Raw genomic sequence first — 144,179 nt, 5'->3', positions numbered from 1 at the left:
CACTCAAGGTTTCCGTATCCGAGAGAATGAGCTCAAAGTAATAAATCATGCAGATGCTCCGGCGTTTTTATTCGCAGACAAGCCTAGAGTGGATGAAGTTGTGTCACGTAACTGAGCAGTCTGCCACACTTTCGGGTGCCCAGATGAACAGTGCCAAGAGCAGCGGTTTGGGGTTTAGATTGTGGTGATCTAAACCAGCTCAATATGCTGGCGTGGCATGGACTTGTGAGCCGCCCAAGTCCCTTGGTGTACCAATAAGTGCACTCAGGCACAATGAAAACTACTCAAAAGATGTTGCCGACATTGGCGAGACTGCTGATTTTAAAAAGGGTGCCTAAAAGGCTATTTAACGATGTTAAAAAACAAAGCGCGCTAATGCTGTCACCGAACTCTCCGTATCAACCGCCACGACATCGACTGGGTAGAACACACGTGCTGACAACTTCAAAAAATCTGTTCCGTCACCTTATCCAAGAATAATTATTCATTCAAACGACTAACCTCACACACCATCGCAACACCGGAAATCTAACCCCATATACGCACGCTCCCTGCACCCTGTTTCCCAGCGTATTGAATCGAGAGCCACTACCTGTTTCAATTCATTGGGAAGTCCCGTACGAAAGCTGAAAAGTCGTTTTCTTTTTGTTATTTGTTAGTTATTTTTCGATTTGGTGGGCGTCCATATTTAGGTTCTTTTTTTAGTTTTATTATTGCAGCGATCGCGTATCGCTACACAGCGCTATGCTCAGACTTTTACACATATGGTGAGACAATATTCGGCAAGGCTATTCCCTGTAATGAAAATTTATTTATTTGCAACTTATTCACAGCGGAAGGATTCCTATTAGTTTTTGCGATTTTTGTTTAAGGTTCTTCCATGGAACCCTTGCGACGTGATTATCTTTACCGGCCTGTGAGCACGGGTGGGCTAGACTGAGTACATCTTTATGTGCTGCAGATTGTTGCCCGCTTTACGCTTTTTCGCTACATTTCCCATCCGATACTTCGAGCGTTTTTACAGACATATAGTTAATGCTTTACCTACACTCATTGTGTCCTCTAACTTCTCTGACCGTCCTTGTTTATGGTGGTTTATGCGCGAGGTGTGCGTTTTCTGGCAGCTTTCATGAGACTTATTATTTTCAGTGTCACGAAAACGTTTGTACAAAGACTGATTTAGAGGCCTTCCCTCTTCCTATTGCCCGCTCAAATTGCTTTGGACTGCCAGGACATGACTTCGTTGCGCGGGTACGAAAAGCATTACTTTCACCATGCACCAAGACTTTCTTCTACAAGGTCAATAGGGATGCATTGCCCAAGAAGACTTGGCTCCAGAAAAAGGACATTTTTATGTCATCTGTAAGCTGCCGCTTTTGAGATGTTCCTGAAACAATCGAACATCGTTTCATCTGTTCTAAGAGAGAAATTGTGCTCTGGGATGTCTTGTAACAGACCTTAAAGAAACGAACACATTGGACTTCTCTTACCTTACAATACCTTACCGAATTCTAATATGCTGACCGACCTCTTGGTATGTTTTCTTTTATTGGACTGCTTAGCTTGCGGAAAACCAGAACGATGGGCCGACGCTGTTGATCGTTATTTTGACGCATTTCCACTTCTCTGAAATGGTGTTGATCTGAGAGATGTGTATGAACAGAGCGACTTTAAACATACGCGGCTCTCCCTCTTGCTCATGTGGTAAGCCTAATCCCCCCCCCCCCCCTCTTTCTAGTCATTTTGCTGCTCTGTCTTTTGAAACGGTTTTTGAGGCGCTTCCTAATCGTTTTGTAAATAGTTCATGTAAATAGAACACATTTTAGTGCAAAAATAACATTGTTAAAAAATGCTGTGATGGCGCAGTGTTCTCATAAAGTAGCCCGCGAAGCTGGTCTTTTCGCGCCGGCCTGGGTCTCAAACCCACTTCGAGAAAAAATTTATTTTTCTTTCGTTCCTAATGATGCTTAGAAGGTGCAGGTTCTGCACCATAATGATGCAGGTTCTGCCGGTGAGGTCACGTAGTCACGTGAGTTTTCGGGCCGTCTGGCTTAATAACGACAATGCCAGATTTTCTGCCTCAGGAGCCATTAAAGCCATTTCGCATTAAAGCAACCGACGGATAGATGAAAAGGACAGAAGAAACGTTTTGGCCTGGCGTCTGGATTTACTGCACCATTTTGGAATTTTTATGAAGTAATCACGTCACTCGATTTTTGGCACAGTTTGTCATCCTATCAAATGAGAGGTGCATAAGCAGTACCGCACTACATATTTGACGAAAAAGCTTACAAATTCATCAAAGCCGGCCGGTGGAGCGAAACTTATTCCGTGCGAACTGGCAAGGCAATCATAATTGTCATTTCAGCACGTGTGCACATGCAGCATTTTTTCCTCTCAAAAATACGGCTGATTGCCCCAGGTGCTTGTCCGATTAGATCCCTTCGCGTTCAACATGGCGCTGTACATGCCGTCTCCGTAGCAATCGCCTGATTGTTTCCATCAAAGTTATCTTCGGCAGCCACTTGAGCCGTGATAAAAAAAAAAATCCCCACAGTTCCTGAGAGGCGAGCCTGATTCAGAAATTTTCATCTATGGCGTATCCAGGGTGATCCCGCCATATAAATACAAATCACCCGTGGCTTCTACGGACAATGTTCCCCCTTGCCTCGAGCTATGCTACGGAGATCGACGTTGCAAAACCAATCAGCGTTCTTTTCAAACCTCCCTTTTCCACTTTCCGGTCTGTGTGCAACAGCGCTGCACTTGCTGCAGCAAACTTTGTTGGAGGTTTCTTGCACATCACGGAAGAACAAAAAGATAACAAAAAAACAACTAGGCTATTTTTCAGGGCTCTCTAAAATGAAAAACCTGTCCTCGCAGTTACAAAAAAAAGTTACGCAGTCTACCGGAGTTATTTTGAACAAAATTCCTACCCAGCAGGGCAAATATTTGTTACCGTTTCGTTCTTTACCTTTTTTAATTTCTTGACAGGCGTCGCTTCTTTATCACGAAGGGATGTTTTGCAACAACGCGGCAAAACGTTAGTCTTACAGCTGCGGACATATGGAAATGGAAACGATAATGCAATGACCCTTCCCTATGGGACATAAACATTTTTGTCCATGAGATAACGCACTAGCGTTTACTGCCAGCCGGCACATACAACAGGTGACAGTTTTCATTAAGCGGCGGATGCAAATTGTTAGAACGCAATATCGTGCTTCGTTTACTTTTGTCCTCATCTATACGTTCTTTTTCCTTGTCTGCGGCCTCCGCACTTCTCCCAAACACGAACTCCAAAGTCCTCTCCACCATCCACTCGTAACCACACTAGACCCGATCTGGAATGAATACTGACAGAGTCGTGTATGCTTTGAATGTAACCTCACCTGGTGTTGTGAAGCACAGGTCCTTCAAATCTGATGTGCAGCGAAAGGCGAATTTTATATTTATTTATTTATTTATTCAAATACCCTCAGGGCCCGAAGGCATCAAAGAGGGGAGTGGGAAAGACATACATTGAGTGAGATACAGTGCCGCAGAAAAACAAGTAGAAGAAATGACAACGAGGCGAAAAATGAACAAATCAAGGCAAAAGAAGGCAAAGGGGAAAAAATAACAAATCCCAAAAAAAGGAAAACATTCCCGGCATACAGCAATAAGACAGCGAAAACGAACGCAAAATAAAGCTGACTAAAATCTCCAAATAGAGATTACATAGAGGTTACATAGAGATTACATTATTTCTCTACTAAGGCTGAAAATGTCTTTTGGATATCTTGCACCAAGAGGGTAGCTTGTTAGAAATAGACGAAGTTGGGCTTGTCAGACATAATAACGGCGTAATCTAAAGCGGAGAGCTCAGACTTTGTGCCCTACCATATTTGAAGTAGCTCTGCTTATCTGACGTGCTCTTCGGGTTTTCGACCGCACATATACGAAGGTAGGTCGTGTAGCGACACCACACGTGCAAACTTTAATGAGACGAGAGAGTTAGACGGCATCCCCTCGTGCAACAAAAGCAGAATTTTCTACGACGACGGAGATTGCCTACGTGGCCCTCACCTGGCGGCCTGTTCTCAGACTTCAGCAGACCGGGTGCTTCAGTGAACACTTTCCAAAATTCCTACAGGTAAGCTTGCCGAGAAAAAAACTAAATCTCTTCAGGACCAAGTTGACAGGGTGCGCGAACGTCAGCAATTAGAATAAATGTGCTAATTCGCAAGGTAATTACAAATAGTTACAAATGAACTTCTCAGTCTGCGAATTTTGAATGTTATTACCAATGGCAATTACTGTAGAGAAGCATCAAGTTGGGCTAGTCCCCTGTCTTTACATGATTTCATTGCCTTTTAAGCGCTGTAAAGTTGATTCCGTCGTGTACCGAAGGTGAGTTAGCAGCCACAGAGGACAGGATGCAGTATTAGTTTAAAACAATGTAATCCTCGTACTCTAATGCCCTGCGGTGCAAGAAAACATGGCGTTTTTTCCGCACGAAAGAGAAACTCAGTGCATGAGGAACGGCGAAAGCCTAGTGCTGACGCAACGACCGCTGGTAGCGTTTTGCACTTACTGCGGCACCAATTCTGAACGTTTTTGGTAAATTCCCCGGCTAGAGGCTCGACGCACAGCTTATACCGATGTCTTCTTTTGCTTCTTCGGTCGGCGAACGAAAAAGCGTAGTCATCGCCTACTACGCGACCGTATTTTCGAAACCCCTTATATGCGGTGCCTGCTCTTTTCTTTCATTTTGTTTTTGTTTCCACCACCTCTGAAATTGCTACTAGGCGGGGTAGATGCGAGCTGTTGCCATAGGTTCATGTATTTACTAGACTGAGCGATTCTTTATATAAGCATAATCGCTGCATGTTAGGAACCGCATCAAAGAAACTTTTCGTCCGCTCGGAAAGGAAAGATCGCGCCACAGTGGCTGTATCCTATTACACAATTTTAACGCGACAGCTTTGGAGCGGACGTTCAGAGGTAAAGCCACACGCGTTCTCACATTAATTCAGCATTGCTCCAGAAGGTTGTGACTTCACGCAATGAGCTGTCAAATAAAATCGATTGAAACTCGAGTGACTATGATGCTTTAGCATAACTGAAAAGTCGTTATAATATATAAGTTGTGAGGAAAATAATTTAACTGAAAAGAATATTGGAGCAATTACTTGGAAAACGCACCCACGACCTATTGGTTGCGAGTAAGACGCGCTACCCACCGGCCACTGAGGCACATTCCGTTGACTTAGTTAAAGTTACACCTTGTGTTTCAAGCACTGCTTCCAAGCAATGTCTTGTTATTTCATTTTAACCAAACTTATGTGCTCATGGTTCTTCCAATAACACCTTCCAACAATATTTAGTAGCGCAGTCGGAATTCATATCTCTTTTACTACTTTTCAAGCGTTTTTACGGTGAATTTCGCCGATTTTGCAGAAATACTTCGGCATGAAACTGCTGATCGTCGTGCGTCAACGCGTTCGTCTACTGCACGTGCCCGAGATTCTTTTCCGTCAATGCGGAGCAGATGTGGACCATTTTCTCGCTTTCGCAGCGAAAGCGGCGCCGTCATTGGCGTTAGGAATTTAGCGAACAATTCGTGACTTCATTACATTACGTGACTACGTGACCCAGTATTATTAGCAGCGCGGCACGTGCGAATGGCAACGCTCGTGTCAATGTGTCTATCATAGGGGTGAGAGGTGTGTTTGGGGGAGGGGGGGGGGGGGGGGGGGCGTAGCTGTGTTTTTTTTCTTGGCGTGATTTTCATTCTACTTTCTCGCCGCTAAAGCATTATTTACGATATCGGTGTCATATTATCTTTCTCTTAGAGAGTGCTTGCGTGCTCGACTTCCATCTAAGCCGCTGCGGAGACCATGTAGTTACGGCGCTCGGCTACTTAACCGAAAGACACGCGTTCGATCCCGGCTACGGCGGTCACATTTCGATGGTGGTGTAATGCTAGAGGCCCGTGTACTGCGCGATGTCACTGCAGGTTAAGGAACCTCCGGTGCTCAAAATTACGTAGAGCCCTCTGCTACGACGTCCACATAGCCTGAGTCAGTTTGTTACGTTGAACCCCATAAATCAATTAAGCCGTCATTTCGATTCTCCTGCACATTTCGTTTGCTAGCAATAGTGGCCGCGGTGCGCGAATTCAGCGATTTGTATGTGGTCCTTCTGCATTACACAAACAGAAAAAAAATGTCCAGAAAAAGGTTCCGCGGGTCGGATGCGAACTCGGGAACTTCCTGTGGGAAGAAAACGGAACCTTATAGCCACGAGTGTTTTTTTTTTCTTTATTCCACGGAAATCAATGCCTCTGAGCTATCATATGTTTTACGTGCGCACACGCTATTCCGCAATGCGGACACACATTCTCATGTCTTCGAACACTGCACACGTACAAATCAAAGTGGCGGGAGACACACATGCGTCAAGAACCGGCAACCATTCAGGTGGCTGGTCTTGTGCAGCATAAACACCCCGCACTAAGTCCCACTGTTCACCGAACAAAGACTTAGATGAAAGAAGAGGTGATTCTTCTGTCTACGTGCCAAGGGAACCTTTTTTGCCGTAGTCAGGAACTGCCGCCTGTTCGCCCTATCGTGATGCGGTGCTTTTCTGAGACATACTTCAGCGAACAATCAAAAAATGACATTAAGATATCGCCGTACACTACGAGGTTCTTGCCTGTCCTGAAAGATACGGGGATTCCGAGCCAACTGTTCATGCTGATCAGGCCGCTGTCGCCGCTCCGCTGGAGCCCATGATACTGCGATCCGATCAGCTCGGCTGCCGGAAGCAGAATGCCACTGCGCCACTCTGCTGCACCATTTCTAGGAGATATAATATACGTATTTACGTCGCTTACAAAAGAGGGGAAGACTAAAGCAAAATGTCGATAGCAGAGCGTGGTTTCCGTCCACGGTCCTCTGGGTTATGGGCTCAGCACGCTTCCACTGCGCCACTCTGCTGCACCATTTTTAGGAGATATAATATACGTATTTACGCCGCTTGCAACAGAGGGTAAGACGGAAGCAAAATGTCGATAGCAGAGCATGGTTTCCATCCACGGACCTCTGGGTTATGCGCCCAGCACGCTTCCACTGCACCACTTTTTTTTCTTTATCGCCGATTCTTACATGCGAAAACAAAAGTAGAAATGATAAAAACATGCAGCAGCCTACTTGGCTGACACGGGAGAGGTTAAAATCTTCTCAATACAACTGAGTCGTCCAGAACAGAGGTCCATTCGGGCGGTTCAGCTTGCGCACGATACACTTCTCTTAGGCTCACAACACTTTCAATAAAGTTTTCTCGCACCGAACAGACATTAACATCGGCATGTCGCACTTGCATTCGTGTCTTCCAAAGGCTGTGGAGGCCCAATAGCATTATTAAATCATATGGCACTCCTCCTTCGTTTGTGATCGGCAAAAACATGATGCCGTATGGATGCAGGGGAAAATCTTTTTTCACGGTTTTGTTGGAGGACATCCCAATGAAAAATTTTGTCCCAACATTCAAGAAACACGTGCTCCACCGTTTGTCTTTTTGCATAGTAGGCAGTTTGTCGTCCATGGGACGAAAATCCCCTTTTCATGCAGCCACGTCTTAACAGGAAGTGTATTAGAATGCAAATTAAAGAATAATGTTCTTACGTTTGGTTAAACAGGCATTCTTTTAATTCGTTTTAAGACGTCTTGCCCTGGGCCTCCACGGTGCGGTAAACGATAAATGGGAACCGGCAGCACTGTTTCCACAAGATTCTTATACAATTCTTTTTTGGAAACATTACACAAGTACTGCAGTGAAAAACGCGCGTACAGTAGTCGAAAATAAAGTACAACTTCTCGCATGTACCCATTGACAACACCGCACATACCTTCACAGCTTGAGACAACGATTTTTTGGAGGAGTCTCTGCAACCTTACTTGGATAACAGTCCGCAGAAAAGGATCCCTTTGGTCTCGGAGAAAGATAAACCGCGACACAACTTGGCGCAAGAATAGGTGCACGAGGCCCAGCCCTCCTCGTTTAACCGAAAGAAACAAATTGGTACGGCTAGTTCTCTCCCAGCTTGACGCCCAAATAAACACAGCAAACACGCGAGGCATCTTTTGAATGCTGGCCCGACTCGCACACAGAACATTCATCATGTACCACATTTTCGAAACAAGGAAAAGGTTGCAGACGGAGGCGCGTGAAAACATTGATAACTGCCTCCCTTGCCATGCATCTGCTTTCTCCCTCGCCCTTGAGCATTGCTCGTTCCAACTTTCACTTGGGTCTCGATAACAGTTAAGGGGGACGCCGAGATATTGCGTTGGCAGGCAAGACCATCGCAGCCGGGAGAAGTGATCAGGCCTCGATCGTTTCCCAGTCGCCGTGCCAAAATCCAGAGCTCTTGTCCCAGTTTATCATACACCCCGTTTGCTTGCAAAATTTATCAACAATACTGATCACTTCAGTAGTACTGTCTCGACTGGAACAGAATACTGCGATATCATCCGCATAAGCGAGGATTTTGACATGTGCCGACAGCAATCGAAAGCCTGAGATACGATGACTTTTGGCAATAGCTAAACATAGTGGCTCTAGGTATGTCGCAAACAAAAGGGGTGACAGCGGGCATCCCTGCCTTATTGACGAACGCACTGCCAGCCTATCTGTGAGGCCACCATTTAGAATAATGCGCGTGGTACAGTTTGCATATGCCATTCTGACGCCTTCTATGATAACGCGACCAACGTTCCCGAGCTCAAGTATGTGAAAAAGTACATCATGTGACACGCGATCAAAGGCTTTTGCCAAATCCAGCTGCATCATAGCAATGTGGTCCCCCGTCGCATCACAGCAGTCCAATACAGTACGTGCGACGTGTACATTCGTGGCAATGCTGCCGCCTTTATTCCGCAAGTCTGGTGCGGTCCAACCAATATTGTTATTACGCTCTGAAATCTCCTGGCTAGGACCTTCATGTATATTTTGTAGTCAAAGTTGGCGAGGCTTATCGGGCAATAGGAACCCACCAACAAACGCTTCTCTAGGTCATCTGATTTTTGGATCAACACAATGTGCGATGTGGTGAATGACAGCGGTACTTGCTAACGTTCATACGCCTCATCCAGCACTCTTACCAGTAACTGAGCGACTATGGGCTTAAATGTTTTGTAAAACTCGGCGCCCAGCCCATCAGGTCCTGGAGCTTTACTGGTCTGCAAGTCGTCAATTGCAGATTTTATTTCATTCTCAGTTATGGGTACCTCGAGGCTCTCCTTTATTTACATCATCCTCAAGTCTTGGCATGAAAGACAAAAAGTCTGAAGAGAAAGCATCACCAATCTCTCTTACTTGGCCAAGAAGGTCGTTGAAGTACTATTGAAATGACCACAGGATTACATAGGCATCACATGAAATTTCAGCCCCATTTCTCATCTGCCTGATTTCTTCCTCTAGCGTACCGCTTTTCAACTGTTAAGGCTCGTTTCGTCGGCGTTTCACCGACCCACAGTTTTTGTGCCCTTGCGCGTATAACTGCTGCTTTATACCTTTCACTGTCTAGTCTTTCAAGCTGGCTCTTCACATCCCTTGTATCTTTTGCATATCTCCCGGGCTCGGAGCTTGCCATGCTTAATAAAAACTGCAGTTCTTCGCGGGCTGCTTTTTCTTCTTGTTTTTCTTTGTGTCCATTGGAGCAAATCTTATCTATGGCTTTACTTTTTAGGCACTCTTTAAAGTCTTCCCACTGAACGGCAAAAAGACTCGGCCGCTCCTCGAGCAGCCTCTGCATTTCATTTACGATGTCTTTTAAAAATCCCTCGTCCTCCAAGTGTTTGGCATTGAATTTCCAGAGATTCCAGTTGAAGCGCGTACACCTTTCTTTCACACCGAAACTTCCTATCACAAGACAATGATCACTAAAAGCCACAGGTTCAACCTTGTAACCTGTGCAAAGGGGCACAAGTTCAACGGATGCATAAATCCTATCCAATCTAGCATGGCTATCACGTTGAAAGTGTGTGTGTATAGTGGTTTATTGCCGCAGGTAAATATGCTGCCAATATCCTCTAAGCTGTAGTCAATAACCAGAGCGTTTAATAATTGTGCACTCCTATCACGCACAGGCGGACACTTCACTCGATCGGCAGTGGCACACAGAGTTGAAATCGCCCAAGAGCAACAACACTTTATCACCAACAATGTAAGACTCCAATGTGTTAAACAATTCCTGGCGTTCAGAGTCAACGTTCGGTGAATACACGCATATAATGCGCCAGCATAACTTCGAAAAAAAGAAGTGAACTACAAGAATGCGTCCACTTGGGCAAGAAAAAATCGACTCCACACTGATGCCTAAATTATTGCGCAGAAAAAGGGCACACCCACCCGAGGTGCCAACAGAGTGGCAAACACAGACATTAAAGAACGCACTGAAGGTGGACACCATACGCTGAGTAAACTCCTCACTTTGAATCTTCGTCTCCTGTACAGCTACAATGTCCAGCGCATTGTCAGCAAGAAGACGATTAAGTTGCCATTGGCGCCTACGAGCACCAAGACCCCTCACATTCAATGTTGCTATGCGCAAAGCTGTGTCAAGTTTGATCGCCATGCGTGAGGAATAGCTGACATATGATATACAGTGCCCACCATAACGGACGGAACACTTCTAGACTCACAGTGTGCACTGTGCGGCGCCGCCAATCCATTAGTCCGTTTGCAGGCGCCGGGAAAACCGCTAGGCAGTCCTTCGCCGGCCGTTCCAGACCTTGGCACTACCTCTGCTGGGTGCTTCCAACCACAACCGCGGAAAACACGAACACACTTACACAAACGCAATGCTGCGCTATGGTGGCGTCTTCCCCGCCTGCCGTGTCTCGGCCGCAAGGTTGGGCCGCGGTTTCAAAGACGAGCGCCGAATCCCCGGGGATTTCGACGGTGGCTCGTCAGTGCCAGCGCCTACCTGTGGCTTCTCGCCGACGCTTTCCTCGTGGGAGCGCTTCCCAGCTATGACGCCAGCACCCTACTGGTTGGAATCCATGGCCTCGCTGTTGTCCGGTCCCACGTTATCGGGATTTTCAGCAACACCTCCCGTCGCTTCCTTCTGCGTGCTCACGGGTTCCGTTGGAAGGTCACGCTGCACTGGTACGTCCGCCGCAACTTGGATGGACGTCGTCGCCGATTGCTTCGTCACGCGCGTCAACGTATGTCCGTCCCGTGTCGCTGGCTGCCCAGTTTCACGGGCCGCGTCCTCCGCGTCCGCCTCGTCCATTAGCAGCTCAGCCGAGTCTTCACTGGTCCCGGGGCCAGCAACGCTTGCATAAGTGCGGGCACAGTGGCCGTCTACGTGGCCGAACCGTCGGCAGGCTCCGCAACGCGGGACTCGACACTCTTTTCGGATGTGGCCCGTATTGCGACAGCGTAGGCATAACGGGGGCCGGTCTGGTACGACGACCAGCGCCAACTCACCGCTAACCTTCAGCTGTTGCGGCAAGTCGTCGAGCTTAACTCCGGCTTTCAATTTCAGTGTGACGAGCCTCGTTGTCGAGCCCTTTTCTAGCACACCCCGCACTTGCCAACGCTCTCGGGCGATTTCCGTGACTTTCCCGCACGGCTCAAAGGCGGCACGGCACGTACGTCTTCGTCCGGTACGTTGTTCAGCAGCCAGTGTAGCTTCAGTCGCACATCCTGATTGGTCGGGTCAATCACCAGGCAGCGGCTTTCTTTCACAAGCATTCCACCGACGCTCAAAATCTTCGTTACGGCTTCGGAATCCTTGAGAGTGGCTGCCCAGACGTGGCTCATCCGATACGCCCCCAGGGCGATAACATCGGGGAGCAGCGCGTGCTGAGATAGGGCATCCCGGAAATCCTCGAAATGGTACGGGCGGGATCTAATATCGGCGTGCAAAAAAACTGTACAACAAAACGCCCTGTAGGCAATCCTGGCAGAACAACCTAGTAAGCATTTTCCTCATCAGTAAAACTGTTACCGCGGCCAGACATGGCCGCTGAAGCCGCTCCTACGGCGCCCGTCATCACACGTCCGTAACGCTCGGTGGCCGGAAGTAGAATCCACCCACTGCGCCACTCTGCTGCACCAATTCTAGGAGATATACGTATTTACGTCGCTTGCAACAGAGGGGAAGACGGAAGCAAAATGTCGATAGCAGAGCGTGGTTTCGATCCGCGGACCTCTGGGTTATAGGCCCAGCACGCTTCCACTGCGCCACTCTGCTGCATCATTTCTAGGAGATATAGTATACGTATTTACGTCGCTTGCAACAGAGGGGCAGACTAAAGCAAAATATCGATATCAGAGCGTGGTTTCCATCCACGAAACTCTGGGTTATGGGCCCAGCACGCTTCTACTGCGCCACTTTTTTTTTTCCTTTATTGCCGACTTCGACATCCAAAACAGACACGATGAACGATAAAAACGTGTCAGCACACCTCTGCATGACACAATATGTTAAAATTTTTTCAGTCTTGCCAAACCGTCATACACATCAATCCAATTTGGCTGCTCAGGGAGGGCCTTATACACTTATCTGAACCTCACAACATTTTGAATGAAATGTTCCCGTACAGGTTTGACTTGTTCAGCTCCATTGTTAAACTCCATTCTGGTTTTCCACAAGCTGTGAAGGCCCAGGAGCATTACTGCATCAAATGGAAAATCATCTGTTTTGCGGAAGGGTAAAAATCTTATTCCATACGCATTTAGGGGTAGCTCTTTTTTTAAGGTTCTCTGAAGGACATCCCAGAAACAAATGGGATCCCAACAGTCTAAAAACGCATGTTCAATGGTTTCATGTTTGTGGCACAGGAAACAGTTTGTTGACCAAGGGACGAAAAGACCTTTATCGTGCATCCATGTTTTCACTGATAAGGTATTAGTGTGGAGTTTAAAGAAAAGGGATTTTATCGTTGGTAATACTGGCATCTTCTTAACTCTTTTAAGTACATCAGCTCCTGGGCCTGCACTGTGTGACAAACGATATACCGGTACAGGAAGCATTGTGTCCACTAACTCCACGTACAATTTTTTTTTCTTTACATTACACAAACACTCCATGGAAAACCGATCATGCAGCATTCTGTACGCGAGTACAACTTCTTTAAGGTACCCTCTTATCGCACCATTTACATTTACAGAAGAACTTACAAGAAAATCAGGAAGAAGTCGACACAGCCTAACTTGCATTACAGTCCGGAGGACATCATTTTGATCACGAAGGTATATGAAGCGCGGTACAACTTGTCTCAAAAATAAGTGCGCCAGGCCAAGGCCACCTTCCTGCACAGAAAGAAACAAGTTTGTCCGACTCGTCCTTTCCCAGGTCGAAGCCCAAATAAAAACCGCAAAAACACGATGAAGTTTTTTAACGCTTGCGCTGGAAGCACTCTGTACATTCATCACATACCACACTTTAGCGGTAAAGAACCGGTTACATATAGTGGCACGTGAAAACATCGACAATTGTCTTCCTTGCCATGCATCACTTCGTTCCTTGGCCCTCGATGCTTGGTCATGCCAATACGGATCTGGGTCCCGGTAAGATTCGAGGGGTACTCCTAAATACAACGCTGGAGTGGTAGACCAGCGCATCCGAGAATAGTGTATAGGCGTGACATCCCATCTACCATGCCAGAACCCTCTACTTTTTCCCAGTTGATCTGGGCCACAGTGCAGCTACAAAATTTATGCACTACGTTTGATACCTCAGAAATACTTTCTGTATTTGCACAAAAGACAGCTATATCATCGGCATAAGCCTAGATTTTTGCGTGCGCTGATTGTAGTCTGAAACCCGTTATGCTTTCATTATTCCGGACGGCCAAGCAAAGTGGCTCAAGGTAGGCCGCGAATAGCAATGGCGACAGGGGACAACCCTGCCTTACTGAAGATCGCACTTGCGACTCTGTCAGTGAGTTCGCCGTTCACAACAATCTGAGTCGTACAGTTTGCGTATGCCATTCTAACACCCTCTATTATTATTTGACCAACATTTGCATGCTCTAATACGGCAAACAGGACATCGTGAGACACACGGTCAAATGCTTTTGCCAGATCTAGTTGTATCATCGCCACTCGGTCATCAAAACAGTCGCAGCATTCTAGTATGGACCGCACCACGTGTATGTTAGTAGCAATACTTCGACCTATTATGCCACACGTTTGGTGCGTGCCTACAAGCGAGGTTGTAACACTCTGCAATCTCTTCGCCAACACCTTCATGAAAATCTTGTAGTCTACGTTGCTGAGGCTTATCGGGCGATAAGACCCCACCATCAGCAGCTTTTCAGGGTCATCGGTTTTAGGAATGAGCCCTATGTGAGAAGTTGTGAAGGACAGCGGAACACGTTTTTTCTGATAACATTCAACGAGAATGATTTGCAGAATCCGGGCTATGGCAGTTTTGAAAGCTTTGTAGAAAGCGGCTCCCAGGCCGTCAGGGCCAGGAGCTTTACCGGTTGGCAAAGCATCTATCGCGTCCTCTATTTCTTGCACGGAAATCGACTGTTCAAGCCGTGTTTTGACTTCCTCGTCAAGTTTCGGCATAAGCGGTAAGAATTCACTATGGAAGCCCCTTTCGGCTTTTCGCGAATGACCCAGCATATCTTTGAAGTGATCAAAGATTGCTTCCTTGATTACACCACTGTCCGCCGAAACCCCTGCCCCAGTGTTTATCTGTCGGATTTGCTTTCGACACGAGTATCGTTTTTCATCAGATATCGCTCGCTTTGTTGGCGTTTCCCCTGCCCATAGCTGCTCAGTTCGCGCCCGAATAACTGCCGCAGTATACTTATCGGCGTCCATTTTTTCCAGCTGGGCTTTGACATCCCTGATTTTATTAAAGCATGTGCCTGGTTGAGCGCTTTCTATACACGTGAGGTATTCAAGCTGTTCACGAAGTTGTGCTTCCTTTTGTTTCTCGGCATATTTCAACTGCGTACTTTTTTCAATTGCTCTTATTTTTACCGTTTGCTTAAACTTCTCCCACTCTGCAGCGAAGCTCGATGGTTGCGTTGTAATTAGCTTCTCTAGATCTTGCTCTACTTTCTTAACAAATCCTTCGTCCTCCAGCAACTTATTATTTAACTTCCATAAATGCCAATTAAACCGCTTTTTGCTTTGCTGCCTACCAACGTTTGTAATCACTAGAGCGTGGTCACTGAAAGCCACAGGTCTGACTTCATACAAGGTGCATAGTGAAACAAGTTCTGCCGACACATACACTCTGTCCAATCGGGCATGGCCATTCCCCTGAAAATGGGTATACCATGTACCAGTGCCATTTGTGAAAAAACGCTTCCAATATCTTCTAAATCATAGCCATGGGCCAATTCGTTCAAAATTTCAGCACTCTTGTCTCTCACAAAAGACTTTTTTGCGCGATCGGCAGCTTGACAGACGAAATTGAAATCACCCAGTAGGATCATTACCTTGTCACACTTTAGGTAGGTCTCAAATCTGTCAAAAACCACTCTTCGCTCGGACTCTATATTTGGTGCATGCACGCAAATAACTGAACTCAAGGCCGCAGTACAAAAAATCAACAACTAGAAGACGGCCGCTATCACACGAGAAAATTGACTGCACCGTAATGCCGAGATTATTGCGAAGTACGCAGCCACCCGAGGCACCTACAGAATGACACGCACATACATCGTAGTGCACACGGAAAACGGACACCATACGTTCTGTAGCTTCTTGGCTTTCAATTTTTTTCGCTTGAATTCCAACTACGTGCAGATTGTTGTCTAGGAGGAGGCGACTGAGCTGGCATTGTCGCCTTCTTGCTCCAAGGCCTCGCACGTTTAAAGTGGCTACACGTAGTGCTTCACTTAAGATGATAGCCATATCGAGAAAAAAAAACGCCTTATTTTATGGTGCCTGCCATCGCGCCACACCCCAAAAATCCCCAGACCCCAGAGGGGCTCTAGGCATGAAACTACTGAGGCAGTTTTCCCGCCTGCCGTGTCTCGGACGAAGTATTCGGCCGCGGCTTCAAGGTCGGTCGCCTCGTACCTGCTGTTTTGGACGGCGGCTCGTCGCCGCCATTGCCGTCCTAGTGAAGGGCCGTGTTGTCGCCGTCCTCGTGCGGGCGCTTTCCCGCCGCTCCAGAAGACATGTTCATGCTCTCAGGGTCAGGAGGAATGCAAGGAGCCCCAGTAACGACTGAGGATTTCCCCTCGCCCTCCGACCTCGGCACGGCTTCGTGGGGAGGCACTCGTCAAACTATTGTGACGCCAGACTCAGCAACAATTTTCTCCTGTTGCGGTGTCTCCAAGGGCTTCTTTGCCTCACCCGCTGCTGTCTCAGTCGTAGCGGCAGACGTCTCTTCCATATCCGCCTCGTCCATGAGCAAGGCCGAAGCGTCCTGGGTGTTCGTGGACCCGCTGACTTTTGCGTAAGTCCGCTCGCACTGGCTGTCCTCGCGGCCGAACCGCCGACACCCACCGCACCGCGGTATTTATTTATTTATTTATTTCGAATACTTTCCAGGCCTGAAGGCATTACAGAAAGGAGTGGTACTGGTACTTAACATAAACAGTGCATATTATACAATATTATTTTACAAAGCGGCTGAAAATACAGTGGTCTTGAAGTTGTGAATGTCAGAAATGGCAGCGATGGAGGGAGGAAGGTCGTTCCAGTTTGCGCTGGTTTTGGGAATAAATGAATTATGACACGCTTCTGTTCTGAAAAATTGGACAGTAACGTTAAACATGTGGTCAGAACGGGAGGATATGTATGATGGGCGAGCAAAAAGATGATCCTTTAACACAGGGTTATGATGATACATTCTATGAAAACGACAAAGTCAAAAACATTTACGGCGCGAAGAAAGGTCCAGCAGGGCAAGGGTGCTTTTCATGGAAGTAATGCTGGCGTGACCGGAACAGTTAGATAAGATAAAACGTGCTGCGCGATTTTGAATGGATTCAAGTGTGTTTATTAGTGTGATTTGAATGGGATCCCATACTGCGCATGCATATTCTAGTTTACGCCGCACTAATGTTTTGTACAATGTTAGTTTTATCGGCAGAGGCGCAGCAAAGAAATTTCGACGTAGGTACCCAAGAACCCGGTTAGCGTTATTAGTGACGTGTTCGACGTGCATATGCCATGATTGGTTACGTGAAATATGAACACCTAGGTATCTGTATGAGCTGACGGAATTAAGGGAAGTGTCGCGAAGAAAGTAAGTGCGCGTGTTGTCAGGGATGTTGGTGCGACGCGATACATGCATTGTTTTACATTTGTTAGCATTTAGTCCCATGAACCATTTATCGCACCAGTTAGATATGCTGTTAAGATCTTCTGGAAGCTTAATAGAATCAGTGTGATCAGGTATGCGGCACTCCCGGCGAATGTGGCCCGTGCCGCAGCAGCGAAGGCAGAGCGGAGCCCTCCCCGGCACGACCACGAGAGCCAGCTCACCAGCGACGCTCACCTGGTGCGGAATGTCGTCGAGCTTCACTCCCGGTTTCAGCTTCAGGGTGACGAGCCTTGTAGTAGAGCCTTTGTCTGCCATACCTTGCACTCGCCACCGCTCGCGGGCAACGTCTGTCACCTTGCCAAATGCCGCGAAGGCGAGCTTCACGTCGTCGTCCAGAACGCTGTGCAAGAGCCAGCGCACTTTCATGCGCACGTCTTGGTTAGGACGAGACACCGGCACTTTTTCACAACCAACTCACCAGCACTCAATCTTTTTCACGGCATCTTCATCCTTAAACGTAACCGCCCACACGTGACTCATCCTGTAGGCTACGATGGCGACGACTTCCGGCAGGAGCGATAACTCAGCAAGAACATCCCGGAAATCTTCTACCCGGTATGGGCGTGCCCTAGTATCACAGTGCAAAAAAAACTGTTCGCAAGGAGGCGCCCTGTAGGCAAACTCGGTAAAACTACCTGGTATTCAGAACATGTCGAAAAAAAAGCACCAAAAGACCTGTTACCACGGCCCGGCTGGGCCGCTGACACCGCTCCGACGGAAGCAGAATCCCTTCTACTGCGCCACACTCCTGCACCATTTTTAGGAGATATAAAATACGTATTTATGTCGCCTGCACAGGAAGGAAGACTAAAGCAAAATGTCGATAGCAGAGCGTGGTTTCGATCCACGGACCTCTGGGTTATGGGCCCAGCACGCTTCCATTGCGCCACTCTGCTCTTTTTTTTTTATTGCCGGGCTTCGACAGCATACAACAAAAACATACACGGGTAGACACCCAAACTACAAAAAGGTAGCCTAAGGCCCCCATAGGGGCAGGCCTTGTCAGTTTAAAATTCCCTGAGTTCTGTCAAAGGTTCGAGCTTTGAAAGCCACACAGGGGGAGATGCTTGTGTTTTCAGCGCCTCGATGAACTTGTGCATTGTCTCCCGGAAATACAATCGAGCAGGCCGCGCATCCGGGTCACAATGAAAGCCTGCCATTCCGGAGCGCCATATGCTATGGAGGCTCGCGACCATTACTAAATCAAACGGCATGCCATCTTTTGCTGTAGGCAGGAATCGGATTCCATACGGATCCAATGGTAATTCTTTTTTGATGGTCCTTTGAAGGACGTCCCAAAAATATACCCCTTCCCAACAGTGCAAGAAAACGTGGTCGATTGTTTCTGGTTGTTTACATATAAGGCAGTGGGATCCCCAAGGTAGGTAAAAACCCTTTTTTTCTTGGAAAGATTTTACAGAGTCCCGGTGTGAAGCTTGAAGAAGAAAATTTTTGTTCCTGGTGGTACCTGAATTTTTTTCACCCGTTTCAGGACATCTCTGCTAGGGCCTCGTGAGCATATTGCCCTGTGCATTGGTTCCGGCAATAAAACGTCACATACATCCTTGTACAATGTTTTCCGCCGAACACCACTTAAATAATTTTTTGAAAATCTCGCCGTCAAAATCTTGCCGCTAAACACAACCTCTTTAAGAAAACCAAAAATACCTCCAGTCATAGTCTCCGTTCCAACAATGAAATCTGGCACAGCACGCCCGAGCCTGACTTGGCATACGGTACGTAGAAAGGGATCTTTAACGTCTCGGAGAAACAAAAATCTGTTTACTATCTGCCGTATGAACAAGTGCCCCAGACCAATTCCCCTCACCTTGACGCTCCTGAACAAATTTGTCCGGCTGCACGTCTCCCATTTTGAGGGCCATATAAAGACAGCGAAAATACGGTGCAGCTTTTGCACATTTAACCGTGAGCAGTGGAGTACTTGCATCACGTACCAGAGCTTGCTTATCAAAAACAAATTGCAGACAGTTGCCCTTGCAAATACAGACAAATGAGCACTTTTCCATTTTCTGGCTTTCTCACGCGTTTCTTCAACCTGTGTTTTCCAAAAAGGCTCAGTGTCCCTGTAAAATCCGAGTGGGACACCAAGGTATTTCACGGGTGTTGTCACCCAAGAAACGCTGACGAAAACAGTTGGAGTGGACGGCCATTCTCCGTGCCAGAATCCCAGGCACTTGCCCCAATTCACCAAACTTCCGGTGACCTCACTGAAACCCTTTACTGCTTCAATTGTCCTGCTTATGCTATCTTGGTTAACGCAGAAAACAGCAACGTCATCTGCGTATGCTAAGAGCTTCACTTCTGATGTCTGTACACGAAAACCATGAATAGCCTCATTTCCTATAATGTTTAGGCACAGGGTTTCTATATAAATACAAAACACCAGGGGGCTGAGGGGACAGCCCTGGCGTACCGATCTCTGCACACTAATGGTGGCCCCCAAGGTCTTGTTTACTATTAACCTCGTAGTGCAGTTACGGTAAGCCATGGCCACACCCTCTCTGATAACAGAACCAACGTTAACGTAATGTAGAATAAAAAGCAACAATTCGTGCGCCACACAGTCAAACGCCTTCTCAAGGTCAATCTGAAGAACTGCTACCCGATCATATATTGCGTCACAACACTCAAGCACGCACCTAGCCTTGTGAATATTCTCAACAATGGAACGCCCCTTGATCCCACACGTTTGGTGAGGTCCGACTATTTTATGCATTACGGTCTGTAGCGTGCCTGCAAGAACCTCCATATAAATTTTGTAGTCGACATTTGTGAGGGCTATGGGCCTGTACGATGTTACCTGTCTGCGTTTTTCTGTTTGATCGGTTTTTGGTACGAGCACAGTATGCGAGGATGCATATGATGTAGGCAGAGCATGCAACTCATACGCTTCATTAAATACCACTGAGAGGAGCGGTGCTAGTTCCTTTTTGAAAGCCTTATAAAAAGCCGTGCTCAGGCCATCAGTCCCCGGCGACTTTCCTGAGTTTAATTTATCAATAGCCTGTTCCACTTCATGTTCGCTAATTGGCAGCTCTAATCTTATTCTGTCTGCGTCATCAATACGTGGCATGGCCACTAAAAATATCTCCTTAAATCTTCCCATGTCAACATGCCTCGAAGCGAAAAGCGCTTGATAGTAATAAAAAAAGGCCTTTGCAATGCTGTCATCGTCAGATGCAGTGGCACCGCCCCATTGAATTTCCGCGACATGGTTTCGCCGAGCGTGCGCCCTTTCCATTCCTAACGCCCGTTTTGTGGGTGCTTCGCTCGCGGCGAATTGCTCAGCTCTCGCGCCCACAAGTGCGCCGCGATATCGCCCTTCCTCTATCGTTTCTAGCTTTTGTTTGATTTTTCGGACGTCTTCAATGAAAACACCTGGTGCCTTGCATTCCTGAGCTAATAGCTTGTCCAGTAAGGACTTCAAATGTGCCTCGCTTAGCCTTTCTTGAAAACGTATGCACCTGGCCCTTTCTATTGCATACACTTTTATCTGCTGTTTGCAACTTTCCCATTCTTCTCCAGCTGCCCGATCGCCATTACCGGTTATTTTATTAATTTCCTGTGCTGCAAACCAGGTGAAAATTTCGTCTTTCAGAAGCTTATTGTTGAATTTTCAGAGGTCCGACTGGAAAGAGTTTTTACGTTTTACCGCGCATATACTGGATTTCACCAAGCAGTGGTCCGAGAAAGTTGCAGGAACAACATCGTAGCGGTGACACTTTGGCGACAAGTCGCCCGATACATATATTCTATCAAGGCGGGCATGGCTACATCGTTGGAAGTGCGTGAACATCCTGCCGCGCTTGTATACCACACATTCAGTCACGTCCTCCAATGCAGACTTATCGATTAAGTAACGGAGAAGTTCGGTGTTTTCACCGCGGTGGGACCGCGTGCTGGTTTTGTCAGCCGCGTTCAAGACATTAAAATCTCCAAACAATATCAGGGGTGTTTCTGTGCTTAAGAAACGCTGAATGCTCTAAAAAAAGCTACCCTATCCTCGCCCACGTTAGGTGCGTAAACACAAATTAGTTGCCATTGAGAGCAGGCGAAAGCAAAATCCACTACTAAACAACGACCCGAAGGGCACGATGTGTACGCCTGCACCTCTAGGCTAGGCAGCTTTTTTATAAACACAATGCATCCGGCAGATGTGCCGACGGCATGGCTCACGACCGCATAGAATCTTGACGTAAAACGTTGCACGATGCTCTCGGTGTCTTGTTCCCCTTCCACTTCCGTTTCCTGAATACCAAGCAGATCGATATTATGATCTGTTAAAATGCGGTGCACTTGGCTCTGCTTCCTCTTAGCGGCAAAACCTCTGACATTGATCGTTGCAAAAGTCAAGGAGGTTGCAGAAGCCATATTTAAAACGTGTGTTGACGCCGAGAGCACCGTGCTCACCTTTCACGTCTAGCACGAAGCTAGACGCCGTTGCCACCATCGGAGCCGTCAGGAGCGGATGTCTGGTTTTGCTGCGGAGGCGCCTTCTCGGCGACCCGCTTGCCTGCCGCAAGGTTGGGCGTTGGCCTGAGTGTTGATCGCCTGGACTGGGCTGTTTTTGCTGGCGGCTCCTCAACGCCGCCAGATGTGGGCTTGTCCCCTTCGTTGTCGGTCAGGTCGATAGGTCGCTTGGCTGGGGCGGCGACGGTCGTCACACGGTCGCTGCTCTGGTCCATCTGTTCCTCGCTGGTCGGTGGCTGGTCTACATTTTTAGCCAGATGACTGGTGCCGTCACATACAATCACATACAATAAACCGTCCTGACGTGCATGACGTAACGGCTTCTATTTTAGCTCCTAGACAATGTCGGACCAACAACGCGCAGCCTGAAGAATATCCCACGGAATGGCTCACAATAGCACAGTATCGCGCAACGAATTGCTGCACCATGCCCCCGGTTTCCACGTCGCCCTCGACTTTCGTCTCCTGCACTGCTAGAATGTCAAGGTCAAAGTCGCTTAACAGGCGGTACCGTTGACTCCTTGAGGCAAGCCATCGGACATTTAAAGTTGCCACGCGAATGGACTTATCCATAGTCATCATAGCAAGGTGGGAAAAAACCCGGGGGCATGGCGCTTACCTCACAACTGCGTTTTGATCCGGAGTGTGTTAGCACAGGGCGGTCCTCACGGCGGCATAGGCGGCGTTTCCGCCGTCTTGCGTGCCGCCGAAGTGTTCGGCAGCGGTCGAAAGAAAGGACGCTGTCCGACAGTCGTCTTGGCTGGCGGCTCGTCTACAGCAACGACACTAAGCTCCTTCCCATTTTCGCCTGCGTCGTGAAGTCGCTTTGCAGCTGCACCAATACTGTCGCTGTCCATCACGGTGACTGGTGCCGGCTCGGTGGATGGTATCTCGCCTTCTCCGGGAGAGGGGTGGCCCGTAGTGCTTGCCTCATCCTTCTCGTTCCCGCCTTCTGCGTCGTCATGTCGCCGCTCGTCTGCGGGTTTACCTCCACCGTCAATTAGTGCGTCCCCTTGAATTTTCGACGATGCCCCTTGGGTAACCAGGTTACGGCTGGTCCTTGCTGTTTCCCCTGAGTCTTCCTCGTCCATGAGGTGGTCCGATATGTCGTTTGCCTGCACTGGTCCGGCTACGCTGGCGTACGTCTTTGCGCAATCAGCATCGACGTGGCCGAAACGACGACAACGACTACAGCGCGGCACTTTGCAGTCGCGACGTATGTGCCCGGTGCTCTTGCAGCGCAGACGCAGAGGAGCGCGGCCCGGCACAACAACAAGAGTTAGCTCTCCGGCTATCTTAAGCTGATGCGGAATATCGTCTATTTTGACGTCGGCATGCAATTTTAGTCCAACTGTACGAGTCGTTGACCCTTTTTCAGTGACACCTAGCGCCCGCCACTTCTCCCGGGTCACTTCCAACACCTTCCCGTAGGGCGACAGTGCCACGCGAACGTCTTCGTCGGTAACGCCATGCAGCAACCAGTGCAGCTTTACGCGAACCTCTCGGTTATTCGAATCAATGAGCAAACACGGGCGATCCTTTACCTTCACGTCGACGTCCACAAGCAACTTCTGAGCAGCATCAGCAGTTGTCATTGTCACAGCCCACACGTGGTTCATTTGATACGCCCCCAACGCCACAACGTCGGGAAGCGCACCAAGGTTGGCCAAAGTGTCCCGGTAGTCTTCAAAACGATAGGGCCGGGCTCTTGGATCGCCGGGCATGAAAACGGTGTTGGCGACGATGCGTCCGGATGGCAGATTGGGCAGAATAACGTGCTAATCTTCGGCAGTAGCCGAAAAAAACCTGTTACCGCGGCCCGACTGGGCCGCTGAAACCGCTCCGACGGAGCTCATGATAACGCGTCCGTCACGCTCGGTGGCCGGAAGTCGAATCTCTGCGCCACTCTGCTCCACCATTTCATTTTTAGGAGATATAATATACGTATTTACGTCGCTAGCAACAGAGAGGAAGACTAAAGCAAAATGTCGATAGCAGAGCGTGGTTTCGATCCACGGACCTCTGGGTTATGGGCCCAGCACGCTTCCACTGCGCCACTCTGCTCTTTTTCTATTTTATTGCCTGGCTTTGGCTCATAACATTTAACCAAAAAACACCCAACAAAAAACACACAAAACACTATGTACATAAGACAGTGTCGTTGTCAGCCAGCTTGAGTCTGGCTTCGTCATTCAAAAATTCACGAAGCATACAGAGCGGCTCCAGCCTCGAGAGCCATTCCGGGGCTCCGCAGCGGCTTTCTGGATGGCCAGAAAGCAGTCCATTCTTTCCCTAAAATAAATTCGGGCAGGTCGTGCGTCTTTGTCACAATAATAGCCTGCCATTCTGGAGCGTCATATACAGTGGAGGCCCAAGAGCATTATGAGATCAAATGGTACTCCATTCCCATTGTCTGTGCTTAAATAACGAATTCCCTGCGCGTCAAGTGGTAGCTCTTTCTTTATTGTCCTTTGTAACACATCCCAAAAACAAACCCCTTCCCAGCAATGCTAAAAACATGGTCTATTGTTTCGGGCTGTTTACAAATTAAGCAGTTCGATCCCCACGGTAAAAAGAAATCATTTCCCTCCAAAAACTTTTCAACTGGTAGTGTCCCGGTGTGTAATTTAAAAAAGAAGGTCCTTACTCCTGGTGGCACTTGCATTTTCTTCACCCTTTTTAAAACAGCTCCCGGACCTCCACTGTACAAGGCCCTGTACATAGGCTCTGGGAAAACAATATCACAAAGATCATGGTAAAACTTTTTTCTTTTGTTTTATACAAATAATCGCTGGAAAAACGCGTTGAAAGAAACCTAACACTTGCTACAATCTCTTTGTAGTAACCAAAAATTCCACCCGGGAGCTCTTCTGTGGAAACAACAAACTCGGGCAGCAACCGCCGCAGCCTCATTTGGCACACGGTGCGCAAGAACGGGTCTGCGACGTTGCGAAAAAACAAAAAACGGTTCACCAGCTACCTTAAAAAGAGGTGCCCTAGCCCCAACCCACCGTCTTTTACCCGCCGGAACAGGTTCGTTCGGCTGCAACGTTCCCATTCGGAAGCCCATATAAAGACGGCAAAAATCCGGTGCATCTTCTGAATGTGCACCCGAGAGCAATGCAAAACCTGCATCACATACCAGAGTTTGCTAATAACAAACAGGTTGCAGACTGTAGCTCTGGCGAAAATTGAGAGATTGGTGCCTTTCCATTTTCCAGCTTTGTCACGTGCTTCTTTCGTTTGCTGTTTCCTATACTCCTCGCTTTCGCGATAAGCATCGAGCGGAACGCCCAAATACTTGCCCGGGGTTGTCGCCCACGGTACGTTGGCAAAATGGTCCGGGTGTGATGGCCACCATCCATGCCAGAGTCCGAGGCATTTGGACCAATTAACCCCGCTACCGGTGACTTCGCCGAACTCGCATACACACCCGACAGCTTTGCTTATGCTCCCCTGATCAGCCGTGACTACAGCAACGTCGTCAGCATACGCCAGCAGCTTAACTTCAACAGCTTGTAACCTAAAGCTATTAATACTATTGTTTTCTATTATTTCCCTACACAGTGTTTCGATGTAAATACAAAATAAGAGAGGGCGGAGGGGGCAGCCCTGACGCACCGAACGCTGCACGCTAATGTGGGCCCCCAGACACTTGTTAACAATCAATCTTGTCGTGCAGTTCCGATACGCCAGGGCTACACCCTCGCGAATAACTGAACCGACATTCACATGGTCTAAAACGGAAAACAAGATTTCATGATAAACACAATCAAAAGCTTTTTCGAGATCAATCTGAAGCATGGACACCCGCCCATTAATTTCATCGCAGGTTTCAAGTACACTGCGTGCTTTGTGAAAGTTGGAAAAAATCGATCGCCCTTTTATTCCACATGTCTGGTGGGGTCCAACAATATCCGATATCACTGTCTGTAGTCTTCGCGCCAATACCTTCATAAAAATTTTGTAGTCCACATTTGTGAGTGCGATCGGTCGATATGCGGTAACAGATTGTAATTTCTCTATATCATCAGTTTTCGGCATGAGCACTGTATGGGAAGTCCCAAAAGACGGAGGCAAAAAGTTTATTCCATAGGCTTCGTTAAACATTGTACACAGCACCGGGGCAATTTCATGCTTAAATTCTTTATAAAATGCCGCACTGAATCCATCTGGTCCTGGTGATTTTCCGAGGTTTAATTCATCTATCGCGTGCCCTACTTCGTTTTCAGTTATTGCTAGTTCCATTTTCTTTTTCCTTTCTTCGTCCAGCCGTGGCATTGCACCAAGAAACTGATGCTTAAATGCAACTGCGTCTGCCGGATGCCACGAAAAAAGCCTCTGGTAGAATTCTTTAAAGGCTGCTTCGATGTGGTCAGTGTCTGCCGATAAGATACCCCCCCCCCCCATTCTATTTTATCGATGTGATTACTTTCAGCGTGGGCTTTTTCTAAACCGAGAGCACGTTTTGATGGCGCTTCGCCAGCAGCTGTGTCTTCCGCCCTCGCCCTCAACAGTGCTCCGCGATAACGCTGTTCTTCCATAAGTTCTATCTTTTGTTTGGTTTTTCTGACATCTTCTATCCATTTCCCAGGCGCCTTGCATTCCTGCTTCAGCAACGTTTGCAGTAGTGCCCTTAACTCAGCTTCGTCTTGTTTTTCCTTATACCGGATACAAGTGGCGCTTTCTATTGCTTTGATTTTTAAAGATTCTTTGCTTAGCTCCCACTGTTGCCAAATCTTCAGTTTCTTTCACGGGTTTATTTTTCCTATTTCATCCTTTACTGCTCGGTAGTAGACATCGTCGCGAAGAAGCGTGTTGTTTAGCTTCCACATTTCCCATGAAAATGCCTTGCTTCGCTTGGCACTTCCCAGGCAGCACTCAACTAAACAGTGGTCTGAGAAGGACACTCCCACAACTTCGTACTAGCTGCATTCAGAGGCAGTGTCAACTTATGTATAAATGCCGTCCAGCCGTGCATGGCCTGAGCCCTGAAAATGGGTGAACTTCACTGCCCGCGCACCCTCAAGACATTCAGCCACATCCTCGAGGTTTCCGTTATCAATAATTCTGATCAACACTTCAGTGCTCCTGTCTCGGAACCCCCGGATGCTTGACTTATCGCGCGCATTTAGGACACAATTGAAGTCGCCTAAGACGATGAGCTGCCTCTCCGTGCGAACGCGCTATTGGAGGCTTTGGAAAAAAGCAACTCTTTCCTCTACCACATTCGGTGCATACACGACAACAATGCGCCACTCAATGCTATTCAGGGAAAAGTCAAGGAGAACACACCGGCCAGACACACACGAAAAATAAGCTTGCACCTCTAGCCCCGGGATCTTCTTTACAAAGAGCACGCAACCAGCCGATGTCCCCACTGCATGACTGACGACAGCAAAAAATCTAGTCGTGAAACGTCGCACCATGCTGTCGGTTCCTTCGTTGCCGTCCACTTTCATCTCTTGCACGGCCAATACATCTATCTCGCGCTCCGTAATAAGTCGATACACCTGACCTTGTTTTTTCCTGGTCGCCAGGCCCCTGACATTTAGCGTAGCGACATTAAAGGCCGGCGCGGGAGCCATTTTTACTCAAGAGGAAGGACCCAACAGCATGGTGCTTACCTCCCACGTCTAGAGCGCGGCTAGACGCCGCTGTTGCCGCCGGTATCATCCGGCGGAAGAACATCGGCCTGCTCGAGGAGTACCTTGTCGCCGGCACGGTTGTCATCCGAAAGGTTCGGGCGCGGCCGGAACTTCGGACGCCGGGATTGAGAGGTCTTTGCAGGGGGTTCCTCGACGCCGGGCGCTGCCACATTGTCCCCTTCGGGGCTGGTCTGGTCGTGGGGACGCTTCGCCGGGGTGGTGACGGGGGGCGTGACACTAGTTGTGCGGGCGCCGCTCTTCCCGTGGTCGTCCTCGTTCGGGTCGTTTGACTCGACGGCCTCGGGCTCTGTTGGGCTAGCCCCGTTCCCAGCTGTCACGTTAGCGGCGCCGAGGGAGTCTGCCGTCGGCGGTTGGCTCGCTGGTTCGTCGGCCGCCTTGGTGCTATCCCCGGAGCTCACACACGTGGCAAGCGTCGAAGCCGACTTGCCCGCCTCGTCCGTGCCAGTCGCTGCTTCCTCCGCCTCGGCGACGTCCATGAGTTCCGCGGTGTCGTTCGCCTTTCCGAGACCGGTAGCCGACGCGTAGGTACGGATGCAGTCCGCGTCCGCGTGTACATAGCGCCTGCATTGGGAACACCTGGTCACCTTGCAGTCGCGGCGAACGTGGCCAGTGCCGTGACAACGCAAGCACTGCATCGGTCGCCCAGGCACAACCACGAGGGCCAGCTCACCGGCTACTCGCAACTGGTGTGGCAAATCATCCACCTTCATTCCCGGCTTCAACTTGAGTAGCACGGTCCTGGTGGTTGAGCCTTTCTTCTTCATCCCTTGGACGCGCCAACGCTGCCGCGTCACCTCCGTCACGTTTCCGAACGCCGCGAAAGCATTCCGGAAGCAGTCGTCAGCCTCACCGTGCAGCATCCAATGCAGGCGCAGTTTTACCTGCTGATCCTCCGGGTCGAAAATGATGCACCGGCGTCCTTTCACTTGTAGCTCCTTTAACGCAGCATGTTTTTTCGTGGCTTCAGCACTGCTGAGCGTAACCGCCCACACATGAAAAATCTGATACGCCTCCAACGCCACGACGTCGGGGAGCGCAACAGCGTTGGCGAGGACGTCCCGAAAATCTTCCACCCTGTAGAGCCTCGCTCGCACGTCACCGTGCAGAAACACCGTGTTAAGCACAACACGTCCTGTTGGCAGAGTAGGCAGAACAATCTCGTAGTCCTTATCTGCGTAGGTAGCAAACCTGTTTTCGCGGCCAGCAAGGGCCGCTATCGCCGCTCCGCCGGAGCTCATGATTCTGCGTCCGCACCGAACGGTAGCCGGAAGAAGAATGCGCCACTCTGCTGCTCCATTTTTAGGCGATATCATATACGTATTTACGTCGCTAGCAACAGAAAGGAAGACTAAAGCAAAATGTCGATAGTAGAGCGTGGTTTCGATCCACGGACCTCTGGGTTATGGGCCCAGTGCGCTTCCACTGCGCCACTCTGCTCCACCATTTTTAGGAGATATAATATACGTATTTACGTCGCTAGCAACAGAGAGGAAGACTAAAGCAAAATGTCGATAGCAGAGCGTGGTTTCGATCCACGGACCTCTGGGTTATGGGCCCAGTACGCTTCCACTGCGCCACTCTGCTCCACCATTTTTAGGAGATATAATATACGTATTTACGTCGCTAGCAACAGAGAGGAAGACTAAAGCAAAATGTCGATAGCAGAGCGTGGTTTCGATCCACGGACCTCTGGGTTATGGGCCCAGTACGCTTCCACTGCGCCACTCTGCTCCACCATTTTTAGGAGATATAATATACGTATTTACGTCGCTAGCAACAGAGAGGAAGACTAAAGCAAAATGTCGATAGTAGAGCGTGGTTTCGATCCACGGACCTCTGGGTTATGGGCCCAGTACGCTTCCACTGCGCCACTCTGCTCCACCATTTTTAGGAGATATAATATACGTATTTACGTCGCTAGCAACAGAGAGGAAGACTAAAGCAAAATGTCGATAGCAGAGCGTGGTTTTGATCCACGGACCTCTGGGTTATGGGCCCAGTACGCTTCCACTGCGCCACTCTGCTCCACCATTTTTAGGAGATATAATATACGTATTTACGTCGCTAGCAACAGAGAGGAAGACTAAAGCAAAATGTCGATAGCAGAGCGTGGTTTCGATCCACGGACCTCTGGGTTATGGGCCCAGTACGCTTCCACTGCGCCACTCTGCTCCACCATTTTTAGGAGATATAATATACGTATTTACGTCGCTAGCAACAGAGAGGAAGACTAAAGCAAAATGTCGATAGCAGAGCGTGGTTTCGATCCACGGACCTCTGGGTTATGGGCCCAGTACGCTTCCACTGCGCCACTCTGCTCCACCATTTTTAGGAGATATAATATACGTATTTACGTCGCTAGCAACAGAGAGGAAGACTAAAGCAAAATGTCGATAGCAGAGCGTGGTTTCGATCCACGGACCTCTGTGTTATGGGCGCAGTACGCTTCCACTGCGCCACTCTGCTCCACCATTTTTAGGAGATATAATATACGTATTTACGTCGCTAGCAACAGAGAGGAAGACTAAAGCAAAATGTCGATAGCAGAGCGTGGTTTCGATCCCCGGACCTCTGGGTTATGGGCCCAGCACGCTTCCACTGCGCCACTCTGCTCCACCATTTTTAGGAGATATAATATACGTATTTACGTCGCTAGCAACAGAGAGGAAGACTAAAGCAAAATGTCGATAGCAGAGCGTGGTTTCGATCCACGGACCTCTGGGTTATGGGCCCAGTACGCTTCCACTGCGCCGCTCTGCTCCACCATTTTTAGGAGATATAATATACGTATTTACGTCGCTAGCAACAGAGAGGAAGACTAAAGCAATGTCGATAGCAGAGCGTGGTTTCGATCCACGGGCCTCTGGGTTATGGGCCCAGTACGCTTCCACTGCGCCACTCTGCTCCACCATTTTTAGGAGATATAATATACGTATTTACGTCGCTAGCAACAGAGAGGAACACTAAAGCAAAATATCGATAGCAGAGCGTGGTTTCGATCCACGGACATCTGGGTTATGGGCCCAGCACGCTTCCACTGCTCCACTCTGCTTTTTTTTTTCTCTCTTTATTGCCGACTAGGCAGGAAAAACAAATGCAACACATTAAAAGGTGCTATCTGAACAAAGACAGCACTCGTAGGTTAAAACCGTTTCAGGGCAACAAAATCATTCAACAGAGTGTACCATTCTGGTTTATCAACTTTTTCCTTATACCCACCTCTTCGGTAAGCAATACTCTCAACAAAGTACTCTCTAGCGGGTCGCACATTTTGATCTGCATGATGGACACCCATTCGTGTCTTTCATACACCATGCAGTACCAACAGCATGAACAAATCATACGGTGCACCGTCTTCGTTATCAACTGGCAAAAAACGGATGTCATACGACGTTATTGGAAGGTCTTTCTTTAGCGCCCTTTGCAGGATGTCCTAAAGAAAGACTGCATCCCAACAGTCCAACAATATATGGTCTACAGTAGTTTCTGGCTTGCGGCATATTAAACAGTTTGTGCCCCATGGGACATATATCCTCTTCTCTTCCAACCATGGCTTCACGGGCAGTGTGCCACTATGTAAGCGGAAAAAGAAAGTTTTCACCGATGGCCGCACGGCCATCTTCTTCACACTTTTAAGAACATCACCACCCTGACCATCACCATTCAGTATGCGATAAATTGGCACTGGTAACATCAAATCTGATAGGTCCGCATAGAGCCGCTTACGTTTTACGCCACTAAGGTACTGCATCGAGAATCGCACTTTCAATATTTGAAAGGCTCCAACCACTTCACGCAAATACCCCTGCACACCTCGACGATGAAACTCTTGTGTACAAACCAGAAATTCGGGTAAAAAGTTTTGCAGCCGCACTTGCATCACTGTCCTCAAAAAGGGATCCTTTTGGTCTCGCAGGAAAATGAATCTCGAGACAACTTGCCTTAAAAACAAATGTACAAGACCCAAACCACCATTCTGCACTGAGCGAAACAAGTTTGTCCGGCTCGTGCGCTCCCATGTTGATCCCGACACATACACAGCTAACACTCTGTGCAGCTTCTGAACACATATTCTTTTCATGAACATCGCCTGCAGCACGTACCATACTTTAGCGACAAGGAAAAGGTTACACACTGTTGCGCAAGCAAAAATGGAAAAATCCCTGCCACCCCATTTAGTTGTTTACGAACACACATGCTCGCCAATACTGTGTCGTGTCCTAGTAGTGCTGAATTGGTATGCCTAGATACTTTGTAGGCACGTCTGACCACTGAACATTTTGAAATAAGGAAGGATAGTCTTCCCACTCCCCCTGCCAGAAACCCAGGAATTCGTTCCAGTTTATAACACTGCCGGTACATCTGCAGTATGCTATGGCATCGTTCAGGGCCTCCTTGACAGTTTCTTTGTCCTTGCAAATAATAGCAATATCATCAGCATACGAAAGCACCTTCACTTCTGTTGACATTAACTGGACTCCTCTCACCCTTTCATTGTACAGTACTTTCAAGCAAAACGGCTCCAGATAGATGGCAAATAGCAAGGGGGATAAGGGGCACCCTTGCCTGACAGAGGAATGGATTTCGATACTATCGGTGAGTTCTTTGTTGACTACAATATTGGTGAAACACCCCTTGTATGCCATTCTCACACCATCCGAAATCACTGAGCCCAAGTTTACATATTCCAATATGCTGAAAAGTGTCGTGATGGACGCGATCGGAAGCTTTTTCAAGATCAACCTGTAACACAGCTGCGCGCATTGAGAAAGCGTCACAACACTCTAAAATGCTCCTCATAATGTGAATGTTAGTGGTTATTGACCTTCCTTTGATGCCACAAGTCTGGTGTGGTCCCAGAACATCTTTGATGACAGTTTGCAATCTCCTTGCTAGCACCTTCATATAGATTTTATAATCCACATTCGTTAACGTTATAGGTCAAAAAGACGACACCAACTGCTGCTTCTCGCGATCATTACTCTTAGGAATTAGTACTATATGCGCTCGCCGGAAAGACGGTGGCAGCTCTTTCTTTTCGTACGCCTCCATTAAAACAGCGTGTAATGCATCTGCCACTTCTCGAAACCGCTTATAGAAAGCCGCGCTCAAACCGTCTGGACCAGGCGTCTTGCCCGGACTAAGATCATCTATGGCTTTTTCAATTTCTTGGATTGTAACTGGAACTTCTAGAAATGATTTCCTTTCTTCGTTAAGTTTTGGCATGAGCGACAAAAACGTGCTTTCAAAACCCTCTGCAAGTTTGTTTCCGCACGCAAATAATTCGCTGTAGTGTTCGACAAAGGCTCTTTTAATCATTTCCTTGTCTTGAGTGACTGCATTTTCGAGCCTTATCTCTTGGATATCATTTTTCGCTGCGTAGCTTTTTTCATCCGCAAGTGCCCGCTTCGTTGGCATTTCACTAACCCAATGCTTTTCTGCCCGTGCCCGTATAACTGCTCCCTTGTACTTATTATTGTCTAGCACTTCCAGCTGCCTACGAACATCTCTGATTCCTGTACTGCGCAGTCCCGGCTGCGCACATTCTTGACTGAGTAACAAATCCAGATGGCATTTTAATTGCTCCTCAGCGTGTTTTCTTTTGTGTTGTTTCGCAGTACTGTGTTCGATTGCGCTCATCTTAACGTTTTCTTTGAAACACTCCCACGCGCAAACAAAACTATTAGCCCCACTTGTCAGTACTTCTCGTATACTATCTTGTGTCTTGCTAACGAAGGTCTCGTCTTCGAGAAGTTTGTTATTCATTTTTCAAAGATGCCAGTTGAAGCGCGAATTCCTTTATTTGCCACCTAATGTAAACGTAACCAGGCTATGGTCACTGAATGATACATGTTTCACCATGTAATGGGTACACAGTGGCGCGAGGGCGACGAATATGTAAGCTCTATCAAGTCTAGCGTGAGAATCGCGCTGGAAATGAGTGTACTGTGGCAAACTAGAATTCGATAGCAGCAAACCTACATCTTCGAACTTTTGGTCTGTGACCAACGTGTTCAAATAAAGAGCGCTGAGGTCGCGCAAAGGGTGCCTCCTTGCCCTATCTTCAGGCATACAAACACAATTAAAGTCACCGAGTAAAACAAAATTTCGCTCTGCACTGACATGGGGCACAAGTTCCTCAAAGAAAACTCTGAGCTCTTGTTGCTTGTTCGGGGCATATATACAGATCACTCGCCATTTGATCTGAGCAAACAATAAGACGACCGCTTGCGTCTACTTTTACACACCCTACAACAATACCAATTGAGTTTCGCATCAAAAGCAAAACACCCCCAGAAGTGGCAATGGCATGACTCACACAGATGTCATAGCGGGATCGAAAAGGTAACAACATGCGGTCAGTTTGCTCTTCAGATTCTACTTTTGTTTCTTGTATAGCCGCAATGTCGACGTCATTTTCTAGTGGAAGGCGATTTAATTGATACTGCCGCCGCTTTGCGGATAACCCTCTCACGTTAAGCGTTGCTATACGTAATGCTGCATCTTTTTTCCCCTCCATCTTTTCTTTTTAAAGAAAATTGTACCGCACATTATTTACTTTGTGAACAAGGAGGCTACGTGCAGCAACGTCGCTGAACTCACAATAGTCTATGGTTGCGCTGACTAGGAAACTTGAAAGGCGACGCTGCCTGTTGTCCGTCGATGCTCCCGATGCACGCGAAGGCACCCAGGTGCACGCGGTCGACGAACTACGGAGGCGGCTTGGCCGCCTGCCGCGGGTCGGGCGGAACGTTAGGCCTCGGCTTGAAAGACGGACGCCTCACTCCAGGAGCTTTCGCCGGGGGTTCTTCAGCGCCTTCTTCAGGAGTATGCGGTGCATCGGAATTCTTTTCTCGTCGTCGCTTTCCAGCCTGACTGCTGCTTGCAGCAAAGGAGACCACCATTTCCTCCTGCTGACTTTCAGCGTTCTCCCAAGCTTCGTTAGGACGGGCGGCGGTGTCTTCCACCACAGCAGCCGTCTCATCAGGCAAACCGTCTTGCGGGACACTGGATGCAGGCTCAAGCCTCCCGCTGCCCTCTTCGACACTGGTTGAAAGGGGCACCAGTGTCTCCGAAAGGTTGCCTCCCTTTCCCGTCGCTGCTTCTTCGGCGTCAAGCTCATCCATCATCAGCTCGGATGCTGCTTCGTTAGAACAGCGCCCTAACCATTGAGCCACCTAATTCTTCCTTTCTTCTTTCACTCCCTCCTTTATCCCTTCCCTTACGGCGCGGTTCAGGTGTCCAACGATATATGAGACAGATACTGCGCCATTTCCTTTCCCCCAAAACCAATTATTATTATTATTATTAGAACAGCGCCCGGTCACGCTGGCATACGTTCGCGCACACTCACTCTCCTCATGCCCGAACCGACGGCACGCACCACACCGCGGAATTTTGCAATCACGCCGAACATGACCCTTGCCACGGCAGCGCAAGCACAGGGGAGCGCTGCCCGGCACCACAACCAGGGCCAATTCACCTCGTAAGGATTCTGGCGACAGCCCGTCTGGTTCAGTTGCGTAGTCGGCCCGGGACACCTGCAGCCGGGGTCCCTGCACGGCGATAGGCATCTTCGTTCCCACAGGCTGTCCCCGCTTGGGTTATTGGATTCGAGACGGACGACTCTGTCGCCGTTTGTAAACAACATTGCTACGGAGGCTGTTAGCGGCCGCCAAACCGAGCAGGAGTGGCTCACCCCTTCAACTGTGCCGGCTCGCCGGCGCCTCGACCATTCGGACTTCCCGGAAGACGTGTGCCGCTTGACAGCGTGAGAACTGTCGTTCGGACGCGAAGACAACGCTCTCTCTGGTGGGGGCGATGGTCCAGCGGCGTGTGACGGGGGCGTGTCCCTATGTGAAGTGGTGTGTGTGTACGACACCGCAAGTTAGGCCACACCCAACCTGGCGAAGACCTCCTCGAACCTGAGGAGTCCTAGCGACCGGACCCTTTTAAAACCGGACGACGAGTGCCATGAGAAGGAATCCTCGATCATCCTCAGATCTTCTCAGATCCTCCGACCTTCCCCCATCACCCTCCAATGGGTTCCTAAATCTTGTAAATAATGTAAAATAAACCCCCTGTACACTTTCCTTCATAACCAAGTCCGACGACGTCATTCGTAGAAGGGACCTGCGGCGCTGAAAGTCAGCTCACTCAAGGAACCCTCATCTCTAACAACTGGTTGGCAGCAGCTGGGATGGACCGTGCGACATCGTGCTTTCTCAACCGGTAAGCGTTTCGGCGTTTTTGCTATAGGATTCGCCAGGCTTCAGATTTTGAGAGAATAATCTAGAATCACTGGGAAGTGTATGTCAATTGAGAAAGAGTAATCTCACGACATTTTGCAGATAGCATTGCCAAAGCGGAGAAAGCGTTGTCATGGACCTTATGAAATTGTCAAAGGCGGACTTGCTGTTGTTATGCGAGGAACTGTCAATAGAAGTACAGGGCAAAATTACAAAACCTGAAATATGCAAGACAATTGAAAAACACGTAGATGACGATCAGCTGGTAGATACGTGGAATTTGGTACAGGAGGAAAAAAAGAAAAAGGGAAGCGGAATGGGAAAGAGAAAGAACGGCAAAAGTGGGAAGCTGAAAAAGAAGAGAGAAATTTAAAGCGATTGCAGCTTGAAAGCGAAAATCGAAAAAAAAGACGACAGTACGAGAGCCGGGTCTCTTGAAAGAGCAAGCGATATAGAATGAACAGATTCATGCAGCCCTATGAAAGTGGAAGGGACATAGGATTGTACCTGGGAAACTTCGAGAGAACATGCGAAAGGAAGAACTTTGCTCGCAGTACATGGCCGCAACGGCTTCTGACACTCTTGCCATGTCAAGTAGCTGAAGTCATAGCGAGACTTAGGACACAAGACGCAGCTGACTACGAAAAAGTCAAAGCCAGCCTGCTAAAAAGGTACCGGCTGTCAGCCGAAGCTTTCCGACAGCGCTTCAGGAACACAATGAAAAACGATAGCGAGGGCTATCCGGATTTCGCGTACGGCCTAAAGACGAATCTGCTAGAATGGCTAAAGGAGCCGAGGTTTATGAAAGCCGAGACAAAACCATCGAGTGTTTTTGTCTTGAGCAATTTTACCGAAGCATTCCCCAAGTGGTGAAACTGGGTTCAAGACAGGGAAAAAGTCGACACAGTTGAAAGGGCCGCTGAGCTAGCAGAGGAGTACGTTTCACGCAGAAGGTTGAGCACTGAAGAGGGTGCGTCACACGCTCGAAACGCGATGCGAGATAAAGGGCCTAGCAGAAACACGCGAAGTGCTAGAAGTTCAGAGCAATCGGAGGCAACGAAGGCAGCTCCAGAAAAGCGTGAAGAACAGGCAAAGAGACAGGAGAAGACAAAGCCGCGAAAAAAGAGTTGGAGGCTAGTAGGCCATTTCGTTGCTGCAACTGCAATGGTGTCGGGCACTTTGCAGCCAAGTGTACAAAGCAACGTTTGGTGTTCTCGTGCGTCGAGGATAACGCCGAGAATCTAGAGCTCCTTAGGCCATACCTGCACGAGCTGCACGTTAACGGGAAACCGTGCAGGGTGCTTCGTGATAGCGCCGCGACGATGGACGTTGTCCATCCGTCATACGTTTCCGCGGACGATTTTATGGAAGAAGTCTCGTGGATAAAACAGGCAGTACAATAACACAGTGTATGCCTTCCCATAGCTAGAGTGAAAATTTGTGGACCGTTTGGAGAGCTAATCACTGAGGCCGCAGTTTCTAAGGCCGTGTCACTTCAATATCCTTACCTCTTCTCGAATCAATCAGACCAATTGCTACGCAGCTCGGAAGCAGGGTGATACAAGGTTTGACAAGGTCGAAAACTCGTCAGCTCGCATCTCAACTAAGTCAGATTCCCGAACTTCAGGTAGCCAGAGACACACCAGCTAGCATATCGTTGCAAACAAATGAGGAGGGAAGGAAAACAACGAGGAATGAAAGTCAGACAGCTGACCGAGCAGATGAGCGACAAGTGACTTCAACCACTAAGTCGGTAGAGGAGGCAGAAAACGCTGAAGGATCCGTTTTAACTCCAACATTGCGTAGTTTTGATCGCCTCCTGCAGGTGAACAGGGAGTCCCTAATAAAAGAATAGAAGCAGGATCCCACTTTGGAAACACTGCACCTGACAGCTAAAGAGGGAATCGCGAGACGCAACATAACGATGCATGAGAAGGGAGGCTTACTATACCGACACTACCAGCACAGAAAAGGCAAAACATTTGATCAGCTGGTTGTGCCCGAAAAATACAGAGCGGACATTCTGAGTCTCTGCCACGGAAATGGCTGGGCAGGACATCTGGGAATCAATAAAACAAAGGAGCGGCTATTAATGGAATATTATTGGCCGGGTTGTTTCAAAGATGCAGAACGCTACGTAAAATCATGCGATGCGGGCCAGCGCGTTGGCAAGCCGGGAGAGACATGGAAGGCTCCACTGAAAATTGTTCCATTGATCTCGGAACCCATCCGCCGGCTGGTAATAGACACAGTAGGCCCTTTGCCTAAAACGAAATCAGGCTATAAGTACTTGCTTACTATGCTATGTCCCGCCACAAAATTTCCCGAAGCAATTCCGTTGAAGGACGAGCTCCACAGAAATAGTTGACGCCCTTTTGTCAGTGTTCGCGAGAATAGGATTTCAGGCCGAAATCCAAGCCGATCAGGCGACGGCCTTTACAAGCGCCTTGAGGACCACATTCCTAGAAAGATGCGGTACAATACTGTTACACAGCTCGGTGTATCATCCGCAGTCCAACAGTGTAGAGAAATGGCATTCGGTGCTGAAGCGGGTGCTACGCGCTCTTTGTTATGAGCATAAAGCAGACTGGGAGGATTGTCTGCCGGCCACACTTTTCGCTTTACGAACAGTCCCCCACGAAGCTACGGGGTTTACGGGAGCAGAACTCGTGTACGGAAGAGCCCTCCGCTCTCCCCTCCGAATGCTGAGAGAAATGTGGGAAGGGACAGGAGAGAACCAGACAGTGGTTGAGTACGTGCTTCAGCTACTGGACCGCCTTAACAACACGAGGGAATTAGTAAACCGAAATGCGAAAGCTGCTCAGGAGGCCGCCAAGGTCTATTATGACAAAAACGCGCGCCTTCGAGGTTTCACCGCGGGCGATCGCGTGATGATCCTCCGGCCATCGAGAAAAACAAGCTGGCAGTTCACTGGGATGGTCCACTGGAAGTGTTGCAAAAACTTTCGGAGACGAATTACGCGCTAAGGGTTCCAGGCAGGGGAAAGCACGTGAGAATCTATCACTGCAATCTGATGAAGCCGTTCGTGGAACGCAGCGGGATCGTCAATCTGACTCTAAATAAACCAGAAGAGCTGGACAGCGAGAGTCAGCGTTGGAAGGGAGGTGCGGACGCTAGTGACAACGTGGAGAACATTCTAGCTCTCTCCGTGAATGGAGATTTCCTAAGCGGGACCCAGGTCGACACGCTAAAGCAGTTGTTGAGCGAATTCGCTGACCTATTAGCAGTCGCCCGGGAAAGACACACCTCCTGACACACGAAATCGAGCTTACCTCTGATGAGCCGGTACGGTCGAAACCCTACAGGGTATCACCGCGGCAAAAAGAAATAATGGACGCGGAAATTCAGCGCATGTTGGAGTTAGGGGTTGTACAGCCAGCGGAAAGTGACTATACCTCACCGCTAATTCTTGTTGAGGCACCAGGGAAAGATCCTCGTCCCTGCGTGGATTATAGAAAGCTGAATGCAATTACCAGGGATCAGCTATACCCGATTCCCAACATAGAGGAAAGGATAGAAAGGGTGAGCGGCGCGAAATTCATTTCCACCCTCGATCTCGTACGGGGATATTGGCAAGTTCCCCCCTCAGAAAGCGCGAGCAGGTATGCCGCTTTTATCTCCCCAACGGGCACCTTTCGAACCTTAATGCTTAGTTTTGGGTTGAAGAATGCCCCCTACAGCTTCTCGAAACTCATGGACATCGTACTGAAGGACATGCAGTGCTTTGCACTCCCTTATTTAGACGATGTGGCTATTTTTTCGGAAACCTGGCGAGAGCATCTAGAACACCTAAAGACCGTGTTTTCCAGTTTACGACAGGCTGGACTGACACTGAAGGCAGAAAAATGTAGATTTGGTTGCGCTCAAGTGACGTACTTGGGCCACGTTGTAGGCCAGGGAACTAGGAGCCCATCCGAGTTAAAGATTGCCCCGATTGCAGCATTTCCGCAACCACGGACGAAAACGGACATTCGCTCCTTTTTGGGATTAGTTGGATACCACCAGCGATATATTCCTAGCTACTCACAGCGGGCTAGTCCCTTAACTGACGCCTTGCGAAAGGGAGCACCTACTAACGTAAGTTGGGATAACCAAAAAGAAAACGCCTTCAAAAGCCTGAAGGAAGCACTCGTGTCCCGACCCTTGCTCAGGACCCCTGACTATAGGAAAGAGTTTATAGTCCAGTGTGATGCCAGCGATAGAGGGCTGGGTGCTGTCTTAAGCCAAGTTGGCTACGATCATGAAGAACACCCAGTTCTGTACATCAGCCGCAAACTGACCAGTAGAGAGGAAGCGTACAGCGCTTCGAAAAAGAGTGCGCGTGTTTAGTTTGGGCAGCGCCGAAGTTGTCGTGTTACCTGTATGGAGCAAAGTTTGTATTTGAGACTGACCATTGTCCTTTAACGTGGCTGCGACAGATGTCCCCCAAAAATGGTCGCTTGCTCAGATGGAGTCTGGCTCTCCAACAGTACAATTTCTCGGTGCGTTATAAGGGGAAACTGCACGGAAATGCTGATGGCTTGAGCAAACTGATGTAAGCGGGAGAACTTAAAGGAATCTCCTCCTGTGAGTGTTTTTTTTTTATTTGTTCCGAGTAATCCGGCTGTGGCAGTTTCAAAAGGGAATGTTTCGCATTCAGTCGGCACAAAATGAACCCAAATTTAAACACAATTTTTTAAGTGTATTGTTGTCAATGGAAGAAGCCTGGTGATTCTTCGGCGAATTCCGAGCGCTTGCAGGTGGGGCAGTGCTTTGCTGTTTGGAACGTCCCACCTGCGCTTTCCTTTATTGGTGGTGCTTTGGGTTCTGTCTTGGGGGCGCTGATATTGCAATCCAGGGGACCAACACGGACGCCATCTTATCTCTTCCTGCCCAACGGTCGTCAACGCTGGACATTCGAGACTTTTCGGGCCGCGGAGGAGCTGTAAGGATTCTGGCGACAGCCCGTCTGGTTCAGCTACGTAGTCGGCGCGGGACACCTGCAGCCGGGGTCCCTGCACGGCGATAAGCATCTTCGTTCCCACAGCCTGTCCCCGCTTGAGTTATTGGATTCGAGACGGATGGCTCTGCCGCCGTTTGTAAACAACATTGCTACGGAGGCAGTTAGCGGCCGCCAAACCGAGCAGGAGTGGCTCACCCTTTCAACTGTGCCGGCTCGCCGGCGCCTCGCCCATTCGGACTTCCCGGAAGACGTGTTCGCCTTGACAGCCTGAGAACTGTCGTTCGGACGCGAAGACAACGCTCTCTCTGGTGGGGGCGATGGTCCAGCGGCACCTTCTCTCTCCGGCGAGACATGTGACGCGGGCGTGTCCGTCCCTATGTGACGCGGGCGTGTCCGTCCCTATGTGACGCGGGCGTGTCCGTCCCTATGTGAAGTGGTTGGTGTGTGTGTGTGTGTGTGTGTGTGTGTGTGTGTGTGTGTGTGTGTGTGTGTGTGTGTGTCTGTGTGTCTGTGTGTGTGTGTGTGTGTGTGTGTGTGTGTGTGTGTGTGTGTGTGTGTGTGTGTGTGTGTGTGTGTGTGTGTGTGTGTGTGTGTGTGTGTGTGTGTGTGTGTGTGTGTGTGTGTGTGTGTGTGTGTGTGTGTGTGTGTGTGTGTGTGTGTGTGTGTGTGTGTGTGTGTGTGTGTGTGTGTGTGTGTGTGTGTGTGTGTGTGTGTGTGTGTGTGTGTGTGTGTGTGTGTGTGTGTGTGTGTGTGTGTGTGTGTGTGTGTGTGTGTGTGTGTGTGTGTGTGTGTGTGTGTGTGTGTGTGTGTGTGTGTGTGTGTGTGTGTGTGTGTGTGTGTGTGTGCGCGCGCGCGTGCGTGCGTGCGTGCGCGCGTGTACGACAGCGCAAGTTAGGCCACGCCCAACCTGGCGAAGACCTCCTCGAACCTGGGGAATCCTAGCGACCGGAACCTTTTAAAACCGGACGACGAGTGCCATGAGAAAGAATCCTCGATCATCCTCAGATCTTCTCAGATCCTCCGACCTTCCCCCATCACCCTCCAATGGGTTCCTAAATCTTGTAAATAATGTAAAATAAACCCCCTTTACAGTTTCCTTCATAACCAAGTCCGACAACGTCATTCGTAGAGGGGACCTGCGGCGCTGAGTCAGCTGCACTCAAGGACCCCTCATCTCTAACAACCTGCGATGCTCACCTGATGCGGCAAATCATCCAGCTTGACTCCCGCTTTCAGCGAAAGAGACACCAGGCCTTGTACGCGCCAACGCTCAGCCTTGACCTCAGTTACTTTTCCGTATGGCACAAAGGCCGCTCGCACGTCTTCATCTGGCACTCCGGGAAGCAACCAGTGAATCTTCATTCGAACATCTTGGTTTCCTGGATCAATTATCAAACACCGACGTTCCTTGACTTGAATTTCACCAGCGGTGAGCCTCTTCTTGACAGCGTGAGCACTGTCGAAAGTCACCGCCCAGACGTGACTCTCCGATACGCCCCCAAGGCGGTTACGTCAGGGAGCAACTTGAGGTGAGCCAACGCGTCACGGAAATCTTCAACGCGATACGGTCGTGCACGGACGTCAGCGTGAAGAAAAACTGTATTAAAAACTGTACGACCTCTAGGCAAACTTGGCAGGATGACCTGGTACACGTCAGTTTCAAAAAACGTGTTTCCGCGGCCAGACATGGCCGCTGTAGCCGCTCCTATGGAGCCAGTCATCACCCGTCTGTACGCTGCGGTGGCCGGAAGTGGAATCCCCACTGCGCCACTCTGCTGCACCATTTTTAGGCGATATAATATACGTATTTACGTCGCTTGCAACAGAGGGGAAGACAGAAGCAAAATGTCGACAGCAGAGCGTGGTTTCGATCCACGGACCTCTGGGTTATGGGCCCAGCACGCTTCCACTGCGCCACTCTGCTTTTTTTGCTTCTTTATTGCCATCTTTGACATTTAAAGCAAGAAACTCAACAGATAAAACGCGTCAGCGAAGCTTTGACTGACACATGTTAAAATTTCTTCAACTGTGCCAACCCGTCAAGTACATCAATCCACTCTGGTGGTTCGGGCAGTGCCCGATACACTTCCCTGCAACGGACAACACCCTCTATGAAGTGATCACGCACGGGGCGGACTTCAATATCTGCATTGTTGAGTTGCATCCTCGTTTTCCACAAGCTGTGGAGGCTCAGGAGCATTATCGAATCGAATGGAATTCCGTTGGTGTTATGAACCGGCAAAAATCTTACACCGTGTGAATTAATGGGTAAATCCTTTTTTTAGAGTTGTTTGAATGACATCCCAGAAAAAAATTGGGTCCCAAAAATCCAGAAACACGTGTTCTATTGTTTCAGGTTCCCTACATAGGTAACAATTAGTTGTCCAAGGGACGAATAGACCTTTGTCTTGCATCCATGTTTTGACTGATAATGTGTTAGTATGCAGTTTAAAGAAAAAGGATTTGACTGATGGTAGTACTGGCATCTTCTTAACTCTCTTGAGCACATCTCCTCCTGGGCATCCACGTTGTGGCAAACGACAAATCGGTACAGGAAGCATTACGTCCACTAAATGCGAGTACAATTCTTTCCGCGTAACATTACTTAAGTATTCAACAGAGAATCGAACATGCAGCATTCCATATGCGAGCACCACTTCACGCATGTACCCTCTAAGTGCACCACTCATAGTTTGCCATGAGTATACAACAAATTCTGACAGGTGTCTACCTAGTCTAACTTGCACTACTGTGCGAAGGAACACATCATTTTGGTCACGGAGAAACATAAACCGTGAAACAGCTTGTCGCAAAAACAAATCTACAAGACCTAGCCCACCTTTTTTTCACAGACAGAAACAAGTTTGTTCGACTGGTTCTCTCCCAAGTCGAAGACCAAATAAAGACGGCAAAAACACGGTGAATTTTTTTAATGGTAACTCGTGATGCACTAAGCACATTCATCACGTACCATATCTTTGCAACGAGAAATATATTGCAGACAGTGGCGCGCGAGAAAACAGACAATTGTCTCCCCTGCCACGCGTCAGCCTTTTCCTTCGCCCTTGAAGTTTGGTCCTCCCAGTATGGATTAGGGTCCCGGTAAAAGTCAAGAGGCACACCGAGGTACGTTGTCGGTGTGGTGGACCAGGGTATTCTACTGTAATGGTCTGGTGTGGCTTCCCAACTGCCATGCCAAAAACCATAGCTTTTTCCCAGTTTATCAGGGCCCCCGTGCACTGACAAAATGTATGGACATTTGTTACCTCACAAATGCTTTCTCTATCGGAACAGAAAATAGCAATGTCATCGGCAGAAGCCAGAATTTTCACATGCGTTGACTGCAGCCTAAATCCCATTATGCGCTCGTTAGTTTGAATGGCTATGCAAAGCGGCTCGAGGTAAGCAACGAATAACCGGGGCGACAACGGACATCCCTGTCTCACAGATGAGCGCATTTGCAGGCTATCAGTCAGGTCTCCGTTCACAATGATCCGTATTGTACAATTGGCATACGCCATCTTGACACAGCCTGTTATTACCCTTCCTACGTTGGAATGGTCCAATATTGCGAACAGCACATCATGCGAAACACAGTCAAACGCTTTTGCGAGATTGAGTTGCATCATCGCAACTCGCTCAGCAAGTGCGTCACAACATTCCAGCACACTTCGTGCTACGTGTATGTTCGTAGCGATGATTCGACCCTTTATACCGCAGGTCTGATGTGGGCCGACCAGCATGGTTATCACACTCTACAGTCTATTGGCCAGAACCTTCCCGAATATCTTGTAGCCGACGTTAGTGAGGCTTATCGGGCGACAAGACCCCACTAGCAGGCGTTTTTCCGGTGACTCAGTTTTAGGAATAAGAACAATGTGCGAAGTTGTAAAGGAGAGTGGTACACGGTTTTGCTCATAAGCTTCGGCAATAACCTTGAGCAGAACATGAGCTATCATTGTTTTGAAAGTTCTATAAAAAGCTGCCCCCAGGCCATCAGAGTCAGGAGCCTAACCAGCTGGCAGAGAGTCTATTGCGTCCTCTATTTCTTTCACGGAAATCGGTTGTTCCAGGCGCGTTTCAGCTTGGTCATCGAGCTTTGGCATTAACGGCAGAAATTGTGCTTGGAAACCGCCTACAACATTGCACGAATGGCCATGAAGTTCTTTGAAACGATCGACAATGATGCGTTTGATAACTGTGCTGTCAGCCAAAATGTCGTTCCCGTTTCTTATTTCCCGTATTTCCTTGTGACGCGCGTACCGTTTCTCGTCTGATAACGCTCGCTTTGTTGGTGTTTCTTGGACCCACAACTTCTCGGACCAAGAACGAATAACTGCCGCACTGTACCTGTCTGCATTCCAGTCTTTCTAAGTAAGTTTTGATGTCTCAATTTTTCACGGAACGTGCCAGGTTAGACGCATTCTACACCTGTAAGGAATTCAAGTTGCTCGCGAAGCTGCGTTTCGCTTCGTTTCTCTTCATGTCGCAGTGCGCTGCTTCTTTCGACGGCTTTCATTTCAACTACCTGTATAAATTCCTCCCATTCAACACCAACGTTTATCGACTGCGTTAAGAGTACCTGCTTTAGCTGCTCTTCTACACATTTAACAAAGCCCTCATCCTTCAACAATTTTGCATTCAATTTCCGAAGGTCCCCGTTAAAGTGTTCTTTGTTTTCTTTTTTACCAAAGGCTGAAATCACGAGGCAATGATCACTGAAAGACACTGGCTTAACCTCGTACGTTGCACATAGTGGCACAAGTTCAAGTGACACATACAACCTATCTAATCGTGCATGGCTACTGTGTTGGAAATGGGTGTATTGATGACGAGCACCACTTGTGAAAACACTACCAATATCTTCCATGTTGTAATCGTGAACTTTTGTCTCGCACTGGCAAAGATTTTACACGATCAATCGCATGACACACAGGTAACTCGGAAGTTTAGGCCAAAATGCAGAAAGTCAACAACCAGGAGGCGACCACTTTGACAAGAAAAATGTGACTGCACCGTTATTCCGACATCATTTCGTATGAAAACGGCACAGCCGCCTGAGGCGCCTAGAGAGTGGCACACGCAAACATCAAAATGTAGACGGAAAGCGGACACCATATGATCTGTCGCTTCTTGGCTCTCAATTTTCGTTTCTTGAATGGCTATTACGTGTAGCTCATTTTCTAAGAAAAGGCGACTAAGCTGACACTGTCGCCTTCTTGCTCCGAGGCCTCGCAAGTTTAAAGTCGCTACACGAAGTGCTTCTGGAAAATGAATCGCCATTTGGAAAGAAAAAGGACAATATCCTATAGTGTCTGCCCTCAAACCATACACCGCGACCCCACAAACCCTAAAGCGGTCTTAACAGGACAAAGCTACGGAGGCGGTTTCCCCGCCTGCCGTGAGTCGACCGGAATGTTCGGCCGCGGTTTAAAGCTCGCTTGCCTCATACCTGTTGTTTTAGGAGGCTCGTCTCCATCTTTAACGTCCTGCTGCGCCTCAATGCCTGCGCCGTCATCATGTGTACGCTTTCCGGCCATAAGGCTGGTTGCTGTCGGGGAAACGTCCATGGGCTCAGCACCAGGATGGGTGACACTCAATGGAGATTCCTCTCATCTTTTGGCGCAACGTCCGCTTGTGCTATATGTCCCGCCGGCTGTCCAAGCGTTGCTCCATTACTGGGAAGTGCCACTAACTGTTCGGCTTGAGGAACAGTAGACGTAGACGCCTGCGCTACTGGAACACTCTCTTCTTTCGATGCATCCTCTGCATCTGCCCCATCCATGAGAAGTAAAGGCGTGTCTTCACTGTTCACGGGCACGGCGACGCTGGCATACGCCCGAGCGCACTGGCCCTCCTCATGGCCGAAGCACCGGCAAGCTTCGCACCGTGGAATCCAACAATCTCGCCGAATATGTCCTGTGCCGTGGCAGCGCAGGCAAAGGGGAGGCCTGCCTGACACGACGACAAGCGCTAGCTCTCCGGCTACGCTCACCTGGTGGGGCAGGTCGTCCAGCTTCACGCCGGCATTTAACTTAAGGGTCACCAGCCTCGTAGTTGAATCCTTGTCAGACAGGCCTTGTGCGCGCCATTCCTCTCTTGAGACGTTGGTCACCTCCCAAACGGTGCAAAGGCAAGTCACACGTCTTCGTCCGGTACGCTGTGTAGCAGCCAGTGCAGCTTCATTCGGACATCACGGTTGGCGGGGTCGATCACCAGGCATCGGACACCATTCACTTTGAGCTCGCCGACGTTTACAATCATCTTCACAGCCTCAGCGTCCTTGGAGGTTACCGCCCACACATGGCTCACGCGATAAGCGCCTAGGGCGATAACTTCCGGCAGGAGCGACAGCGGAACGAGCGCATCTCAAAAATCTTCCACTCTGTAAGGGTGCACATTGATGTCCCCGTGCAGAAAAACAGTATTCAAAACAAAACGCCCTGTTGGCAGACTAGGAAGTACGACCTGGCAATTGTTGCTCAATGCGAAAACCCTGTTTCCGTGGCCAGACATGGCCGCTGTAGCCGCTCTGACGGAGCCAGTCATTACAAGTCTCTCACGCTCGGTGGCCGGAAATGGAATCTTCCACTGCGCCACTCTGCTGCGTCGTTTGTAGATCTAATATACGTATTTACGTCACTTGCAACAGAGGGGAAGACGGAAGCAAAATGTCGATAGCAGAGCGTGGTTTCGATCCACGGACATCTGGGTTATGGGCCCAGCACGCTTCCACTGCGGCACTCTGTGCGCCGTTTGTAGGAGATATACGTATTTACGTCGCTTGCAACAGAGGGGAAGACAGAAGCAAAATGTCCATAGCAGAGCATTGTTTCAATCAACGGACGTCTGGGTTATGGGCCCAGCACGCTTCCACTGCGCCACTCTGCTGCACCGTTTGTAGGAGATATAATATACGTATTTACGTCGCTTGCCGCAGAGGGGAAGACGAGCAAAATGTTCATAGCAGAGCGTGGTTTCGATCCACGGACCTCTGGGTTATGGGCCCAGTACGCTTCCACTGCGTCACTCTTTATTTTTTTTTATTACCCGATTTTCAACACAACACAGAAGCACAACACGAAGAAATAAATCACGGCAACTTTTCTCCAGCTGCCGTGAATCGGCTAAAATTTCCCTAAAGCGGCTAGATCATCAAAAAGGCTAATCCAGTCAGGCGGATTGGGCTGAGCCCGATACACTTCTCTCATATACACGGCACTCTATAAAATTTTCACATACAGATCGTATGTTTACGTCTGCGTGCCACACCTGCGTTCAAGTTCTCCACAAACTGTGAAGACCCAAGAGCATTATTAGGTCGTAAGGTATACCTCCTGTGTTTTCTGTTGGTAAAAAAATTATTCCATACGGATCTATGGGGAGTTCTTTTTTAATAGTACGCTGGAGAGGACATCCCAGTGAAATATTGGGTCCCAGCAGTCTATAAAAAACGTGTTCTAGGGTTTCCGGCTTCTTACAGAGCAAACAATTTGTTGTCCACGGCACATATATTCCCTTTTCTTCAACCAAGTTTTCACAGGAAGGGTCCCTGTGTGCAATTTGAAGAAAAAGGTTTTAAGAGATGGTTAAACGGGCATCTTTTTCACTCTCTTCAGAACATCATGCCCAGGACCTCCAAGGTATGGTGCACGGTACAGGGGTATAGGCATTAGTGTACCAACCAGGTCTTTGTATAGTTTCTTCCTAGACACCGTCGCAAGATACTCCATCGAAAATCGCACGTGCAACAGTTGGTATGCAAGCACAACCTCGCGCAAGTACCCAGTAACAGCACATACAGATCCTTGAGCAGTCGACACAATGTAATCTGGGATATGTTTCCATAGGCGAAGTTGCATGACGGTCCGTATAAAGAAATGATCTTGGTCACGTAGGTACATAAATCGTGACACAACCTGGCGTAGAAATAAATGTGCCAGGCCAAGGCCCCCGCTTTTCACAGGGCGGAACAAATTGCATCGACTGGACTTCTCCCATGTTGTAGCCCAAATGAAAACAGCTAACACACGGTGAATTTTCTGCACATTGACTCTCAACATGCATAAAACGCTCATAACATACCAAATTTTGGAGACCAGAAAGATGTTGCAGACAGTGGCACGTGAAAAGACTGACAATTGCCTGCCCTGCCATCTATTCCCTTTTTCTTTTGCCTGGTTCGTTTGCTCATTCCAGTAAGGCTCGGGTTCTCGGTAACTGTCAAGGGGCACTCCTAAATATTTCCGTGGCACCACCGACCACTGCATTTGGCAAAAGAGCTTTGGCGTGGAATCCCAGTTTCCACGCCAAAAACCGGAACTCTTATCCCAGCTTATTTTACTACCGGTCTGTCTGCAATATATTTCTGCAATGGCAACGACTTCTCGGACACTGTCTCTATCGGAGCAAAACACAGCAATATCATCAGCGTAAGCAAGTACTTTCGCTTCTGTTGACTCTAGCCTGTAGCCGACAATCCTATTGCTATTTAAAAGCGCCAGGCAGAACGGTTCAAGATAAAGGGCGAAAAGTAGAGGCAAGAGCGGACACCCCTGCTGCATTGAAGAATGTACATGCACAGGTTCCGTGAGGTCACCGTTCACCATGACATGTGTGGTACAGTCAGCATACGTCATCTTCACGCCTTCGGCTATTACATCACCAACATTTAAGTGTTCAAGTATGCAGAAAAGTATGTCATGCAATACGCGATCGAACGCTTTCGCCAGGTCAAGCTGAATCATGGCAATGCGGCCTGAAGAAGAGTCACAGCACTCTAAGACATTTCGAGTGACATGAATATTGGTGGCAATCGTCCGTCCTTTAATTCCGCAGGTTTGGTGCGGTCCGACAACTAGTTTTACAATGGTTTGCAATCGTTTCGCCAGTATCTTCATGAAAATTTTGTAATCGACGTTGGTGAGGCTTATCGGATGATAAGACCCCACCGACAATCTCATCTGTGGGTCGTCTGTTTTTGGGATGAGCACGGTGTGTGACGTGCAGAACGAAGGAGGGGCGCGCCTCGTTTCATAGACCTCAGCGAATACCTTCAAAAGGACTTGACCAAGCGTGCTCTTATAGGCTTTGCAAAATCCGCGCCGAGGCCATCAGGTCCGGGTGATTTTCCAACTGCCAAGTCATTGATTGCGCATTCGACCTCCCCAATAGTGACAGGTTCTTCGAGGCGCTCCTTAACATCATCTTCAAGCCTCGGCATCAATTGCAAAAAATCCTGCTCAAAATCATTTTTGTTACTCTCTTGACAGCAAACTCCTGAAAATACTCTTTAAAGACTGCGTGGATTTTTCCTTTTTCATTTGTTACCTCATTATTGTACATGATCTGCTTAACTTCCTTGCTGCATGCGTGACTTTTTTCGTCGGCTAGGGCTCATTTTGTTGGCGCTTCGCCTGCCCAGAGCGTTTCGGCCCTCGCTCTAATCACTGCGGCTCTATACTTGTCATTGTTGATATGGTCGAGCTTGCTTTTAACTTCCCGTGTTTCTTTCGTGAAGCAGCCTGGTTGATCAGATTCCAGTCCAATCAGGTACTAAAGTTCATCACATAATTCTTTTTCGTTTCCTTTCGTTGCACTTGGCAACAAAACTTATCTCAATAGCTTTTATTTTTACTTTTTGTTTAAATTCTTCCCACTCCTTGCTGTAATTTGACGTGGTGACCAGCAACATTTCAGTTTCCTTCGCCAAGAACATTTCGAAAGCTTCGTCGTCCAGGATTTTTGTATTCAATATCCAGGTCTGCCAGTTAAAGCGTGCCTTCCTCTCCTTATTCCCTAATGTGGTTATTACAAGGCAGTGGTCACTAAAATGTACCGGCTTAACGTCGTAGCTGGTGCAGAGTGCCGCTATCTCCAAAGAAACATACACCCTATCCAGTCTAGCGTTACTTCCCCACTGGAAGTGCGTGAACTGTGGGCACACACCGTCCATCATAACACTACCTAGATCCTCCAGGTTATTTTCTGTCACCAATATGTTCAACGCTTCAGCACTTTTGTCGTGCACAATGTGACAGTTCGCTGTCTTCCGCCTTGCAAACACAGTTAAACAAAATAATCATTTTCTCACAGCTCAAATACATGTCAAGGTCTTCAAAAAAAATTTTACGCTCATGTTAACGCTCGCGTTCAACATTTGGAGCATAAACACATATGTACCACATGCCAGCACTTATCAGAAAAAGAGAAATCAACAAGTAGCCGCCCGCTTTGACAGACAGTGACAGACTCTACGATTATTCCCAAATTATTTCTTATAAACAAAGCACATCCACCAGACAAACCACTGGTGTGGCATACGCATACATCATACTGAGCTCGGAATGGTTCCACCATTCTGTCCATTTGCTCCTCGCTTTCCAACTTTGTTTCCTGGACTGCCACCAAATCAAGCTCATTTTCAAGGAAGAGGCGGCTGAGTTGGCACTGCCTTCTCCTCGCATCCAGTCCCCACACATTCAGTATGGCTATCCACAGAGGAGATCATAGTTTAAAAGCCATCAGTTGAAGTTAGCCGCCAGAAAAAAAAAAAAAGAGCCCACCTCGTACTGATGACTCAATGACAATGTGAGGATATACGTGCGTGTCCTTCCTTCTGCCATCATTGGGGAAGAATCGATCTGTCGTCAGCGCAGCACAACATACATGAATAACAGACACAAATTCTGATGCCGTGTCGTACCACCGCCGGACACAAGTAGGGCACTACGACGGTGGTTTAGGCGCTAGCCGTGGTTCGGCCGGTATATTCGGCCGCGGTTTGAACGACAGCCGCCTAACTGCGGTCGCCTTTGAAGGTGGCTACTTGGTTGAGCAGTCTTCCGTTGTCCCTTTCGCCCCTTCGGTGTCACCCCAAGGGCGCTTGGCAGTCTGGTTGCTCACGCCATCCTCGCCTACTTCCATGTTGTCGTGCTGTTGGCCCTGGGTGATCACCGGCACATTATTGGTATCGCTTACAGTCTCCATTGAGTTGGCAGAATTATCCGCACCCGAAGCCTGTGCCCTCGGCATCTCGACTAGCGTCTCCTTCAACTCCGTGGTAGGCTCGAGAGGCGGAGCCGGCGATACCACTTTCGAGGCCTTGATCCCTGCAGTATTCGCGACTTCTTCGGCATCCGCTTCATCCATGAACAGCTCGGATCTATCCTCCCTACTCACCACTCCTACGGCATTGGCATACGTACGTACGCACTGCTCCTTGGTGTGCCCAAAGCGGTGATAGGTGTTGCACCGCGGCACACGGCAGTCACGGCGTATGTGGCCCTGACTGCAACAACAAAGGCACAGTGGTTGTCTGCCTGCCACGACGACGAGTGCCAGCTCACCCGCGATGCTCATTTGATGCGGAAGGTCTTCCAGCTTGGTTCCAGCCTTCAGAATCAACGTGACCAAGGGTGTCGTTGATCCCATGTCGGCAATTCCTTGCACTCATCATCGCTCCTTGCTCACTTTGGTGACCTTGCCATACGGAGCGAAAGCCACCCGCACATCTTTGCCTGGAACCGTGTGAAGGAGCCAGTGCACCTTTATGCGTGTTCCTTGGTTGGCCGGATCGATGACAATGCAGCGGCGTTGTTTCACCTTCACTTCGCCAAGGCTCACCATTTTTTTAGTCGCTTCCGCATCCTTGAAGGTCACCGCCCATACGTGAGTCATTCTATACGCCCCTAGCGCCAAAACGTCAGGGAGCATCGACTGACGCGCAAGCATATCTCGAAAATCTTCCGGCTCGGTAGGGGCGAGCCTGGGTATCAGCGTGCAGAAAAACAGTATTTAAAGCTAAACGACCGGTTGGCAAAGTAGGCAAAATCACCTGATATTCTTCAGTAGCAGGCACCTGGTTTCCCCGGCCGGACATGGCCGCTTCAACGGAGCCCATGATCGCACGTCCATCACGCTCGGTGGCCGGAAGACGAATCTCCACTGCGCCACTCTGACGCACCATTTGTAGGAGATATAATATACGTATTTACGTCGCTTGCAACAGAGGGGAAGACAGAAGCAAAATGTCCACAGCAGAGCGTGTTTTCGATCCACGGACCTCTGGGTTATGGGCCCAGCCCGCTTCCACTGCGCCGTTTGTAGGAGACATAATATACATATTTACGTCGCTTGCAACAGAGGGGAAGACAGAAGCAAAATGTCTATAGCAAAGCGTGGTTTCCATCCACGGACCTCTGTTATATGGGCCCAGCACGCTTCCACTGCGCCACTCTGCTGCACCATTTTAGGGGATATATTATACGTATTTACGTTGCTTGCAACCGAGAAGACAGAAGCAAAATGTCAATAGCAGTGCGTGGTTTGCAGTTGTGCCCAACCTTCAGGGGCTGTGGCTACCTTCATTGGTTATCAAACCTTAGGGCGGGCCTCAAAATATACCGCCCTAACTTCTTTGTGAAAGCTTTAAAATCGCATATAGAATCATTCGAGGGCAGTCCGGTCTAGCTATAGGTTCAGTGCAGTGGCACGTATTCTACAAGCACCTACGCTTTAACCTGTGGGTCGATGAGTACGGTCTTGTAGAGTGTTTCTTTGTGTGAGAATGAGTTGGTTTTGACTGTCTGTGTGACCCAGCTTCTGTAACTCGGTTTTGCTCTTGTATATTCTGTAAATCTATTGCCTCTTTGTCATCATCTGGAATCATCGTCTCCATCTTCAAACACCACCGAATTCACCACGTTTGGAGAGACCCTGTGCACCTCCGAAGAAAGGCAAAGAACCATTCTTGAATTTACTGGCACAGTCGACAGGATTCGGCACCCTACCTCAAGCAGCAAGCAACAAGACCTCGGGAAGCAGCAGCAATCAAACTACGGTTGCTTTGAGGACGACCAGCCAAGGCGTGACTACCGGGCTCTGGGCTACAACCTGCAGCTACGCTGGTGCTGGGTGAATGGAATTTCTCGCGTCTGGTCGAGGTTGGCTTGGCTTGAGTTAGGGATTTGAGAGTGTAGGCATTTAAGATCTCGAGATGCATGCCTCAGTGAGGTTGGCTGCTTATCTTAGCCACCTCGAGTTGAAAATCGAGCAGCAGAAGCTCGAGATCTAGCAGGAGGAAGAGAGAATAATCAAGGCACTCTAGTGGCAGCAGGAGGGTGGCAGGCAGGTTGCCACTGCGTCCGAAGTTCAGGAGCAGTGGCAGTCGCACCTAGGCCCTGTCCCTATGCACCCCAGCGTATTCGGGAACTGCTCCCATAATCAGATCATGGCAGAAAGTCGAAACAAGCGGAGTGCTGCCAGGTCGCTGCAGCAAGCATAGTTCCCCAGACTCAGCTCGAGCAGCCAGAGTCACTAGAGGACGAGCTGAACAGCGCAAACAGCAGAGTGGCAGAGCTAAAAAATCACGAGGAGCCAAAAGAGATTTTGGCACTTTGCCCGGTTATGCAAACAAAACAGTTGCCCCCGTGCTTTACAGAGAATGTCGACCCTGAGCTAACATCAGTGAGCGCAGAAGAGCAGAAACCGGGAGCGAAAGCGGGCAGTCGAGAAAAGAGCCTCTTATGCCTGGCATGTCGCTCGGAACGTGGCAATGAAGGGCAGCCGTCAGAGGTTGGCGGCAACGGCGCAGACTCCGTGGTCAGAGGTTATGTTTCCGCACAGCGAGTCGATAAGCCAAATTGAGTGAGCAACGCACTACCAGTTGAGAACCGCGCCAGAACCCCAGGAGAGCAGCTTTTGGAGAAAGGACGTAATACAGAAGGTGCAGAGGATGCCCTTCTAATTGGCCCCTATTGCAACAACCCGGATCACGATAACGGCCCAGCAGGGCTAGGGTCGAGCCAACAGATATATTTGCGGCAAAATCTCTGGTCAGTAACAAGAGCAGCTTCGCAGTGCGCAACATTAACAACTCACTGCCACTAGGGGGAAGGTTTGAGGGCGAGCAAGTTTTACCAACTATGTCTCCGTCAGAGCACAACCAGACCAGGCAACAATGCGCCAGAGCACACAACTCTGCTGCAGCGCGAAAAGCGCAGTGAGCGCGCAAAGTCGGCGGGCCGCCTCTTCACACGGGAAAGCCACAGAGTAACCCCTGTCATGCTCTGTGACAAACAGCTTTACCAGGCAGCATCGACTCACGAGCTGCCGCATAGGCCGTGCATGCCCTACGCACCACCGGAACCCTTGTGATCCGTATTTGGTACAGATCGCAAGGCATAGCCAGGCCAGCCTTGGCGGGTGTGAACGTTCCCGCTCACCTAACAGGGGATGTGCACCGAACTGTGCAGCGCTGCCAAGAATTGGTGTAGATACACTTGCACGTCAGTGACTTTGATGTGTTTCGTGTGCGTGGGTGTCTTGCGTGCAACTGTGCTGTGCGACTGTTAGCGGACTTGTGCGCCGCTACCAAGTTGTGTTGTTTAACGCGCATCAGTTATTCTGATGATATTTTTGCGATCTGCATGCCATCATGGTCTAGTGCTCTGTATTCCTTGCTTTTTTTTTCAGTGTGTGTGGCTATACCCCCGCACCAGCGAATTTGTGTGCCACTGTGGCAAGAAGTTGTCACATGAGAAGCTAGCAGGCTTAGGTTATTGCGTCCTTTGTTTGGTTTTGCGTTAATGAGCGGACTCCAAGCTAATTTAGCATCTTAGGGGGGACGTGTAAGGCCTCGCTTCCTCGGCGTGTACATTTTTTTTTAATCCTTTAGCTTGCGGTCACTGCAAGCCTCAAGTCAACACGGACAGCCCTCAGTGAAGCTCCAAGCTCCCCACCCACGTGTCCCCAGACACTGTCCGCTTGACAACATCGCTGTGACGGCCAAATTCCTCCCTGCTTTCTTAAGCGCGCCAGAAAAGCATGCGAGGCGCACAAAATGAGCATGGGGCGCCGCTTGGTCTTAAGCAGCATTCCCACGGCAGCGGATCCTCACGCCACGTCTGTGCAAATATGCGAACCGCCTCGTATTCTGCGAGGCGGCGAAGGGCCCCTTCATTTGCTGGCATTCTTGATGGTGCCGAGGCATCGCGGCCCTCCGCCATCGGACATTTCTGCGATGAGCCAGTGGGTTAGTTATCCCACAAATTAGCTGAAAAAAAAAAAAAAAATAATGGAATCCTTCGAGAGGCGATGGGCAGGTGCGACGGTAAGGAAAAAAACAAGCATCACGCGATAAGGGCGAGAACTCTCGCGGAGAGAGGGTTTTGAGAATGTTTTCATTATGTGCTTTTTTTCATTTTAGCCAAGCCCTGGGCTCGAAGTTGTGACCAACCTTCAGGGGCTGTGGCTACAATCACTGGTTATCGAAGCTTAGGGCGGGCCTCAAAATATGATCGCCCTGACTTCTTTGTTTGCGAAAGCTTTAAAAGTGCATGTAAAATCATTGGAGGGCAGTCCTGTCTAGTTTAGCTAGGGGCTCCATGCAGTGGCACGTAATTCTGCAAGCACCTAGGCTTTAACCTGTGGGTCAATGAGTAAGGTCTTTTAGAGTGTTTCTCTTTGCGAGAACTTTAAGAGAAAAATTCGTTAGTTAGTTCGACTGTCTGTGTGACTCAGCTTCTGTAACTCAGTTTGCTCTTGTACATTCTGTAAATATATTTCCTCTTCGTCATCATCATCTGGAATCATCCATCGTCTCCATCTTCAAACACCGTTGAATTCACGTTTCGAGAGGCCCTGTGCTCCTCCGAAAAAAGACAAAGAACCATCCTTGAATTTACTACGAGCTTCCCAAAAGGTCCTTCCTCACAAAGTGCTCTTGCGCTTGATTGGGCCCAAGTACTGACTCTATAGCAAAGACTAAAGCTTGGATGGTGTAGAACACTTCCTGTCCGTGAAAACCAGGTGCCGCTGCTGCTCCCGAATGTCACGTCGGTGTGATCTTCAGTGAGAGGCTGTTACCAGTTAGTGCTCAGCAAAAACAGCGTCTTTACAAAGAATAAGCGCCATAGACACAGAAATAAAATATATGTGAGCACAGATTCCGCGTCTGGATGATATCATCACCATCAGCCCGACTATGCCACTGCAGGGCAAAGGCCTCTCCCATGCCTGTCCTTTGCCAGCTGCGGCCACCGCATCACCGCAAACTTACCTCACCTGTCCAACTAACCTTCTGCCAACCCCTGCTATGCTTGCCTTCTTTTGGAATCAATTCCGTTACCCTTAAGGACCAGCGGTTATATCGCCTTCACATTACATGTCCTGCTCAATCCCATTTCTTCTTGATTTCCACTAGGATGTCATTAACCCGCGTTTGTTCCCTCAACCACTCTGCCCGCTTCCGGTCTCTTAACGGTACACCTATCATTTTTCTCTCCATCACTCGCTGCATTCGCTGCGTTGTCCTTAGGTTAAGCTGAACCCTTTTTGGTAGCCTCCACGTTTCTGCCCCTTACCGGTAAGATACAGCTGTTGTATACTTTTCTCTTGTGGGATATTGGTAAAGTGCCATTCATAATCTGAGAGAACCTGCCATATGCGCCCCAACCCATTCTTATTCTAGTTATTTCCTTTTCATGATTCGAATCAATGGTCATGTTGTGCCCTAAGTAAACTTACTCCCTTACCACTCCCAGCATCTCACTACCAATTCTGAGGTGCTGTTCCCTTGCAAGACTGTTGAATGTTACTTTGGTTTTCTGCGTGTTAATTTTAAAGCCTACCGTTCTGCTCTGCCCGTTTAACTCATTGATCATGAATTGCAGCTCATCTCCTGAGTGACTTAGCAAGGCAATGTCGTCAGCGAATTGCAAATTACTGTATGATATAAGGCCGCCTTTCATCACGTGATACCCTAGGCCTAACAGACGGAGCCGATCACCCCCATTTGTGGGATGCTCCGAGTCCGTTGATTGCGATGCGCGAAAAACTGTCAATTGGCATTAAAAACTTGAATTAGGCGGATGGTGACTCACGGATGCCGTGTAAACAGCGCACCACGCAAGTCCACTTTGTGGTTTCCATCTATATTATGACCAGTTCACTTACTGCGAACATCCAAATATAATGAGCGAACAACCCATGATGGTCACATTCTTTATAAGCGGGTTCGACTGTAACCACTTTCCTCAACATTTGCTAAGAAACGCATGTTGTAAACCTTAACTAGAAGGCATTGCACTACGTGCCAAAGCTTTCACCAAACAGCACTTTCTGACTGCACACTCTGAAATCGCACAGCGAATGGGTGTGTTTATTCAGTGAAGTGTATGTACACAAATGACAAGAGAAAAAAAAGTGTCTTCTCCAAACATGCAGGCATCTTGTCAGCTGACTTGGACCAAAGATGCAAACCGGAATCAGAAACGCTTGACTCCAGGACCCCCCGCTGCGCGTCCAAGGTGACCAAGCGACGGACGTCCGTAGCTTGTCGGAATGGGTGCCGTGGGTCCGAGACTGCTTTTGCGGTACTCGTTGGTCCGCACACCTGCACTGGTGATGCTGCCACTGCTTCCTCCTAGAACGCTGCTGCCCGTGAAGGCTGCGCTCGAACCGTACGCACTGCTGCTTTGCTGGCCTCCAGTCTGCGAGTAGGAACTCTGGACAGGACAGCCAACAAGAGAAGTCCAGTAACCGTGCTGTCAGAGCATTTGTGATGCAAGCTGCGTGTGAGTAAGGCTGAATTAAGTTAGGTAGGACTACCTTCTAATTCTGATGTGCACAAGAAAAGTTAGCCTCATGTCCACCTGAAAAAGGTGCAGACCACACGCTGGCAGTAAAACTTAACCAGTAAGGTCCTTTCAGCCTTGCAGAGACAGTGCATGGCAGGATCAAACAGTGAACATGCTTATTCTGAAGCCTAACAGAGCAGCAACCATTCTGCAAACAGCCAGCTCTTACTCAAATACTAGAACGCAAAAAAAAAAATAGGACACCGTCCTTGACTACGACTGGAGCAGTGCATGTGGTTTTAGTTTCAAACAAAGTGCCAGTGAGCATGTTCAATGTCAGAGTTCGATAAAAAAACAATGTAAGGAATCGTGTTTTGAGACCTCTTCTTGCAGATAAGGATTCCTGCTGGGCTAACATGATAACCACCAGGCATGGAGGAATGCCCCACATCACAAACAATGCCAAGCTTGGCAAACTTACACTGATACAGTAAAAGCTCATCAATTTGAACTTCGTTAATTCCAATATCCGGATTATTCAAAGTGCTACCGCAGTCCACGCCAACACCCATGTAAGTCTATGGCACCGCATGCTTGCCGATTCAGACGCCATGGGTATCGCACTGGTTAATTTGAATGGGCTCCCGAAGGGAGGCCGTGTCCAGGTATGACCACCATGGCAAGCGACAGTCCAAACAGCCCTACCTAAATCGAATCCCAAGCTGCAGGGTCACTGGCACACCCCTAACGTGTGCGAAACAGCAAGCGTGACAACAGACAGATGGCCCTGTCTCCAAGAACAGGCACAATGCATAGTTTCGGTTTCGCTTCTCTGAGCTGCGTGCCTGCCCGCACTAGCCAACCAACAGATCCTAGCCGCATGCCGTTCGGCAGCTGACTGGCGCATCTCGTTAGTCTTATCTAACCCCAATTTTTCTCCTTGCCACCGAAAATGTGCACTCATCATGTGCCGTTAGCAGTTAGTGCAGTGAAGCCTCTCATATGTGACGCTGCCACTTGTGAGGTGTGCGACTCACTAGCAATGGAGCTCCATGGCTAGAAGTAGTAACTGCCGCGCCACTCTCATCTCAAAAACAAACAACCATGGACCACTCTCTCGCCAAATAAATTTAACAATATGCAAGCGGCTATTTCTAGTTTTTTCGGGTTGAACTTTCGGATAATTTAAGAATTTTTTCCGGTCCCTTGAAGTTCGAATTAACGAGTTCTTACTGTGCTCTCATCTTTCTTGCATCCCTTAGATGCACGCAGTGAGTGTAGTAAATAGAATTAAGGAGGCGTCATTCCACCACAAACAGCAGTGGTGCAACATAATTTCCTTTTCTTCAAATCACATCTCGCCTGCTCATTTTTCAATGCCTTAAGCATTCAGAAAAATCTGTCTGTCCATCCGTGCTAAGCTCAGTTGACAGATGGCAAACAGGAGAAATCCCCCTAGAGGAAAAGTGGAGACAGAGAGGGTAGGAGGCAATGGACCGTGGGTGGGGGAGAGTGGAGAGGAGGGACCTTGCGTGTCAACTGTGATTGCTAGATTGGGTCCGGAGAGCGGAGCCAAGGTACGGCATGTCATGCGGTGACTGACGCTCATGCCACCGCTCACATGGTCTAAACTCATCAGCAGCTGCAGCTGCTCGCTCCGTCCAGGGGGAATGTTAATGCTAATGCATACTCTGGTGCATCAATCACACTGATCGCCTTCAATTTGAAGACTTGGAGTGCTATGAGGGAACAGTGAAGTTAGCTGCAAAATCGGGGACGCCCAAGATCAATTGGTAATGCAGCGTCATGCCACTTACAATAGGCGCACTCATCCGCAGCAGGCGAGACAAAGCTTAGTCGGAAATGCTTCACGCATCATCGTGCAGGTGGTGGGGCACTTGGACGGTGATGTGACGCCGCCAAAAGTGATGGCCTGATAGTCATTTGGCGGCATTAGGTGCTCTCAGGCTGAACCAACAAAGGGCACAGTTCCTACCTAGAGCAAGCTGCGCCGAAGTCTTCGATACAAAATGCACCATGCAGCTCCAAGAGTGCCCAGATGGACTACGTGCGCACTCTTCGTATTGTTTCTTTTCAATCAACAGATGCTTTTCTGTGTACGTGCCACCAGTCTGACGTATCCGACCTTATCCGTTGCCCTCAGGCGTGCGCGTCTAAAAAGTTTCGGAACATAAAAATGCCCCCAAATGTTTAAAAATTGTGCCAGTAAGTGAGCTGCATCAAGAAAGCTGTGCGACCATGTTCTGCAGACGTCGAAACTGGCATTACTGAATTTCAAGCAACTGGCAGTGACGCAGCGATCATGACAAGTCCAAACGAGCTTCCACAGTAAGAGTTCATCACTAAACGTTGACCACTGCTTTGTTGAGTGCTACTGTGGCGAGTGTGAAGTGCTGCAAAGTGGTTAAACAACAATTCCCACTTGTCTTTGTCGTTTTGGTTTCATTTCGATTATTTCGAAAAATGCTTTATTCGAATATTTTACACGGTCTGACAGGCTTCAAATTACAGGCTACTGTAGTTTACTCACCGACGTCACTACTAAAAGCCTTTTATTTTTCATTAGTACTGCTTATGGAGCAATTCTTAAGTTCCAAACAGATGACTTGGTAAGGCCAGCACCAATTTACAAGGAATAATGAAAGAAGTAAACTGCAAATGCGTTGCTGACCAAACCATTTCTGGTGACATAGCATGCTGCTTAAAAAGCCAATGTAGTAAGTGGCCTTTGATGTCACGCAGCTGTGCATTGCCATGATGCCTTGCACCGGCCACAGCACAGCACAGTAGTTTGAAGGAAAATCACTGCCTTCAAACTAGTATGTCAAACACAGCAGGAACGTCCCCCCACAGAGCAAAATGAGTGTGCTCATGGTCCAAACTAATGGTCCCAATAAACCATCCCAAAGCAACCTTCCACCGGCCACAGGTTATCAGTTCTTGCCATCTTTGCACTGAAACATCTGAATTGCAGCTTTTCAACAAATAGTAATGGAAAATTCTCATCCCTATTAGCACCTAGCTTCTACCACTGAAACCATGCAGTTCACTTGAAGAAGTCTTTGAGCAATGTGCATATCACAGAGTATAGTGAGGCTGCCAAGTTCATTTGTGGTGTGTCAATGAACTGCAGAAGTGAACTTATTAAAATGAGCACTACTATCAATGGCCAACCATTGGTTTCTGAATTTAGACTGAATTTTCACAACCAGGCGTGGGTGGCACATTCCCTAAGGGAATCACTAATTTCCCAATTTTGCAGCACTGGCCCAGACGTCCACTGTGAACTCAAAATGCTCCGAGAAAACTGGAGCTAAAATTTCACTGGCACACAGAATGCATGCACAAACTGTGCCAGGGAAAGAACAGAGAAGGCGTCACCACTCACCAGCCCACCGCCGTACAGGGGCCCCTTCTTGTTGGAGTATGTGTCCATGGTGCTGCTCTGGTAGCTGGCACCAGCATCACGCAGAGGTGGCGCGTTGGCGGCCGCATACGGAGCCGCCACCTGGTGTGCCTGCACGTGCTGTGTCTGCCCCACAGCCGAGCCACCTGCGTAAGGCACTGTGGCGCCCACCTGCCCACAAGGGAAAGGAACGACGGGTGCCAAGCTTTAGTTTGAGAGGCAAACAAAAATTTACACCACACTGGCCTGCACCCAATGCAATTGACTTCCTTCTGTAAATTTTCTTGGCTCTAGTTGTTTTGCAAAATTTATTGCCACCCCTCCCCCACTGCATGATGGCGCTATCCCTTTCTACAGGCTTTGTCAAAATATATGGCCCAACCGGTTTACTCCTAGGCATTGCAACAGAGCTCCTTTTGCAATGCCAACGATCAAAATCATTCGAAGTGAAAGAGACTCTCATCCCCACCTTCGAGATCTAAGGACACCTAGGAATGCTAGACAGCTCCACTACATGGCTTACAAGCAAACCCCTTGAGGCTTATATTTCTGACAAAGGCTGTACATCTCACCTTCCACTGATCACGCACAGAAAGTAGGCATTTCTTTTTATAATACAAATACTTTTCTTCAGTCTTGGCTTCCGTGTACTTCGTAAGATTGGATCAGATTTCCCAGACTGCTCACCTCCAATGTTAATCACTCAAGTTTTCACAATGCCTTAGCTGATGGTGTGTAACAAGGAATGTAGCGTATATTTCCTCGCACAAGTCAACGTTTATTTTCAAGAACGACCATTTGAAATTGAGGGCCTGTGCTATACGTGAAGCCAACCTCTTCCGGGTATCTCCGGGGTATTCAGGGGGTGGGGGATTCCCAGCAGGATGCATAGAGCTCAGTGTGGAAAAAGTCCTATAATTTGAGCAGAAGTCGATTCCATTATGAAAACTCGAACTGCACACTATTTACCCGGCTAGCTCAAGCTGGCAGTCAACTTTCTTAACGAGTGGTAGACTGCGCTGAGCAAACTTTCAGTAACCTCCTGACCACGTGTAACACTAGAATCCTAAACTACAGGGCCACTAGACAGCCAGCCTAATAAAGTTTGCAAGGGAGAATAGGGCACAGGTTCATCATCCTGAATTTCCATTTGCGTTTTTTGCTTTAAGCTGCGAGAATAGCAATCAGTGGAAAGGTGGCAGCGGGGCTTGTATTTGAGGTAAACTTTTTTTTTTTTGATAAGCGAGGGCTCTAAGTTGGGGGTCAGCTTATATTCAGAGTTCAGTTATATACGTGGCAGTATACAATGGCAAAATTCGTGAAATTTCTTATCTAGAGCTGTATAACTCCAACGTTTTCACGCTTATTTATTTGATACGGTTAACCCTCACCCGAGGGTATTTAGAGGGAGAGAATAGAACACAAAATGAAACGGTTTGGATTTGTTTATGGGAGTTTAACGTCCCAAATCGACTCAGGCTATGAGGGACGCCGTAGTGAAGGGCTCCGGAAATTTCGATCACCTGGGAATTTTTAACAGTTAAATTTGATACTTCACAGCGTCGTGTTAGATGCCCGCAACACAAAATATCAATCGAGCACTTTAATATCTGCTCATCTGTTAGAAAAACATCATCACCAGGCAAAGCATTCCAGATTTCAATGATGTCAGAAAACAAGGACACAAATAACATCAACAAATGTGTCATAAGGCTTAATTGTTCTGTCATGATTTATTCTACAAAATGTGAAGTGTTTTGTAATCACTCCCATCCTTATAAGTTTACAAAAAAAAAAAGAACGCTGATGGTCACATGATTACTGCTTTCACTCAGCGTGTATTAGGATCGGCAGACATATCACAACACGGTGTCGGTCACTGCTATGAAACTGCCATAATTACTTGCGTAATTTGAGCACTTTATTAACAGTTTCTTGGGCAGAAGGCAGTAAGCAAAGCATGCAGCAAATTAAGCGGCTTTGAAAAAGGCTCTAATAAAGTTGCAGTATGCCTGGGATGTTAAAGGACGCTGCTTCACGGATATCCTCCAGCAAGAATTTCTTTAATGCATTTGTAGAAGCTGAGTTATCTGTACACAAAATTGCAGTTTCAGTCTCTCTGTGCCTTTCCCTTTCCTCTCATCATTTTTGAAGCAAGAAGCTTCACTACGCTAGATAAAGCAGTCATCGCGTAGGCCGGAGAATGACCTTGAGCAACCATGAGCCCACCCACGTTAGCCGTGTATGACCATATGTGGTACAGTACGGTGTCGAACCCTTGACCTATGACCTTTAGTTGACCACTGATCTCTGGCCTTTGACATTTGGTGACCTTTCGGTTAACCTTTGACCTTAAGAAAATCCTATGGGGTAATGTGAAGCCACATGATGACATCCGATGGGTGTTGCAAGACCATGCAATACCACGTCATAGCCATGGGGTCGTATGGGTATTCAGTCAAATCCACTGATAACAATACCGGTTATAGCAATATATCGGATATAACGATGGTCAGTCGCAGCACCATCAGCTTTACCATGCATTCTATGGTAAAATAAACCGCTTACAGCAATGCTGTCCTAGCACAGTATCGGTTATAACAATTAAATCTGATCATTGAGTGTAAATCATAAAAAAGAACATGGAAACACTACAACCACACCAGCAAAAACACGCTTACAACACAAAAGCGCACGTGTGGAGCCGACCGACGGACCGAGCCGGGGCAGCGATGCCGCGAAAGCGAAAGAACTCGTAACCATGCACTTGGAGGCACCGCCACCGGGCACGCCAAGGATGCTTGCTTGTCTTTGTCGAGGCGACGCAGGCAGGAGAAACGATGGATGTGTTCGACTGTGCAAAAGGTCCATACAGAGAACAAATTAGGGAGCATGGTACGGAACCTTGGAAGAGCAGTCCATTATTGACGCTTGAGGGGTGCGCCGCTCGCAGAAAGAAAACGGGCTGGGGCGTTTTCCTGTTTTATTTTATTCAGGAGCTACAGCTGGCACCAGCAGCGCGTGCATTGTCCCATCTTCCCCTGTTCTTCACTAACTTGGCCATGGTCCCCGCTTCGCAGATTTCCCGTGTCCCAAAGGCAGGCGTCACCACGTCAGGTGAGCTGCTGCGTTGCTGCATTGGCCACGCGCGCCATGCGTACTCCCAATCAGTCGGTGCGGTGCACGCACGTTGCCAGCGTGGTTTTTTCTCTAGTCAGCTTTCACCGCACCCTTGGTTCTGTACGCTCCTTGGATTTCCCTTGGAACAGCTTCAGGAAAGCAGGCTTGATGCCAGTGACGCGAAGGCGTGCGAATCTCCCGCCGGTGCAGTGATGACGGTGCTTTGGTCATCAGTGGACAGTGATGATTGCAGCATGTCGAGTCAAAGAATTCTTGCACACTGACGATGCAGTCATGACAAATGAAGACCTCACCAACGAGACGATCGTGGCAGCGATCACCTGTCCAACGAACAGGAACCTTTGCAAGTTGTAATATAACAGTAAAAGCTCGTACTTCGACCTACATAAATTCTTAAATCCGTATAATTCAAACTGCCAGCATAGTTTGGGCCAATGCCCATGCAAGTATATGGCGTCGTACAATGGGTCTCACACCAGTTAATGCGAACGGGCTCCCGAAGGGAGGCTGCGTCCAGTTATGACTGGTACAGCAAACGATCGACCAAAAAGCCCTGTACAAACCTGACTTCTATGCTGCAGAGTCATCCGTGCACCTGAGACGTGCTTACAATGCCAGGCATGACGTGAGAGAGATAAAACATTATTTCATTGAAGTGTTCTACGAGTCAGGTAGGCAGACTCCTCAGTTCAGGACTCCGTTGGCTTGGGCGGATGCCTGGACCAGTCTGATGATGCGACACTGGTCCTCCTGACCATTGCTGGTCAGGGCTGCCTCCCACTGCTCGTATGATGTCTGTAATGTTTTTAGATGAGGTGGTTTTTGGGGACAATTCCAGGAAATGTGAAACAGCGTAGGCTTTTCGCCGCACCATGGACAGAAGGGGCGGTATTTGGAAGGGTGAATGAAGCTGTACAAGTACAGGTTAGGGAAGGTATTCGTTTGTATTCGCCTCCAAAATGTGGCTTCTTCTGTGGTGAGTTTAATATGGGGAGGGGGATATATTCTACGATCTAATCTAAGCATCTCCAGCTGTTCCCCATAGTTTGATGGTAGAGGTGTGAGGTACGGGCAAGGATCCGCTCGGTTTGTTAGCTCACGAGCTAGATCGTTAAAAACTTAAAAATGACGACAAACGCACGGCCCCGTCTCGAAATCAGTGAGACCATGTAGTTTCTGTTTCGCTTTTCTAAGCTTGACACAAGCCCGTAGCAGCCAGCTAACCGAGCACTGCCGCACACCGTTTCGGGCACTGAATGGCGTGATCACATCCGTCCACGTGGTTCTGTCTATGGTTCTTCCAGTGCACCGACACTGCGCGCTCGTCACGTGCCTGCTGTTCGCTGCTTGTGCAATGAAGCGTCCTCACATGCGATGTTGCCGCTTGTGAGGGGTTTGACGCAGTAGCAGTGGAGCTCCAGCGCTTGCATGCCGCGCAGTGAACGTTGTCGGGGAGGCCCTTACCACTCTTGAGCAATCCTGCTTTGACGCTCCCGACAGTATGCATGCAATAAAGCACTTATGAAAATAACAATAATCGTCGCGCCGCTCTCATCTCAAAAGCAACCAACCATTGTCCAGTCTTTCACCAAACAAATATACTGTGAGACCGTCGGTTCTTGTTAAGTTTTTCAGGATCACTCGATAATTTGAGCACTTTTCGGGTCCCCTGAAGTTTGAATTAATGAGCTTTTACAGGCATTAGAACAATCAAACCCTTCCGGGTCTTTACTATGAATAGATGCTCTAAAGTTTGCCATCTTTTCTTTATTTGGACACAAACCATTTGCAACAATTATCGGTTATAACAATGGTATTTCCATGGCACTTCAATACTGTTATATGTAGATTTGACTGTATATAGAACGGCTGTCGCGAGCATGTAGCAGTGCTGCCATGGACAAGCCTCAGCCGCTTAGCAAGGTGCTTGCTTTTCGCCAAATTTTTGCACGCTGGAAGGTTGGCACTCCTCCAGGGGCCCAACCGCTCACCAACGCAGGAATTCCCCGGTGGGCGGAGCTTCCTGACCCGCTGATACAATCATGAAGCCAGAGGTCAGAGGCAAATGGAGATAACAGGTTAGAAAACGGCGCCCTCACGTGCAGCCCGACTGGCTAGAACAAACGGAACAGCAAACAGTTTCTCCAGTTTAGATGCCGGCGCATGCACAACTGTTTGTCCGAGAAAGAAAAGGGCAGCGCGATAAACAGTGCACAATTTGTCCCCTCATCAATCACAACTTTCGCAGCTGCACAGAGCAATGCGGCCGCACCGATCTTCACAAGCCCGCCTTGCGTGCACCTGCACGCATGCTGGTGGTCTGGCACAGCAGGGGCTTTAAAATACTATGCGGGCAAAAGTTTAATCTTTTTAAAGAAACCCAGCCAATAATTTAGGGGGAGAAAACTATGCGAGGGCACAAATTATTCCACTAAACACACTAATTAGCCCAAATTTGTTCACTTTTCATTATTCATGAATAATCATGAATAGCAATTTACCAATAACTATTAAGAGAAAAGTCTACAACAGCTGTATCTTACCGGTACTCACCTAGGAGGCAGAAACTTGGAGGCTAACGAAAAAGGTTCAGCTGAAGTTAAGGACAAGGCAGCGAGCCATGGAAAGAAAAATGATAGGTGTAACGTTGAGAGACCGGAAGCGGGCAGAGTGGGTGAGGGAACAAAAGCGGGTTAATGACATCCTAGTCGAAATCAGGAGGAAGAAATGGGCTTGGGCAGGGCATGTAATGTGAAGGCGATATAACCGCTGGTCCTTAAGGGTAACGGAATTGATTCCAAAAGAAGGCAAGCATAGCAGGGATCGGCAGAAGGTGGGCGGATGAGATTAACAAGTTTGTAGGTATAGGGTGGGCACAGCTGGCGCATGACAGGGTTAATTGGAGAGGTATGGGAGAGACCTTTGCCCTGCAGTAGGTGTAGTCAGTCTGATGATGATGATGAGTTAGATAGGCAGAACAATACTGTCAGTCTAAAAATTAATATGCAGAAAACCAAAGTAATGTTCAACAGTTTCGGAAGAGAACAGCAGTTAACAACTGGTAGCGAGGTGCTAGAAGTGGTAAGGAAATATGTCTACTTGGGGCAGATAGTGACTGCAGATCTGAATCACGAGTGTGAAATACCGTATAAACGCATGTAAGGGCCGCACTTTTTTTCCCAGATTCGGGGGGCAAATTTCGGGGTGCAGCCCATACACGCGATTTTCGAAAAAAAATTTTTTTTTTCAAGTGAAAGCAAACCAATCTGGAATGCGCGGCATTTATTTACCGTTCAGGCATCACTCACGGAGTCTTCAGACTCCAAGCTGGTGCTGTGTTCAGGTAAATGTTCAGCCCACAGAAAGTCGTCTTCGGTCCCGTCTAAACTGTTTGAAATTCCGGTCACTTTGAAACTCCGGGTTACAATGTCAGTCGACACGGAATTCCACGCGGACAAAATCCATCCAAGCACAGTTGCGAGCGGTGCCCTCTTAATCCGCCCTGTCGGCGTCTCGTCGTGATTGCCATTGGCCATCCATTCCGAATACTGCCTTCGAAATTCAACCGTAAAAGGCCGATTGATGCTTACATCCAGGGGTTGCAGCATGCCGGTGAGGCCGCCCGGTATCACGGCCATGTCTGTGCGGATACCGCGCAGGCGTTCCTTAACCCTACCCGTCAAGTGATCGCGGAAGCTGTCCAAGACGAGGAGCGATCGTCGGGCCAGCATGGCGCCTGGGCGCTTCTCCCAAACGCTTTTTACCCAGTCGAGCACAAGCTCATCGTCCATCCAGCCCTTTTCTTGGGCGCGAACTACAATTCCCTTGGGGAAAACGCCTTTAGGAATCGTTTTTCTTTTCAGGATGACATAGGGGGGCAGCTTCAGCCCGTCCGCAGTGACGCACAGCATAACGGTACACCGTTGGCGCTCCGCGCCGGTTGTCCGCACGAAAACACTCTTCTTTCCTTTCAGTTCAACTGTACAGCTCTCGGGACAGCCGAACCACACGGGGATCTGGTTGGCGTTCGCTATCTGCGAAAATATATACTTGTGCTCACGACGCAGACCGATGACATACTTCTGAAAGCTGAGCACCTTGTCGGTGTAGTCGGGGGGCAGCCGCTGGCACAGCGTGGTCCTTCGCCGAAATGATAGGCCCTTCCTCTTCAGAAATCTTCGTACCCAGCCAGCACTAGCCTTGAAGTCCTCGTGCGGTATGCTTTTAGCACGCGCCAAGGCTTGTGCCCTCACGCGCAGCATGTCCGTTGTCAACGCGTAGCCGTTGTTCCGCACTTCCATTGAATAGCATAGCAGCTCTTCTTCTAGCTCAGGAAATTTGCATGGCTTGCCTCGGAAAGCGCGCTTTTTGGAGCTGGTATTCTTCTACGCATCCCTTTGTCCGCACCACCATCAGACACACTTCTCGTCCACGTCAAATTTTCTGCCCGCGGCACGCTTGCCGTGTTCCGAGGGCGAACTCCACTACTTTCAGTTTAAAGCCCGCCGTGTAGCTGTTGAGGTGCTTGCCCATCGTGCAACAGTGACAATGCTCGGAGGCAGTTCATGAAAAAGTGAAGAACGACAGCGCACGAGAGCAACAACTATGCCGAGCGACCACGCTAACACAACCACCAAATAACGCACGCTTTGACAGCCAGAACAGAACAAAGTTAGACCTGGCGATACCGATGCCGATACGGATAGCGGAAGTACAGTAGCAGAAGCTTGCGGCAGAAGAAAAGATGATGATGATGACCTGCGACCTCGGGCGCCATCCATGGGCGGCACCTCGAAGCTCCTGTGCGCATTTCGAAGGCTATTCTTGCGTGTTTCCTGGAAAGTTTGGGTGCGGCCCTTACACGGATTTTTTTTTTTAATATTTCCTTTGGGAATACGGGGTGCGGCCCTTACACGGGTGCAGCCCTTACACGCGTTTATACGGTAACTAGAATAAGATTGGGGTGGAGCGCATTTGGCAGGTTCTTTCAGATCATGAATGGCAGGTTACCAATATCCCTCAAGAGAAAAGTACGCAACAGCTGCTTGTTACGGTACTCGCCTACGGGGCAGAAACATGGAGGCTAACAAAAAAGGTTCCGCTCAAGTTAAGGACAATGCAGTGAGCCATGGAAAGAAAAATGATAGCTGTAACGTTAAGAGACCGGAAGCGGGCAAAGTGGGTGAGGGAACAAACGCTGGTTAATGACATCCTAGTCGAAACCAAGAGGAAGAAATGGGCTTGGGCAGGGCATGTTTTGCCCGAAAATTGGCGAAAAAATGTTTTTTTCAATTTTGTAAAGTTCGGATTCATGAAGTCATTTTGCACCTCACGTCGAATTTTTAGAAAGAAATAGCCAGTACAGTGGAACCCCGTTCATACGTTTTTCACCTGACCACGAAAAAAAAACGTAACAGCCGGAAAAACGCAACAGTAAGGAAAGGTCCGAAAATTAATGAAAACAGTGCAGCTTTGCTTTGAAACAATTTATTTCGACACCAAGTGAGCTTAGGTCTTAAAAAAATCGAGAATGGTCGATTGCCGTTTTTTCCGCTCACTGGAAAACACCACGCGTTTCTCGATGGCCTGGAAAGCCGCATTGCTCTCAGCGTCGCTTTCAGGTGCGACGTACCTGCGGAGGAGGTCCAGAGCCGCGACGGCTTCTCCAAAGCTCGGGTCCACCAACTCCCTGGAATCATGCGGCTCGTGCTCCTCGTCGTCATCACAGTCTGAGGCTTCACTCGCGACCGAGTCTGCAACGATCTCGGCGATACTCTGACACTCGGACGTCACGACAGCAGCATTCACGGCGACGTAGTCGTCATACGTGACCTCCCGTGGCACCCAGCGCATTTAAAGCTTCACTCAGCTCTTGATCATGAGAGGCTGCTTCCGTCTCTTCAGCTTCCGTGACAGTTTCCTCTCCTCCGTCCATGCGAAAGCCACACCACGCGAAGCAGTGCTGTGCAGTTGACGCACTCACTGCAGTCCACGCTGAAGCGGCATTCCCTTGTATCTCGGCACGCTTCGAGACGATGCTGTTAAGCGTCGAGGGTGGCAGACCAAGATCCTTGGCGATGTCGACTCTTTTCCGCGCTGGCTGCCTGTCGACTGCGTTGAGAACATCCAGCTTTTCCTCGAGGGAAAGCGCCTTGCGCTTGCGCGACGCCATCAAAGGACGACAAATCGCTCGCGGTGTTAGCGAGGCCCGACGAGGCGTAGGCAGCGTAGGTGTTGACGGGAGGACACGGACGACTCGGATGGGTTGAACCGTACAAACAAGAAAGACTGGATTAGCGAGGCCTGACGAGGCGTAGGCAGCGTAGCTGTTGACGGAAGGACACGGACGACTCGGATGGGTTGAACCGCACAAACAAGAAAGACTGGATTGCTGCGGGCCCGTGGGTATTACTCGCTTCGGCTGACGAGGCAGTGGCCATCTAGTGGCAATCTCTCCAACTCGCGTGCGGCTTTTTATGGCCTCTGAGATTACCCACACGCGTGCAATGGGGTGATCTCGGAGGCCATGGTCTTGTAGCCAATTCCGTAGCCAAGCCTGGCCAAGACTCGTCAAAATGGCGGTTGGCGCACGTTGCCCGGCCGGGTTCGGGGTGCCAGGTTGCGACGTATCATGCGGAAACGTTTTCACAGCTACAACGTAACAGCGGGGTACCCAATACATTGGATCCTATGGGAGCTATGCCGGGACCGGACAAAAACGACGTAACAGCCGGGAAAACACAGCAGTGAGGAACGTAACAGTGGGGTTCTACTGTATTTGCTTAGTAATGCCCATTTAAATTTCCGAAGGCGCACGAGTTGCCTTTTAAAGTGAGGTCAAATCATGCCTCGCCATCGCTCGGCACCTACGCCCTCCCCCGACGGTCTTTTGGTCATGTTCGAAAGCTCGCGCCTCCAGCTTTTTCTTTAAACCGGCAAGCAACACGGTGATTCTTCCATTTGTGGACAAAACGACCACAAAGAAAATGTGCACGGCGTGTTTTCATTGGTTAGAAAAGCCATGTGACCAAAATGGCGTTCTGTGATTGGTTAGGCCTCGGATTAGGCTTGTCCTTTCCAGAGGCGCAGCGCCATTTCAAGAGAGAGTGCACTGCGCGGCGCACGTGAATGAGGTATCACTTGTAGCATCAGTTCAGAGCCCGGGAAAGGAGAAAGTGCAAAAGGCACAAGGAGCCTGGACTAGCGCAGCCTCCGCAGGGCAAAAGTCATAGCATGGTTGGCGCACTGCCAACCGCATCAGGATTGACGGCGAAGCACGTCGCGGACCCGCCCCGTGAATAACGATGCATCCCCAGTGCCATCGCGGGCTCCACTCCCAAGCAAACACAACGAAAATGCAGTTCGAGGCATCATATGATTAAGATGGCCAGACATTGCACACATGACAAGGCGGCAGAAAAGAGTTCAATTCATAATATAAAAAGAAATTTTAACCTGTGGTCCTGAAATTATTAAGCATTCCTTCAAACATCCGACCTTTCCCTTCCCCTAATGCTGTAGAGTGTGAATCACTCTACAATGTCCTCTGCTCACATTGTAGCGCTGGCTCTGCCTGAGTTGCTGCAAACTCTTCTGTAGGTCCATCTCCTGTAGCCCTCGTGACGCAAAGTCATCCGCCCGGTAGGAGCCAGTGGTGCCTGCTAGTGGCACTGCTGGGTTACCAGGCAGCCCTGCTGCCAGACTGGCAGCCGACACCTGCTGCTGCTGCTGCTGGGCTGCCGTGATGGACAGCAGCCGCTGCTGCAGTTGAATCATCGTCTCCAATGTCGCAGCCACTGTGCTCGCAGTCGGCGCCACTGCGCCGCCACCACCACGCCGCTCTGTGTACTCTTCCAGCAGTCCAGCCTGTAAGCAGAGGCACAAGGGTCAGAAGCCTCGTACTGTTTCTCCCGGATATAACAATTTTTGATTTACACTGAACAGCTAGAACATCTCCTCGAAAATCCCATGGAAAAGTAAAACAATGAAGTTTGCGTATGTCAAACTGCTGTTGAGCAAAACATTCAATACAGTTGAATCCCAAATATATCACATTATTGTTCACATCAAACAGTCAGAACATCCTTTTGAAAATTTCATCCAAAAGTATACCACTGCTGTTCACATGCACCGGAACGTTCTATATACAGTTGACGACAGAAAATTTGGACGCCTGATTTTTCGGACATGCTTGATTATTCGGACTTTTTCGCGGCACCGCGACATGGCCCATAGAGCGAATACATTAAGAGCGCCTGAAATTTCGGACGCACCGCAACTGACCGCTCAATTTTTCAGACCTCGTTCGCACTCAATGGCAATACCCAAGCCACCATATAATGTGTACAGTGGGGCCTCATTACTTCAAACTGCAGGAGAGATCGAAAGCTTGATCAAATAGAATGAAATTCAAGCTTAAAGGGGGCCTCTTGAGATACCGAAATTCTTGGCGAGTCGGCACATTGCGCCTGCGTGGTTTTGAATTCGTACAGTTCTTGAACGTCTTCCGCCGCATGAACTTTTTTAAAAGCAGTCAGAGTTCGCGGAAATCATCTATGCCAAGTCTTTTGTTTCGAATACGGAAAGAGGTAGCAGCGAAGCGCGTGAGAGGCATATGGCTTCACGAAGATAGCGAGCGCGGGAGGAAATGGTGGTGCATTTTAAAGAGAGTTCAGCGTACCTGCGGCAAACCGCACCGCAACCCTGACTTTTCTGCCGTAAACCCGTAAATAACTGGCGTTTCGATGACTGGCAAGACAGCCCTCATTATACGCAAGCCCCCGCAGAGTAAATATCACCGAATACAATGCCGATTTTGGCTCTAGTCGCTAGGCCCAATGACAGAGGCCAACGCCGATGGAGCGCTTGCTTCGACAGTTTCTCGGTTCTTATTGTTTCACCATCTTCGCGTTCTCGCTCTGGGCCCATCGTACTGCGGGCGCAATGCAGTTCCCGCAGCGGCGAGTTCAGTTTCTCATTTAGACTTTGTCCCAACCCGTATGTTCATCAGCGACATGCCGAGGGCAGCACAGCCAGGCCGAGCTCGTGGAAGTAGTCGCCGCCCGTCATCTGTGCACGTGTCACGTGGCGAAATTTAGTCATTAGGAGTTGTGCAACACAACTGACCTCTTCCTCCAGCATAATGGCAATTTTTTTCATTGAAATTTGATTTCCGGACTGCCTGATTTTTCGGTCGTTTTCGCGGTCCCTAGAGGATCCGAAAAATCGGTCGTTGACTGTATCAGATTGCTGCGCCCCTGGAAGTGCTGTTTCTTCTAACGGCATTCTCGCATCGCGTGCAGACAAACGTTAGCAGTGCTAGCGCTTTAAACCCGTGTGACGAGGCGAATGTGGGTTCATGAGGCTAGCGTCCATCTCTTGTACTCATTTTCTATGTGACACCGTGTCATGCGGAAAAGGCAACATTCGATGCGCAGCTTATCGTGTGGTGAAGCCAGCCTAACCGATCAAAGCCTAATGGTGGCTCTCTCCCGGTCTGCTTCGCTTATTTTGCCACTGAGGGCATTGCAGAAGCATATTGTACATTAATCTTAAACATAGATTATTCTATTTACAGGATTAAACCTCTTATCATGGGCAGTGGCCAGTTCCAAGCACTGCCCACTGCAGCTTCGATGCAGAGCAGGCTTGGTCTTGTGATGCGTTGCGAGCAATGCACTGCCAGCATGCCAGCTACTACAGAAAGCGAACCACTAGAGTGGGTGCAGTGTTTTCTTGCTTCTAGGCTACATGAAAGCTTATCTATTGCTATTTTCATATATCGACTTGTTGATATATCAAGCTATTTTCGAGTTAGATATATCCTGGATCGACTGTAAATGGGACAGCACATCGTGCCCCTGCAACTGTTGCTCCTCCCAACGGGCTAGCTAACAGTGCCCCTGCATGTGCAGCACCCAACTCTACATTTTCGGACTTGCATGATATTTCGGGCCTCGCTGAGGAACCGTCACGCACCTCACAGGAACGTGTACATTTTTACAACCGATATTTCGTACTCTATGCAGTCCAAAGTTCAACTTTTCAGACTAAAATAGCTGCCAACAATACTGTGCAAATAGTTTTTCAACCGAAAATTCATTTTATTTTTTTCAGCTTAATATAGATGCGAGCGGGCACCGCTGTCGCAACCAACCGGTTCTCCGCCGTTGTGAAAGGCGCCATCCTAGATATAAGGGGGGAGGTGGGGATCGGAGTGAAATTCCTTATTTTTTGTGCTAGAGCAATGAAATCTGGCACGGTTATTGAGAAGTGTGCTGAATGACTAAATACAAAGTTTCACTGATATATCTTGAGTAGTTTTGACATTACAAATTTTTATTTGCACCCAACTTGCAGAATGCCTGGCGTGACAAAAAAGCGTGGTAGAAGCCCATAGTTCCTTTTATATTTAGCCAAATGAATAGTTCATGCAGTGACATTCTCCAATTATTTTTATCACCCTTATTTTTCTTACACAGGACATTATATCCGTGTTTGATAAATGCGCTCGTTATCAACATGCCAATTTAGCTAAACAGTTAAAAAAATGAGATAGTTATTAAAAATATAGAAATGTCACTGCATAGAGAATTTACCAAGAAATACAGTGCAACAAACCCCATGCAAATCCCACAAGGCATAATTGTTCTATGCTTTCTGCAAGCAGACAGTCCCCTCAAAACTCATTTCTGAGAAAGCTGGGTATAAAGTTTTGCAAGCACTGCAGATTTATTAGAAAGCACCAGAGCTGTAATATTATGCATCATTGCTGTCAGGCATCTTCTTGCATCTTTGCCTCTTTGCTCGGTGGGCTTTGGATGCTTTCTTCAGGCATTCTTTGTCCTTTTCCTGAGCCCTCTGGACGGCAAGGGCACCATGATGCACACCCAAGGTGGCACACATTGCCAAGTAGGCTCCTTGGCTTCCTGAATTGTAGTTCACGACTCACTGATTTACTGACATCTCTATCGCAAAAAGCGAGGCATGCTCGTCCTTTGACAGTGCTGACCAAACTTCCGCTCAGTTGCGGACGCTGCACAAAGGGAGTAGTGAACGCTGCATGTCTGCGCTTCTGCTGTCACTGCAGACACAAAACGCGGCTCGAGGCGCGCCTGAATGGTGCTACGTTCGGGTGACGATTCGTCCGGTGAATCTTCTGTAGCTGTAGCTCGTCGACGGTTGGAACTCAATCGCAGGCTGCGTGTCTGTACCGCACGATGTGCAGAAACAGAGCACACCGTCTCTGCCGGCGTCGCCTCCAACGCTGCGATCTCGGCTGCCGATTCATGCGGCCGTACGCATAGGTGCAAGAGACTCCGTCGGCGCGTCTTCCGGCGACTGTGTTATCGGCGTCGATGGCACAGGGCGACTCCCGGCTTCGCTGCTGGAGTAACGCGGTGCAAGATAGCGCGGCACGTTTCCGTATGTTCAGTCGGGTGCTCCGCTTCTCCCGCTGGCCGCTGTCTTTTTCTCGCCTTAGAGGCTTGCGCATCCGTTTTCCGAAGGCGTGCTTCGTCAAAAATTTCTTTTCAAATGAGCAACGATCCATTACTAACTTGGGGGCTTTCAGAAATCCAAATTCTGCGTGTCAAATGAAGGCACAGGCGTGGTTTGCAAAGCAGAAAACAGTGGTCCGCTGTGGTTGCCAGTTTGCGCGCTGCCGCAGCAGCAACCAATGGGGAGGCGCCTTTCAGACCGGCAGCCAATCGGAGGCCCGCTTTCATCGGAGGGCCCATGTGACCACCCCTGACATACCTGCGCTTCTTTTGTGTTTGTGCGACTGTTACAAGATGGCAACGACTGAAGAATTCAGGAACAAAATGGCGGAACTTTGAGCTTTAAACGATACCAAGATGGTGGCGCTCGGTGGCGGGAAAGACGAGATATGGCTCCGCCAACTGCGGTGATTTTGCGCAATTTATAACTGTTTTCTCGCCCTGCGCACTGACAAATTAATTTATAACTGTTTTCTCGCCCTGCGCACTGACAAATTAAATTTTTTCGGGCACTTTTAGTGCAGTTTCAGAGAAACTATTTTGATACAACGTAGATTAGGCATTGCAGATACCGAAACGCGTGGTTTCCAAAATCGATTTTTTTTTTCATTATTTTCGCGATCTGATCTCCGCATCCCCCTCCTAAATGGAGTCAATCGAACGGGCCGGCTTAGATAGGTTTGGCTATTTTTGATCCTCATGGCTGCCACTTGAGATAAAGGCACAGTCATCGTTGCCATCGAGATGGCCTACGAAGTGCGCAATCACGTTGGAAACGGGGCAGCTGCAGCGTCTGCTGTGGCTTGGCCCAACCCCTGTGCTGGGGACCTAGGTGTGGAGGGTCGTGCATTCGGAGGCACTCGTTTCCGGTCGCGTCTTCCTGAGGATTACCTCTCTCGATATTCGCGAGCATCACTGCCCATAGAAACAGGCTGTTATTGCTTCTTGCTTGGCACGGTGCATGCATTGCTTCGCGGGATGACTATCGTGACTCAAGGTGGTGCAGACATGACGAAAGCACGACTCTGGCTCAGATAAAGTAACATCACTTGCGAGCAGAACGTGGGGAGCGACGAAGTTCAAGATTTTTAGAGACTGTTTTCCGCAGAAAGATTTTTTTTTTTTTTCAAGATCAGGGATTTTTCGGACTGTTCAATTATTCCGACCATTCTCCAGGTCCTATTGAAAACAAAATATTGATCGGTGACTGTACCGATCGACTGTGTGGCCTTGGGACACCCGCTGGCTGCACAAGCGACCCGAAGACGCTGTAAAAAAACCTTGTGGGGTGCAGTTGGTGGCAGAAGCGTTGCTAGAGACACCTTCAAGCTGGCGCACCCAGTCTCCACATGACACCACTGTAATGTGGAGAAGCTAGCGTTGGGAATACTGCATGTCACGTGGTGAAGCAATCTAGATAACTTTAGCAGCGCTCATTTGGCGTGCTTTGTTACCGAATGCACTGCACAAACAAACTGCACTTTCGTGTTAATGACGTACTATTCTTTTTACAGGGTACTGGTGACAGGATTCAACCTTTTCTGGCAGGTTGTGACAAGTTACAAACCCCCACTTTGGCTTCGATGCGAAGCAGGTTAGGCCCAGCAACACCCAGCAAGTAGCACATCATCTACTGATATGCTTTTTATCTCCAATGATCGATATATCAAATCATTCAGAAATTAATATATCCTCGATCAACACCACATAGACTTTACTCATTTTGTTCAATGCAAAAACTGCACTCAACAGTACTGCAGTTCGCTTCTGAAAAACGAATGCGTGATGGCGATAGTACCCGCATTTCGTTTTCTGGTCTTTTCCGGCTTCAAAAGCACTGTGTATCCATTGTGTGGCGATCAACTGATACAAACTCACATTATCCTCGACAACACTTCACTTCCACTAACACTTTCAAGTATAGCTTTTTCCAAACCATACATCATAGAGCACTGCAACTTATCACTTCTCTACCACTGAACTCCTTTCAATCATCAGGATTTGATGTTTCACTACGCGTTATGCATCAAGTTATATACTGTACTGTATTTACGGTATCATGTTTAAATTTATTTCAATTATACCTTGCATTACACTGCATGTACTACATTTCTTACTGCACCATATCTAGTTCCACAAGCTGTATTCTATTGCATTAGCGTGCATTCTGCTTTAACTTCTTAGCTCCCCACTCCTGCAATAGCCCTACTGGGGGCAGCAGCACGCTTATATGCATGTGTGCATGCATAAATTAATTTCAGCAGCTACAGCCGCTTACCCTAAAGTCACGACTGACCAGCTCGCTACATGGTGGCACCATGGATGACGTCACGCATGACTGCCACTATCAGTGAACTGCCACTGAACAAACCCAGAAAGCCCGAGCAGCCTACAAATGGTTCGGTGGATCCTTGGTTGAGGGGAAGTACACTCTCCACCCCAACCTGGGTTAGGGCCTCCCGATTCGAAATCGGTTGCCCAAGTCACTCTTCGCCGTAGGGTGAAGCAACCATACTCCCAAACCAACAGCTTTGTACATGTATGTACAGGTGCCCACCAAATTTTCTTAACACCAAAACCACAAAGAAGCTGAATTTCCCCAATGGCCTGAGGCGCAGTCAAACATCTGAGGCTGCACTGAGCACGTCACACACGGAACTAGACAGCACACCCTCCATTTCGTGACGGCATGCTTAGACTGTATTCTGTGTCCCAAAAACCTCTATAGGCACCTCAACATAGTTGTCCATCTTTTTGCTGGGGCATGCGGATGTGATGACAAATACAATACGAAGCCAGGAAAACTAGGCCAATACGACCAGTGCTGAAATAAATTAACACGTGCACACGAAGATGTCACCTGAGAGGCAGTGAGGCCAGCAGGAAAAACGGTTCCTGGCTGCTGCGGCACCAGGTTCCTGGTGTGGTTGCCAAATATGTCGGGTGACCGCTTCCTCGGCTGCCCTGCCCCTGACCAGTGCTCCAGCCGCAGGGGTGACCGCACAGGTGACCGCGAGCGGTGAGGTGATCGGCGGGGTGACCGGCGTGGCGAGTGGTGGTGGTGGTGGTGATGGTGGGGAGATGACCGGCGCGGTGACCTACGCGGCGAGCGCCATGGAGACGAGCGCCGCGGCGACCGCCGCTGTGGTGAACGGTGTGGAGACCGCCGCGGTGACCGTCGCAACGACCGCGAAAGAGGTGACGGTGAACGGGACCGCTTGCGAGTGCTCGGTGGCGCCTGCGCAGAGGGAGAGGCAGAGGAGTCACACGAGAGAGTTACCACACATTCTGGGCAGCCCTGCACCTCAGTTCACTGGCATTCCTCGTCTTTCTCAAGCAACACAACACTTGCTTTTAATTGTAGTGTGCTCCTTCAGACACAGCAGAGGATGAGAATTGTCAAGTCCGGAGACAGTGAGCCATCCACGAACCCCAACAACTTCCACAAGCTCTGAAGTTTGAAGGAAAACACCATTGTGCTTTCGGAATTTCACTGGCTTTTACATGGATCCAAAATGCAAAGGAGATGTCTCAGAGCAAATAGTCCTATGCACATGACGTTTTTCAGTTAGTAACTAAAGTAGTGAAGACTTTATTTTACACTGAAACCTTACATCATGGCAGTACTGAACCAATGTGTTCGTTAAATATTTCTGCTAAAGTTCTGATATGATTTGATGATGAATTCTTGTGGCACAAGGGCATCTGTGGTCAAAGAGTGTCATGGAACAGGGTTCAGATACCCATCTCCCAATCATTTCACCCTGAATAAGCCGAGCACCAAGCAGGGGAAAGCTTGTACCCATTGTATCACTGGTGGGAACCGGGTGTCACTGTGGATCGAACACTGCACCTCCCGCATACGAGGCGGATGCTCAAATGGCGAGTGAAGCAGCCAAGAATGGCTGAGTGCAAAGAGAGAGGTCACAGAAGAACAGGACACCACAGTGTGGACTTTCTTTTTTTTTGTTAATTTTCAGTCCAAACAGCTCAACTTTTTACTGTAATGCATTTGCCCTAGGTGGAAGAACTACACATGTACAAGATAAGGGAACAGCTCTTGTTACAACAGGAGTGACCTTTGTTTAATGTCTAATTACATGGAAGTCTTCCTCCTTTATACAGTAGAATGTCGTTTATATGTTCCCAGTTCATATACTCAAACTCACAGGCATTAAAAATGTCCTACTAACACTATTTTGCTCTCCGTTAATATTTTCCGGATAACAAGATTTCCCGGCTACTTCGTTCCGAATTTCGGCAAATTCTGGTCGCATAACATGCTCAGTGACCAACCGCAGCATGCCAGTGGCCAGACTTGGTGGCATGCAACACAAAAGTTGGAATGCTGTGGTAGTCACCTGCCATGGTGGCTTCTCTACAATGCTAGCGGCAAAAGGGTGAAGCATCCATAAAACAAAGAGTGTGCTCACATACAAGCGGGGATGCAACATGAAGAAAAATGCAGCTGTATCTTCCTAGTGTTCAAAGGTAAGAGGGCCCACTGCCCGAGACCTACAACAATGCGCATACATAAGAGTGGGCCGGGAAAATTTGGTTGAGCGCTCATTCTGAAAGTGCGGCATCTCCAATGCACTTGATGGCACAGAAGATTGTGCACTCTATGAAGAGGACAGTGATAAGGAAGTCAGCAATGACGAGGACAAGTAAGCGGGAAATAAAATGCCATTTGCGTATTCTCAATTGCTTTTTGGACCGGGCTGCATTCGAAGAAAGCTTTCTTTTTATACCATGGTGACGTCACCTGGGATCTTTAGGACCACTACTGCTGGTCAAGGCCAATGCCTGGTTTTGAACCCGATGAGTCATATGCATTAAAAATGTTAAGACACAATAACCCCCCCCTAAAAAGAATGAAAAAGAAAGCGGAAGAAAGATCCCAATGAGGTTGGTGCCAAAAGAAATAAACTTACTCCAAGTGGGGCAACTGCAAGCCGATGGCTCCTCGAGGCATAATGCTGCGCAAGATGGAAAACAAAGGAATGAAAGACTGGACAGAGTACAGGAAAAACATTACACAATTCGGCAAGATGAGTGACAAGCTAGCATTCCACCAAACTCTCACCCACATGCTGAGCTCGAGGTTCAGCAAAAATTCGCTGAACATATCATGAAGCATAAACTGCCTCAACAGAGCCTCTAAGTGCCTGCCGTAAACTAAAACCGCAGTGCATCCTAAAAAAACAAGAAAGCCTGCGCTGCAATAAGTGACACTAATGCAAAAAAGTGTGTAAATATGGCATAAAATATCGTCATTGCATTCATCAGAACATAGCTGCATTTAAAGAAGCATGGTATGCAGGTGTTCTTTGAAATAAAACAATAAACGCAAGTCCACTTAAAGCGACATAGTTCGGTAATGAGCAGCTCTTACCTTTATTACCTTTATTCAGTCTGCAATGCATACCACTATCTGAGCCAAGAGTGAAACCACTCAGTCACCACATAACTAACCGGCTGCTGTTTCAATAATGAATGAATCAGATGTGGCACTTGTCTTATACGGAGGGTGCAGCCCAAGAGTGAAATTAAGGACATCATTTTCACGGTGCGAGTTGGATAGCCGAGACTCATCAGACTAGATGCACGAACAAAAAATAAATAGAAACGACAAGGCGCAAAGGCCCATCACAGATGGATGAAGCTCCATTGCAGACATGAGGGCATGCAGGCTTCAGTTATTTCACTACACAGCATTTCGGCTCTTGGATGATTAGCTACCAGAGGTAGTTCAAAGCAGTGGTTCTCAAAGTTCGCACAGCACCTCAAGTAGGGTAGCCTGGGCAAACAAACTACATAATGCTGTTCTCAACCTACACCTCCCCCTACTGTATGGGGGCCATGACCCCACTGCTACTATTCATGAGTCTTAAGTCTAAATGCTACAGCAGGTGTAACTAACTTGACTAAAGGCATTTCTCAATGGGGGACCATGCACACTGACCAGTCACATGCTTTCCTCTGTAAAGGACAATTTAAACGGTTTGTGAACGTACTAAAATACTTTCGAGATGACACGTGTACCCATATATGGACACAGAAAAACTTTCACAACTTACCTTAATTAGCTTTGCGTAAACACAGCCCTGGTGGCACTAGTATGCAACTGGTCTCAGCTGCATCATTTTCTAAAAGATCTTAGAACAACTAAGGCACTGCTCCCAAAAATTGAAGGATTCAAGGAGGACAAAAAGAGATGACAAAGAAAGGCCCTCAGTTCTCAGCATTTCAAATACCTTGTCCACAGTAGTGGCCTGTCGTTGAGACCTTGTTTGCACCATGCAGCCCACAACCTGAGGTCACCAAGTTCACAACCAAAAAAACAAGCTTGTCTTACCAAAATATTCATCAACACAAGATTTCATTCCAATTTCCAGCCTCTATCTGAGAACTGCACTTGTGAGCATGCTCAAACGCGAGGACTGCATCTCACAGAACAGCCAGGCAGCCGCCGTGGCTCAGTAGTATCAGTAAGACGCGGGTCTGATGCTGGCTGCGGTGGTCGCATATCCATGGAGGCGAAATGCTAGAGGCCAGTGTACTGTACGAAGACAGTATACGTTAAAGAGCCCCAGGTGGTCGAAATTTCCGGAGCCCTTCACTGCGTCGTCCTTCATAGCCTGAGTCACTTCGGGACGTTAAACCCTCATAAACCAAACCAACAAACCAAAACTGCCAGGGCCCAGCAATACAGTGTAACAGCATCGAGGCAGACAAGCATGCGGAGAGGCTGCATACCTCGTGGTACTCCCGGGTCGAGAAGAAGCTCAGGTTGCATGCGAAGCACTTGTATGAGGAGGACGGCGGAGGAGATGCCCTCGGTCCTGCAAGTGGGAAGCAGCTACACTCAAGTCACTGCCGAGCAGTAACATCAGGAGACCTAAACACTGTACAGGAGTGGAAAGAGAGTCTTTTAAAAAGAAGACATGCTGCCAAGCCCTGGGGTAGATTACCATCACTAAAAATATGGAATACTTACGGTTGGCAGCGGAAACCAATTCCCTCTTTAAAACATGCGTAGTTCTAGCTGTCATAAAGATTGTAACTCCGGTTCCAACCTCCTCTATTGCCTAACCTCAAGACCTCCGGTGCCACTTTAAACCCTCCTCCCATGGCATCAAGTTACTAGCCTTTAGAGTGAGAATATTCATCCATTGCCAAGAGTAAGCACTGCGTACATTTAGTGATGGGAATCTACTCCAGGACTTGTGCAGATTACCCTGCCCCAAAAAAGGGAGCACACTAGAGGACAGCTCCCTTCATACACCCACACAGGCTCATTCGTGTTTAAAGTATACAAGATACATCTTCCACCATGGGTTATGCCTTCGTCACAACTATTTACAGTAGACTCCGCTATTACGTTTTTCACAGGACTGAGTTTAAAAGAACTTACCAGCCAGGAAACGTGTAGCTGGGAAGCATGCTCGCAAAAAACTAGCATCGTAGTCTACGTTTTTGGTTTTTTTTTACTTCCAGTCAGGGCAGCATGCTTCTTTTCAATTTGCAAGGTTTGTGGCTCTCACAATTTCTCGCGTGTGCAGAAGGTCCTCAACACCCTGCAATGGCTCTCCGTAAGCCCAAACAGCTATTGGCGGTAACGAGGCAGACAGGCGATGTTTGAGCACGCAAGTGTGCTTCAGCGCTGTTTTTACGGCAACCGCTTTAATTCTACACTGTCACAGTCTTATCGGAACCTAGAAATTGCGTTTTTAAGCTGCAGGCAACAAGGTTAACAAAGATCACAAAAGCATGCCTCGGAGCCAACCAATGCAACTGTATCTCGTACAGCACCTCCCAAGCGGCATTTGCACGGCATAGTTTCATTTTCACACCTTTGGATATTCACGCGCGCACCACAGTGGCAGTGGAACAGCACCAACAGCTGCAACGAGACTGACACCGCCTGTAAGCATGCTCGGCGTCAGCGGTGTGGATGCAACACTCCAAAAGCATCCAAACACAGTGGCGACCAATCGCCGACGAGACTAGACTCAAGCTTTGGCCGGTGTGCTCTGGCACCGCCTGTAAGCATGCTCGGCGTCAGCGGTGTGGATGCAACACTCCAAATTATCCAAACACAGTGGCTACCAATCGCCGATGAGTCTAGACTCAAGCTTTGGCCGGTGTGCCGTTGCTGTTCAGCATGAGCTAAACGTAGGCTGTCAAAGTGCCGGCACAGAGTTAGCCACTTCCTTGAAGTGATATCCGCGATATAGCATGCAAGAATGCTGCCACGACTGCGACATAACAGCTGCATCTGTATGCATGGTTTCTGTAGGAGCTTAGATGGGACTGGCTCAAGAAGACGTAGCACCTAGGAAAACGCAGCATGCGCGAACGTAACAGCAGAGCTGTGCTATATGTTATTTATTTTCTTGACCACATCCCTAGAGGCACAATCTGACAAGCCAGCAATAACGTGCTGGTCTGAATCAAACACCTCAGATTGCAAGTAAAGAAATGTGGTTGGGAGAACATCACAAGGCAAGGCATAATCACAAGTCATAACAAGTGTAACCGGGTGCAGCATTTCCAAGCACAAGAAAGAACGCAAGGCAATATAGTTCCTTTACCAGCCAAAACTGAACTTAGCTTTTCAGCACTTGACATCTTCGGGGAGATATAGAAAAATTTCATGAATTTCCCATTCACTTCAGATAGCCGAAAATTAAATTTTGCTACACTATGCTAAACATCTATCGTGCATGTTTAGGAGCATTTCACTGGCATGTAAAAAATTTTCAAACAGGCCATTTGTCTCTTCTCGACATGAATGGCACCATCGTCCATGCTGCCACCATAAAAGCACTAATGAATCAGCTGGAGGTGATATTTATTGTCACAGTCTGCCTAGTCTAACAGTGTTCGATCAGCTGGCGCCACCAGCTGCTAGCTAAGCCAACCAAACCATGTGTTAGAATACACCGTGTGCAATGGTTATAACCATTACTAGGCATGCGTGAAAACTGTTCTTTTTTTTTATTAACGCAAACAGTGATTTTGTTTGAATAACTTCAAAGCAAATATGTTGAACAGACACAAAGATGTTGACTGGCACAATAGACAAGTTCAAAATCATGTATTTTTCAAACAGACAAGGCCCTTACATAAAAAAAAAAGAGCACATTGAGGCTTTCTCACACTCAGCTGTCTATGTGCTGCAAAAATGGCCATCAGGAAATGGAAGAGTCAACCTTCATATGGAGCAGACATATTTGTGGGTTGCGAGCCTTACCTATGAGACCCCCAACTGCTGGTGCTAACTGCGATTGAGTCGTTGCGCAAACATTATTTTCGAGCGATGACTCCATGAACACCTGCTGAGCATATGTACCGTGTTTAGTAAGTTGACCTATTATTCAAAATTTTAAAACCCGAAGTGGGGGGGGGGGGTCGACTTACAATCGAAACGAAAACATGGCACTATAAGGAAAGGCGAGACAGACGAGATATCGGGCATGCTACAGCGTGGTTGCATATTTGCTGTGCAGCTCCATCGCATTGCTCTTGGTGCTGGCCTTGAACAGCTGCTACGTCAACGCGCAGAGCTGACACCCCCTCCTCCAGCGGGCTGCGGCCGATGGCGGCTATCGATAAGCAGCAAAATGGAACCCCACACGTGGCTGCAGACTGCGGCTGCTAATAAGCAGCGGTGGCCCGATAACGCAATCGCGTTCTACGGGAAGCTCAAGCGTCCAACACGTTTTCTTTTTACTTTCAAATGTGCCCTCGGTGCTCAAGGGAACATTCATAGTTGATGGAAGCGCTGTTCCAATCGAGGCGGTGCCCCCACTCGGAACGGTAGCGGCGCCAGGGAGTGTCGGTAACCGACGGAAGCGCCGACGCCATTCACGCGTAGTTTCTCTTTGGCTCTGATGCATTTGAATACTGCCGGCCGCGTTTCACAAGTTTTAATGTAGTGCTTTGTCAGTCGTCATTTGTGCTCCGTGTCCGGTAAGCAACCGGCGCCCGTTCACGGCTACATTCAAGATGGCTGTCATTCTTTACGCCGCAGAAACGAACAACTGCACACCGGGCCACAATTTCGACGTTCGCAGCGGGTGATACAAGTGCGGCAGCTGCAGCGAGGAAAACTTTCAGCTGTTCCACACGATGTTGTGATATAGCTGTTTGCGAAGTGCGAGATTTTGCTGGACAACGACATTAGAACGACGTGCTGTGGGACCGCAGCAGCGGATCACGACGGCAGCACCAGTGAGGATGAGGCGCAAGTGTGGACGAGCAGTCCAGTGACTAACACATTTTCGTTTTGGAATATGCCCACAGGCACGGCCGCGCACGGGAGCCGATAGCAGCTGGTGATAAACGGCGGCCACTGGATAATGCTATCGCGTTCAACTATTCAAGGCCAAGCATAAGCAACCTCAAAGTTGTTTTTTTGGAAATGTGATTTGGGGGGATCGACTTACATTCGAGTCGACTTACAATCATGTAAATACGGTACCATGTGCCTGCATGCCCAGCGACACCACACAACAGGTGTTGAGAACGGGCATCCATCTCCGTGCGCCTCATGCTAGCTCCCTGACCTGCTCACACCGTCCTGCTTGTCGAGCGAATTTCATGTGAAGAAGAGCGGCTGCGGCAGCTGCAGTCAGCTCAGACTCGTCCCATGGAAGTCAAGGGACCCACACATCCTCCGATTAGAGAGATTTAGCACAGCGCAATCCACGGCCGCTGCCACGATCCGCCGCGAGCCAATGCGCATGTCCAGATCACCCCAAGGATGCCACAAGGCGCCAGGCACCAGCCAGCTGTTTGCACGCCTGACCCGTCAGGACCAATCACTGCGTACACATACGCATTGGCAGCACGCGGAAGCGGATTGCACTCAATAAATCCCTCTGCTGATTTCTCAGAAACTACATAGTTAAAGAAAAATTCGTCTTGGTCCAGGGTTTGAGCCCGGGACCATGGCCAAGATTAATGTTTCTTAATTACTCCCTTATAATTGCACCCACAATAATTATAATCACCACCTACCTGCTCCAGTCTCTCGGTGCAAAAAACTGCCACTGTACGTATTCAAATCAAAAGCAGACAAACATCACTCACGTTTTCACCAAATAAATTTACTATGACCCAAACAGCTTTTGCCAATTTTCTTTTTAAGGCCACCACACAATTTGACATTTGGGTAATGAATTCCTGTCAGTGCCTTCAAGTCCGAATTTAACGAGGTTTTCCAACATCATAAGGGTGGAGATTGGCCACTGAAGTTAGCCTGCCATGAACTGCACAAAAAAAGATCCCCCAGCCCCTCAATAAAGAAAAATAATTGGGAAAAAAGTTTGTTCAAGCCTATTGCATGCCAGTCATACCTCTTTCCCTGGAGCCCGACCTGGACCTCCTGGAGCCTCGCGACGTCTCACTGTGCAGTTCGGGAGGCCTCCTGCGCAGCGGCGGCGGCGGCGAGTCTCGGTGTGCGTGCCTCCTTGAGTCCCGCATCGGGTCTCTCGGGGAGACGCCCCTTCTCGGTCCCGTCCTGGCCCGGCCCCTGGAAAGGCTTCGACTACGGCTCCGTGAAAGCGGACGCCTGCGTCTTGGCCTCGAGCGGTCCTCAGAGCCATTGCCTCTGGGCTCCTCCTTACAGTCCTTGTCACCTTTGGTTTTCTTCTCGTCTTTGGCATCCCCTCCATCGGGTTCGCTCTTCTTCGATTCATCTTTGACATCATCGTTTTTAGAATCACCCCCGGCTTCGGCTGCCAGAGCAGCGTCCCCATTGTCAGCTTTGGTGTCCTCTTTGGCGACATTGTCTCCAGAGTTGTCTGTGACATCAGCTTTAGATTCATCCTGACCCTCTGCTTTAGAGCCGTCCTCTATCTGGTTTTCTTTGCCAGCTGAGGGGGCAGCATCCTTTTTGGTTGTGTCAGTGGCTTTTGAGTCGTGCACCTTGGCCTCCCCCTGTGATGCTGACCTCCCCGCACTCCTAGGGCTGGGCTCCTGCTTCGAGCTGCCCCTGTGGTCACCCCTCGCAGTCCTGCTCCGGTCTCGGTGCGCGTCCGAAGACGTGCCTCGGCCAGCCGGTCTCCTCGACGCGCCGTCCCTCGAGTCACTGCGACCAGAGCCCCTCCTGGAAGCGCCATCTCTCGAGCTCACATGGCCCGAACGCCTGGTTTCCCTCGAGCCACTGCGGTCTCTCCTGGTGCCCCGCGAGCGGTCCCGGGAGGGCCGACGGTCCCTCGAGTGAGACTTGTCCTTTTCATCCCTGTGTGTCTCTGCTTCCACATAACAAAAAAACGCTGAATTTAGCAAACTGGAATCTCATTAACAAGTGTTGGCAAGCTTTGCAAACAAAAACAACTTGTTTTTGTTGGTCTTCATTTTTCGGTTGACATCTGCTTTTTCTCAATTCATTGGAAAGCCAGCTCTATCTGCTTTGTTAAGATTGGCGGTGGTATAGCCCTGGTTAAACCTGGAGTGACGCAATAGCTACAGCTGGCCGAGTGGAACTTGCCGAGTTGAATTGCAAAGTCAGTCTTTCGCCGCTTTATTTCTCTGGACGTTCCTTCTTCATCTTCGTCCCACCTAACACAGCGCGTGAGCACAGCTGTTGCAGCTTGGTTTCGCCGGTGCGCCGCGCCACCGGCAGCAGCAGCTGCTCCGCTTAACGTGACCAGCCATGTGACAAACCACGTGACCAGCCACGGCGCCGTGCTGCCGGCAGCTGCTCCGCACCATGCGACCAACCACATGACAGCGTGGCATCGCCGCCACCGCCACGGCGCTGCCATGCTGAAGGCTCGAAATGCTACCATAATGTAGCTATTGCTACAAAAATGGCGAAAAAAAGTTCCTACAAGACAGCTGACACAAAAAAAAAAACTCCCCAATTAGGTCTCAAAGCTGTGGTGTCTAGTTTAGGACGAACTTCAGCACACGGACTACTGGTCTTAAGTCAGAGCCTCTGAAAGAGGCCTTTAATAAATTTGCGGTATGCCTGGGATGTTAAGGAGGAGAGGAAGCTGCTCTTAGAAAAGCAAAACTTTATTACTGAAGTCACAATCCTGAAACCTTTAGGAAGCATGTTTCTTTGAGTGGTGATTCCAAATATGCAATTTAATTTCTTGTAAACTAGTACTTGTGTACTTTTGTAATATCTCATACAACTTTTTGCCGACAACTTCAAAATTTTACTGCAAGGAACTTACTGAAATGCATGCCATTGGTATCTCGTGACATCAAGGAGTGCAATAAGGGTAAAATTATCATCCTGCCTATCACAAAAGTTGAGTTAAGAGGTTTTGAAGTCGCAACTTTGAAAAATGGGAAGAAAAGTTGGTATCGCTCTTTCTGAAGTGACAACTTCAATACCCCATAACAAATTTCTATAATAGCCAGGATGATAATTTTATGCTTATGGCATTCCTCAATGTCATGAAAAAAAAAGATTACATGCATTTTAGCAAGTTCCTTGCAGCAAAATTTCTTGACAGCTCTTGGCAATAAGTTATATAGCTTATTACATAAATGCACAAGCACTAGCTTTAAGTGGAATTAAATGGCTTTCCATAGTGACTCGAATCTAGGTAGGCCTCGATTCCAAGCAGATTGAAGACCAAAAAAAAAAAAAACCAATTTTCAATTTCTCTCATGCTGTTTTGATTTGGTTTCATCAGGCTAATGATCGCTGTGATGTGTAGTTGACATTGCGGTCACCAGAGCGAGAAAAAAAGCCTGCAACATAAATGCTCATATGTAGTTTTAATTCACTACTACACTTAAACCACCATGCCTCAAAAGCTGAAATGACAACAAACGACATATCACCACTTACATTGTTTTATCCGTGCCTCACGTGGTCTAAAGGTCAACTACACATCACAGCCATCGTTCGCTTGATGAAAGCAAACCAGCACCAAAAAGAAATTCAATTATAAATTATTTAGTGGTCATAGGATATAACATGGTGATCCATGTATATTAATGTCTAAATGCATCGTTTGAAATAAGAACACACAAACAAAATTTGGTGTCTATAGTCAGTCCTTTGAGCGCCACACGGGCCTCAGTCAAGCTGCTGCCCTGATGCAGGGCTTGTCAGGGGCTCGCCCTCATCTCCTTGCATGCTTCCGGCACTCACCTTTCTTGCTGTCCAGCTTGGTGGTGCTCTTGGTGCCATCCCTGGCGGCCTCAGCAGCTCCCTGTGGGCACCAGCAGGCAAAATGTCTCCAAGCAATAAAAGATAAGCCCCTCCACAACAAAATCAGTATGCAGGCAGATCTTAAATAAAACCTACATTTATCCACGCAGAACATTAAACATCTAAGATATTACGAAGCACGAGAGCAAAGAATCAGTGAAAATACGGCCAGAACTCTGAACACAAGAAAAAAAAATTAGCTCTAATTCAACCTGGCTAAAGCTAGTAAGACGAGCAAAAGCTCTGTTAAAGTAAGCACACGAAGGTAAGCACATGCCATGTGCTTTTATCTAGCGAACGGCGCATCACGCTGCTGTCGGCTCAATGCGCGCAGCTGTGGCGACGCATGGAGAGTTACGTGGCATGACGTCAGAGCTAAGCCTCTGCTCCTTCTGGTTTGAAGGTCAAATTTCATAGCCACATGACCTTCAGCTTTGTACGGGAGGAGTAGAGATTTCGCTCTAAAAGACATTGGGACAGTAATAGAAAAGCACGAACTCATCATCAATGCATAAATAATTCAGCCCATCAATGTGGCAGCAATACAATCCATAAAAAATGCGCAGAATCAAAACTTGGGTTTCAAAACCAACTAAGACAAGGGCCGGAGAATGACCAACCGCTATTCCTACACATCAAAATCCAAGTATGAATACAGATCTTCCCAATTAGCTCTGCTTGTGCATGGTACAAATGCATACCATTGTACCGCACTATGCAATGTAAGAAATGCACGGCATTACACTGCTTGCACGCATTATTACACCCTTTTTTTTTAATACATGTCCCGCGGGCTGACATTAACAGAAAATTTTTAAAATATCTGTGGCCTGCTGTGCAATGGAAAGACACATGGGATGCCAAGAAACTCTTCTAATTTTCATACACTCTGAAGAAATTTCACGTGCAACACTGCTCCAACAGGAACAGATACTAGTACTGCTGAAATAAGGAAGCAGAATGGCTAGTGACCAGAATGCGAAGCATCGCTTGCTTCCGACGCTGCCCAGTTGGCTTTCCTGAAGCTGTCGTGCATGGCAACTTGATAAGTGCAAGACAAAGCACAACCTCTCCAGCTCCTTCATGTTCTTTTGTGAAGACTGAGGCCTCCATTAGCACCAAAGCTGATAGACTGGACTCCAAGGCTAAAACCTTGGCGGCGCCATCCGTTGATAAATGTCGCAACAAAGGTCTGCTTGAGCGGCAAAGAAGGCGGTTTCATTTTCATTCATATCCTCCAAATGGCTAGGATATTCACCTTTCTATCAAATTTGCAAAAAGGACAAAATAAAAATGCCTCTGTAATTATGCTTTCTTATTAATGCATTTGACGAGCGCAGAGCTGCTGGTGCTTTTGCTGTCTGTGACTAAATGAGACTCCACCAACACCTGTGCGCAACGTGCTCGAACGGCTCCTTGCTGCCAGTGACAACACAGTCACATGATTATGAGATGGCCGCACGATAAATTAGCAAATAACAGCTTTGCTGCAAAATGATGGCACTGCACAGGTGCTTGTGAAGGGTGTAAATGAGGAGAAGAAGCCAGGGACTTGACTGTAGTTTCCTCAACAATGGAGTCCCCTTTTTTCACTGGAAAAAACACTGCCACTATTCTTTCAGTCTAGTGTAGCTTCTTATTTCTGGTGATTTTTTTTTATATCATTTATCGCACCCCAACTTATAAAACGTTTTTTACTGTTTTTTCACATACACATGACAACTACTTTGGCTTGTTTATGTTCCAAACTGTTCGTAAAGTTAGCTCCAAAGGAAACATGCTGGCCGCATTCAACTACTCCGTAAGCATAAGTGAAAAGTTGCCTTTTCTCATTTTCCTCGATCCTCCTCTGGACAGATAATGCCACTTAGACATTTTCACCTTCAGTGTGGAGCTAACAACAGAAATCGTTCTTGTGTGCCAACTTACCATATTGCGAGCTAAAAGCAGTGCAACGTTTGTCGACGCTCATGTGCCATCTCGCATGTTTTATACTGTACCTTTTCTTTAATGTCCTCTGGACCGTTAAGGGTATGATAAATGATGATGATGAAGGTGGTGGTGGTTATCTTTTATAGTGGAGCTACCAGTATTACCTGTAAACCACGTTTACAACTTCTTCCAGCCGTAACCAATAACTCCCTTAAATACCCCCTTTACTTCGGTATAACATGCTTTTAACTTAAGCGCAGTGATTCCCATCACCTACATCATAATAGGGTGTTTCTCCTTCTCAGAACCAGTCTTTCTTATACCCACCCCTCCTCCAACCAATGCAACTCCTATACAAAATACATACACATCGCATACAATGTCCTGCACCCACAATCAGACATGTACAGGGAATGGCTAACATAACAGGAAATGTGATAAGGCATATCTCACCGAAATGTACACTGCAGCGAGCTAGGAAGAGGTATTTCCTACTTGGCTGCAGTCAACAAGGTCAGACCACAGGCAAAATTCGCATTAGCTCGGAGGTGTCGAGTAAGCACTTTCCCGGCTATGCTCTCTCAACAATAGAGGCAAAGGCAGAAAAAAGCAACCTGCACGCCGGCAACACTGTTTCTTTTTCCTTCTTATTTTAACTAAAAAAGAAGAACTCTCAAATCCCGCTGCACAATATCAAAAAGAACTCTCTGATCCCGTTGCACAACATCAAAACTCTTTCAGAAGGCTGTAATAGCTGCCCTGGCAAGTGTTGTGATCCAGCATCCAAGCGACAGAAACCATGCTGACAGTGTGGACACCTGCTCCAATATTAGCAGGCCAGCACAGAGAAAAACTGTGGCTCCTCACTCCAGCAAAGAGCAATCTGCACTTTGTTGTTTTGAAGTTTCAGCGGCCTGCACAGCCTCCCCGAGTTAAATTATCGAGCACCAGCACCCTCAAGTTGGTCTCGCTATCATTTAGCTTGAGCATGTCATGTAAAATCACACAGTGCCAATGACTAGGAATAAATTTGGGAAGGAAGTTCAAGATCGGTGTACAAGGCTAGATTCTGCGCAGCATACTGTATGAAGCTGTGCACTGCAAACACATGTGTACTGTACGCTCACCACACAGCGTGCAGAATTTTTACATTATCTGGCACTCCTTTCAACATGCGTGTCTACTATAACTTGTCATGTTCCAAGCCAGTTGCACTTCTCTGCCTACCTGCCCAGACATGCCTTAGTTGCATGTTACAGTGCTTAGATTTAAACAGGTAAGAAACTGAGCTCCTTAGGGAGAAAAAAAGCACCACTGTTTGATGCAGTAAACACAAGGTGATAAAGGAAAAAGAAGAAAAAGACTGCAACACTCACATCCTCAGTTCCTTGCTTCTGCTGTCCTTGCTGTGTTGACTCCTGGTGCCCGGTTCGCTGCCTCTTACCCCTTAGGTGCTGAATTGAAATCACAAGCATTCATGATAAGCACAACTGGACCAGATAAACAGTGCTCAAGCAAGCGAAGTGAATTCTGTTTTCCCCAGCTCTGCATTTCCCAGTGCAGCTTACTCGGCACGACAGCAGATCCCGTGCTCTTTGTAGGGTCCAGAAGTTACTAAAAACAGAAACAAAGCACAGTTCGGTGCCTACGGGCAATGAATGCACAAGCATTCAATTACCTGCTGTTCATTATTGATAACTTTCAAAAGACAACATCCATAGACTCAGACTATCGCATTCCATTGCCTGTGCTTCGTGACCACAGCTGAAAAATAATCCTCATTTGGACACAAATGATAAACTAAATTTTCTAAAACGGTATCTTTCAGCTCATACACTAACCAGGTGTTTTCTTATTAGCAAGAGTTAGCAAAAATATGCCTTTCTACAAAACCATTGCACATTTCAAAGACTGGCTATAGTCCCGAAGTGACAACTCGGCCAAAACTAAACACCTTCCTACTAAGTCTGTTAAGTACAAAGGTGTCATGCTCATTGGGTTGCTTACAGCAAGCATGACGAGAAGTTAGTTCATGGCAAGACAAGGAACACATGTGCAAGAGACATTGGCAACATTTTCTCCTCTGCACCCTTGTTAGCTTCACTTAAATGCACTTTCTTTGTGAAAAAGGAACCAGAACAGCACCAAAACAGCACAGCACAGCACTTGTCCTAAGAGAATTTTTTCCTGCTGTCCCTTCATATTCGCAGAAACGTATCTTCCAAGCAGCAATTTTTTTCTGTTTCTTCACACTTGTGCCACGACGTGTTTAAACACGGAACTCTTGGCATGTCTATGAGGGAGGGCACCACTTCAGCAAGGCGCGAACTGCACCAGAGCAATGATTGCGTATGGCACTGTCTCAAATGGAATATTGCTCGGACAGATGAAGCAGGAAATACAAAGCGGGATGTGATGGTAGAGTTGTGGTTGCATGGCTTGAGCAGAGCCCAGATGGCGGAAAGCCAGGCATTGCGACAGATAACGGCACTGCTGCTCAGCCAGACCATAGTTCATGGTGAAGACCTCAATGATGCACAGCAGAATGACACTGCACAGTCAGAGAAGGGTAGGCTGAAGAGCAGCACAGCACACAAAACTTCTGTAGTGCAGATGAACGCCTGCACTCCACGAGGAAAGTTTCAGTTGCCAGTAGTCGAAAGGCCAGCATTTGAAGAGGCCAGTAAAAGATGCAGCAGTTGAACAGGTCAGCAGTCGAGGAGGCCAGCAGTCGAAGAGGCCAGCAGCCGAAGACACAAGGCGATGAGAGGTTCATAGACCTGTCCATTGCACGCTGCCTTAAGCAACGAGGATAGTTCTGCTGCGATGACACCAGGTGAAGTACTGGCCCGTGGGGACCAAAGACTGCTTGCTGGCAGAACGTTGTACACAGCCTTCCGAAGACCTGACGCATAACACAGGCTCCGGTCACCGACGCTTCAGGTCAGCAAAAAGCAGGTCTTGGGAGCAAAGGAAAACGATGCAGACAGTCACCACGAACTTCATATGGTGAAGAAAACCAGATGGCCCTGTTCCCTCTCTTGGCACAGGAAGAGTGGTGCGGTAGCAAGAGCACTGGCCAGGGTGGACCAGGCAAACACTGATGACCTGTCACGATTCAATGTCCCCTGATGAGATGCTTGGCAATGCAACTCCGTCGCAGAACAGCCCTCGGATGCAGCATCAACTTGTCCCAGCCTTGGCAGCAGCAGAGGTCAGGGCCTGGCAGTGGACTGCCGAGTATTCCCACCAGGAAAATTCTTCAGATGCGAATTGATCTTGCCAACAGCCTTGGTCCTTGGACAGTGGAAGTCGGTCTTTAGCCACTATCTTATGACTTGAGGTGTGTCCACAGCAATGAGGCAAGTCTGACAGTGGCCTCAGAATGCATTGTTTGGTGCCCTCTCAAATGATTAAAACTGCGATGACCACTTTCACCCGTACGTTCTCGAATGCGCGAACACCAAACATATATAATGATGCACAAGAGTCACTAATAGACAGGCAAGGTCCTGACATAGTGTGGAGCTGAGTGCTGACAGCCAGGTGCAATGAAGACTAGCACAGTACGCAGAAACTAAAGTTTGGTTAATCCTATGCATAACCACTTGTTTTGCAAACTTTTCTAATCTACAAGCAGAAAATGTCACTCGATGGCCCATCGCCACTACTTTTCCTACAGTGAAAAGTGGACACAGCAGCTATCATCAAACATCATGACGAGTATGGATAAATATTCCCACAGTTACCCCCATCTCTTTTAGCAACCAAGTGGTAAAATACTATTGCAAAGGTGTTTTATTGCACAAATGGTGCTGTAGATGGTACTGCAAGAAGATGATATGTCAAATAATCTCGTGGAAGAGTCGAAACCTCTGTCCACAATAAAATGGCATCAAAGGCTAAGTAAACTTTTTCATTTTCTCAGTTTTTTTGACACATACACCATTTTTTGTTGGATAAAACAAAAGTGGCAAGAGTGACAAGGAACACTGACCACCCAGACCATGGGAGTTCCCACCGGGGGGCCAAACCCCAGAGATCCAAGGTGACGACTGCAGCCCTCCAAAAGCCCCCCAGAAGCATGTGAGTTGGCAAGTGTGTTTTACCTTCCCCTTATCGGCGACCGCCTGCTGGCTTCCGGTTGCTGCGGGCCACTGCTGTGACTGGAGCATGCTTTGCACCTCGGCTGTCGAAAACAAAAGGCAGGAGAGCCGTCAGATCCTGGACGGCCACGGCTGTCGGTGCCGCAGGGCGCAGCATGAACGCGAGTCGTCGTCCTTGCGGTGACAGCGGCGGAAAAGGCTAGAGGCGGGCATGTGTAGTACTTGCTTCAGTGAGGCTGTTGAGGACTTCTCGCGGCGGAACCTACGCCCCGGAAAGGCACCCACGGAACCTGCAGCTCATGACCCAATGGGGCCATTCAAGCTGTGTTTCCGTATGAGTAGCACATTTCCTTTTTTTGGGGACGCTGTTCCAAAAACCGCATTGAATATGGCTTCCTCCCCGAGTCGCAGACGCTGCCGATGTCGCCTGAGCAGGTGCCTGCCCAGTGGTAGGATGCGCGTCGGCTCAACGACCTCGATGCCTTAGGGTCCAGACCAGTCGCTGGCTCAGGGTCCCTCGAACTGCTTGCTTCCTCTGCAATGGGTCTTGTACCCTAGCTGCTGAAAAGACTACCTTCCATCTCTGCCAGTGACGGGCAGATACCTCCGACAAACCCTGACCACAGGTGAGGCATCCAGCTTTCTGGAGGCTGACCTGCTCAGTACAAGAATACATACCACTGGCTGGCCGCTCGCAACAGCTCTGAGAAGAGCACAAAATTTCAACCACTGTTGATGAGATGTAGAACAAGGCAAGCTGAAGATGCAGCACAACAAATGAGGGCAAACAGTGAAGATATGAAACAAGCAGCCCAGTCCCTAACAACATGGCATTTAAAAAAGGGAGCAGCTGACTGGCATGCTTGGCCCAGCAGCATCCTGATAAGCTCTACAGAGTTCCCCGCAACTGAACCCTGAAATCGGAATGCAAGCAGACACGATTAGGCAGAGGACGGATCCAACCCACCAGACTTTCCTGTATGTGCTTTAAGATGTGTGAACTGAAATAGTGTTAGTACCCTGACAGCATTTGAAATGTCTCGAGCTAAAAAAAAAAAAAAAGTTCCAACTTTTGAGCTGAATCCACACCAGCAAAAGGATGCCCCTTAGTCACACTGCCAAACATTTCACACGCTGTCATTAGTTCAGGAACCCTGATGGTCCTTTCTCTCCCAACCTTGTTACTAACACCATCTGCACTAAGCAAAAAGGAAAAAAAAGATCTTAACTCACTCAGTCACACGAAAGGAAGCAAACAACGCACCGAATGAAGCAAGATCATCAACACACAATCTATTCTTGAAGAAAAAAGAGTTTCAACTGCACTGAATTCCAGCGATACCAGTTGAGCAACACAAAGACTCCAGCCAACATACTCACGCATTATTAACCTGGCCAATATGTTCCACCTGAGGCCAATGATGCAAGAGTGAAAAAAGTGAAAAAGCCGGCAAAGCTGTATTCAAGCTACAGATGCGCCATCAAATCTATGTAGTACAAGGCCCACCAGCAAATGAGAATTGAGCACAAACCAATCTCCTTCCCATGCAACAGCTGCCTCTTTCACGCAAAACATGTCACAAGGAAGCTACCCTAATCCACACTCAGATGGCACTCTGTGCCAGTGCCGCAGTGGCTCAGCGGTTATGGTGCTCGGCTGCTTGCCCAAAAGACGCGAGCTTGATCCGGCCATGGCGGTCGAATTTCGATGGAGGCGAAATTCTGGATCGAAATTCTAGAGGCCTTTGTACTGTGCAACGTCAGTGCACGTTAAAGAACCCCAGGTGGTCGAAATTTCCGGAGCCCTTCACTATGGTGTCCCTCACAGCCTGACTCACTTTTTGGACGTAAAACCCCCATAAACCATAAACCAAACCACCTGTGCCAGTAAAAACAACGAAATCCAATCAAGAGTGCCAGTGCACATGATGAGTGGTGTGACTGCAATTAACACTCAGTCACACAGAGAACCAATTTCTGGAATAAACATGACTATCCAAAGCTTCAACCGTCAGGATAAAAATCCCGGGCAAGGAAATCTGGGCACGCTGTACAGCTGAGGCTACTGTCAAGTGGCACCAATTGGTAGTCCGAAATTTTGTAGAAAGTGGACTTAATCTAACACATCCTACACTTATTCAAGCCACATTTTCGAGAGAGGTGGGCGACCATGTTCTGCAGATGCTGAAACTGGTGTGACCGAAATTCTGGCGAGCACTAATTACGCGGCGACCATGACGAGTTTAAAAAAGCTTTTGTTAATGGAGTTTATTGTTAAACACCAACTGCATCTCAGCTGAGTGCACTGAGTGTGATTTTAAAATGTTTTGTGCAGTTGAACAATATTTCGCACTTGCATTTTTCATTTTGCTACGTTGTCAAATATAGTAAAAGCACGTTAATTCAAACTTCAAGGAGTTGAAGAAAATGTTCGAATTATTGAATGACCCCAGAAAGAGTGCCAGGACCTGCTTGCATCACAGTAAATTTGTTTGTTGAAGACTGGAGAAAGGTTGCTTTATATGGGATGAGAACAGCGCGGTAATGACCACTTTTCACATTTCTATAAATGCTTTACTGTGTGCATACTGCTGGGACCATCGAAGCAGAACTCAAGGATGAACCGTGCATCATATAGCTTCACATCACGAACTCAAGCGGACAAACTCGTGACCACGGACGACACAAATGGAAAAAGGAGGTCGCTTTTTCACTCTGGGATCTGCCGTTTTTATCCATCACGTGAATGCTTTCAGCACGGTCCCGACTTGACGTGAAGTCACGGATTCATCCGCTAGCTCATCTGTCATGTGAATCCATTTTCATAGTACAATGTGGCGGAGCTCCACCGCTACCGCATCACACCAATCATAAGCGACACCGTTGTGTGTGAGGAGGATCCATCGCACAGACAGTGAACAGCAGGCAACGAGCGCACAGTTTCCGCGCACTGGATGAACAGAATTATGCGAATGAAAGCGAAAGAAACGGCACAGCGGCGCCAAAGCAGTGATAAATGAAAAGGGGGAAAGAAAACACTAGCAGTGCACCAATCAGTGTTCAAAGCAGTTGTGAGGTGGGTTAGCCTGTCTGGCTGATGCTGGCTGGTCGAGACACCATTGCTGTAGGCTGGCGCGACGCTCAGAAAAGTGAAACCAAAACTAAGTGACTGGAATATTCTCGGAGAAAGGGCCACCCACTGGTCATCACGACTGCCACCGCACGCACTTTGAGGTGCGCGAGCCACTCTGCAGCATGGTACTTTGAGTGGACTATCTCCATGATGCCACAACGGTCATACCTGGACGCGGCATCCCTTCAGGAGTCTGTTCAAATTAACCAGTGCGAGACCCATAGCGCCTGAATTGGCGAGCATCTAACCCAATACAGTTACATGGGTTTGAATTATCCGGATTTCCAAACTAACAAGGGTTGAATTATCCAGCTTTCACTATAATTCAAAATGCTGCTTAATTAGAATATTTTATTTCGCACAACAAGCTTTGCACTAACAAAATTCTACTGTATGTCTGAAATCCACTTACATCGGCAACGTACACAGTTAACCGCTTACCATTACAGTTAGACATCTGGTTACAACTGCAAGTTTGTAGCAGGCAGTTAGTACAGGGCTGCCCAGAAAGTAATCCCCATTAAAATTTTTTCTCATTCTCAGAAAAAGCCAACGGAATAAAATCATTGAGATTGCCAAAAAGATGTCTCCTGCGTATGTGGGTACATTTTGTATGGAGTCTGACGTGTTTGCTCCGAGACTTAAGGAGTAGAGACAGAAAATTTTACTTGTGCGTTCTTTCTTTGGGATGACGCGCAGTACATTGGTCAGCCAGTACTGGTCAGCCATATGGATTGCACTAACAAGCAATAAATAATTTATAATTAAATTTTTTTCTCTCACGCTGTTTCAGCTTCAACAGTCAAACGACAGCTGTGATGTAACAGACAATCAGGGATTATGTGAGGCATACAAAAACTGTACTATGGTCGCTGCTTTCTTTGCTTTAATTAAGATTGGAATCACAAAGGTAAACAAGCACCGACTATAGATCGCAGTTTCTGCACCACTTATGTGACCTGAAATAGTCGTGTTGCATCACAGCCATCGTTTGGCTGTTAAAAGCAAAACCGAAACGACACAGGAAAAAAATTTTATTATAAATTATTTCAGCTCACAAGTAAGCTAATGTCTTGCGCAACATTCCAAAGGAAAAAAACATGCCCTCAAAAATTTGGTGTCTCTACTCGGTGGAAGAAAAGCAAGCAAAGCATCGTATTCATGAACCTGCTGAATGCAGAAGCTGTGTGGTGGACAAGGGCATTGTTGGAAAGTGTGTTGAGAGAATCAAAGCATCAGAAAATGGACAAACAGACCTGCGGCACATATTTCTCCACAACAACAATGCCTGCAGTCATGCAAGTCTGTAAACAACAGGAGCGATTCCAAAATATGGCTGGACAGTACTTTTCAAAGCTCCCTGCAGTCCTGAAATGGCCCCGTCACATTCTCATTTCTCCAGCCCATTGAAGGCTGCACCCAGCAGATCCACACTTGAGAAAACAATAAGGTCCAAGGAAGTCATGTGCACCTGTTTCGGCACTGGCGTAAAGCCGCAGTATTGGATAGAGATTATATAGAAACAACTACACATCCAGGAGATGAGTGGCGGTATTTTGTGCAAATTTTTTCAATCTGGAATCAAGAAAAAAAGTTACGGGACTTTAATAAATGTCTGGATGCCCCTCGTATGTAATAGCCACGTGAGTTATTAGGATTTCATGCATGCATTTCTACTCAACTCTGCGATGCAACCAGCTGTGGTCCTCCGTACGTGGCAAACTGAGACCATGCAGTTGAACATGTGCAATGTGCAGCCACACTTCGGATGCGCACGTCACTTGGCAGAACAAGTGGTGTTCTCTGCTGTACCCAGAATGAAGGCCATAGATGTGGCAGAGAACACCTTGTGACACTTGTACCGCCGAGTGATGTGTGCCTATGGGCGCGTCTTCACACGTTGCACATGTTCAACTGCACGGACTCAGTTTGCCATGTACGGAGGACCACAGCCGGTTGCACCACACAGTGCAGCAGAAATGCATCAGGTGAAATCCTAAATAACTGATCCCGCTATAACTCCGAAGTAGAAGCCTGCACTTGTAGTCAAATGCCTCACTGTAGGTTAACTTATTACAATTCAAATAAACAGAGCACTATTCAACAAGGTTTGCCTGTTTCAAACACCCACCGCAACTAGTGCTAGTATGCTGCAAAGATCATCACCAGCTTGACTATGCCCACTGCAGGACAAAGGCCTAGCTGCAGCCACCCTATCCCCACACACTTGTTAATATCATCCACTCACCTAACTTTCTGCTGCACTCTGCTGCGCTTGACTTCTCTAGGAATCCACTCTGTTACAATTAAGGACCAGCAGTTATCTTGCCTTCGCATTACATGCCCTGCCCAAGCCCTTATCTTCCTCTTGATTTCGACTAGGATGTCATTAACCCGCGTTTGTTCCCTCACCTACTCTGCCCGCTTCCGGTCTCTTAACGTTGCACCTATCATTTTGTAGCGATAGTTACATTACGGTAGCATTTCGAGCCTTTAGTGCGGCTGCACCGTGGCGGTGGCGCCGCCGCCACGCTGTCACGTGGTTGGTCACATGGTGCCGAGCAGCTGCCGGAGGCGCGGCGCAGTGGCTGATCACGTGGTTCGTCACGTGGTTGGTCACGTGACCCGCCACGTGGTGTGGAGCAGCTGCTGCTGCCGGCGAAACCGAGCTGCCACAGCTTTGCGCATGCGCGATGTCTAATGAGACGAAGATGAAGGAACGCCCAGCGAAACGGAGCGGCGAAAGACTGACTTTGCAATTCAACTCAGCACGTTCCACTCGGCCAGCTGTAGCTATTGCGTCACTCCAAGTTTAACCAGAGCTAAACCACCGTCAAATTTTTTTCTTCCCATCGCTCGCTGTGTTGTCCTTAACTTAAGCTGAACTCTTTTCGTTAGCCTCCGCATTTCTGCCTCGTAGGTGAGCACCGGTAAGATACAGCTGTTACATAGTTTTTCCCTGAGGGATATTGGTAAACTGCCTTTCATGATCTGAGAGAACCTGCCAAATCTGCTCCACCTCAATCCTGTTCTCTAGTTATTTCCCTCTCATGATCCGGATCTGTGGTCACTACCTGCCCTAAGTAGACGTATTCCCTTACCACTTCCAGCACTTTGACGCCAAATGTAAACTGCTGTTCCCTTCTGTGGCTGTTGAACATTACTGTGGTTTTCATCTCACTCATTGATCATGTTTTGCAGTTCATCTCCTGATTTAGCAAAGCAATGCCATCAGTGAATCGCAGGTTACTTAGGTATTCTCCATTAACTCTTATCCCTAACTGTTCACAATCCAGGCCTTGGAATACCTCCTGTAAACATGAGGTGAATAGCTTTGGCGATATGGTGCCTCCCTGTCTGATACCCTTTCTTACTGAAATTTTATTGCTGACTTAATAGAGGACAATGGTAGCTGTGCACCCACTATAGATATCTTCCAGTATTTTTACATAAGGCTCTTCATCTTCAACAACCTGATTCCGCAATGCCTGCATGACTGCTGAGGTTTCCACTGAGTCAAATGCTTTCTCGTAATCAATGAAGGCTAAATATAGCTGTTGGTTATACTCTGCGCATTTCTCTATCACCTGACTGATTGTGTGAATATGGTCTATTGTCAAGTACCCTTTACGAAAGCATGCCTATTCATTCGGTTGGTTGAAGTCTAAGGTTGTCCTGACTCTGTTAGTGATTACCTTAGTAATTATCTTAACAGACAGTAAGCTAATCATAAAAAAACCTAGTTTAAAATTTTCCTGGAAGTCTTCAGCAAAATACCCTGTTTAGTATAAGAAGCCAGGTTAAAAAACTAAGTTTCTGTATGTTGCTGCGTATAAGTCGATTATGCTTCTAAAGAAATTGGCAGTGGCCTAGCTCGGCTATGCCAGGATATACGTAGCGAAAGCTAAGGCATAGCGAAGATAAGGCATAGGCGCGCGCTTTCTCCTCTGACGTCACGCCACATGGCGAGGAGGTGGCACCGTGGCTGGTCACGTGTTTCGTCATGCGGTTGGTCACATGGTGCAGTGCGAGCACGGTAGGACTGCAAGCACCGCGAAACTGTGAGTTCGTGGCCAATGTAGCTTTCGCTACAAAACAGCCATTTGAAATTGGAGGGTCAACATATACGTGGTGCTGACCTGTTTGTGAGGTCCAAGGTAGTTTCGGCTGAGACGCGGGTAGTACGCAACTCATGCTGGTGCCTATTCCCGGCAGGATGCTTGGAGCTCCATGTGTAAAAAAAATAGCTAATTTGAGTGCAAATCAGCTCCACTACGAAAGTTTGAACTCAGCGTCATTTACGCAACTTGCTCACTCCAGTGCTCACTTCCCCTGAGTGGCAGATAGCGCAAGAGCCAGCAGCTCCCATAGCTTCCAGCAGTAACTTCCAGTAGCCTCCACTGCATGCGTCCCGCTGGAATCCAAAACTACAGGACTGTTGGCAGTTCGGTTTACCACTAGTCAGCTGACCACACCCAAGTAAGGAAGGCAAGATGGGGAGCCATTTCAGCGCTTTTTATCTTCATTTACCTCAGAATCCTGACCCTGCGACTGCATCATTGCATGTTTTCATTTGCTTCGTGCTACACACACCGTGAAGCCATATCAGAGAGTGCATGTGGGGGTGCACGTATTGACCTATTAGGAGTCAACTTTCTTTTTTGTCAGCGAGAGCTGTGATTTGGGGGTCGACTTATACACAGCAATACACGGTACCAAGTGCTTCTTTCTCAATTTGGTGTGTATTGTCTAGTTGCACTGTCTGCAAACTACACAAGTTTTCACTGTTCTCTCGTGCTCTGCGGGGTTACTATGACTAAAGTATCGCTCGTATGTCTGTGGCAACTGCAAGTTTGCTTTCACTAAGTGTCAGACATAGGAGTTCACTCTATCCGAGATTCTGAGGGTCATGTCCTTTTGCATGTGCACTGTACAGGTGCAGGTTACAAGTGGGGCCACTAGAAGCAGGCTCAACTGTATTTATGTGCACAGCACTAAATGCCTCGTGACCGTGACTCGAGACTTCCAGGCATTGGCAACAGATAGCGAGAATGAGTAAAGAACGGCTAACATTCCTCGCCATGAGCCTATACGAGCTGGAAATGGCACAGACTAGCTGTGGCAGTTTGTAACGCAACAAAACAAAGCAACCACAGAAGCAGAGAATGCACTGCGGCATGACACAGGGCAATTCTACAACACTACAACACTCTTGAGGTGCGCAAATCGTGAAATGCAGGTTTTAATCAGCTTGAATCAAATGGATGATAAAGGCACAACTGATACAAATCAAACCAAATCAAATCTAAGCAATAAAGGTTCCACAACAGGGAGCTCAGAAGCAAAGAATTCAAAGGAGGCCGCTTACCCCACGAATGACACCCACTCATTCCATTCTTTTTTAGCAGCATACTGGCTCTATTAACCTTGGTGAGTAAATGCTACACAGCCTGAGAGTGCAAATCATTGAATAATTTAAACAGATGTTCAAAAATCTAATCTCTCAGTTGGTTATTACTTGGATTTGAAGTACCCATCTACTAAATCTGACTGCTCCAGAAATGAACTCAGAATGCCATATAAGAGGACATGAACAGGTTAAGCCTCTTACGATTGTAAATGGAAAACATGAGGAGACCATCACGGCAAGCAAAAGAAGTTGAAAGAATGAACACCATCTTCTGTTTCCCTCATGGAAAAGGAAAAGTCAGAATAACAAAGACCCCTACATCAACAGGTAAGAGGAGCTTGGAGAAACCATACTCTGCCAGCAAGAGGAGTCAAGACAGAACACAAGGAATGGAGGAACAGTTACCCCACCTCTTACCCCACTTGTGCTGCCATCTGTCTTGAAATGTTTAGCTTGACAGCAAAAAATAGAAAAATACTGTCAGCTTCACAGCTTTTCAACGCCTCGTGCATGGAAATTACATTTACACTCACCATTTAGAGAACCGCACGCAACTCACAGCTGCAAAATTAACACTCATGCTCCCCATGCACATTTATCACACAGCTTGAAAGAAAGAGAACAAAATGGCAGTTAGTACACGCCACATTCACCCAAGCAGTGGAGACACCAAATTTTCGTGCCTACGATTACTCACAGGCAGTCATTCCATGGAAAGTGTTGCAATATGACATGTAATTATCCACAATGTGGCTACAACACTGTTTTGCAATGAAGCTACACTTTCAAGCACTTTTTATCATAATAAACATGGCTTCCGCAAAGTTCATTCCTGTGATACACAACTTGCTCTCTTCCTTAATGACATACATGCATGTCTAGATCATAATGTTCCTACGGATGCCATATTCACAGATTTATAAAAAGCCCTTGATGAAGTCCATTATGTATGCCTCATTCTTAAACTTTCATGCCTAAACCTTCATCCTTTGGTTCTGGATTGGATCCGTGCTTTCTTAATGGACCGTTATCAATTCGTTCACGCTAATTCTCATTCGTCAACACTTTCCCCTGTCCTATCTGGCGTCTCGCAAGGATCCGTCTTAGAACCCCTTCTATTTCTTAGTTATATAAATGATTTGCCCTCTAACATCACTTCTAACATATGGCTATTCGGTGACGAATGTGTCATCTATTGCTCAATAGTCAACCAGTCCAACATTACCATCCTCCAAGAAGACCTGCTACGCGTCCAAGAGTGGTGTAAATCCTGGCTAATGGCATTAAAATCTGCTAAAACTGCCCTTTTTTCATTCCATTGCTGGTGCAACCACCAGGATGCAATATATACAAATAAAAACCTTCCCTTTAAATAAGAAGATTCCTATAAATATCTCTGCATCCATCTAAGTAAAAATCTAACCTGGTCGCAACACATTCACCATGTAACTAATTCAGCTAATCAAGTTTTAGGGTGCCTGCGCAGTAACCTTGCCTTGGTGCCGCGTTCCGTAAAATTTCTTGCTTACTTAATATTTGTATGGTCAAAATTGGAGTTTGCATGCGCCACCTATCATTCTAACTTTGCCAACCTCGTTCACACGCTCGAATCCATCCAGAATCACGCTGCAAGATTAATTTGTTCTAATTTTTCATACCACACTAAAGTTTCAGCTTAATCCACCCACATTGGCCTCTTGTCGCAAGATCGCCCGTCTTTCCTTATATCATAAATTTTACCATACCTTTAATCACGAAGTTATTCCTATCACAGGCGCTCATCGTATTTCCCGTAATTGTCACCCTAATTCCGTCTACCCTGTGAAAGCCTGCACCGAAACATATCACCAGTCTTTTTTCCTGAAAACAGAAAAAGACTGGAATGACCTTTTATCTGAAGAGGCAACCATCATCTTCTTGAGCAAATTCAAAACCGCCACCAAAGAGCATCTCTATTCATGCTAATTGGCTTTTCAGCCCACCCCTTGTCCCTTGTGGACCTTTGAGGAACAAATAAATAAAAAATAAGCTACCAATGTCTTGAAATAAGGGCTTCATTTTCATGCTTCCCACACTTTCTCTCATTACTGTCCTGTGTTGCATTCCCCAGTGAGTCCCACCTCACCTCACAGGCCAGTTTACTAGCTGCACAATCGTCCACGTGTGATGCCAAAGATGGGTTCCCACTGCAGCATAAACTTGTTCACCTGGTGACAGGTGCACTGAGGGAAATGCCAGAGGGGAGAATGAAAGGAGGAGAGCACGAATGACTACAACGACATGACTTTACAGAAGTGTGTCATGTACAGCTGTCGCTGCAGAACTGCTTTTTTCTGGCAGCCTGGCAAGTGAAGAGAGTGTGAAGACCAATGGTTGTCTCCTCCCATCACTGCACATCCCAACTGCAACAGAATCAACTTCTGCAACATCACACTGACGTGGACAAAAGTCTGACATGCTGACTACAACAGGATCCAACTCCTGCAAAGTGAAGACTTGAGCTGTGGAGACTGCCTGCTCATTTCTTTTCACACCGTGCGACAGAGGTGCTTGAACACACTCAGACAGTGTGCATGCTGGCCCCGTCTTAACCGCAAAATTTGGTGTCTGCACCCTTCTAATTAATTAGTCTTCTTTGCATTTGCTCCACTCTTAGCTCGTGAACGACAACACGCACACATCCATTTTGCTGATGGCTTTTCAAGCAAGAGAACTGACCTCGATCGAAGTGTTGGAGCAGCAGGTACTCGGAGTATGCAGGGTGCACGTTGAGCGCCTTGCTGAGGCACACGTGCCGGTCGCTGCGCAGGTGGCCCGACAGGTGTTCCCGGCAGGGCATCGAGATGTGGCACACACGGCAGTTCAGCTGGCTCAGTTCCTCTGCACCCCAAAACGTTGGTGCTCACAAAACAAAAGGAGAAAAAGCCACCCCGAAACCACAAGCAATTGCAAGGCCGACGAAATGCACATTGGCTAGACCCCTACCTACAAGCATACCATACCTTTTTGAAGGGCAACTGCAGAAAATTTTCGAAGCAATTTTAATGCATTAGCCTTAGATGACTCGCCATGGAAAGGAAAACACCCTCTCCACTTGCACAAAGGCTGGAAAGCAGCTTCCACAGGAAGAAACCTCCCCAGTTAGTAAAATTGATAGTGACTAATTGACTAAGAATGGCCCAGCAAAGAGCAAAGCTGCTCAGCAGTTACCTCAGCAAAGTGGAGAAGAGAACTTTTAATGAGCAAAGAAATACAATGTAAAGTATACAAAAAAAAATGTGAGGAGAAGATAAGTATAAGTAATTAAAAGCAAGGAGAAGATCTGATGCTAACACACTAGCATCGCATAATGACAATTAAGCACCCGCATATTTTTAAGAGCATTAGCTCTTACTACTTACGTTTGTCAAGGACGCGGCTGTCTGCAATGAAGGTCAAATTGAACAAAACAGTTACCCCGTGACCACACTATATCACATAGAAACAGTGGGCACATAGCGCCTCAAATGATACCTACACTTTCGATCCGTTATATACGAGCCAGTATAGCAGCCATCAAAGTAGGACCCCCCCGTGATTACCATTTGCGTAAAATTGGGGGCCACCCATTTGACGCAGAATGTTTGAAGTGGTGTCAAATGACTAGGCATTTTTCTGAGGATAAAATTACTAATTGAGATGAAGCCCAAAATATGCGTCGGATTCGCAAAGATGACCTTTCTGCCCTCAAACCGTTCATACCGAGGACCTTCGGACGGCTATTATTACCGAACCGTTTGTCGCAGAGGGTTCCAGATGGTGTCAAACGATTTGTCGTGTTGTGATGCACATGTTTATAAAATTTATTAACTGATATAACGAGGAAATATAGCGGATATAACGAAGGCGGCTGTAAATCGCAACATTCGTGCAAAACCCTTGAGGTAGATGGCACTCCTTGTGTCTTAGAAGAGATTTTCCGGGAAGGAAACATCTGCGGATGTTTAGCTTTGGTATTCTCCACGTTTGCTGAGTGCACTAATGTAAACACTTGAAGCTCCCATAGCTAACGCTACCAAGTTGAACACTGTGTCAGAGTTGGCAGAGAATATTTTAAAATTGAACATTTGCTACACATTTTCCCCTCTCTACAAATCAATCCACCCCCCAAGTTTTCCATCTGTGTTGTATTATTTTCGCTGAAGCAAATTTTCATATTGTAAAAATTCAGCGACACGAAGTAAGGCGATTTCTAAGAATAACACGGCATTTGTGGTGTCAAAAACACAATGAGCACACTACTGCTCACTCCCCACTTGCCGAAACAAATTTTTCAACATTGCGCAAATGGTGCCACTGCTATTTCAGCCATGCAACTTGCACACGAGATCTCTTCGCATAATCCTTGTAATATGTCCACTGGAAATATCAATGACAAAGCCACACTTCTGGCAATGTAGTTGAGTTTTGCCTCAATATTTTAAGAAATGGTCTGTTATGGGCAATCAAGAATAAAATCCAGGCCTGCCAACCTGCCAATGTCAAAATTTAGGAGGTTAACAAAAGGGATGCATGTCAGCAGGTGCTGTACTAAGCTTTCTGAAGGCATTTTTAAACGTAGTGGCCCTTCTCAATTAGAGTGTCAAGTTATGCATCAGTGGCCTTTGGTGCACTTTTCTATTTCTTGAGCCTCGTGTCACCGAAGGTAAAAGTGCAAATAAGGGAGCATATAATTATTCACTAGCATTCACCCAAGAGTAGCCATACAGCTACAAAGGAAAGCTATACAGCTTCCATTCAAACCACGAAAACAGAGGTAGAAATGACAGCGATCGGTCTAAAGATAAACGTTTTGCTAGATTCATTGGTCACCAAAGCGACTGACAGCAGACCATTCCTGAGCGACGGACCGCCGTTTCTGGGAGTTCTTTCGTGCCACCACAGTGGATGAAGGCAATAATGTGGGCAGCTCACGACAGCTGCCATCCTCATTCTGCACTTTAAATTCCGCGACAGAACCACGCACCTCGTAATTTACAAAACAATGAGGGCTTGAAAATAGGCACCTGGCTTGTATAGTACATGCGAACAGCCTCTCCGATTTCAGCAATGCTCCTCTTAACCCCTTAACCACCAACCCCTAGCTTTACTCGTCATGAGAGATTGTACCAATATCGCCAATGATGAGTAGCACTCATCTGGCCCGATGTTATGCTGCTCCAATCGCCAAAGACGAGTTACGGTCGGCAATCTGGTTGCAATTTTCAGCACTAGAGGGCGGTAACTATCCATGAAAAAACGCGTTTCGAGCCTTTAGCACTTGTTTTAAGCCTGACAACAGTCCCCCCATAATGGGTCAAGCAAAATTTGGCGATTTTGGCAAGTATTTCGGAATTTAATTTGGCGGTTAAAGTGTTTATCGAATGTGCCCTGTGCACATATGATAGGAACACTGATGGTTTAAAGCGGTCGCCATGCGCGCCTGCCTTCCGCTTTTGTGCAACAACTCCCAACGATCGCAAGGAAAACAGCAAACAGCCTGGAAACATGACTTGAAAGCTCAACAGAGATACACTAAGATAACAGAAAAGACAAGTGAGCGTCTCCAGCACAGTGGGATCAGTACCAGAAACATGCTGTTAATTTCAAACAGGAACTTTCAGACTTGCTCCTCTCGGAAAAATTCGTTGGAAAAGTGCATTACTCCATTACTCCCATAGGAAAGCTGGTGGCGTCTCACAAAAGTATGAATAAGCCCGGATGTTTGCAGTCCGAAAAATATGCTGCGCCTTCAGTCCCTTCAGCTTTGGTGTGGTTTATGGGGGTTTAACATCCTAAATTGACTCAGGATATGAGGGACACCATAATAAAGGGCTCCAAAAATTTTGACCACCTGGGGTTCTTAACGTGCACTGACATCGCACAGAGCACGGGCCTCTAGAATTTCACCTTCATCTAAATTCTACCACCGCGGCCGGGATCGAACCCACATCTTTCAAGTCAGCAGCCAAGCGCCATAACCACTGAGCCACTGAGGCGGCACTTCAGCTTTGGCCAGATAACATGCACATATTGGTGCCTACAGATCACCTATACTGGACATGGCGGCTTTTTAACGTGACAGCACAAGCAGGGCCATGACGGCGAAAACTGTCTGGCGTCGGTGTCCCCATGAATCCACCACCTGGCCCCCATGGCAGGTCTGGATTTGATTGGAGAACAATTATTTCGTTAAAACAAAGAGCTCGTCACAGGACAATCATGTTAGGTGGCCGTCAGCCCCTGGATGTGGCCGACATGGTTGGCCCACTCAATGACCCGGACTAGCGTCCATGAATCTGTTCTGGCTAGCACGGCCTCCCACCAGTCTAGAGAAGGAAGTTGCAATAAATCCGCCGGAGGTGGTTCTTCTAGCACTCCCATAGGATGTTATCACAAATAGCTCGAATACCACAGTGTTTGCACTGGAGGGTTATACAGGCTAGGATACATATGCACTAGCAGTGAAGAGTTTAGAAACAAGCGCGTCAGAAGACAACGCCACATAGTTTCCTGAGTTATAAGATTGTTCTGGAGGGGGATGTAAACGCGCCTCTCCAGCCTAAAATGGTTGGCAATGTCGTGAAATGAGGTAAAGCTGTCTCTCGAAAAATTCGAAGGAGCAGGCAAGCCCACTGCCTGGTCAACGAAACCTCGGGCTACATTGTGAGCTGCCTTATTCCCCAGATTATCCGAGTGAGCCGGGACCCAAATCAATTCTACCTCTCTCAAGGGCTGGCTGGTTTACATTCTTAAGGATGCAGAGTGATGTGGCTGAAATACAACCCTTTGTGAAATTGCGAACGGCCAATTTTGAGTCGCTGCATATAACATCAGCGGGAGTACTGGCCTCCTTCGCAGCCTCGGAGCAGTTGGTCTCGATAGACGCGGCTGCCAGCGGATCGCTAGACCCGTTCCTCGGCGCGAGTGCATACTTGTTTGTGCTTGTGCTTTGCTGCGTCCATGTAAACCGCATTGCTGTACTGGGCGCACTTGATGTACAGGGCGCAAGCCTTTGTTTGGCGATGGCCTTTATGGTGCATGGGGTCACATTCTTTCCTAAAGGGGCTCTGAAACACCTTCTGAGGAGAGGACATCAACTTGCTCAATCATTGCATTGTGTTGTCATGAACACCTGATCAAAATAATAACACTTCTACAAGCAGCAGAGAACCCACAATCACGCGTCAAAGTTGGCGAGCCCTTCCCGGCGACTTTTTCATGCTCGCAGCCTCCTCCGTTGCTCGCATCTTCGTATACATGTTGAGAGATGGCTATTGGTTAGATTCTTTCAGACGTCAGGCAGCTACCGTGGATGCGGCCAATAAGCCACGTAGCTCCGGCGGGTCAGGAACCTCTCCCCAGGAGGTAGGGCCGGCGGAGGAGCGCCGACCTTCCAGTGTGCAAAAAGTGACGAGAGGAGAGGGAAAAGCACGAAGACGCTGAAATTCAAACTTTGACTACAGATAACTCTGTTTCTACAATTCACATTAAAAAATTCTTCGTGGACAATATTCGTGAAGCGGGGTGCTTTAACCTCCCAGGCATACCTAAACTTTATTAGAGCCCTTTTCAGATCCCCTCTAATGTGTTTGGCTAGTTGTGTATTTGTGCCTCTGACTGGGAGCTCACAACATATCTTTAACCGGAAGTGGATAGCTCGACCCGCAGTAGTACGAGTGAGTCTCCCCATCTGCAACACGAAGTGCGCCTCATTCGACTCCTCGAGAGTGTTGTGGACCCCAAGGCCCAGCATTCTCTCTGCAGAGGTATTATGAAGAAGGCCAAGAGCGACTTTGTAGGCCTGCCGGATTACACTCATGACTTTATTCCTTTCAGTGAGGTCCAGACGGAGGCAGGGAACTAAGCAAATGACTCTGCTCAGAACAAAAGCCTAGACCAGGCAACAAAGATTCTTTTCCTTGATGCCCCGTCTGCAGTTGGCTATTTATCTGATAAGTCGTGCCGACATGTGGACAGTGGTTTTGAGTCTGTCTAGTGTTTTTGTTTTTGCGTTATGTTTGTATGCACATTCCCAAAATATGTATAGTAGGTACCTCCTGAATAGGGAGGCCTTTAACACACATATTTAAGGGGGACGGGAAGACATAATTCTCACCATTTTTGCATACAAGTTTGTCTCGTAAGGACAAAAAGTTCAGCTTTTTGATGCGAACTCGAGAGGCCCAATCTTCGAGCATAGGTTTCAATCCCATCCACCACTTGCTGTACTCTCTACTTGACCATCACTTCCTGTGGTTACCCACAGTGTAATGTCATCCGTGTAGAGAGAGTGCTGCAGCCCTTGTATGGCGGCATGTTTAGGGGGGAATTTAATAGGAGAGAAGTTAAAGAGAAAAGGCAAGAGGATGGAGCTTTGCAGTGTGACCCCAAAGGAATGAGACCTGACTTGATCTCACCTACCATAAGTTCAGAGGTCCTGCCCGAGAGGAAAGAACATAGATATCTAAATACTCGCTCTCCGGGAGTAATGTCAGATTGGCTAGAATTTCCTTGCAGGAGACGTTGTCGAAGGCCTTGCTCAAGTCTAACCCGAGCACAGCTCTCGTACCTGCCCCATAAATGGCATCTAGTCAAATCACGTTAATATGGCCCCTGTTAATTCGGAAACTGATAATTCGGCCTCCCTGCTCCCTCCTCTCAAAAACACACATAAGTCAATGGCACTACACACTCGTTAATTCGGAGTGAAACCGTGCGCGCACCGGTTTATTCGGACTCAAGACATGCCAGGAACGACACTAAGTCAGCTTTTGAGACACGTATGGCCGCTGTCATCACCTGGAAACCAGTGCCGGTCTGGGAACCATACTCCATTCCGAAAACGTGTGAGTGGCAGTGCTGCTACAGTAAAACCTCATTTATTTGGCTCCCGTCAATTCAGAAATTCTGAATGCCGCCAGAGTCACACCAGACTGGTGTCAGAAGCTTGCTTATTTGGATGCCGTGGGACTCACATTGGTCAATTTGGATAGACACCTGAAGAGGCGCCGTGTCTAGACACAACATGCTAGACAGGCAATTGTCCAGATATTCGTCCACAGGCCTGAACTACATACTACATTTTCTCCTGCGCCCCTCTGATCTGCACGCAAAGGCAGGTGTGTTGACGGTCAGCTTGTTCCCATCGATAGGCCACGAGAGTGCGGCCGAGTAGTTTTGTTTTCGGAGCTTCGTCGCCAGTCTTTGCCAGCCCGTGCCGACAGCAACTATAGGCTGCGCAATCAGTGAGCCAGCCAAGCTGCACACCATTTGGTACGACAACTGCCCTGTTGGAGATCTTTTTTTTTTTTTTGAAGACTTTTTGCCGCTCCCACGTCAATACATCCCTCGCTTCCATCCGTGTGGTATTTCCACTCTTCTAGTGCACCGAAAATGTCGCAGCAAGTCATATCACAAACGCTGTGATCACCCACGTATTAAAAAACATCTCACCTTCTGTCTCCTACGCAAACAGTCCATCGTGCTGCATCTAATATTTTCACACAAAGCAACACGCGAGGCTGGACGGAAAGGTGAGAACTAGGGGTGTGCAAATATTGAAATTTTCGAATACGAATCAAATACGAATATGAAGAAAAAATGGCTTCGAATATAGAATCAAATATCTGTTCAGTACAAAAAAAAATTTCAGAAAATGATAAACAAATACTGTTGCCCTTATTTATTTCAAAATAGTGCATGGTCTTTGCAACTAAAATAAACAAAACAAGACAGCCTCAGTACCGTATAAAAACATGATGTGCACAGAAATGTGAACTACTTGATTAGACAGCATAACAGTATCCAAACTATAATGAGGCCATGCGAAACAAAATGCATAAAATGACAAGATTGGCAAAAAAAAATTACATGATGACTAGTAAAACCTCATTCATTCGGAGTTCAAGGGACTGGAAGAAATGCCCGGTTTATCCGAAGGCCTCAGTTCATAAAATTACCCCCCCCCCCCCCCCGATAAAAAAAAACCCTGCCAAAAATGCGAAGATTCAGTAAGGACTTATGAGACGGCTCCATCGCGCTAACACCTGACGAGCCGCCCGTTTTGGAGTACTGGAAGAGCAACACAAATGGAAGCAAGGGGCTGGGGAACACACACTGGCGTCGGAACGGCGATACAGTTTCGAAAAGGGAAAAAGAAATAACCTGCGACGCGCCAGTCGGCGTCCGAGAGCCGTGCGGGGACTACCGGCGAATGCGCGGCCCGACAGGTGCAGTTGCCGCGGAGCAGCAGCGAAGCTCAGAAACCGAAACTACGCATTACAATGCACCACGCAATAGGCGAGATTTTTACAGGATCGCTTACCCTATTGTGACAACTCTATGCGCCCCTTCAGGAGGCTCCCGCGACATTCCGCAAGTAGGCTTTTCTGCATAGCGTAGTTTACAAAACGGGATGGCGGAGGTCACGCTCGGAGAGTTATGAAGGCGACCGGACGCATTCTTCTGATGTGGGCTTTAAATATGTAATGCATTATGGAAGGATTAAAAAAAAGAGCGATTACGCGTTGCGATTGTTCGAAGCCGGCCGTCGGCCAACTTGTTCGCTGCACGTGTGGTTTGTGGGAAAGCCCACCTGCGGAATTTCTCACGAGGTGAAGCCTTGCGGCATCGGAATGTGATCGGTCCGCGTGATAAATGACGGAGAAGGGAATAGGACCGCTGTATTGGTTTCCTGGCATTTTTAACTTGACCATCAGCTAATCTGCCCAGGTATTGTGGTTTTGCCATGGTCGAATCTATGAAAGTCTGCGCAGTATACGATCGATGGCGAGTATATGGAAATTTTCGGATATTCGGAAATTCTCGAATATCAATTTCTCGAATACGAGTATGCATCGAATATCAAACATATTCGATTTGTATTCGAAATTTCGAATATTCGCACACCCCTAGTGAGAACCCATATGCAATATGCCTGCCAGCCAGTCGCTTACACGCACTTACCTACACTTGCACGCACAATGTCATTTCAGCTGTTTGGAAAGGGCACGGCGAGGATGCCGCGTCTAGCACGTTTATGCGGCTGTCTCAACGACGGTCACTAAAATATGCATGGGCGTGGAGTCGTCTATTTGTCTGCTATGGAGCGCGCTAAGCAACTTGCATGAGCACTGCACGAGAAAAGAACTCGTGGGGAAGCAAGTGCAGAAGCACAGAACTAGTGCAGCGCGACGTCAAACCGAGTGTCAAAGTGCAGGTGATGCCAGCTGCACTGGCAAGTCGAGCGTGAGAGCGCTGCACCACCTGAACTGGTGCAGAAAGTTTAGCCAAATCAAGGAGACCTCTTAACATGTCCATAAAACCACTGGAGCTGCTGCCCACTATTATCAGTCAAGAGGCATCTTTGTGATCACAGGTTCTATATTTCTTGACACGAGAGGACCGAAAGTACTATATGCAGAACAGCGAAACGAATAGACCCACACAACGTGCCCTATGCTTCTTCTATTCCGCTGTGTCCTGTCTGGATTTGGCCCAGTTGAGTATAGCAATTAATAGTAAAAGTAGTACTAGTAGTCGGAGACATAGGGCTTAAAATCCCCATAAGTCCCTTCATCCACACCAGATCCACTGCTCTCTCCCCAAAAACTCTGTCTTTGAAGTGTTGCCACCTGCTCAGCAAGGCACCAGAGGGGTATCTAACATGCTGTCAACACTCCGCAATTCCAGCTCGAAAAGGGACCACAATGCTCACAAGAAGGTTACACTTGTTGTTGAAACGCAAATTTACATCGTAGCAGTCGGTTTTTCCAGCTGCATCTGGCGTCCCACCCTGACCACTCTCCAATGCTCCTCTCCGTAATCCTCCTCCCCCAAGCCAGGAATGGGTGCTACAAGTCCGTAATGCAAATTCTGAGTGTTACCTGACACAGGGGAAGGGAGGAATTTTTTTTTAAGCCAGGTCTAGCTTGGGTGGGGAGAGTGGACTTCTTTCTTCAGCATAATGATGGTCGCCTTGTGGGCATTGAAATGGGTGCTTAGGTATGTGCTTAGGTCTCATTCTCCATTCTGGAAGATGCAATCGACACCCCTTTTTCTTGATGCAAGAGTGGCACAGGGTTCCTGTGGGGGTTAAAGGGGGGAGCAGGGCCGCAAGCAGTGCCTCCCATCTGTGCTGATGTGTTCATAAAAGATAAGCAACCACTTGGTTCACTGTGCACAGGTTTTGAGAGCCATACACAGAAATTTCCAATCGGGGCTCTGTGAGCGTCTTCACACTGCTTCCCGGACAGTTCATGCACTTGACAGTAACACGGTGGAAGCAGCAGCGGAACCAGTTTGCGACAGTCCAGTGAGGAGGTGTTTCGACATTTCCCTTGCCCTATGGAAAGGTCTATGGGAGAGATGAATTTAGAAGCTTCCTCCTCACCTTCTAACAGAAGAAAATGTAGGACTGCGAAAGCCAGGAACGGGCACCACTGTGAAATCTGTTAAACTTACGTAGAGTCCTAATCAAGAGTACCCTTTTAATTTTTTTTGCAACCTACCTTTTTAATTGCACTAGATGCTGACAAGAGCAATGCACAAGTTCAAACGAACCAGATGTTTGGATTAACAAAAGCCAACTGCAATTGTGACATTACTCCATGGGTCACTTAACACTCAAGACACAAGTATCAAGACACGCCTTAGATGCCTACCTAACAAAAAAAGACGTTACCAAAGACAGCAGAATAACTGTCACGACCCTGCAATGAAACCCACATTTTTTTTAACAATCACAAATCTATGTACTCTATGCTCCTCCAATTACAAGGGCTTTAATTTGCAGTACTACAACTTGTCAATATCTAATAAACCGAAATGCCTACTATGACCCACTGCTATCTTACTAGCGTTTGTTAACTATCCGCACCCTACTACAGCCCACCAGGTGTATTAATACAAACACTCCTTCTGTTCCTTTCTATTTTCTTTTTCCCCAGATAAAAGGTTCACAATCCTTTCAGCTAATGAAAACACCAGGTGAGAAATGTTTACTCAGGCCGTCCTGCCAAAGGGGACGTATTTTTTTCAGCAAGGCCACTTCGTTTCCGAACTCAAGTAAAAGAACCTCAATCACACCTGAGTCAACGCTTATCATTCACCTTCAGGGGCCAAACACCTAACAGAGCTGAAGAAAGAAAAAACACAGCAGCTGCTTTCACCCAAATGTCCGTATATTTGTTGTTTTTTTAATTTATTTAATAATATTGCAGCAGCAACAAAGACGTTCAAAAAAGGATTTATGTGCTGGAGATCACGAGTGTTTTTTATAGAATAATGTATGTAACAGAAAGACATCAATGGCATTCGGCAAGCCAAAAGTACGCACACTGCAAATAACATTTTGTGCAATGTGCATCAATTCCAGTGCCATGGCAGGTGAAACGCAAGAACCCCAGAGTGCTCTGCTATGTGAGTGCATGTTAAAGAACCCCAAGTGGTCGAAATTATTCCGGAGCCCTCCACTATGGCATCCCTCACAGCCTGTGTGCAGCTTGGTACAATAAACAACTCATACCACACCTATCACCAGAACGGAGAAAGCTACAGTAATTCTGTGGTGCCCGCGGAATTACTTAGGAAGCAATTTATGCCATAACAAGTGTACACAATGCTGCCGTTGTTTTTAGTGCAAAACCACTATTCCAGGCGTACAAACATGGAGCAAAAATCTTGCCTTGTCTTGTGTTTCCTGTCTTGTGACCTTGTGGTGTCATCACAACCTGCCCACCCGACTGTGAGCAACTGACAACCATGGCAGTTAAATTAATGATTGGTCGCGAGAGGTTGCTCAGACAGAGCAACGTCGGTCACATAATCCCTGCCGGTGGCTGTCATAGAAATGGCCACATTCCAATGTAGTGGAGCATCGCTTAACCGCTGCGCCACTGGGTGGTAGTGGTATGACAACTTGCTGCGATCGTTAACCCACTAAAACCATTTAAGGTGGAGCTTAATCATCCCCTGCTTTTGCACATGTACTTGATTTACCTACATTAAACCCCTCCCATTTTTTTCGTCCTGCAGACCCATGTACTAGAGAATAATCTGGCTCAACGTGCCGCCAAGTAAGCAGCCTCTCCTAAGCCCAAAATTATTTCAAACAAAATGAAAAATATAAAAAATGTGACATTCCTGTACACCACTGCAACCATAAGGAGTGGTAGACCTGACTCAAAAGCACCCCTCTAGCTGAGCACAGCTAATTAACCACCAACACTGATGGCTCATTGTACCAACAGCCACTAACTCCAGCAGTTATCCCAATAACAGTCTCCCGTATACCCTGCCTGCTTATTTCAAGGCACTGAACAGTATTTTTATCGATACCTTTCATACTTGCCCACCCCCTTGTGAAGGCCCTTAAAGAGACACTGGGGATGAATGCAATTACAGCTCTTAGTAAAAATTGATCCTTTGGCTCCTTCTGGGTACGCTGATGTTTGTTCAGCAGGAAAAAACACAATTATTAGCGAGAAAATTGGGTTTAAAAATCGTACCCCCAGTCAATCCAAGCCCATGACGTCCTTACCAAAAGAGGATGGGTTGCCACCATATTAGAGTGAATGGCAGTGCCATGTTGCCTCTTGGACCAATACCGTTCTCACTTCGAGGTGTTTATCAGTTCACTCTCTCCTACCATATGCTAGCCGTACCGGTTAGCTCAGTTGGTGGAGTGACTGCAGGTTGAGGCGGTGGTTCCGAGTTCAAACCCCACACCCCGACGGATTTTTCTTTAACTATGAAGTTTTTGTGCAAGCCATTTAGCTTCCTTTTATAGCCATATGGCAGCACTTGGGTGGACGCCAATGAGTAATTACTCCCTTAATAAGCCTCTGGGATCCGTGCCAAAAATTCACTGTTGACACAAGCTGTTCACGAAATCAGCCAGTGATGGCGATAGATGTATTTCGTTTTCTGGTCTTTTCTAGCCACAAAAGCTTGGTCCTTGGTGCTCCTCCGACCCGGACGATTAGGAATTCAAATTCACTCCGGCGTACTCCGTCAAAGACATTGGTCTATCAATCTGGCCACGGCCTGTATCCCCGCCCGTGTAAAGGTCTATCAAAGGCAAAGGAGCAGCTTCTGCTCAACCTGTATATTAATACTTTGCTGTGCCCGGCAGCTCTCAACACCTCCTTCTTTCTCAGGCAGCTGTCCGCACTATGTGGAGAAGACTTCGGACATCTACCACATGGTGTGGGCCTGCCCCTCCAACCCTCTATCCCCCCTCACCCTGTTAAGATCGGCGCCAGCGGGTCTCATCATTAGCAACGGAGACAGCATCTCTCACCTGCTGGAAGCCAACGCTAAGCTTCTTCGGGATGGTCCCAAGCCACGCGATAAGAATCGCTCCCACGTTCCCAACCCGAGTACACCGAAGAGCGTCGCCCGGATGGGCTCGGGGCGAAGCGGAGAGGCCGCCCCAGTGATAGAGCGGTAGCTAATCCCAAATGCCGGTGACTAAGCTGAGGGAACTAATGTGGCCTGGTTCCGGGTAGACGACGGTCGGCGTAGGAAAACGGCAAAGGATTAGCGGTCGTCGTCTGCCAGCCTTCGCAGGCGTCGCCAGGAACGAAGCGACCCTTTCGGCTACTGGACCCGACCGTGCGTTCTTGTCCGGGACGTCAACTGACATCTAAAGAACAGGTGTCGGCGGTGTGTGGAATCTTTCGGCTGGCTATGAGATCATACCCCTCCGCCGTCGACGTGGTCACTAGGGCATCCTCCTCTCTCCCTGGCTCAACACGTGACGAGGGCGTATCCTTATGTGCGGTGGTGCATGCTTGTGCACGATAATGCAAGTTTTAGACCACTCCCACCCTGGCGGAGACGTCCTCAACCTGGGGAATCGAGGGACGAAGAATTGTATAAAACTCGCCAAAGAGTGCAGCGAAAAATCGTGCTCCATCATGCTCCTTCTGGATGCTCCTTTTGGGATGCTCCATTTTGCATCCTCCATTATGATCCAACATTAAGATCCTCTCTTCGGAGAGAAGTTCACTTGTAATCTCCGACTATGTAACTAATGTAAATAAACCCACTAGTAACCTTCCTCCCATCATCCAATTCCTTTAAGTCGTCGGCAGTCCTGCCCTGGTGGTGGTGGCGGTGTTCGGAGCAAGCGTCGTTCCTGACCTGTGGTTTTGTCGAGCGACTCCGAACCCCACATCCAAACACCCCAACCCCACCCGGGAGGACTGGGAGGCGACCCTGCTCGGCTCCTCTGACCTACATGTCCAAAAGGCCCTGGTTGAGCACGCCCAGGCAGCGGCCGACGACACTGGGGTCCCGTACTAGGGACCTCCATCTAGTGTTTGTGAGGGCCGGCCCCTTAAAAGCCTGTCCAATCATACCTCCCTGCGCCTTTTTCGAGGCAATAAAACTCGGAAGTGGACTTTTTGTCATTGGACTACCGCCGTCTATCAAGCCAGGCAAACTTCCATTTGCCCTCAGAGTCCGCCTTTAAAGCAAGCAAGTGAAAAGGGACTCACTGTTGAGGCCCATGAAGTACATCCAGCGGAGGCGCTTGACGTGCTGCGAACTCTGCACGTGGTAGTCAAACTGCTCAGGCTGCTCCATCTCCACGTTGCACAGGGTGCAGCCAAAGACAGCCTTCTTCCCATCCTGCACAACAGAGAGGGGGGCCCACAGACTAAGCCGACAAGCAGCACACATACGGGCAAGCTTAAGGGAAGACGCGTCAAATAAAGTAGAAAATTTGGTCAATATTTCCTATTTTTCTTTTTTTCAGGTGTTCACCTGCCTTGTGATGACAAAGTACAGTGAAATATGCAGTACAAACTCAGAAAATAAGGGTTTTTAGATGCGTGGTCGTCAAAATGTGCGAGCAAATTTTAATGCATGGTGGTCGAAATGTGTGAGCAAATTATGCTGCGGATGGTCCCAGTGCATTCGCAAATTCCGTTGTTATCGGACATGGACTTCCACTACCTCAATATCACCATGAAGAGGGCAGATCAGAAGATCAGAGCCTTCGTTGGTTGCGACACCTCATTTCTCTGACCACAACAAAAAGCATACGAGGCTATAAATGAGGAAAACAAGAAAATAAACTTTAAGGTTGATTTTCTCAGCTTTTACTTTCCCTGCGGTTGCTAACAATCATCCCTTCGGCGTTTTGTAACAAATGATAGTAGAGTTGTCCTGTTTTTTGCGTGTGGATTCTGAGATGTTCATGAGTGCAGTAAAGCCCTTGATTTTCCTATGTACACAAGAAATGTTTTTTGAAATTCATTTTCGTAAAAAATTTTCCATGGAATTATGCAAGGGAGTCGACCTTTCATTTCCATACTGGGCATCTAAAAGAAAAGAATAGTTTTATTGCACAAAACATGGCCTTGGAAACACACCAACTAAAAAAAAAAAAAGTGTTCACTTTTGTCTTAGTATTTAATGCCCCGGGGGTGACATTACAAATGTATAATTGTAATTACTTAGCAAATACTCCACTTAGCTTAAAATAAAATGCAGTTCCAAAATAAGCATAAAAAGTCACATATCTATGCCAAGTTTGACTCTGTTTCATGCATAATTAATGAAAAGTTTCAACTGCTGTGTACCCCCTAACGGGCCGCTATCCAGCGGAAATTGGGAGACTTCAATTCACTTCCGCGAGATCCACAGACACATGAGCAAGTACTTTCGCAGCACTGTGGCAGCTATACTCATTTCATACATAGCAGGCAACGCAGTGGAGGCTGCGGAAATAGTGAGTCTGCGAAACCGTATTACTCCACCATATCATTCGTTCTTCTCGAAAACTCAGCGCGTGTTTAAACAAAAACAAAGAGCGGTATAAAATGTAGTGGTAGAAATGAAAATTATGGTCGAAGCTATGAGATGCTAAGGACTTGTACCCTTCCTTTATAATTTTCACTGAGTGTGAACTACTTTTCAGGCACAGATGGACTAAGGGCGATTCGCCCTACCCACCGTGTATCAGACCGCCAAAGTCATTCTTACTTCTCGAAGTCTTGACGAGTTGGAGGATGAAAATGTGGCACGAGGTGAAGCAAAGTCCAGGAGATTGCCATTCACGGCACTTAATATTAATAGGTCGCAACGAAATATGGTTGTTTTCACGTTTGTTGTGGGGCGAACTACTTTTTGGGCGCGGAATCCGCATGTGCAAACAGACGCGCTAGTTTTGGCAGCGTTGCCTGCTGTGTATGAAACGGAGTATAGGTTTCTTCCTAGTGTTGCTTGACTTGACTGCGCACGTGTTACGTCTCAGTCTGTTCAACTAAGTAGTGAACGATAAAGGGAGTTCAGTACACTGCCCTTCCGCCTACACATATCATTAAAATGGAAGGGACGAGGGGAGAGGGCATGGAGGCATAATGCTTGCTTGTGGGCCTTTATCTGTCAAGCTGCCATTCTTTGCACCAGTTTTGCTCCCAGCTTCCTCCACTGCAGTCAACGAGATAATAGACCTTACTATCCACCCGGTACTACGATACTGCCTAATTCACTAAGGGGTCTACTATGATTTCACTGATGCTGTGGGATTCAGCACTGGTAATCAATGGAAGACAAAAACGTACGTTGCACTGTCAAGAGTACTCAAGCCGAAAAGTTTGGTGCAACTTCAAAGAAAAGGTCATTCCGAATTGACAGTGATGGCAGGTGGTAAAATATTTATGCTCCCAAACTTTCTAAAACAATGATTGAAAACATTATTTATAAAATAAGGACCTATTAGACTACCATAATTTCACACACAACAGCGCTACTGCAAACAAAATATATATGTCCCGCACTCTGATGAGTCCATGAAAATATCCAGCAAACCAATACAACATACACAAGCCTCAAGAAATAGGAGAACAAGGAGCCACCAAGCGAGCCACCAACCCTGCCTAACCTTTCTAACTAACCCTTCTAATCGGCACCCCCAAGAAAGAAAAAAATTAACATCACCATATCTTTTCCTTGATTTCAATTAATGCTGCCTTGTTCCACATATCTGCCAGAGAGCACTTAGATTTTTAATCTCTAGTCTACAGTAAACTCCAGCAGAAGTTCTTTAAGTCTGTTTCGTTTATGGCCATCATTATCAGCCTATGCACACTGCAAGACAAAGGCCTCTCTCTTACCTTTCCAATTACCTCTCTCCTGTGCCAACTACAGCTAACTTCCTAATCTCAGTCCCACATCTAACCTTCTGCCGACCCCTGCTAAGCTTGCCTTCTCTTGGAATCCACTCTGTAACCCTAAGGGACTGATGAGTAAGGGAGTGATGATGACCTTCCCTTTGCATTACAAGCGCCCCCCCCCCCCCCCCCCATTGCCCGCTATTTTTCTTGATTTCAACTAGGATGTCATTAAACTGCATTTCTTCCCTGACTCAGTCTGCCCTCTTGCAGTTTCTTAATGGACATACATCAATCTCTGGTGGAAGCAGAACAAAAATATAATGGCACATGCTAGGGAACAGGACAGTGCTCTCCCACAGCTCTCATGCCATCTTTTTCTGCTGCTGCCGCCATTTAACAGAAGATTTTCATATGACGTCATGGGTGCTGTGATGGACATTTGGCATAGCTTTCACTGTGCAAGTCAAAGAAGGTGGTGATAACTGGATTTGAAAAACATGCAGGCTTTTGCTGTGGTAACGAATGTCAAATGTTGCTCCAAGCTGATTATACCAACTAGCGCAGCTTCCCACTCTGTTTACCAGTTCATTAAAAGTACATTTTTATGTGGTAAAGCTACACATCAAATAGAAGAGTCAACAGTGCAGGGTATTGCTCTCTAATACCAGTGCAAAGGTGCCTTCGTATTTCACCTCCCCGAAATGCAGCTCTGGCATTGGTTTAGCTCACCTGACCAATCATGCTCATGTCATCTGGAGGTGCACCCACTTCTCGTGTGTCCCGGAGGAGTCGCTCTATGAAGCGATGAACCGAATGCTGAATGCTGTCCCGGACTGAAACTGGGATGCTCCCGGGTTGCTGAAGCTCAATGACGGGACATAGGTCAGTCAGCTGGGTCACCTCCACCAAGGGCTCGTCCCCACCTTCCTCCACCATGACGAAAGCGTGCTCAGAGGTTAAGTCACCTGCAGCTCCATCACCATCACCTCCGAGGCTTGCTGTCTCGCCCTGCACCTCCCCATCTGCAGTGCTTTCCATTGTCGCCTCACCTTCCTGCCCCTCTTCCCCCTCACAGACACAAAGTTCTGCACTCTCTGCTGCATTGTCATCACCAGCATCTGCGTTTTCAGAATCCCCAGCTGCAGCTTGTTCAAAAGTATCACCACCACCAGCATCATCTCCCGCAGAGGAAGCAACTGCTCCATCCTTGCTCTCTTGCTCGTCGTCGTGTTCAGCAAAGGCTCCATCCTTGCACTCTTGTTCTTCGACGTACTCCGCATCTGCCTCGTCTTCTTGTCTGTCCGCAGGCTCCGCCTCGGCGGCTTCCCCATCTTCGTTTTCGCCGCCCTCGGGACCCTCCGCGTCGTCCACGTCATCAACGACCTGCGCGTCGTCCACGTCTTCATCCCACTCTTCGTACTCGACGCCTTCGCCATCCTCGTACTCAGCGCCTTCCTCAACTTCGTCGGCCTCGCCGTCCCACTCTTCGACAGCGCCCTCAGCCTCCTCCTCTTCCTCCGCAGCTTCGGCCACCTCTTCGCCGTCCTGCAATTCTTCCCCGGCCTCCTCGGCGCCCTCTTCATCGACCTCAGCGTACTCCTCGCCGTTCACGTTCTCCGCACTTTCGTCGAGCGCCCGGCCCTCTTGGTCGGCATCGTCATCGTCCATGTCGCACCCTTCCGCCTCGCCTGCAGTCTCTTCGTCGGCAGCGTCCGCGTTCTCGTCACCCTCTGGGTCAACTTTCTCCGCTTCAGCGTGCGTGGAGTCTTCTTCCTCCTCGCCGCCACTGTACCTCTGGCTGTCGTCCGCCTTCTGGTCTTCGACTGTTCCCGGCGAGGCCCCTTCGTCGTCGTCGGCGTCGAGGACCAGCGCTTCGAACGCGGAGTCCTCGGCTTCTTCGTCGGTGGCGTCGCCACCAGCCCTGTCCGGGGCTTCTTCCAGCTCCACTGGTTCAGGTGCCGCAACGGCCGCAGCCTCGGTGTCTGCCTCGTTCTTCTTGGCGCTCGGTTCAACGGCGGCGCGAGCGTTCGACGCCAGCTTTCGAACGACGCTCACGGGCTCGGAAAGCTTTTCTACCACCACTATCGCAGCTGGTAAACGGCTCTCCAACTGTCCCGACGCGGCGTACGTGTCTGCCGACGATGCAGCGCATCTGGCCAGGGTCCCTGTTTTACGGCCTCGCCGCGCCGTATTTCTGCGCGGAGGCATGTTGCTTCCCCAGTTCGGAGAAGCGTGGATCTCTGCCTGCAGACCCTGAACGCCCTTACCTATGATATGCGGGCAGATAAGCAGAGCTGGTGGCTCCGTGCAGATGCGGAGAGACACGAGACCACTCGCTGCTTTGAGTTATGCTCAGAATGTGCCGATAAAATGCGGCGTGTAGTCAACCGACGCAATCCCTAAACACAACATGGCGCGGTACGTTTCGGATTGGCTTGACTTACTACACAAGCAGTGCGCAAATCCCATTAGTGGCCCGAACAAAGGCATTCTTACGAAAAAAGAAATAGAAACATTTTCAGCTTACGCGCTTTCACATAAATAATTACGTGCAATAAAAAACGGGCATTACTGAATCTGGAAGAGATTATGCCAAAGGCGCTAATGTGCGACCTATTTACGAGAAAGGTGTTACGTATGGTTGTACGCAAACTTTTCGTTGCTGCGACCGCATCAAAATATCGCCAGCATGCTCTGACCCTTGAAACGAACGAGGGAGGAGTGTCCTGGAGAAATGGGAATGGAAACCGCCTTAACGCCTGCCCTTCGCGTTTAAGCGCTAACGATAATAACAATAATAATCTCTCTTTGCAAACACACATGCACAAAACAAAGAAAATGGCGCGTAAAGCAGCACTGTGAGAGGTCGAATATAGAGGTAAGAACCAATATGCTGTGAGCCTGCCAGCGAGTCGCAATTTACACACACACACGCACTGCACACGGATCAGGTGCCGCGACTCTGTGCGATCGGCAGGGTGGGATTTCCGCACAGCCAGGGGGACTGCCAAAAAGTTCCTTATCGCCTCCGGGCCGTCGGAATCACGTGTGCTCGTGCCGGACAGTGGGTGCGGGCGTGCTTGCTCGGGCTGAGGGGAACGTTTATATAGTGCGTCCGAGAGCGGAGTCGTGGGGGTGTCGATGATGTGTATGAATGAAAAGCATTCAACTAACGCCGCACGTCGTGACGTACCCGTTGGGCGAGCAGAAACCCAGCGCCTGCGGGAACGTTTTATTTCGCCCGCCTGCCGTACGTGGCGTTGGTATCTAGGATAGAGCTAGATACTCAATGGGTTAATAGAATTGCGCGTAAGTCTGCCATATATTGTCCCAAGCAACCAAGTTAAGGGGGAAAGCTACACTGGATGTTTGAGAACTTCTTTTCTAGGTGCCCAGCTGAAAAGCCCATGGGTTCCAATTGGATCGAATTTTTCGAATTGGGCCAGTTAGGTTCTCGGACACCGATTGGACGCGCTTCCTATTGGTTTCCGTGGTGAATTAAATCAATTGAAACCAATTAGATTTTCTCCCAGCACCATTGGGGAACATTCTACTTTGTGGCAATATTATACAGTGAATTCACGTTCATAGTATTCCAGCGCAACGGCACATAGCCAAAGAAAAGAAGAAGGACGAACACAGCGCTGCTTCTTTTCCGCCTTCTTTTCTTTGGCTATGTGCCGTTGTGCTGGAATACTATGGACGTGAATCAAGATTACCGATTAGCCCAAGAACTGACTCTACGGATTATACAGTGAAATTGAAGTTATGAGAATTGCACACTGTTCAGGAAGTGAAGTCAAACAAAAGCGTCACACACAAGGAACTATACTCAATACATATCCACAGAACACACTTTTGCTTCCAATTATATACTCCATTAATGGGATACTCCTGATGGAGCCAGTGACGCTTGTCCGCTGAGCGAAATTATTTCATTCTACTCATACCCGCGGTCGTGGTGAATATGAAAACAATTCAGCAGGTAAAGCTGCTAATATCTTTTTAACAGAAACCTCTATGTTCACTGTTGTAGGCCAATAATGAGCAATATATGTAGCTATGACATCAAACACCTGAAACCTCTGGAACCTGCCCTTTGGAATGTCCAATTGGAATCCCAAGAACGTTGGACAAGCTGCTGCCACTTGGAACCAAGTAACTGCAATTGGTTCCACTTAATACCAGTCGGAATTGTGATTGGAACCAATGAATTTTTTCAGCTGGTTATGCTAGGCTACATGTCTACTGAAGGGGCCAAACAAGCTCGGCGTGAAGTCAGCTTACGTAGGCAAGCTTACCAGAACTGCTCAGGCCGACTTTGCTGAAAGACCCTGGGTCGAGGTTGGTGACTGACATCGCGGCGTTCCAGAGACATAGGTGTTTTGCCGACTTCGCAACGTAGGGCCGAGCAGCAGTCAATAGACAACCGAGATCAAATTTTAATTGCTTGGTAACTGGGTCGAGATCATGTGCCAATGCCAGCCCTAGTAAAAACCAATCCCTTTGACATCCCTGTCCCACCATCCACCATCGTTGCCCCGATAACTGATAGCTAGCTATATGAATGCAGCTTTCTGTCTTGGGTCCCTCTCCTTTCTTACTTTTGTAACCCGGAGAGCTTCGCCGGAATATTAAGCAGTTGCTGCACAACAGCACCCAGTGGTCTGCAGCTTGCTCAGTACTGAATTAAGTCAATGTCAAGCAAGCCGTGAACCAACTGCTTAATATTCCCCACGATCCAAGCTGCGCCACTTACTTCAGTGCATAACGGCTGCAAGAAAAATAATAGCACCATAAGGCAAACCTCTTCTTAAACATAAAACGTTTTATTGCATGAAGCATAGATCAGTGTTGTGCACAGCTTTTATTTATCCAGGTAATAATCTTCCACTCTATCACTTTATTTACTCTGCACTCATTTCAAGTGCAATTTTTCGCATCGCACAACAAGAATTCGACTTTCTTTGTACAGAAGCACTAAAAACCAGAGAAAACAAAGTGAAGGAGCAGGCACACACGTGGACGTGCCAACCACCAAAACCACGAAAAGGTCGCTGCAGAGATACTTCACAAATTGCACGCTGTTGTAGCAAGGTGCGAATGCTCTTTTACCATTCATGTGACAGGGCGAAAGATGACACCAAAGTGTTCACATTTTTAATCTCTAATGCTTCTGAAAGCTTACGCATCACTTGTCCTGCATCTCTGTGCAGTTTCCAAGTGCAGGTCAAGATGACCAATAATCTTTTTATTTTACTGCAACACTGCTTTTTTTTATTTAGTTTTCAAGGATAACTAACTAGCATAGATCTTAACAAAAAGTAATAAACCTGTAAGGGTGCTGCTTGTTAGACAGGTGCACTGCATGATGATAACCAACCTTCACTAGTGTACACATTCTAGACAAGCCCTTTTTAAAATACAGGAAGGTGTTGTCAACCTATGGCATTACCTCCTTAATGTGTTTGTTTCTGAAGGTCTGATCTCATTGGCTCACTGAGATTCCTGAGCACTTTTATCACTGCAAAAAAAGTAGCAGTAGAAATATATTCAGCCTCTGGAGGTATCTCGTCATTTGTTCCGCCTTGTGTGAGTCAAATATAAAAAGTAAGGGGAAAATGGTATGTGGAGTATAATGCCCCGAAGCTGCATGTGAGCTAGGAGTCATGGCACAGCGAAGGGCTTCGGATTAGTATGGAGAAACTGGTTCTGCATGTTTGCTGTGGGTGACACCAAAATGGAGGACTCCAGATTATTTGAGACTACCTGTGGTTGTTTAATGTGTAATGAGTGCACAGTACGTGCAGTGTTTTTGTATTGCCCCTCCATCAAAACGGGGCTGCACCATCGAGGATTTGATCTTGCAAACTTGGGTTCAGTGGCTAAAGGCACTGAGCTGCTGCAGCAAGTAAGTAGGGAAACAGGCCAGAATTAAAGCAGCATTTTCCTGCCCGAAACAGCTTGCACCGTTGATTTGTTAGATGATCTCGTGTAGTTTATGCTTTAATCTGTGGTGTGGCACATGTGGGCAATTTAACAGATGTATTTTACAAACTAAAAACAGCACTTGTGCCACATCCTTGATATGCTGTCCACCATCCCAGGAACTGTAGTTACGTAACACCAGTTTGGAAAAAACAAACGAAAACATTTGGTGCAAACAAACTTTAGAAATTAGAGAAAAAAATGGGTCTACTCGTGAGCAAAAATTTCCTTCACTTCTTTGATGACAGAGGAAGTGTCCCACCTATTAAAAGCAATGTTAAATGTGTGAACATACACGAGACCATTTCGCCTTTCATGATATTAGTGGCTTTCTTTCTGTAGACTTAGTTGGAAATGAACTATTCTCACAGAAAAGAGATCTACGTTGAGCTAACAGTGCACCAAAGATGTTGTCTGCTTCTATATTTTTTCAAGTAGAATTTTGGCGCCAATGATGAATGCACCAAAATATCAAGCACACCAATAAAACACTGCATTGACAAAAAATATGAATAGCCATTTCTCTCTGAAAATGTTCAAAAGACGTTTGTCACAGCAAAATCTAGAAGTGACAGCACAAAGAAGACATCAATTCTCATTTTTTCAAGTGATTCTGGAACCAGCTACAAGCAGAAAACAGGGCATTCCTGTGAGAAATTATTTTTTGTCTCATGTTACAAACAAAATAAATTTCCTATCACACTTTGCTTAAGTCATATAACTTGGCCCTCTCCAAAATTGTTCTGAATACCAAAGGTCTACCAAAAAATGTTCACTTAAACATGAATTAATTAAATAAATAAGCTTTTAGAAATATTACATTAGTGTGACTGTTGATCCGGTAAAAACAGCAATCCTAGCTGGTAATATGCCTGTTAAAAGAACATGTTATTTAAGAAAGTATGAACAAAGATGATAGGTATGAACAACACCTTTTGGGGGAAAATATCACACAGAGGATTCTTCCCATAACTTAGGGAGATTTGCTGTCCAAATCAAAATCATCATCATCATCACCCGCCTGACTATATACGCCCTCTGCACAGCAAAGGCCTCTCCCATATGTCTCTCCAATAACCCTGTCCTTTGCCAGCTGCGCCCACCATACACCCACAAACTTCCTGACCTCCATCACCCACCTGACTTCCGCCTGGCCCCTGCTAGTACTTGCCTTCTGTTTAAATCCACACCGTTACCCTTAAGGACGTACCAGCGGTTATCTTGCTTTCGCATTACGTACATGTCCTGTGCAAGCCCATTTCTTCTTTATGCTCTTGACTAGGATGTCTAACCAGCGTTTGTTGTTCCCTCACCCACTCTGCCCGCTTCCGGTCTCTTAACGATGCACATAGAATTTTTCTTTCCATACCTCATTGTCATTAACTTAAGCTGATCCCTTCAACATACGAAATAGTCCTTTCCCTTTAAAAGCAGCTTAATAAGCAAATGATTATATTAGCTCAATAGAACAACTACAAAAATTGGTTATATATTGTGACGAAGAAGATGAAAAACGAAGCTAGCAGTGGCACGGGACGGAGCGCTCGCGCTAGGCCAGCTGCCATTAAATCATCTCATTGCCATAGCTCATCTTGGTTCATTCTTCAGCTGGTCGCCGCGTAACAATATATCTGCTAACAGTATGAATATTATGTCAAACACTGACTTGTTGGGCGACACAGGACTAAGCAATCAGGATAGCCATGTGAAAATAAAACAAGGCTATAGCTCCTGTATCAAAATTTTGTCATGCAGGAGTGGCCTATATTTTCTTGAAGGCATCACTGTCAGCATAGAGCTGAAGTGGAGGACTCCAGATTAGTTGTGACTACCTGGGGTTGTGTAACGTGCAATGACTTGCACAGTACACGAATGTTGTCAATCATAAAGCACACTATAGTGAAGTTTGCTAGCAATGGAAACTATAAATGCAGCATTGTGAGTCAGGGTATATTCAATGCAGTCTAACACAAAGCCAATAGCAAATTTAACAGTATCACACAAACGGGCAGCTCTGAAAAACAGTGCACTAAAATTCGACACTACATTTAACAGCCGGCCATCACTGTTGCACTTCTTGTTCAGTGTGCAGCCTTTTGGATTGCAATAGTCTTGAGGCTGTTGAGTATCTAGGAGATTCCCCTTGTAGCAGCTCGCCTGAAGAAGGTCACTGTGAAAGGTTGTATATAAGGCCATCTTATGTACAGGGTCAAAGGGAAATACCTGACATCTGTAAGTGATGCAGCATCAAGGAGAAACAGCCCCAAGAAACTAGAACCCCATTAAATTTAGTCACCTGGGTGACAGGAACACATACAATCTCCATCACCCTTGTGTACAATGCTCAAGCAGCACATTGCCCTGCAAACAAAAAGAGAATTAAGGCACTGCAGCTGCTAGATTCTAGAGGAAATGCTTGCACGGAAATAAAGCAGCATAGACCAACAAAGCAAATCGTAATGATGACTTCACTAGGATACCATTGGCTACTGTTTTTACTAATTGGTGTGCACTGCTTGACAGCGCTACACAATGTGTGCCACAGACTGTATAGTGTGTTGGGGAAGGAGCTTAAATGGGAAAAAACTCAGTGCGAAAAAGAACAAGGACTGAGAAAGACAGGCTCACATAGTGCTAACTTCCAACAATGATTTATTGCACAAATTAAGGAAGAGTGGTTTTTATACCATCGTACAACACCTTTTCGCAGACACCATGTTCGGGTTTCCCCACACACACCTGCACAGGATGTCCTGCTACAAATAAATCGGGATGTCCTCGGCCCCGTCGAATGCCCCCACAATGACAAGGACTCGCCTTGGATTTGAAGGGAGCATTCGACAATGTTACTGTGATGACCCCCATAATGCGCAGGTCCACGCGGGACGGAGAGGCAAAGAGACACCGTATGGCTCAGTTTAAACAAACAGATATATTCAATAATTATACATGATTAAGATTCAGAGGCTAGGGCGTCCGAGCTTACGTGCCGACGACTTCATGGGGGCGATGGAGTGGCTCCGGAGTTGGGCTCGAGCGGTTGCTGGCAGAAGCTGCACGCCGTCGGGCTTCGGCGCTGAAGGCCCTCTTGGCGAACGATGTCGTCCTGAGCGTTCTCTTCCGTACTGCTTGTCGATTTTTATATCCTCTTCTCCACACTCCCTAGGGTGAGGACGCCCACGCCGGAGGGGAAGGAGGGGGGGCTAGGGCTTTCACTTGGGCGCACAAGCATACCACCGCACTTAAGGTCTCGCCCCCCTCACGTGTTGAGTCCGAGGGAAAGAAGGTTGTCTTCGAGGTAGCGCATAGCGTCGGCTGTGGTAAGGCGCGCTCTGGCCCGCTGACAGTTCCCGCGGGTCACCGGCCTCCATTCTCCATCCATCAACTGACACTCGCTCCTCAAGGTAAGGCGCGCTCTGGCCCGCTGACAATTCCCTTGTCCTGGAATGTGCTCGGGAGGGCCGCCCCTGGAACCGCCACGCCAATTGGGGAGCATAAAGCCCGTTTCCCCGCGGCGGCGGCGGCGGGTCCGGTTGGGTCCGGTTGGGCTTAAACCCCTTCGTTCTGGTCGTCACTCAAAGAGCATGGCTGGGTAATTGATGATGCCGCTGTCATCTGGGTCTCCGTCTACGCCGCGCCGTCGAACGCGGAACCTCGTAGCACACACAAGGAATGTCACGCTCGCTCACCCTCCAGAAGAATGTTCTCCGAACATTTGAGTCCACGCAGCTCCCCTTGTCTTTCTGAATCGCCTCGCACAGTGCGTCCGACAAAACACTTTTCGCTGCACTCAACACCACTGCACAACACCATATGCCTCCGCTGTCATAACTGGCGTCTCCAGGGGCAGCACTGATCTTCTTTTACAGATAAACATGAAACTCAGCACCCAAGCCTCTCCTTTCTAGTCCAAACTGGACGAAATAAATTTACCACAGTTACAAAGGAGCTCCCACTTCTAGCACGATCACGGCACAGACAAAAATATAGATAACGAAAGGAAGTAGGGCAGGTTCTGCATGCGCTCCGCATGCTCTCCTGTGATGGTGTTACTTAATGACAGAGAGGTTTAACTACCAACTCCGATAACTTAACACATAAGCACATAGCAATGTTATGAGCTGTGGCATTGCACAATTCTAACCAGTTCACAACTCCGCTCTGTTTACGCCATTAGTCCGACTTAGCTTTCCGATTTCGCAGCGGATATCGGCCTTCATGAGTCATACTAAGTAAGTCTGTGACCCTTTGTCTGCTTTGGGACTCGCGAGGGCTCGTGGCAGGAGCCTCTCCTGGCGTTATCTGCGCGGCAACCTCGCGCGCTTCTTCTAGCAATGCATGAAGTAAATCCGGTGGCATTCCGGCCGTCACCTCTGGCGCCTGCCGAACAAATGCAGGAGAGGGCGTTTCTTGCGAACTATCTGCGCGCTCCGCTTCACTTCTGTCCCCATCAAAATCCGCGCTTTCCCTTTCCTCATTTCGTGAGTACTGAACCGGTGCCGACTTGAGGCGATTTGCGTGTATCCTTATCAAGCGCCGGTTCACGTCTCGGACTCTGAAGTTTACCGGAGAAAGCTTCTCGACAACCTCGCACGGCCCTCTCCACTTCGTCTGGAACTTACGAGCTAGCCCAATCTGCCTTTGGCAGTTTTCAATGTACACGCTGTCCCCCACATCAAACGGCGCGTCTCTAGCACTGCGATCGTGCACCTCCTTCCTGCGCTTCGCCGCTTTCTTTAAGGCCTCCTTTGCGATGTCCCTCGCCACTTGCAAGCGCGATTCTAGCTCAACCTTATAGTCGTCCAGTGAAGCGTATGGGACACGACGGGGGCCCTCTGGCACTTCACTAGGCTGGTCCGGGTCTCGGCCGTAGAGAAGAAAGAATGGCGATTCGCCCGTGCTCTCGTGTGCTGCGGAATTGTAGGCAAACATTGCATACGGGAGCCACAAGTCCCAGTCCCGCTGGTCGCGCGAAACAAAATGCGACAGGAACCCGGCCACGGTTTGGTTCAGTCGCTCCACCGCGCCGTTGCAAGCCGGATGGTACGGTGTTGTCTGCTTCTTAGCGATCTTAAGCAGCTCGCAAACTCTCCTCATTAGCTGCGACACGAAGTTCGTTCCCCGATCTGTCAAGAGTTGCCTCGGGGGTCCATGTCGGAGCACGATCTGTTCGACAAATGCTCTTGCAACCGTGTCTGCCTTCTGATCTGGGAGTGCTACCGCTTCCGCGTATTTTGAAAGGTGATCGACAAATACTAAAATGTACTTGTTTCCGGAAGTGGTCGTGGGCAATGGGCCCATTATGTCCATACCTGTCCGCTCGAAGGGAGCCGAAACCTCAGGGAACGGCTGAATTGGAGCTGGTCTTCGTCCCTTGGGTGTTTTTCTTTCGAGACAGGAATGACACTTCGCACAGTAGTCTCTAACATCCTGTCGCATGCCATTCCAAAAGCACAAACGCTCCACACGCCTGCGTGTCTTCGCTACGCCAAAATGACCGGCGCATGGCGCATCGTGAAACGCGCGAAGAACCCTTTCTGTCCACGACCGAGGTATGACGACTCTCTCCCAAGCGGTTTTCTCTGGTCTCCCTTTCCTGGTTGGCCTCGTGCGCCGACACAGGGTGCCGTCTTTGCCAATGAAATAACCTAGCTGTTCGGGGTGAGACGGTGCGCCCTCTAAGCTTTCGATTATTCGCTTCAGGTCAGGATCTTTGCACTGCTCTGTGCGTAATTCGGCGGGGTCGACTACGGGGACAAACTCATCTATAGCTGCCACGGCAGCTGTGCGGCTGAGTGCATCAGCATTCAGATGCGTCTTTCCTGACTTGTGCTCAACTTCAAAGCAGTATTCCTGCAGGTGTAGATTCCATCTAGCGAGTCGCGAGCTAGGGTCCCTGACACTCATCACCCATTTCAGAGGATGGCAGTCTGTGACTAGCTTGAATTTGCGGCCGTAAAGGTAGCATCTGAAGTGCTTTACTGCCCAGACAACGGCGAGGCACTCCCTTTCCGTAGCTCCGTACTTTTGCTCTGTGGGGCTCAGCTGTCGGCTAGCAAAAGCCACGGGATGTTCTTTGCCCTCGATAACCTGAGATAGCACGGCACCAACTGCGAACTTTGACGCATCTGTGGCCATAACGAAGGGCAAATTAAAATCCGGGTGGCGCAACAGCGGTGCACTCATTAGCTTCCTTTTCAGGGCCCCAAAAGCATTCTCCGCGTTTTCGTCCCAGCGAAAGGCGACATTTTTGGCTGTTAAGGCGGTGAGCGGCTTAGCGAGCTTGGCGAACTCCTCTATGTGCCTTCGGTAGTAACCGATCAGGCCGAGAAACTGCCGGACCTGGCGGACGCTAGTCGGGGATGGAAAATCCGAGACACACCTTAGTTTCTCAGGGTCTGGTCGCACGCCGTCAGCTGAAACAACGTGCCCGAGGTATTTCACCTCGTTTTTGAGGAATTGGCACTTAGAGGGCTTCAGCTTGAGACCCGCGCCTCTTAGTCGCGCCAAAACCTGCTCAATATCGCGCAAATGGTTCTCAAAACTGTCACTGTATATGATTATGTCATCCATATACACGAAGCACAGCCTCCCCAGAAGACCTGCCAGGATAACATCAGCGGTTCTCTGCCAGACAGCAGGGCTGTTGGCCAGACCCATCGGCATTCTTCTCCATTCATAGTGCCCTGAGGGCGTGTTGAATGCCGTTTTCTCGGCATCTGCCGGATCCATTGCTATCTGCCAGAATCCCGCCGCCATGTCCACTACCGTGAAGTACCTGGCAGAGCCCAGCTGAGAAAGCGTCTCCTGTATATTGGGGATGGGGTATAGATCGATGCGAGTTACGGCATTTAGTCTGCGGTAGTCCACTACCAATCGATACGAGCCATCTGGCTTTTCCCCCAATAGTGCTGGTGCTCCCCAGGGTGACTTTGAGTGTTCGGCAATGCCGCGATCAATCAGGTCCTGCACCTGCCGCTCCATCTCCTCACGTTGGGAGTAAGGAATCCTGTACGCACGCTGGTAAACGGGCGATGAAGTGCCGGTTTCTATCCTGTGCTTTATAACGCCACAGCAGCCCAAATCCAGGTTGGACGCGGCGAATACCTCCGAGTAGTCGTTCAGCAAACCAGCCAGAGCCTCCCTCTCCCTGGATTTTACGTGAGAAAGATCGAACGACACCTTTTGAGCAGCCGAAGGACTAGCATGCTCTACAGTGGCGAGTACCGTATCGGTGGGCTCACGTTTCTCTATCGCAGAGGTGAAGAAAGCCAATGTTTTGTTCTCGGGAAGGCTCAGTGGCTGCTGGCTACAGTTAACCACCCGTAGGGGCACTCTGTGGGCGTCATTAACTGTCACGAGGCACGCGGCTGCCTTCAGGCCATTGCTGAGAGAGTCGACCGGCTCAAGCACTCCCACGGCGCCGCTCTCTACATCTGAAGGTACAAACACGTACAAAATGTCTCCGACCAAGGAAGGACGACCGCCTCCTCGACCAGCCTGACGGCAACCCGCGAATATACCTTCTCCAATGATCCCACTGTTTGACGGGTGTCAATATCGGTAAAGCGAATCTCAGCCCCTCTCCTGTTCAAAAACGGAACTTTTGAGCCGCCCGCATTAACCTCTTCCTCAGAGAATGAGACTACTACCTTCCCTTTTCTCAAAAAATCCTGCCCTAATATACCTGACACTCCGTTTGGCAGAGACACCGTGTCCGGGCATACGTAGCAGGGGTGCTCCAATGCAATTCCGCCGAGAGAGAAGTGTAACCGGTAGAGTCCACTTATGCCAAGAGGATCTCCCGTTATGCCTACAAATTTGGTTGCCATACCACCAGACGCTTCCAACACCTCGCGGTCCCCCTTCCTTCGAAGCGTGTTAAAACTGCTCTCCTTAAGCAATGTCACCTTTGACCCCGTATCTATCAACAATTCCATGCAACAACCATTTAACTTGCAACGCACAACAGGGCATGCCTCGTCGGCCACACAAACTACCACCACCTCATCATCCACTGCTCCCTCCCCACGCTCCTCAGGCTGGGGAGGACTAACTAGTTTTTTGTCTCGGTATCTGGAGCCCCGCTGTAGACTTGCTTAGGGCGTGTCTCGCCTGCTTCTCTTTGTGGCTCCCCACGGCGCACGTTTTGGCAGAACCTGGCGATGTGTCCGCGACCCTGGCAAGCGAAGCATACGATTTCTTCAAAATCTCGCATACCGCGCCTGTAGCTTTGTGGCGGTCTCCGGTTTCCAGCGAATGAGCGCTGTTGAGCGCGCGCTTCAACCTGGCGTTCTACCTGCTGAGATAGCAGCTGTTCTAAGCGATCTAATCGCTCTGTCAAGAGAGCAACCTCAGGGTTGAGCACCGCTCTCTCTATGACGCGTACTCTCGCTGCGGCTGTCGTTAACGCCTCATTTCGTTCCTCATCCAATGCGGCCTCCACGGCTTGGTCGAAATTGCTCGGCTTGCGCGAGAGCACGAACCGGCGCACGGGGTCTTGCAGACCAGCCACGAACAAAGCGGTCATTTCCTCTTTAAGTATATCCTCCGCGTATTTCTTCTTTAGCTGGTCTCCTTCCTCCTCCCTGCTTAACGTATCGCGCGCTAAGCGCTGAAGCCGCGACGCAAACGTTCGCACGTCCTCCCCTACCATCTGTCCGGCGTCACGGAACCTCTGTACCCGCACGTGACGTGGTTCAGTGTCGAAATGCTCAAACGCGAGCTTCTTAAATTCCGCAAATGATTTTGTGGATTTTACTTTTTCGTCTCGCCATGCAAAATCATGAGCAGCTCCTGCCATCTTACACCTCGCCATTCCCAGCATTTGAGCATCGGACCATCCCCCCATTTTCCCAATCTCTTCTAGCATGGAAAAGAAATCGCAGATTGGAACCCCTGTCTTATCTCCCGTAAACGTCGGAATGACGCTTCCTAATGCCAGCATGCTTGCTCCGAGCGACGGCTGTGGAGTGGGAGCTCCCTCAGATACATTTTTTTTTTCAAGCCCTCCAGTGCCTCAAGCCTCTCAAATGGGGGTAAAAGTCCCACAATCAGTCCCGTGATTCCCTTTTGATTACAATTTTGAAGTCATGAATGTCGCAGCATTCAGAGGATATTTGCTTTTGAGACCCCACTTCTGACACCAGTGTGATGACCCCCATAGTGCGCAGGTCCACACGGGACGGAGAGGCAAAGAGACACCGTATGGCTCAGTTTAAACAAACAGATATATTCAATAATTATACATGATTAAGATTCAGAGGCTGGGGCGTCCGAGCGGGCGATGGAGTGGCTCCGGAGTTGGGCTCGAGCGGTTGCTGGCAGAAGCTGCACGCCGTCGGGCTTCGGCGCTGAAGGCCCTCTTGGCGAACGATGTCGTCCTGAGCGTTCTCTTCCGTACTGCTTGTCGATTTTTATATCATCTTCTCCACACTCCCTAGGGTGAGGACGCCCACGCCGGAGGGGAAGGAGGGGGGGCTAGGGCTTTCACTTGGGCGCACAAGCATACCACCGCACTTAAGGTCTCGCCCCCCTCACGTGTTGAGTCCGAGGGAAAGAAGGTTGTCTTCGAGGTAGCGCATAGCGTCGGCTGTGGTAAGGCGCGCTCTGGCCCGCTGACAGTTCCCGCGGGTCACCGGCCTCCATTCTCCATCCATCAACTGACACTCGCTCCTCAAGGTAAGGCGCGCTCTGGCCCGCTGACAATTCCCTTGTCCTGGAATGTGCTCGGGAGGGCCGCCCCTGGAACCGCCACGCCAATTGGGGAGGATAAAACCCGTTTCCCCGCGGCGGCGGCGGCGGGTCCGGTTGGGTCCGGTTGGGCTTAAACCCCTTCGTTCTGGTCGTCACTCAAAGAGCATGGCTGGGTAATTGATGATGCCGCTGTCATCTGGGTCTCCGTCTACGCCGCGCTGTCGAACGCGGAACCTCGTAGCACACACAAGGAATGTCACATTACGTATCAACACGGCCGCTCGATCTCCTGCAAGGGCATCCTACCAAGTGCGCAGTGCCACCGGTGATTGCAATAGTTCCAGTTTGTGCCGCTGCGGCAGCCTTGGCACTTGCTATCGGTGAAGGAGTCGAAGTCTTTGCAGTTAAGGGGCCCCATATGTAACCTATTATCACCTGTAATTTCGGTGACCCTAAAGAAGCGGGTTCGATGCCGGCTGCGGCGGCCGCATTTCGATGGAGGCGAAATTCTAGAGGCCCGTGTACTGTGCGATGTCAGTGCACGTTAAAGAGCACTAGGTGGTCGAAATTTCCGGAGTCCTTCGCTGTTTTTTTGTGCTCTCGGTAAGCCGTTGTGCATTCCATTTTTAAGTGCCTGCTTCTCTTGAACAAAGCTCACGTTGCAGGTATGCTTCTGAAAGCCCTGCTATGTTAAAATTTGTATCTGTATGCTCCCACCTGCTTGCTCTTCCGAGACTGCAGTAACTCCCAAATAAAATAAATAAAATAGAATAAACCAAACGAAGGTATGGTGGGCAAAGCCAGCCATTCTAGTCTTAGCATGGAAATAAAGCAGTAGCCTAAATACCTTGGTCTGAATCATCGCTCGCTCCGCCTTGCATTGTACGAGGAGCAAATAGCTATAGTGATCCCCAAATAACAGGAACGTCCCTGGCTTCATTTATGTTCATGGTGAAACGTATGACCACTTAATTGCGTGCGTGATTTTATGAGTCAAATTGCTTGCAGGCATGATCGGGAATTGATACTCAGCATTTGGATAAAGCGTAGACTTGCAAACAAAAAAAAATCATGGGCGGTTTAGCTTGGGGTTGACCCCGAAGTATCGTGCGCTACCACCATTAGCCCTGGTTTTTCTTGGCTTATCCTGACTTTATATGATTTTGTTTGACATGAACGGGTTTACCTTGGTTGATATATCATACGAAGTAAGTTTGCGTGATATTGATCATTTTAGATTTGTACTGCGGTAGAATTGGGCATTCTCTACATTCACAAGTCCCTAGGAGTCCTGATTTCTCTCCTGGCGCAGTGGTGCAGCGGTTAAGCTACACGCCACTGCCCTGCGATGGCAGCTGCTGCTATCGGTGGGGCTTCGAGACGCGGGTTGTTTTTCCTGAGGAATCTCTCGAGACTAATTATTAATTGAACTTCCACGATAAACAGTTTACTAACAGTCGTATGGGCAGGTAGTAATGACGTCACAACATTATGTGACCTAGGTGGCCCACGTGCCAGAAGCAGGCTTGAGAAAGACAGACAACTGCTTTCGGCGGAATGGAAGCCCTAGCGCTAGGGGACTAAAATGGCAACCACACGAATCTTTCACTCGAGACTCAGGGAGTTAGTGATTACCGTAATTCATCCGAAATGATGCATTTAGACGACCCGTTATATCTTCAAGAGATCTGAATAACGTTTTATTTTAAGCTACAGCATAAAAGTACCACTGCAGCAAAAAGCAGGCATCGCACCTGGGGAAGACATCCTGCCTGTACGAACTGCCAAGCTCTTGAGCTATGCTTGCAATGTCGTCGTCTCGTCACGTACCCACATTTAAACTGCCAATCTCTGTGGCTGTGTTTTGAAAACGTGGTCTTGATCATCTTCCATTCGTGCGCGTGGAAGCGTCATCAGACATCATGCAGCAAACCGCAAAAAATGGCGGGAGATTAGAAGCAATGAAATTCAGAAGACCGAATGCTGTTGCAGCGTCATCGGGTAGTGGTAATTAGGCGACCTACAAACTTTCCCTATTCTGAGTCTATTCTGTGCTTAGCTTTTATTGTAACTGTCGCAGTAAATGCTACTGCATTGTTTCCCGAATATTCCTGGTGCACTTCAATTTTTGCACACAGACAAAACCACATGCTGATTTGATTTTAGCAGTGAATATATATATAATGAAATGTTATAAGTGCAGGACACATCTATGTATGCTGTTCGTGCCAAGAATAAAGTCGGAGTGATAATTTGGGGTGGAACTCGTTACTGTCTCGCTTTTGTATCACCTATTAGCTCAAACAACACGTACACACATAGCAATATAAGCAACTAGCATGTCGTCTAATAGTACCTTGCGGGCATGTCTTATATGTTTATTACTCAGTAATATCGCCAGAAGTAGCAGACTACAAAAAATAACCCGCGTTTTATAACAACTGTTATGAGGGTGAGGGAGGGCCTACGATGTGAGGATGAGGGCGAGGGAGGGCCAGCAAGTTTTTTAAAGTGAGGATGAGGGAGGGCCAGATAATTTTTCAGAGTGAGGGTGAGTGAGGACCATGGATTCAAAAGTGAGGGTGAGGGAGGAAAAGAAAAAATGAGGGCAATTGCCCACCTCTGGTCATGGCTAGGTGGCTTGAAGGACCGTCCGATTTATAAGGTTCAGCTCCATCCATCCATCCATCCGCCCGCCCGCCCGCCCACCCAAACCCATCCATCCGTCCGTCCATCCTGCCCGAGGCCGTTTCCATATTTGCAGCATAGGGGAGGACGGCAGGAAGTAAGCTTTATCAAGCGTGCCATCGCCCGAGCGTCGAAGTGCCGACCGTACGTGACTGTGCATGCGGCATGTTGGCTCGGTTATCATGAGCAAAGATAGCTTCTTTTTTATTACTGTTTTTTATGTCCGTGATGGTTTGTCAAAAGGAACACACGGGAACGATAGATGATAGCGCTGCCTTTAGCCAGTATTACACAATCTCGAAAAACAGATAGAGTTTATTTTCCGAATGCAACTAATTCAAACAAGGCACAAATTTGTTGGGAAAGTGTAGAAACAATATTGTGATGACCCCCATAATGCGCAGGTCCACACGGGACGGAGAGGCAAAGAGACACCGTATGGCTCAGTTTAAACAAACAGGTATATTCAATAATTACACATGATTAAGGTTATACATCAGAGGCTGGGGCGTCCGAGCTTACGTGCCGACGACTTCATGGGGGCGATGGAGTGGCTCCGGAGTTGGGCTCGAGCGGTTGCTGGCAGAAGCTGCACGCTGACGGGCTTCGGCGCTGAAGGCCCTCTTGGCAAACGATGTCGTCCTGAGCGTGCTTGCAGTAGAATTTCAATAGTCGTCCGTTTCTTCGAGGATGGTTCACAAACCCTTCCTCTAGTGTCGTTCGGCTTGGAAGATGAACAGGAGGCGAGCTTGTAGATGATGACAGCAGAGCATAATTTTACAACAGAACAAACTTTGCACTTCTTTACTCATCGACCGGGCAGGTTAGTGCCTAAGTAGCATCACATTACATGCTAAGCATGGAGCCCCAGCTCAGACTGGACTGCATCCGTTTACATGTGCTTTTAAGCACTTGATTAACAAAGGACTAAGGGCGGTCATTTCCAGTGGCCCGCCCAAAGCATCAATTCTCCAATCCAAAATAACATGCGAGATGGGGACCACCCCTTTGGGTTGGGCTTAGCCTCGAACCCAGAGTCTGTTAACAATACAAACTAAATAAACAACAAAAACGCCACCACTCTCTCTCAAGTGAGAGTATACACAGGCTCTCTCTTCGGAGCTAATTCACTAGCGCCTGTCTTTCCACATTCTTGGCGAGTACTGCCTGTCCGCCATGACAGGTGTCCGTCGCGGCCCTTCTGGGAAGCTGTGGGTGCCTTCCCGGCGATAGCCCACGACAAAGGGGGGGAGGGAAAGAATGTCGTCTTCGCGGTATCGCATAGCGTCGGCTGTGGTACGGCGCGCTCTGGCCTGCTGACAGCTCCCTTGTCCTGGAATGTAACCGGAAATTGGGGAGGATAAAGCCTGTTTCCCCGGGGCGGCGGCGGGTCCGGTTTTTCTGGTCGTCACTCAAAGAGCATGGCTGGGTAATTGATGATGCCGCTGTCACGGGTCTCCGTCTACGCCGCGCCGTCGAACGTGGATCCTCGTAGCACACACGGAATGTCACAATATTAACAGGAGCACTATCCCATCAATTCAGGAAAAGAACTAAGGAGGGTAGTCAAC

General features: G+C 48.2%; 1 protein-coding gene, 2 non-coding genes and 2 pseudogenes across 6 annotated transcripts; all 5 read right to left on the bottom strand.

The window, feature by feature from the left end:
* Window positions 1-12,178: 12,178 nt before the first annotated feature.
* On the bottom strand, window positions 12,179-12,250 carry TRNAI-UAU (transfer RNA isoleucine (anticodon UAU)). The gene has a single exon. It is a non-coding gene; the product is annotated as a tRNA-Ile (tRNA).
* Window positions 12,251-23,785: 11,535 nt separating this feature from the next.
* Window positions 23,786-23,857, bottom strand: TRNAM-CAU (transfer RNA methionine (anticodon CAU)). The gene has a single exon. It is a non-coding gene; the product is annotated as a tRNA-Met (tRNA).
* Window positions 23,858-30,604: 6,747 nt separating this feature from the next.
* LOC144097432 (uncharacterized) lies at window positions 30,605-31,931 on the bottom strand (annotated as a pseudogene).
* Window positions 31,932-42,726: 10,795 nt separating this feature from the next.
* LOC144097431 (uncharacterized) lies at window positions 42,727-44,317 on the bottom strand (annotated as a pseudogene).
* A 13,492-nt stretch (window positions 44,318-57,809) lies between these two features.
* Window positions 57,810-127,356, bottom strand: LOC144099521 (uncharacterized). 4 transcript variants are annotated; one of them, XM_077632893.1, is made up of 13 exons: window positions 124,966-127,353; window positions 121,612-121,744; window positions 107,807-107,968; window positions 96,549-96,628; window positions 93,816-93,893; window positions 90,448-90,508; window positions 87,686-88,582; window positions 83,079-83,164; window positions 81,254-81,298; window positions 79,180-79,557; window positions 72,376-72,687; window positions 61,663-61,851; window positions 57,810-58,244 (listed from the first exon to the last, which is right to left on the bottom strand). In XM_077632893.1, exons 1-13 carry the CDS (start codon window positions 126,442-126,444, stop codon window positions 58,224-58,226), a joined length of 3,921 nt encoding a protein of 1,306 aa, XP_077489019.1. In that variant the 5' UTR covers window positions 126,445-127,353; the 3' UTR covers window positions 57,810-58,223. The 4 variants fall into 4 exon arrangements, with proteins under 4 accessions (XP_077489019.1, XP_077489016.1, XP_077489017.1 ...); XM_077632890.1 differs by having other exon boundaries at window positions 57,810-58,181; window positions 87,686-88,585; window positions 124,966-127,349; XM_077632891.1 differs by having other exon boundaries at window positions 57,810-58,181; window positions 124,966-127,345.
* Window positions 127,357-144,179: the final 16,823 nt, after the last annotated feature.

Source organism: Amblyomma americanum, chromosome 7, assembly GCF_052857255.1.
Source record: "Amblyomma americanum isolate KBUSLIRL-KWMA chromosome 7, ASM5285725v1, whole genome shotgun sequence".
In the NCBI taxonomy this organism is placed as follows: domain Eukaryota; kingdom Metazoa; phylum Arthropoda; class Arachnida; order Ixodida; family Ixodidae; genus Amblyomma; species Amblyomma americanum.
This window is presented reverse-complemented; position numbering and strand designations above follow the sequence as displayed.

Bases quoted from the DNA above. Each gene is read 5' to 3' on its own strand.
- LOC144099521 (XM_077632890.1), bottom strand. From the start codon at position 126,444: ATGCCTCCGCGCAGAAATACGGCGCGGCGAGGCCGTAAAACAGGGACC. The intron at 107,969-121,611 runs GTGAGTCCCTTT...TTTGGGGTGCAG, and splicing joins GTACTTCATGGGCCTCAACA to AGGAACTGAGCCAGCTGAAC. The intron at 83,165-87,685 runs GTATGACTGGCA...TCCCACTTGCAG, and splicing joins GTCGGGCTCCAGGGAAAGAG to GACCGAGGGCATCTCCTCCG.